The 138,052-nt window shown below is 40.1% G+C and overlaps 1 protein-coding gene across 1 annotated transcript; it reads right to left on the bottom strand.

The window, feature by feature from the left end:
• Positions 1–28,029: 28,029 nt before the first annotated feature.
• Positions 28,030–90,740, bottom strand: LOC117505900. The gene is made up of 5 exons (XM_034165434.1): positions 90,548–90,740; positions 59,692–59,813; positions 59,430–59,610; positions 38,315–38,411; positions 28,030–28,622 (listed from the first exon to the last, which is right to left on the bottom strand). Exons 2-5 carry the CDS (start codon positions 59,809–59,811, stop codon positions 28,292–28,294), a joined length of 729 nt encoding a protein of 242 aa, XP_034021325.1. The 5' UTR covers positions 59,812–59,813; positions 90,548–90,740; the 3' UTR covers positions 28,030–28,291.
• Between the last annotated feature and the right edge of the window lie 47,312 nt (positions 90,741–138,052).

Here is a 138,052-nt window from a genome sequence, read left to right as displayed (position 1 = left end):
GTAATAAATAAATAAATAGAATCTGCGTGTGTGTAACCAGATCCATAAATATGTAATAAATAATAAATAGAATCTGCGTGTGTGTAACCAGATCCATAAATATGTAATAAATAAATAAATAGAATCTGCGTGTGTGTAACGCAGACTCCATAAATATGTAATAAATAAATTAAAAAGAATCTGTGTTGTGTAACCAGATCCATAAATGTATGTAATAAAATAAATAAAAAGAATCTGCGTGTGTGTACCAGATCCATTAAATATGTTAATAAATAAATAAATAGAATCTGCGTGTGTGTACCCAGATCCATAATATGTAATAAATAAATAAAAAGAATCTGCGTGTGTGTAACCAGATCCATAAATATGTAATAAATAAATAAAAAGAATCTGTGTGTGTAACCAGACCCATAAATATGTAATAAATAATAAAAGAATCTGCGTGTGTGATAACCAGATCCATAAATATGTAATAAATAAATAAAAAGAATCTGCGTGTGTGTAACCAGATCCACAAATATGTAATAAATAAATAAAATAGAATCTGCGTGTGTGTAACCAGATCCATAAATATGTAATAAATAAATAAAAAGATCTGCGTGTGTGTAACCAGATCCATAAATATTAATAAATAAATAAAAAAATCTGCGTGTGTGTAACCAGATCCATAAATATGTAATAAATAAATAAAAAGAATCTGTTGTGTGTAAACAGATCCATAAATATGTAATAAATAAATAAAAATAATGCTGTGTGTGTAACCAGATCCATAATATGTAATAAATAAATAAAAATAATCTGTGTGTGTGTAACCAGATCCATAAATATGTAATAAATAAATAAAAATAATCTGTGTGTGTAAGCAGATCCATAAATATGTAATAAATAAATAAAAGAATCTGCTGTGTGTAACCAGATCCATAATATGTAATAAATAAATAATAAGAATCTGTGTGTGTGTAACCAGACATCATCTGCGGTATGTAATAATATGTAATAAATAAATAAAAAGAATCTGTGTGTGTGTAACCAGATCCATAAATATGTAATAAATAAATAAAAAGAATCTGTGTGTGTGTAACCAAATCCATAAATATGTAATAAATAAATAAACAGAATCTGTGTGTGTAACCAGATCCATAAATATGTAATAAATAAATAAAAAAGAATCTGCGTGTGTGTAACCAGATCCATAAATATGTAATAAATAAATAAAAAGAATCTGCGTGTGTGTAACCAGATCCATAAATATGTAATAAATAAATAAATAGAATCTGCGTGTGTGTAACCAGATCCATAAATATGTAATAAATAAATAAATAGAATCTGCGTGTGTGTAACCAGATCCATAAATATGTAATAAATAAATAAATAGAATCTGCGTGTGTGTAACCAGATCCATAAATATGTAATAAATAAATAAAAAGAATCTGCGTGTGTGTAACCAGATCCATAAATATGTAATAAATAAATAAAAAAATCTGCGTGTGTGTAACCAGATCCATAAATATGTAATAAATAAATAAAAAGAATCTGCGTGTGTGTAACCAGATCCATAAATATGTAATAAATAAATAAATAGAATCTGCGTGTGTGTAACCAGATCCATAAATATGTAATAAATAAATAAAAAGAATCTGCGTGTGTGTAACCAGATCCATAAATATGTAATAAATAAATAAATAGAATCTGCGTGTGTGTAACCAGATCCATAAATATGTAATAAATAAATAAACAGAATCTGCGTGTGTGTAACCAGATCCATAAATATGTAATAAATAAATAAATAGAATCTGCGTGTGTGTAACCAGATCCATAAATATGTAATAAATAAATAAATAAATAGAATCTGCGTGTGTGTAACCAGATCCATAAATATGTAATAAATAAATAAATAGAATCTGCGTGTGTGTAACCAGATCCATAAATATGTAATAAATAAATAAATAGAATCTGCGTGTGTGTAACCAGATCCATAAATATGTAATAAATAAATAAATAGAATCTGCGTGTGTGTAACCAGATCCATAAATATGTAATAAATAAATAAATAGAATCTGCGTGTGTGTAACCAGATCCATAAATATGTAATAAATAAATAAATAGAATCTGCGTGTGTGTAACCAGATCCATAAATATATAATAAATAAATAAAAAAATCTGCGTGTGTGTAACCAGATCCATAAATATGTAATAAATAAATAAATAGAATCTGCGTGTGTGTAACCAGATCCATAAATATGTAATAAATAAATAAATAGAATCTGCGTGTGTGTAACCAGATCCATAAATATGTAATAAATAAATAAATAGAATCTGCGTGTGTGTAACCAGATCCATAAATATGTAATAAATAAATAAATAGAATCTGCGTGTGTGTAACCAGATCCATAAATATGTAATAAATAAATAAATAGAATCTGCGTGTGTGTAACCAGATCCATAAATATGTAATAAATAAATAAATAGAATCTGCGTGTGTGTAACCAGATCCATAAATATGTAATAAATAAATAAATAGAATCTGCGTGTGTGTAACCAGATCCATAAATATGTAATAAATAAATAAATAGAATCTGCGTGTGTGTAACCAGATCCATAAATATGTAATAAATAAATAAATAGAATCTGCGTGTGTGTAACCAGATCCATAAATATGTAATAAATAAATAAATAGAATCTGCGTGTGTGTAACCAGATCCATAAATATGTAATAAATAAATAAATAGAATCTGCGTGTGTGTAACCAGATCCATAAATATGTAATAAATAAATAAATAGAATCTGCGTGTGTGTAACCAGATCCATAAATATGTAATAAATAAATAAATAGAATCTGCGTGTGTGTAACCAGATCCATAAATATGTAATAAATAAATAAAAGGAATCTGCGTGTGTGTAACCAGATCCATAAATATGTAATAAATAAATAAATAGAATCTGCGTGTGTGTAACCAGATCCATAAATATGTAATAAATAAATAAATAGAATCTGCGTGTGTGTAACCAGATCCATAAATATGTAATAAATAAATAAATAGAATCTGCGTGTGTGTAACCAGATCCATAAATATGTAATAAATAAATAAATAGAATCTGCGTGTGTGTAACCAGATCCATAAATATGTAATAAATAAATAAATAGAATCTGCGTGTGTGTAACCAGATCCATAAATATGTAATAAATAAATAAATAGAATCTGCGTGTGTGTAACCAGATCCATAAATATGTAATAAATAAATAAAAATAATCTGTGTGTGTAACCAGATCCATAAATATGTAATAAATAAATAAAAATAATCTGTGTGTGTAACCAGATCCATAAATATGTAATAAATAAATAAAAAGAATCTGCGTGTGTAACCAGATCCATAAATATGTAATAAATAAATAAAAAGAATCTGCGTGTGTAACCAGATCCATAAATATGTAATAAATAAATAAAAAGAATCTGTGTGTGTAACCAGATCCATAAATATGTAATAAATAAATAAAAAGAATCTGTGTGTGTAACCAGATCCATAAATATGTAATAAATAAATAAAAAGAATCTGCGTGTGTGTAACCAGATCCATAAATATGTAATAAATAAATAAAAAGAATCTGCGTGTGTGTAACCAGATCCATAAATATGTAATAAATAAATAAAAAGAATCTGCGTGTGTGTAACCAGACCCATAAATATGTAATAAATAAATAAAAAGAATCTGTGTGTGTAACCAGATCCATAAATATGTAATAAATAAATAGAATCTGCGTGTGTGTAACCAGATCCATAAATATGTAATAAATAAATAAAAGAATCTGCGTGTGTGTAACCAGATCCATAAATATGTAATAAATAAATAAAAAGAATCTGCGTGTGTGTAACCAGATCCATAAATATGTAATAAATAAATAAAAAGAATCTGCGTGTGTGTAACCAGATCCATAAATATGTAATAAATAAATAAAAAGAATCTGTGTGTGTAACCAGATCCATAAATATGTAATAAATAAATAAAAAGAATCTGCGTGTGTGTAACCAGATCCATAAATATGTAATAAATAAATAAAAGAATCTGCGTGTGTGTAACCAGATCCATAAATATGTAATAAATAAATAAAAGAATCTGCGTGTGTGTAACCAGATCCATAAATATGTAATAAATAAATAAAAAAATCTGCGTGTGTGTAACCAGATCCATAAATATGTAATAAATAAATAAAAAGAATCTGCGTGTGTGTAACCAGATCCATAAATATGTAATAAATAAATAAAAAGAATCTGCGTGTGTGTAACCAGATCCATAAATATGTAATAAATAAATAAAAAGAATCTGCGTGTGTGTAACCAGATCCATAAATATGTAATAAATAAATAAATAAATAGAATCTGCGTGTGTGTAACCAGATCCATAAATATGTAATAAATAAATAAAAAAAATCTGCGTGTGTGTAACCAGATCCATAAATATGTAATAAATAAATAAATAAAATCTGTGTGTGTGTAACCAGATCCATAAATATGTAATAAATAAATAAAAAGAATCTGCGTGTGTGTAACCAGATCCATAAATATGTAATAAATAAATAAAAAGAATCTGCGTGTGTGTAACCAGATCCATAAATATGTAATAAATAAATAAAAAGAATCTGCGTGTGTGTAACCAGATCCATAAATATGTAATAAATAAATAAATACAATCTGCGTGTGTGTAACCAGATCCATAAATATGTAATAAATAAATAATAAATAATCTGCGTGTGTGTAACCAGATCCATAAATATGTAATAAATAAATAAAAAAATCTGCGTGTGTGTAACCAGATCCATAAATATGTAATAAATAAATAAAAGAATCTGCGTGTGTGTAACCAGATCCATAAATATGTAATAAATAAATAAATAGAATCTGCGTGTGTGTAACCAGATCCATAAATATGTAATAAATAAATAATAAGAATCTGCGTGTGTGTAACCAGATCCATAAATATGTAATAAATAAATAAATAGAATCTGCGTGTGTGTAACCAGATCCATAAATATGTAATAAATAAATAAATAGAATCTGCGTGTGTGTAACCAGATCCATAAATATGTAATAAATAAATAAATAGAATCTGCGTGTGTGTAACCAGATCCATAAATATGTAATAAATAAATAAAAAAGAATCTGCGTGTGTGTAACCAGATCCATAAATATGTAATAAATAAATAAATAGAATCTGCGTGTGTGTAACCAGATCCATAAATATGTAATAAATAAATAAATAGAATCTGCGTGTGTGTAACCAGATCCATAAATATGTAATAAATAAATAAAAATAATCTGTGTGTGTAACCAGATCCATAAATATGTAATAAATAAATAAATAAATAGAATCTGCGTGTGTGTAACCAGATCCATAAATATGTAATAAATAAATAAATAGAATCTGCGTGTGTGTAACCAGATCCACAAATATGTAATAAATAAATAAATAGAATCTGCATGTGTGTAACCAGATCCATAAATATGTAATAAATAAATAAATAGAATCTGCGTGTGTGTAACCAGATCCATAAATATGTAATAAATAAATAAATAAATAGAATCTGCGTGTGTGTAACCAGATCCATAAATATGTAATAAATAAATAAATAGAATCTGCGTGTGTGTAACCAGATCCATAAATATGTAATAAATAAATAAATAGAATCTGCGTGTGTGTAACCAGATCCATAAATATGTAATAAATAAATAAATAGAATCTGCGTGTGTGTAACCAGATCCATAAATATGTAATAAATAAATAAATAGAATCTGCGTGTGTGTAACCAGATCCATAAATATGTAATAAATAAATAAATAGAATCTGCGTGTGTGTAACCAGATCCATAAATATATAATAAATAAATAAATAGAATCTGCGTGTGTGTAACCAGATCCATAAATATGTAATAAATAAATAAAAATAATCTGTGTGTGTAACCAGATCCATAAATATGTAATAAATAAATAGAATCTGCGTGTGTGTAACCAGATCCATAAATATGTAATAAATAAATAAATAGAATCTGCGTGTGTGTAACCAGATCCACAAATATGTAATAAATAAATAAATAGAATCTGCATGTGTGTAACCAGATCCATAAATATGTAATAAATAAATAAATAGAATCTGCGTGTGTGTAACCAGATCCATAAATATGTAATAAATAAATAAAAAGAATCTGCGTGTGTGTAACCAGATCCATAAATATGTATTAAATAAATAAATAGAATCTGCGTGTGTGTAACCAGATCCATAAATATATAATAAATAAATAAATAGAATCTGCGTGTGTGTAACCAGATCCATAAATATGTAATAAATAAATAAAAATAATCTGTGTGTGTAACCAGATCCATAAATATGTAATAAATAAATAAAAATAATCTGTGTGTGTAACCAGATCCATAAATATGTAATAAATAAATAAAAAGAATCTGCGTGTGTGTAACCAGATCCATAAATATGTAATAAATAAATAAAAAGAATCTGCGTGTGTAACCAGATCCATAAATATGTAATAAATAAATAAAAAGAATCTGTGTGTGTAACCAGATCCATAAATATGTAATAAATAAATAAAAAGAATCTGTGTGTGTAACCAGATCCATAAATATGTAATAAATAAATAAAAAGAATCTGCGTGTGTGTAACCAGATCCATAAATATGTAATAAATAAATAAAAAGAATCTGCGTGTGTGTAACCAGACCCATAAATATGTAATAAATAAATAAAAAGAATCTGCGTGTGTGTAACCAGACCCATAAATATGTAATAAATAAATAAAAAGAATCTGTGTGTGTAACCAGATCCATAAATATGTAATAAATAAATAAAAATAATCTGCGTGTGTGTAACCAGATCCATAAATATGTAATAAATAAATAAAAAGAATCTGCGTGTGTGTAACCAGATCCATAAATATGTAATAAATAAATAAAAAGAATCTGCGTGTGTGTAACCAGATCCATAAATATGTAATAAATAAATAAAAAGAATCTGCGTGTGTGTAACCAGATCCATAAATATGTAATAAATAAATAAAAAGAATCTGTGTGTGTAACCACATCCATAAATATGTAATAAATAAATAAAAAGAATCTGCGTGTGTGTAACCAGATCCATAAATATGTAATAAATAAATAAAAAGAATCTGCGTGTGTGTAACCAGATCCATAAATATGTAATAAATAAATAAAAAGAATCTGCGTGTGTGTAACCAGATCCATAAATATGTAATAAATAAATAAAAAGAATCTGCGTGTGTAACCAGACCCATAAATATGTAATAAATAAATAAAAAGAATCTGCGTGTGTGTAACCAGATCCATAAATATGTAATAAATAAATAAAAAAAATCTGCGTGTGTGTAACCAGATCCATAAATATGTAATAAATAAATAAAAAAAATCTGCGTGTGTGTAACCAGATCCATAAATATGTAATAAATAAATAAAAAGAATCTGCGTGTGTGTAACCAGATCCATAAATATGTAATAAATAAATAAAAAAAATCTGCGTGTGTGTAACCAGATCCATAAATATGTAATAAATAAATAAATACAATCTGCGTGTGTGTAACCAGATCCATAAATATGGAATAAATAAATAAAAAAAATCTGCGTGTGTGTAACCAGATCCATAAATATGTAATAAATAAATAAAAAAAATCTGCGTGTGTGTAACCAGATCCATAAATATGTAATAAATAAATTAAAAAAATCTGCGTGTGTGTAACCAGATCCATAAATATGTAATAAATAAATAAATACAATCTGCGTGTGTGTAACCAGATCCATAAATATGTAATAAATAAATAAATAAATACAATCTGCGTGTGTGTAACCAGATCCATAAATATGTAATAAATAAATAAAAAAAATCTGCGTGTGTGTAACCAGATCCATAAATATGTAATAAATAAAAAAAATCTGCGTGTGTGTAACCAGATCCATAAATATGTAATAAATAAATAAAAAAAATCTGCGTGTGTGTAACCAGATCCATAAATATGTAATAAATAAATAAATAGAATCTGCGTGTGTGTAACCAGATCCATAAATATGTAATAAATAAATAAAAAAAATCTGCGTGTGTGTAACCAGATCCATAAATATGTAATAAATAAATAAAAAAAATCTGCGTGTGTGTAACCAGATCCATAAATATGTAATAAATAAATAAAAAAATCTGCGTGTGTGTAACCAGATCCATAAATATGTAATAAATAAATAAATACAATCTGCGTGTGTGTAACCAGATCCATAAATATGTAATAAATAAATAAATAAATAGAATCTGCGTGTGTGTAACCAGATCCATAAATATGTAATAAATAAATAAAAAAAATCTGCGTGTGTGTAACCAGATCCATAAATATGTAATAAATAAATAAATATAATCTGCGTGTGTGTAACCAGATCCATAAATATGTAAAAATAACAAAGGTGTTTGTGTAACCAGGTACAGAAATATGTAAAAGAAAAATTTGTGTGTGTAACCAGAAATCTACGGAAGCATTCACTGGATAAACAAAAATTAGGTGTCTCTTGAGCTCGTAATTATGAGAAAAGATCTTGTAATTACGACATTGGGATCTCGAGAAAAGATCCCATAATTATAAGATCAAGATCTCATAATTACATCATAAAGACGTAGAGAAGCAGAGGGGGGGATCAGGTTAAGAAGTAGAGGAAGAGCTCACTAGAGAAAGAGGGGGGAGGAGGAGAGTAAGATGGAGAGGAGGAGGTGTAGGAGGAGGGGTGGAGAGGCTGAGGTTGGCCAGGACATCACTGCAGAATGCTAAGAGAAAGATGCTAAGAGAATTTCAGAGGTCCATATTGCAATTTGAATTAAATTTCAGTTAATTGTTCAGCCCTAGTATATCACCATATACTCAGGCAAATTAACTGGCAGTTCATTTAAAGTTAACTATTCGTTTTTAATGTTTCTTCACAGATTAACACGTCGTTTATCAGAGAGATAGAAGATGCCTACCCTGCACACTATATACCAGCTTATGGTGACAGGATTGCTCTGAGGCGATACTGTCTGGACAAAGAAAAACAAAAAGACAGTAGTTCAAGGATGTCCCTTCTTGAAAAACTTCAAAAGAAACTAAGGACAGCAACAGCAAGTCAAGATGAGGAATATGAACAGGAACCCTGGCCTGCAAGAAGTGCAAAAAACCCAATCCGGGATCGTTCTAAAAATGCTGTTAAGAGTACAAGAAAAATGAGGTGGGGTGGATCCATGATGGAAAACAAGTGAGGAAGCGTTCTGGTGGTGGCACCAGGGTACTTGAGGTATCCAAGTATTCAACCAAGACAGACATTTTGTCACTTTGCCAAAGAACTGTTTTTTCCAGATGGTGAGTCGAAAAAAGGAAAATGGGAGGACTTCGTACACGACATTTATGACTTTAAGGAATCACGCCTTGATGACAGCAGTACTGTTGGCGACTTGTACACAGTGTCAAAATTTGGGATTTTACGGTTCTACCTGAGCACAACACACTTTGTAGACTCATCTGACACAGAAGTGGACAGAAAAAAGGACAAATGTGGTGACACTATAGGAGAGCAGCAGATACAGACCAATTCTGATGAGCACCAAGAAAAGCCAAGCAGACTGAATGAACCACAAAGAGAACAATCGGGTGCAGCTGAAGACTCAAATGTTGTTGATCTTACCTCTGAGTCTGATCATTCAGAGGTGATCATTGGTGGCCTAGTAGGTGGATCCTCTCCAAGCCAGCTGGATGACACTGTTCCACTTTTCTTTCCCATGGAGGAGATTTTCAGTGTTGCCTTTACTACAAGCTGTCCTGTCTTAGCAGATGACCATGCAGTCCATTCAAGTGCACACTGTTACCCACTCTCAGAGGTCCAACTGAATTCTGCTGTTCCAATTTTCACACCAACAAATGAAGACTTCAGTGTTGCCCTGTCCACATCCACTCCTGTCTCAGAGGATCGTGTTGGCTGTGCTGTCCATTCAGGTGGTGATGCACATAATGACACACCCCCAGAGATTCAGCTGGATGATGCCACCCCAGTTTTCACTTCAGTTGAGAAAGACATCAACAGTGCCCCCTCCACATCCACTCCTGTGTCAACATACTGACCGCTCAAGTTTTGATGCAGACTATGACCAGCATTATGTGAGTCTCAACCTTCACAGAGTGAATCTTTTTTAGAGGAAATGATTTCGCAGGTCAAAGATGAGTTAATGTTGAAGTATCCTTTAAAGTTTTCTTTTATTAATGGAAGGGCTGCAGATGCAGATGGTGTGGTCAGAGATGCCTATGCTGCTTTTTTGGACAGAATTTTTGGATTCTGCAGCAGAGGGGGCAGAAATGAGGGTGCCATCTCTGTCACCAGAGTGGCGAGCTGTGTGAAGAATACTGGTCAAGGGATTTCTGGATCAAGGATACTTTCCATTTTGCCTTGCCCCAGCATTTACCACAGCACTCATACTTGTATTTGGAGAGCATGCTGTGCCTACTGATTCACGGTTTGAATCTTTGAAGTTGTACCTGAGTCAGTGTGAGAGAGAGAAGGAGACCTTGATAGTGATGGCCAGGATGAGTTATCAGATCTGCTGGATCGTCTGGGAGTGAAAACGGTTCCATCACAAGACAACCTTAAAGCTGTCCTCCTTCAAGCTGCACACAAAGAAATCATACAGCAGCCAAAGTGTGCTCTTGATAACATGTCAGCAGTTGCAGCACAACTCCTGAAGACCACCATAACCACACCAGCAAAATTACAGATCATGTATACAGACAAAAAACCAACTTGCAGGAAAGTCCTAAAGCTAATTGAAAATAAATAAATAAATAAATAAATAAATACTGCAAGTTAAAAGCAAACATGATTATATCATATACTGTGCTCTTCAAAAGTATTGGGACAATTGATATTTCACACATTTAAATTTGTTTAAGACATTTCAAATACAAAAAAAAGGTGTTCCTTAGACTCAAACTGAAAGTAAATCTCTACAACTTGATATAAATTAATTCAAAATCTAACAGCCAAGATGATGGATTGATAAGTAATGAGACACAAGTCAGGGGATGGATACATGAACATTTCCAATTAACTGAATGTGTCTTGGACTTTATTACATCAGTTATGAAGAAATACAAACAAGTTCTCAAAAACTGAGTGACTGTGCAAGAAGGAGAAGTGTGAGGAAAGCCACCAAGACACCCAGACAACCCAGAAGAAGTTACGGGCTTCTGTGGCTGTGATTGGAGAAATTGTACACAGTGTATGTTTCACATTTTGTATCCTCAGTTATACAGCTTCATGATGAAGTGCACAGAGGAGGATTTTCTTAAAAAGAAGACCTGAAAGTTCAGCTACAATTTGCCAGAAAGTACAACTTAGATAGATTTGATATTTTGGTGAAGGAAAACCATTCTCTATTCCACTTCATCACTTCTCCAAACTCTTTATATTTCTTCATAATTTATGTAAATCAAGTCCAAGATATATTCAGTGACTTGGAAATGTCCATGTATCCATCCCCTGACTTGTCTGAAGAAAAAACTGGAAATAAAATGGATTATTTATAGGTATTATACCAAAGCACTGTATTACATATGCAACTCACCATCTTGGCTTTTATATTTTTAATTAATTTATATCAAGTTGTAGAGATCTGCTTTGAGTTTAAGGAATATTAGAATTTTTATTTTTTTGTTTTTGAAATTACATAAATTAAAATGTGTGAAATACCAAGTGTCCCAATACTTTTGGAGGGCACTGTATCAGCATATTCATATCAGAGCTGTGTAAACATACTGTGTGGTTCAAAGGTTGCTGTTATATGTTAATTTCATATCTTGCAATGTTATATAGCAAATCCAGAGGCCAGTTGTCCATTATGGGTATGTGTTTGACAGTATCATTCAGTGTGAAACTTTTATACATTAGAAAGGTGCAGTAATGGCTGCGATGTTAATTCATAGTTGTCTGCTTGTGGTGTTATTAGTGTGTCTTTGATGCACTGCAACCCCTCAGACATTGATGTATTAATGTTCAGTTGAACTCATTCACTGTGATGGTTTTGAAGGCTGACCCCTCACATCACATAACTTGAAAGATTATTACGTACCAGCAGTGTGTTCTGTGGTTTTAATTCTAGTCAAAGTTATTATGAGTGCTATTCAAATTATAAGTAAGACAAATGTTTCATGCAAATGATTAAAATATTGTTCTGGGTGAGGCCAGTACTATTTTGGTAGGTTGCCCCAATAAACCTTTACTTTAATTTTGGCTGTGGCAATCTGTCACAGATTTGATCAATTCAGTTTTCAAGTACTATGTTCATAGTAAAGGCAAGCTCTGCTAATAGTTGTAAAATGTTATAATGTACCAACTTTATACTTCATTAATGTTAAGTGCCATTAATTAAATGTGTTCTTTTGTTTATCTTGTGTGTATTTCCTTTTGTGTTAGGTGCCACTTATCAGTATGTATTCACTTAATACAACACAAACTACAAAAACGTTTTTATTAACTTCATTGCATTCAACAAAATGCCACATTAATGATATTAGTGTTCACCATTTGCTGTCTAATGTAATTTTTCAGCATTTTTTTAAGAGACCGATAATCCTGAAGATGAATTCCAGAGTGTTTGAATTTCAACATTATATTACAAAGATTTGGGCACAGTTGGTACCAGTTGGTCCCTTTATAAATCAGGTAAAGTGTGAATCAAAGTAATAACAGAGCTTATAAATGATTTACTCTTTTGACAAAGCCCACAGTGTATATACATTACACATAATCAAGACTTTAAACACATACTGTACCTCACAGGTTTCAATTGTCTTCATAATAAAATGACATTCAAATGTAATACAGGTACATTTGCAATTGCCACTGCGATGGTGATTACAAAATATTAATTAGACAGATATTAACAACAAAAATAACAGTGGCAATCATATTTCAGGTCAGTTACAGGCAATTTTAAAGTTAAAATTCACCGGTTGACTACTGTTATCTTTCTGCAGGTCCCTGCTGTCTGTCTGGGAACACCCTGAAACACAGAAAAAAGACAACATTGTTACTCTTTAAAGAACCATAAAAATCTGAATGTATTGTTGGTTTTAACCAGGACTAGAATTGTGACTAACTTTATGGTAAGTTGATTAGTCACAAAAGAACACACAATAAAACCAACAACTCAATCATAAACTTCTTGTATTTCTGATGGTTGTTGACTGCTTTTTTGTGACTTTGTGGTGGATCTGTTTCCCTGTGTGGATTAATAAAGCTAAATTATAGATTTATTTTTTAAATCAGGGACAGTACATATTAATAAACAGTTTCATGTAAATATGCAGGATTATAGCCAGTGGCTAATTTCCATCCTTTGTCCCTAATCTAATAAACTGAAACATTCGGAGTCATTCAAGACATTTTAGAAATAGTGTATGAATTAAAGCTACACACTTTATTATTGTTGATCCATGTTAATTGTTGATGTACATTTTTTTGCTTTTTGTTGCTGATATTAGTATACTGTCATTCTAGGCCTACTAGGCCAGTAATTCTTGGTGTGGGGCTCAGGAGTCTGGACCCCCACAGGACATTACTGGATTAATCAAAAGGGTCATAAGATGACAAGATATGATACAGGAAAATATATTTTGAACATAATGTGATTTTTTTTTAACCCTTTTTTTTGTCATTTCTGCTTTATTTATTTTGGATTTTGGCATTTTACTTCCTCAAGCCTCTGCAGCCGGTCTGCTCTGCGTCAGCCTGATCCCGTCAGATCTCAAAAGCTAAGCAGTGCAGGACCTGGTTAGTACTTGGATGGGAGACCTCTTTGGAACACCAGCAGCTCTGTGTGTTTCTCCAGGTTACACTGGAGTTGCGTCAGGAAGGGCATCCGGTGTAAAACTTGTGCCAAATACCAGTGTGAATCTGGCTGTATCCACTGTGGTGAACCCAAACAAAAATAGGATCAGCTGAATGGATGACAACAACTGGCCTCTACTGGTGGTTGGCTCTCACTGCGGTATTGTATCACTTCCTGTTCCGGAGCACAGCGGTGTTTTTCTGTATCTGTTAGCTGTTTAATCTGCGCAGTTAGATTGATCTAGTTACCTAGATAACGATTTGTTTCCCAGTGTAATCTTCACGTGCCTTAACTAAAGCACTCCCTCTGCTGAATCACCTCTAAATTATTTTCACATTATTCACTTTGCGTGTTTTTAGGAATCCGCTAGCTTAGCGCAGCTACTAGCTCTTAGCCGGTTTAGCATGGCGGCTTCTCCTGTCTCTCCCGCACTTTTCTGCTCTGGGTGTGAAATGTTTAGTTATTCCTCGGCCTCCTTTAGTAGTAATGGTACTTGTAATAAGTGTAGCTTATTCGTAGCTTTGGAGGCCAGGCTGGGCGAATTGGAGACTCGGCTCCGCACCATGGAAAATTCTACAGCTAGCCAGGCCCCTGTAGTCGGTGCGGACCAAGGTAGCTTAGCCGCCGTTAGTTTCCCTCTGGCAGATCCCGAGCAGCCGGGAAAGCAGGCCGACTGGGTGACTGTGAGGAGGAAGCGTAGCCCTAAACAGAAGCCCCGTGTACACCGCCAACCCGTTCACATTTCTAACCGTTTTTCCCCACTCGGCGACACACCCACCGAGGATCAAACTCTGGTTATTGGCAACTCTGTTTTGAGAAATGTGAAGTTAGCGACACCAGCAACCATAGTCAGTTGTCTTCCGGGGGCCAGAGCAGGCGACATTGAAGGAAATTTGAAACTGCTGGCTAAGGCTAAGCGTAAATTTGGTAAGATTGTAATTCACGTCGGCAGTAATGACACCCGGTTACGCCAATCGGAGGTCACTAAAATTAACATTGAATCGGTGTGTAACTTTGCAAAAACAATGTCGGACTCTGTAGTTTTCTCTGGGCCCCTCCCCAATCGGACCGGGAGTGACATGTTTAGCCGCATGTTCTCCTTGAATTGCTGGCTGTCTGAGTGGTGTCCAAAAAATGAGGTGGGCTTCATAGATAATTGACAAAGCTTCTGGGGAAAACCTGGTCTTGTTAGGAGAGACGGCATCCATCCCACTTTGGATGGAGCAGCTCTCATTTCTAGAAATCTGGCCAATTTTCTTAAATCCTCCAAACCGTGACTATCCAGGGTTGGGACCAGGAAGCAGAGTTGTAGTCTTACACACCTCTCTGCAGCTTCTCTCCCCCTGCCATCCCCTCATTACCCCATCCCCGTAGAGACGGTGCCTGCTCCCAGACTACCAATAACCAGCAAAAATCTATTTAAGCATAAAAATTCAAAAAGAAAAAATAATATAGCACCTTCAACTGCACCACAGACTAAAACAGTTAAATGTGGTCTATTAAACATTAGGTCTCTCTCTTCTAAGTCCCTGTTGGTAAATGATATAATAATTGATCAACATATTGATTTATTCTGCCTTACAGAAACCTGGTTACAGCAGGATGAATATGTTAGTTTAAATGAGTCAACACCCCCGAGTCACACTAACTGCCAGAACGCTCATAGCACGGGCCGAGGCGGAGGATTAGCAGCAATCTTCCATTCCAGCTTATTAATTAATCCAAAACCCAGACAGAGCTTTAATTCATTTGAAAGCTTGACTCTTAGTCTTGTCCATCCAAATTGGAAGTCCCAAAAACCAGTTTTATTTGTTGTTATCTATCGTCCTCCTGGTCGTTACTGTGAGTTTCTCTGTGAATTTTCAGAACTTTTGTCTGACTTAGTGCTTAGCTCAGATAATTATAGTGGGCGATTTTAACATCCACACAAATGCTGAGAATGACAGCCTCAACACTGCATTTAATCTATTATCTATCTATTCTCAAAATGTAAATGAGTCCACCCACCACTTTAATCATATCTTAGATCTTGTTCTGACTTATGGTATGGAAATTGAAGACTTAACAGTATTCCCTGAAAACTCCCTTCTGTCTGATCATTTCTTAATAACATTTACATTTACTCTGATGGACTACCCAGCAGTGGGGAACAAGTTTCATTACACTAGAAGTCTTTCAGAAAGCGCTGTAACTAGGTTTAAGGATATGATTCCTTCTTTATGTTCTCTAATGCCATATACCAACACAGTGCAGAGTAGCTACCTAAACTCTGTAAGTGAGATAGAGTATCTCGTCAGTAGTTTTACATCCTCATTGAAGACAACTTTGGATGCTGTAGCTCCTCTGAAAAAGAGAGCTTTAAATCAGAAGTGCCTGACTCCGTGGTATAACTCACAAACCCGCAGCTTAAAGCAGATAACCCGTAAGTTGGAGAGGAAATGGCGTCTCACTAATTTAGAAGATCTTCACTTAGCCTGGAAAAAGTCTGTTGCTCTATAAAAAAGCCCTCCGTAAAGCTAGGACAACTTACTACTCATCACTAATTGAAGAAAATAAGAACAACCCCAGGTTTCTTTTCAGCACTGTAGCCAGGCTGACAAAGAGTCAGAGCTCTATTGAGCCGAGTATTCCTTTAACTTTAACTAGTAATGACTTCATGACTTTCTTTGCTAATAAAATTTTAACTATTAGAGAAAAAATTACTCATAACCATCCCAAAGACGTATCGTTATCTTTGGCTGCTTTCAGTGATGCCGGTATTTGGTTAGACTCTCTCTCAGATTGTTCTGTCTGAGTTATTTTCATTAGTTACTTCATCCAAACCATCAACATGTCTATTGTTCCCCATTCCTACCAGGCTGCTCAAGGAAGCCCTACCATTATTTAATGCTTCGATCTTAAATATGATCAATCTATCTTTATTAATTGGCTATGTACCACAGGCTTTTAAGGTGGCAGTAATTAAACCATTACTTAAAAAGCCATCACTAGACCCAGCTATCTTAGCTAATTATAGGCCAATCTCCAACCTTCTTTTTCTCTCAAAAATTCTTGAAAGGGTAGTTGTAAAACAGCTAACTGATCATCTGCAGAGGAATGGTCTATTTGAAGAGTTTCAGTCAGGTTTTAGAATTCATCATAGTACAGAAACAGCATTAGTGAAGGTTACAAATGATCTTCTTATGGCCTCAGACAGTGGACTCATCTCTGTGCTTGTTCTGTTAGACCTCAGTGCTGCTTTTGATACTGTTGACCATAAGATTTTATTACAGAGATTAGAGCATGCCATAGGTATTAAAGGCACTGCGCTGCGGTGGTTTGAATCATATTTATCTAATAGATTACAATTTGTTCATGTAAATGGGGAATCTTCTTCACAGACTAAGGTTAATTATGGAGTTCCACAAGGTTCTGTGCTAGGACCAATTTTATTCACTTTATACATGCTTCCCTTAGGCAGTATTATTAGACGGCATTGCTTAAATTTTCATTGTTACGCAGATGATACCCAGCTTTATCTATCCATGAAGCCAGAGGACACACACCAATTAGCTAAACTGCAGGATTGTCTTACAGACATAAGGACATGGATGACCTCTAATTTCCTGCTTTTAAACTCATAAAACTGAAGTTATTGTACTTGGCCCCACAAATCTTAGAAACATGGTGTCTAACCAGATCCTTACTCTGGATGGCATTACCCTGACCTCTAGTAATACTGTGAGAAATCTTGGAGTCATTTTTGATCAGGATATGTCATTCAAAGCGCATATTAAACAAATATGTAAGACTGCTTTTTTGCATTTACGCAATATCTCTAAAATTAGAAAGGTCTTGTCTCAGAGTGATGCTGAAAAACTAATTCATGCATTTATTTCCTCTAGGCTGGACTATTGTAATTCATTATCATCAGGTTGTCCTAAAAGTTCCCTGAAAAGCCTTCAGTTAATTCAAAATGCTGCAGCTGGAGTACTGACGGGGACTAGAAGGAGAGAGCATATCTCACCCATATTGGCCTCTCTTCATTGGCTTCCTGTTAATTCTAGAATAGAATTTAAAATTCTTCTTCTTCTTATAAGGTTTTGAATAATCAGGTCCCATCTTATCTTAGGGACCTCATAGTACCATATCACCCCAATAGAGCGCTTCACTCTCAGACTGCAGGCTTACTTGTAGTTCCTAGGGTTTGTAAGAGTAGAATGGGAGGCAGAGCCTTCAGCTTTCAGGCTCCTCTCCTGTGGAACCAGCTCCCAATTCAGATCAGGGAGACAGACACCCTCTCTACTTTTAAGATTAGGCTTAAAACTTTCCTTTTTGCTAAAGCTTATAGTTAGGGCTGGATCAGGTGACCCTGAACCATCCCTTAGTTATGCTGCTATAGACTTAGACTGCTGGGGGGTTCCCATGATGCACTGAGTGTTTCTTTCTCTTTTTGCTCTGTATGCACCACTCTGCATTTAATCATTAGTGATCGATCTCTGCTCCCCTCCACAGCATGTCTTTTTCCTGGTTCTCTCCCTCAGCCCCAACCAGTCCCAGCAGAAGACTGCCCCTCCCTGAGCCTGGTTCTGCTGGAGGTTTCTTCCTGTTAAAAGGGAGTTTTTCCTTCCCACTGTAGCCAGTTTGACCGTTGGGGTTTTACATAATTATTGTATGGCCTTGCCTTACAATATAAAGCGCCTTGGGGCAACTGTTTGTTGTGATTTGGCGCTATATAAAAAAATTGATTGATTGATTGATAGACTTTGATTTTTTTGATTATGGGTCAAACGATTGGAACCACTATACTAGGTCTTTAGCACTATACCTACTATTAAATCTGAGTGTGGATGTAGGCTCATAAGAAAAGGTAGAGTTCAATTGCCTCCTCAGAAGAAATAGGTGGGTGCAGATAGTTTTCTGACATTGCAAGGCAGCAAATGTCAAAACAGTCTCATCACATGGATGTGGACCTCTTGGCAGGCATTCCTCTCTACAAGCCTGGATCTCGGCAATTCTAAGTAATGGAATTACAACAACAGCGGAATCTGGACATATGGCATCTAACCATGACAGATTAGCTCAGATTATAATTCCGATGCCGTAGAATTGCCCATCTGTTGATGGGATACTGCCTTGATGTAGTTTGTGGTGCCAAACAGATGGGGAAGGTGGTACATCAATAGTGGTTGTCCACTTGGAGAAACTGCATTCCTACTGGGGGCAAATTCTGTGGCAATTCCACAGGTTAGCAAGGTCCTGCAGCTCTCTCTAGAAGAAGAAAAGCAAACAAGAAAAAAAAAAACAAAAACATTTAGCCAAAACTTACACTTTAGTGACACTGCAGCCATTCTTCCACCCAACGAGGCTGTGAAGGGAATCTAATAAATCTGATGAGGGATAATACAGTCTTTCTGTGTAAAATTCATTCTAAACTTAAGTGAAGCTCATGAGGTTTGAACAGAGAAATAATTAACCTGTTGTGAATGTGAGTCTTTTTGCAACAATTTTTTTAAGCAGCTCAGGAAGAAAATACTTTGGGATTCTTATTCACATTTGAATTGTGAATATGAACAGCTTGGAAGGGAGGGAGATGATCACAGCGCACAAAACGGCACTAAACGACTAGATCAGCTGGGTATATGAACAGTGCTACCATCTCATGGCAAGCTGTGATTTATTGACAGAATAAAAACAGTGGAGCCCAGTGAAGGTAACAAATAGACCTAATTCATTACTTAACTCAAAGTGCTATCTTCATCCACCCAAAAGGAGAGAAAGATTTACCTCATTTATTTCCAAGCATGTGAATTGTATGAGATTTTTGTCGATGAAGTCCCCTGAGAAGTGGTCGTGGTCCTTTAAATCTTGGAATACATTGATCCAGAATTGTGCATGGTGTTTCCTTAAAAATCCCCACCATTGTTCAATCCTTTGGTTATGATTGCTTGAAGAGGTAATGTAGCATCTCTCACTGAACTCATTGTCATGGGTACCTCTTAAAAACATCTGCTCCACTGAGCGGTTCTCTCAGGTCTGCCCTGATTCGTGTGGGCGCGCTGCTCCTGTCTTCGACTTCATCAATGAAGTAACCAGAAATAACTCTGGGGTTACTATTTATGGTTTAAGCATGCAGCCAAATGACCATACGTGAAAATCCATCAACAGCACCATTAATACATATTCCATATGGTTTCAGTTTGTCGTAGGAATCAATGTGCCATAAAAAGTTGGGGCCTGGGTTTGCATACAGGCGTTGTCTTAGACGGTTCCATTGCCTCAGCTCTACTCCCTGAGGATCGAGGATTTTTAGCAGGTGCTGCACAGTTTTCTGAGTCACTACCAAACCATCTTGGATGCATTTCAAATGCATGAATTTGTATCCATGAAGCATACCGTATTGGTTCAACTGCTCCTGCAGAAAGAGAGCGACGTCCAGCACGTGAGACTGGGCTTTCCGCCAGAACAATCCCAACAACTTGAGATGCCTGCGCAGTGTCGACATACTAATATTAATATCATCATTTTTAAGAAATATCAGTATTTCCCAGTGTCTCAGACCGAGAAGGTGGTAACAGCAGATTAACTGCGAGAGCTCCATCATGCCCGCTGATGATTGAGGAAGCACATATACGAAAGCTGGAGACACCTGATCTCGTAATTACGAGCTCTTTTCTCGGAATTATGAGATCACGATCTCGTAATTATGAGATCGTGGTCTAATTTTTTTTTTTATCCAGTGAATGCAATACGCTTCCGTAATTTTGGACCTGGTTACACAAACACATTTTTTAAACATATTTAAGGATCTGGTTGCACAAACAGGTTTTTTTTTTTTTTTTTTTTACATATTTCTCAATCTGGTTATATAAACAGAATTTAGACACCTATCTTTTCTCATAATTACAAGATCAGCAGGCTTTTTTTTTTTTTTTTTTTTTTTTTTTACATATTTGTGGACCTGGTTACACAAAAAGGTTTTTTTTTTTTGGTTTTTTTTACATATTTCTCGATTTGGTTATACAAACAGAATTTAGACACCAGGGGCCTGTACTACAAAGCAGGGTTACTGGCTTATCAGGGTAACTTCGGGAGTAAGTTGATGACGTGTCGAGTAACTTCCCGGTTAACCCATACTACGAAAGGTGGATAGGTTATGATCGAGGTATGCTGCCATGGCAATTTACGCTGTGTGCCAAACCTGCTCCGAGCAGGTTATGTTCTAGGTTAGCTTGAGGTTTTCACTTAACCACTCCCTTTATAAGTACTGCCCATCCACCTTCAATCAACTCCGAAGACAATGCCGGCCTACCTGGATGATCCGTTTGATATTGGGGCACAAATTGTGGGGGCTCTCTTCGCAGGGCGAGGGCTTTTAAAGACCGCCAGAATCCGCTGACATACCCGGACGATATTCTCCATGAAAGATATAGATTCTCAGCCGAGGTAATTCGTTATCTTTGTCAGCTGATCGGGCCAGACGTCTGTAACATCACCCATCGTAGCAATGCCCTGATGATCGAGCAGATAATGTGTCTTGCGCTTAGATATTTTGCCAGTGGACAATTTATGTATTCCATCGGTGATGCTGAACATCTGAGCAAGAATACTGTATGTCGTATGATTCACAAGGTAGTACTTGCTCTATCTAAACTGTTGGATGCATTTGTCGTTTTCCCTGGCCATTTATCCACAATGCAAATCAAAGAAGGGTTTTATGCAGTTGCGGGTAATTACTAATATCAAAATAGGTCTAATGGACGTCCATTAATTAGGCGATGTGGGGCTTATCAATAACGTCTCCTAGGTTTCCTAAAAGTAATAGGAGCCATTGATTGCACACAAATCCCAATCAGTGCACCTCTGGGAGAGCACGAGGGCGATTATGTCAATCGCAAATCTTTTCACAGTATCAATGTGCAGGTATAGCCGTTCTATTCAGCCTATTTCATATACCCATTATCGTGTAGTCCACTCTAAGCTCACCTTCTTTTCACTTATTTCAGCCACATAAGGGTTGCTTTGGTTTGGGTGATTTTTTCTAAATATTCTAATATACAATTACTATAATTACATATCTCACACTCTTTTTCTCCCCACATGGGGCTGTCCTGTTGGATAACCTTCATGCCAAAGTTGTTGTGTGGGCCGCCCGAAGAGGAGGTACTGCTGGCCAACGCCAGAGGGCGCCGTGCCTGTAGTCGGGTTTCAGGCACCAGAGGGCGCAGTCACTACCCAGGAGCCAGGACTGACAGCTGTCAGCAATCACCATCATCACCACTATAAAAGCCTGGAGGAGACACCACATCTCTGCCGAGATATCAGTTTACCACTCAGGTAAAACTCTCAGCCGTGTCTGTGCTGAACGCACTTATCATTGTCTTTTGAAACCTTTGCAGGAGTACCAGTTATCTTCAGTCAGCTGGGAGCTGGGTTTTGGACGTTGAAGAGTGACGGACTTCACTCCTCTTTCCAAACCAGAGAAGTAACAGTCGGTCTCTGCACGTTTCTGTGTTATGTCGGAGGTGGAGATTCTTCCACAAAAGGAACTGAAATGAGTTGCTGACGGCTTACTGGGTGTCCTGTTTTTATTCCTGCCAGCAGAACCCGATCTGACAGCTGAAGTAGAGGCCACCTGGGGACTCGGGACTTGGCGGCTTCAGTGTACTGCAGGTCTTCGTTGGTGGCGGAACCTTGTGGGCCCCGGCTCTTCTCTGGATAGGCGTCTCCTACCCTCGGGCCTGCCCACACGTCACCTGTTGTATTTTGTAATTGACTGTCTAAAAGCAGTATTCGACCTGTTGTGCACATTTGCCACAATAAATTGTATTTATTGGACTATCTATTGACCGTTCATTTGCGCCCCCTGTTGTGGGTCCGTGCATTACACTTTCCCCAACAAAAGTGATATATAACTATGTTAACAGAATGACCATTAATGGCTTTAAATCCTTAGATAGGTTAATTTAATGTTTCCTAAGTAGGCTACCTAACATCTATTAGTAGGCCTATGCCCACTTCTGAATCGTGTTGCATCTGGGCGTAATTAATGAAAGGAGGTAATTATTTTACACATATTAGACATTCCACAGGTTAATCATCTGTAACAGATTTGGAGAACTGAATTGTACGTACGCATTTACCCGATCAGCAATACGTTGCCAACAAGCCTGTCTTGCTTTATTGGCAGACGATGTGTTCGATTTCCCCCTTAATGTTAATTTAAATTCCTCGTAGCTCCGCATAATAATCGTGCATTCTTCTTTGGTAAAGTAAGGTGACCGCGCCATCACTGAAAAATGGTGACGTGTGCTGCAACCTGCCCCTTTTATGTGAACGTGCACAAACCCCAGTTAGGTTAACACAGGTTCAACAAATCAACATCTTAATCAGCGTCGTAGTACCGATTAACACCACTTGAGAACACCAGGTTTTGTCAACCACGGTTTAAGAGGTTGAACCTGGGTTACATCTGAGTAAGTTAACCCCGCTTCGTAGTACAGGCCCCAGGTCTTTTCTCATAATTACGATATCAGCAAACACTTTTTTTTTTTTTACATATTCATGGATCTGGTTACACATAGATTTATTTTCCACATATGTACATCTGGTTAGGGCCCAGTCACACAGCGACAGCTGAACGAAGAATAAAACACTCCAAAAAAAAAAAAAAATCACAAATCGTTGAGAAAAGGTGGACGAATGATGATCTTGCACCTTTCCCATCACAGAAAAGCCTGCAAATCAGGAGTGCAAAAAGGAACAAAACAAAACCTAAAGTAACGAAAGAAAAACAAACGTGACCTCGACACTTTAAATGACAACAAAACAAAATATTCACGATGACGTGACTGACAGTGGGTTTGAGACTGAGTGCAGCCAGCCCTGTCCTCACGTCCATAGCACCTGCAGGGGCAGGATTTGGTTGCCTTGACAACAGATGAGATGTTTGTCTTATAAAACAATGTGTGTGCACACGCAGGCCAGCCACAAACAGTTAAAACGTGTAGAGTTAAAGAAGTTGATAAAACATTCTTAGCACTAATTTTGCTGTATGAAAACATTGCTTTTCATCCCAAACACGGATGAGTCATCAGCGAAGAAAGATGTTATGTGCAGCTCGTCGGAGCTTCAGTTATTGATCCGTTCAGATATCATCAATGACTTGAGGTTGTCATCGGGATTCATTCACATTTTTCAACAGTTTGAAAATTTGAGGACGCGCCAGCTCCAGGAATGAAGCTGGATGAAGGTTAACTCCTTAACGCCTGAATTTATATAGCTGTATATAAAAAAATGTTTTGTGTGTGTTTTTGCCTTTAAGTAGATGGTAAATAATGTTGAGATTATTAATTTCACTTTTGCACAAAAAATAAATAGTAATTTTGGTATTTTGGTAATGAATTTATGTTATAATAATAATACTGGTATGTTGCAAATTTGCGACAACAGGCATACTGGTCAATTTGGTATGTTGCATATTTGAGTCAAATATTGTAGCATATATGTGACAATAGGCGTTAAGAGGTTAAATGATCCCTTCAAAAGTCAAGGCAAGTCCAGGCTTCGTTGTCCTTCCTTTATGCCAGGTGACCGTGTGTCACACACATTTTTTTGTTTGTTTGTTTTGTTTTACACATTTGTGGATCTGGTAACACACATGGATCATTTTCTTTTACACATTTGTTAGGGTCCAGTTGGGGTTGTGTTTTTCCGGTCCCCCTCATCCTCTTAGGGCTGTGGTTCACTTGTCCTGTTCTGCCTGCTGTGTGTGGTGAGCTTTCTCTCACTCCACCCTGCTCTGTGTCCCTTTCGTCTCTGTCATGTGTTACACTTTCTTCACAGTCAGTCCCAGTTTCCTTTGCTTGTGCCAGATTGCTCATTGGGATCAAATCTGTCTGTCTGTTCTTATCACAGCCTTTTTCTTCCCATTATTTTTCTATCTTCTCATCTTGTTTTTCCTTGTATGGTTTGGCTCTCTATCCCCCTCTGGTGTGCTTTTATATCCTTGCCTATTTTTGTCTAATTGTCTGCACCTGTTGATTGGGGTGGTTATTTATTGTGACTGGTTTGTCTCTACTTGCGGGTCCATGTATGTTGATGGTTTCCTGACCGCTATATTTCTTGTGATCACTACATTTGTGAGTACTCAGTTTAGTTCTGGCAGTCTAGTTTCTGAATTTTGGTTTTGCAGCTCTCCTTCTAAGAAAGGAGAGCTAGTTTAAACCTGTTTCTCTGTTGGAATTCACCTTCTATGAAGAAAGAAACTCCTCAGTTCATTAATTTTCTCTGTTAGAACTCACCTTTGGTGAAGAAAAGGAACTCCTCAGTTTCCTTCCGTCTTTGTGTTGCAATCACCTGTTATGAAGAAAAGACCTCCTCAGTTGGAACTCGCCTATTTGGAGAAGGCAACTTTCCTCTGTTGAACTTGTCTGTTGACCTTGCCTTTTGAAGCGAAGATAATCTCAGTTTTATCATGCCTCCCCATCTGAAGTGCTGTAAAGTGCTGTCATTGTTTACTCCACTTTTGTTGTCTGGGCTGACCTGCTATTGGGGTTCAACTGGTTCAGTGTACCACCTAACCATAACATCTGGTTAAACTCATGGGTATAGATTTTCTTTTTGCATATTTGCAAATACTTTACAATAATGGCCCCATTAAAGCTGACCAGAGTTGCATAGCTCCGATAAATTCTTGCATGAATTATTGCATAATAGAGAGAAACAACAGTGTATATAATTGAAGACTCACTGTACTCCTGAGTGGTGGAGTTACTTATGCAGGTCTAAATGGTTTCTCTTTTTTCTCTCTCTTGGATTTCTCTCTTGTATGAGTTCTCATGTGTCTCATCAGAGTACCCTTTCGCCCAAATCCTTTACCACACTCAGAACAGCCAAACTGTTTCTCTCTTTTTTTTATTTCTCTTCAATTTCTTTTTTTACAGAGTGTAATGGGCCCCAACCCTGGGGTCTACAGTTACATCCTAATCATTAATCATTATTGGCATTGTATCCGAGGGCTCTCTTCAAGATGGTAACTGTTCCTTTAACTGCGGATATCTGCACCTCATGGGCACTTGGGTGACCAGGGATTGCCTCAAGATATTTCTTCAGGTTCTTCTTCATAAGGCCTGTTGCTCCCACCACGACTGGCATGATATCAATTTATTTCAATGACCACGTTATTCGTAGATCATTTTTAAGGTCTTGGTATTTCGTGATTTTCAGCTCTCTCTCAGCTCTATTCAGGCCATAGTCATTGGGGACTGTCACATCAATAATTTTTGCTGTCTTCTCTTGCTTGTTCCAAATGACAATATCAGGTTTTACTGCACCTCCTTCGATATGTCTTCCTGCTGGGATCTCTTTGTCATAAAAGACAGTCACTTTTCCATTGGATGAGACTGGTGCTGGTTCATACTCCCAAACGTGTCCCTCTACTTCCACCTCCAGTTCCTTGCATACTTTCCAATGTAAATACTTACAAATCTTGTTATGCCGGCTTGTGTAATGTCCGTCTGCCATGAGGATCTGACATGCTGATACTAAGTGGTTTACACTCTCAACAGCTGCATGAAAGAAACGGCATTGATCATTCTGTGATATTCCTGCCATTTTTTTGAAGCCATTTGTTAATAGTCCTTGGTCTTGCGCTCCAACTATAATTCTTTCCCCATCAAAACCTAGTTCTCTGTTTGTAAGCCACCGCACAGATCCTTCTTTGTCTATGTATTCTTTTTCAAGTTCTTCTTGGAATCGGCCAGCCCTTTTGTGCTGTTTCCATCTGTTCATTCGATGTTTTTGTTCTCTTTTGCTGTATTTTTCCCTGACCAGTCTTGCTAGTGTCATTGCAGGTGTCAGCTCCTGTATGAGTTCTCATATGTTGGATCAGAGTGCTCTTCTCTCTAATTCTTTTCCAACACTTGGAACATGCATATGGTTTCTCTTTTTTTTTTAATTTCTCTTCAATTTCTTTTTTTACAGAGTGCAATGGGCCCCAACCCTGGGGTCTACAGTTACATCCTAATCATTAATCATTATTGGCATTGTATCCGAGGGCTCTCTTCAAGATGGTAACTGTTCCTTTAACTGCGGATATCTGCACCTCATGGGCACTTGGGTGACCAGGGATTGCCTCAAGATATTTCTTCAGGTTCTTCTTCATAAGCCCTGTTGCTCCCACCACGACTGGTATGATATCAATTTCTTTCAATGACCACGTTATTCGTAGATCATTTTTAAGGTCTTGGTATTTCGTGATTTTCTCCCTTTCAGCTCTATTCAGGCCATAGTCATTGGGGACTGTCACATCAATAATTTTTGCTGTCTTCTCTTGCTTGTTCCAAATGACAATATCAGGTTTTACTGCACCTCTTTCGATAAGTCTTCCTGCTAGGATCTCTTTGCAATAAAAGACAGTCACTTTTCCATTGGATGAGACTGGTGCTGGCTCATCCATTGGATGAGCTCAAATACTGCCTTTTTTCTGGTGGGTTGGAGTTCCTACTGGACATTTGCCTCAAATGTCCTCGGTCCCACTGTGAAGAGGGTTTGCGGGGAGAGATCTCTGTATGAGGACGTTCAGTGAAAACGAACCCTAGCTAAAAACTCCACAAAGCAAATATGGAAAAGTCGAAAAATGGCAAATTGTACTGGCCGGATGTCTCGCAGGATAAAAAGGTCCCCAAATCACGCCTAGGCACCAGGGTGTGTGAGGAAAGTAATGGTGCAACTTCTCTTAGTGCTGCAGGGAATGATCTCCCCTGCGAGAGCACTCAACTGGATAACCCATCAGATCAGCATAGCTCTGATCCTGGACTCCAGCAGCAACAGCCTCAAAGGCCAAAAAGAAATCTACAAAAATACACCACTGTTACTTGGACCATTGAAGAGAAGAAAACTCTAAACTCTAAAAGACAGTCACTTTTCCATTGGATGAGACTGGTGCTGGCTCATCCATTGGATGAGCCAGCACCAGTCTCTCCTGTATGAGTTCTCATGTGTGTGATCAAATGGCCCTGATGTCCAAATCCTCGACCACACTCAGAACAGCTGAATGGTTTCTGACCTGTATGAATTCTCATATGTCTGACCATACTGCCCTTTCGTCCAAATCTTTTACCACACTCAGAACAGCCAAATGGTGTCTGTCCTGTATGAATTGTCATGTGTGTGTTCAGATGGCCCTTGCGTCCAAATCTTGTACCACACTCAGGACAGCGAAATCGATGCTGTCCTGATGGTTTCTCTCTATGAATTCTCATGTGTCTGATCATACTGACCTTTTGTCCAAATCTTTTACCACACTCAGAACAGTCATATGATTTTTCACTTGCTTGCAGTCCTCTATGTTGTTTCGTGACATTGCTTTCTTGCTGACAGTTAAAACCTGAATTACATTCTCTGGTCTACTTCCAGTCACGGCTGTTGTCAGGCTCAGGCTCTGAACTGTCTGAGCTCCTGTCACAGGTCTCTGTTTGTAAAGGACTGTTCGGACCTGAGGTCCTGGCTGGTTGTGGTCCTCCATCGTCCTCTCCATCAGCTTGTGCTGTCAGTGTTCTGTGGACAGTCGAGCTGCTGGCTGCAGGCTCAGCCTCTGTGCTCTCATCACTGTGGTTTTGATGAAGCTGTGGTGACTCTGGTTTTTCAGTATTCACAGGGACAGCAGTGAAAGGGAACTTGGTGACATCAGCTTCCTCCAGCTGGTGGACCTGCTGTCCCTGCTGACTGATCCAGAGTCTCTCTTCTCTTTCTCAACACTCAGATTACACTCCTGTTGCATGTCTGCAAAGAATCAGTAAAATTGATATAATTGAGAAGAAAGTTTGTGAAAATAAAGATAAAGCAGCAGAGTTTTAGGTTTTGACAAAAATTTACAGTGAAGGGCCCGCCTCTTCCTACCCTCCTCACGTGTCTGGGCTTGGGCCTTACAACTGATTGTGTGTTAACATGAATAAAACTGGACACAAAGTTGCACCTATTATTCATCAATAGTCACTTTTGTGTCTCAACACTGATTTGGGTTTAAATTTTGTTATTCACTTAGATAAATGAATATTGAGTAACAAGGATTTTTCCACCCAGTGCTGACATCAGTGTTTCTGTGGGATACTGACAATTTCCGTTTAGTGCAAAATCACATGTAAAAGTTTTTTTTTTTTTTTTTTTCACAGCAATATTTGACTGCTATGGTCCCAAGATACGGTCTGGTTGTCGTCCTCCATAGATGGAGGAGTTCAATGATTATAATTTTTTCCATCTGAATATTTCACACCTATGTAACGGAAGAAGCCATAAAACATGAATTTAGCATCCAACCATCCATTTTCTATATCCGATGACTCCAATTAAGGGTCTCGGGAGGGGGGGGCTTTTACCTATGCCAGCAGTCATAGGGTGAGAGGCGGGGTTCACCCTGAACAGGACGCCAGTCTGTCACAGGAAGATTGAGCAGGCTCAGGTCATACTGAGCTTTTTTTCATAACGACAGTTTGAAGTAAATTCATCAGAAAGAGTTTGATCAATTTGTGTGAATAGACTTAGACTGCTGGGGGGTTCCCATGATGCACTGTTTCTTTCTCTTTTTGCTCTGTATGCACCACTCTGCATTTAATCATTAGTGATTGATCTCTGCTCCCCTCCACAGCATGTCTTTTTCCTGGTTCTCTCCCTCAGCCCCAACCAGTCCCAGCAGAAGACTGCCCCTCCCTGAGCCTGGTTCTGCTGGAGGTTTCTTCCTGTTAAAAGGGAGTTTTTCCTTCCCACTGTCGCCAAGTGCTTGCTCACAGGGGGTCGTTTTGACCGTTGGGGTTTTACATAATTATTGTATGGCCTTACAATATAAAGCGCCTTGGGGCAACTGTTTGTTGTGATTTGGCACTATATAAAAAAATTGATTGATTGATTGATTGATTGAAATAACTTGAATCATGTTGAATTCATGGAGAAACTGTGCATAGGGCATGTTTTACATTTTGTATCTCTGGTTATACAGCTTCATGATGAGGTGTTACAGAGGAGGGTTTTATTAAAAGAAGACCTGAAAGTTCAGCTACAATTTGCCAAAAGGTACATCTGAAATGCAAGCCTGGATTTAATTGTGAAAGGAAGATAATTTTAGAAGTTTTTATAATGAGAAGCCTGATTTACTTTTGGTACTTGAAATGCCATAAACAAGTTAAATTGGGTGAAATACCAAGGGGCTGAATACTTTTTGCAGGCCACTGTATCGCATTTTGGATGAAGACATGAAAACCTGAAACTTAATATCCACGATCACATCTCATCTGAGATGTTTCCAATCAGTTTTACAAACAATACACTGTTCTGACAAATATGGATCTGAAATCTGACCCGGACTGCTTTGAAAAATAAAAATAACCTGGAATATGTTGCCAAGAAAGTGAAGTTCCGGGAAATCCCAGAAGACTCACATCACTAAGAACAACGTGTAAGTAAGAGAAGGTTTCCTGAACAAACCTGCTGGGTGTAAGAGAACCCGAGGATTAAAAACAGCAGCCAGCACTTCCACTGCTTTGATCTGTTCTTTTAAACGATGAATTTCTTCTTTATTATCTGCGATCACTCCTTCAAACAGCTCCAATATTTCTTCATCAGCAGCTGTGAGCCGTAGTTTCAGCATGTCCCTCAGGTGGTGGACTTTAGACATGTCTGTAGAAAACCTTTAAACACACACAAAGAGAGAGAGAGAGTCAGTGACGTCGTGCAGAGATCGACCAAGCTGAAGAGTCACTTTAGGAGAGAGGAGGAACGAGGGCAAACAGGCTGATCGATCAGCCTGTGCAGGGCGATCAATCAGCCTGTGCAGTTACAGAACAACTGTCACCAAACCCTGATTTTCAAGTCCATGTCAAAATGTCCAACATGCTTTTGGTCTTTATAAATAGAATCTGTCTCCAAAACAACTGTACTGGGGGGTGAATTTTTTTCCAAACTTCTTAGTTTAAGACATTGTAAGCCATAAATTTCTGCATAATTCGGGGCACGGTCACAGTGAGCGAAGGCAGCTGAGCCAAGCGGCTACTCTCACCGCGCCGGTCACTCAGAAGCCGTGGGATGCGGCGGCGGGCCGTTATGGAGGCAGCGTCAATTCAAATCAATCTAATTTATTTTATACAGCAACAAATAACAAATCACCCCAGGGTGCTTGAAAAGGGTACAGTGTGAGCTCACCAAACACCTTAAACAAGCAAGTAGGCAACAGAACTCAAGCAGACCAGACTCGGGCGGGGGGACCAACAGCTTACACCAAAGTACAACAAAATACAACAAAGAATAGTCAATCCTGTAAATCAAGAACAGAAAACTAATCTGCTCATTCATGAGACGTCCACAGGTCATTCTAGTCCACATTTTGTGACACTGGTGGAGATGTTCCTCCTGCAAGTTCAGTTAGACGGGGGGCACGCAGGGAGCGAGTCGGCAAAGAGTCTGACAGCCACACCTCAAACGAAGAAAGAGCAGATTCAACCAGCAGGAATAAACTGCTCAAAGAACACTATTTACATACATCTTCAACCGCTTATCCGGGATCCGGTAATGGGGGCAACAGCTCCAACAAGCAGACCCCAGACTTCCTTTTCCCAGGCCACATAAACCACCTCTGACTGGGGGATCCCGAGGCGTTCCCAGGCCAGTGTGGAGATATAATCTCTCCACCTAGTCCTGGGTCTTCCCCAGGGTCCCCTCCCAGGTGGACGTGCCTGGAAAACCTCCCTAGGGAGGCGCCCAGGTGGCATCCTTACCAGATGCCTGAACCACCTCAGCCGGCTCCTTTCAACGCAAAGGAGCAGCAACTCTACTCCGAGCTCCCCACGGATGACTCAGCTTCTCACCCTTATCTCTAAGGGAGACACCAGCCAACCTCCTTAGGAAGCCCATTTCAGTAGTTTGTACCCACAATCCAGTTCTTTCGGCCATGACCCAACCCTCATGACATAAGTGAGGGTAGGATATGATGATCCACGGTATCAAATGCAGCACTAAGCTCTTAACGGCACCAGAACCATAGTGGTGTCTGAATCTATTGCAAGCAGAAGATCATTCACCACGTTAGTGAGAGCCGTCTCTGTGGAATGATAATTTCTAAAAGCAGACTGCAGTGGCTCAAAGAGATTATTCTCAGTAAGATAGTCCACGAGCTGCCGTGACACCACTTTTTACAGAACTTTCAGAACAAAATGACAGATTTGATATCAGCCGATAGTTTTTCAATACACTAGGGTCAAGATTAGATTTCTTATGTATATTCATATTGATTGATCTTCGTAACCGTTGGTCAACCAAAGATATTTAAATCTTTACTTTGGCTGACCACGTTGATGTTCATTTACTTATTCCAGCGTGTGGTCTTTTTGTTATCTTTGTCCTTTCAACATTCCATCATCCAGGCCAAACTTCATTTTCAAAGGTGTTATCGCCTTTTTCACAATCGTGTCCATCTATGTTGCACAGAGGCCATTATTAGAATGTAATATGTGCATGTAAATATCACATTTTTTGATCCATTTACAAATTCTAAAATATTAAAAAGCACTTTTTTGCTGTGGATTTTGGAAATTATTTCATGATATATATATATATATATATATATATATATATATATAAATCAAATCACATAAACCCTATCTATCACTATAAACACAAAGCAATGCTAAACTACTCAAACTCTCATGTGCACCACTAACTTATGGCAAGCCAACAGTGGACGCTCTCATTTTGGCCAAACAATGATATACAATTTCTGTATATTCTGTTAGTACGCGCCCGCGGCCGATGTGCTTCATGGGTAACAAAAACATCAGGAGTATATTTGGCACAAGGACTTTGTATCTCGTGCATTTTTACGCCTAAATGATCCTAAGTCAATACTCAAACTTATACAGCAGCATCGTTCAGCGCTGCATCAGGCAAAAGTAGTCTGGCGAGCTATCTCAGAATGCCAAAATAGCAGAGATGGTACTCCAACGAGAGCGCCACGCTGAGCAGTGTGCCAAATAACCCTCAGCTGTATGAGCATAGAAATAGGAAACAGAATGTGACCTTTTGACCTCTTAAAATGTCAAGGTTAGCTATCTTTGAACTTGTCCAAGGTCTGTGTCCCAAGAATGTTCCCTGTGGCAGTAACAGGACTGTACTTATGCTGAGGACAGACATATTTTGGTCTCGGGTAAAATTAGTGTATTTCTAAATTATTCACCGTTTTGTAGTTGTGAAGCTCGCGCTCTTACGCTAGAGGTCAATTTCAGCAGAGTTCCGGTTCAGGGCACAATGTAAACAAACCTTGTGAGTCTGGACAACAGGACATTGGGGCACAGCAGAAGTCCATCACAGGTGCTGCATCTCCTCTAGATAAACCCTCTCAACTTGGGAGAATGTGTCATCATAATCATCTGTGAACTCGCTGGATCAACGCCATCCACATCCTCGCTAGCCACTGTTTTCATGCACTCTTGAGACACCAGCGTCGCAAACCGAATGGTCCCCCCTGCCTTCACTGCGCATGCGTCATTTGGGACCACAGCAGCACGACTGAGTCCAACTCTCCGAGTCAGACTACACACCCAAAGCGATCAAAGGGAATGATGTTATTATTACCCATCAGATAAAGTCAATCAATCAATCAATCAACTTTTTTCTTGTATAGCGCCAAATCACAACAAACAGTTGCCCCAAGGCGCTCCACATTGCAAGGCAAGGCCATACAATAATTATAAAGTAAAACCTCTTAAATAATTCTGAAGTCAGTTTTAAGCAGAATCGAGGTAGTTTCTAGTAGAAGCGAGGCGATAATTGGCGAGTCGTTACTGGCGCTCTTCAATGACGTTAGCGCTGCTGCAGCAGCCGCGGTGCTCTTATCACTTCCTCAGTCTTTTCTGATGAAATAATGCTGAATTTATGTGGAAATGATTGTTGTACAAAGGCTTCAGGTATCTGTCACAGACAGATGATGACTGGAGGCAGTTTGAAGCAGAAACAGGGTGATGATCTGAGAAACACTGGTGACACTCAGAAATGACACATGCGCAGTGAAGGCAGGGCGGACCGATTTTTAGTGGGGACCATTTGGTCTGCAAAACTGGAAACTTGCTGGCGCCGCAGTGCATTGTGGGAAGTGCAGGGGGCTAGCAACATTAAAGTACTGACTCCTGTGTATTCTAACAGGATCATCCAGCCCGATCAGAAAAGCAAACATTTACTTTCAGACATACTTCTATAAAACACAGACGGCACAGTCTGCAGACACGGACGAATATTTTAGGCAGTTTGAGTGTGTCATTTCTAGATGTTGTAAATCTGAAAATCATAGCTTTCAAACTTTTTTTTCTTCCATCAATACATCACTTGTAGTGCGGAACGTTCCTGGTTCACACCCACTTTCCATGTCATGTGGAGTTGTGTCAGGAAGGGGATCTATCCTGCATACACTACCACTACTACTACCACTACTACCACCACTACTACAACCCCTGGCAAAAATTATGGAATCACCGGCCTCGGAGGATGTTCATTCAGTTGTTTAATTTTGTAGAAAAAAAGCAGATCACAGACATGACACAAAACTAAAGTAATTTCAAATGGCAACTTTCTGGATTTAAGAAACACTATAAGAAATCAAGAAAAAAAGATTGTGGCAGTCAGTAACGGTTACTTTTTTAGACCAAGCAGAGGGAAAAAATATGGAATCACTCAAATCTGAGGAAAAAATTATGGAATCACCCTGGAAATTTTCATCCCCAAAACTAACACCTGCATCAAATCAGATCTGCTCGTTAGTCTGCATCTAAAAAGGAGTGATCACACCTTGGAGAGCTGTTGCACCAAGTGGACTGACATGAGTCATGGCTCCAACACGAGAGATGTCAATTGAAACAAAGGAGAGGATTATCAAACTCTTAAAAGAGGGTAAATCATCACGCAATGTTGCAAAAGATGTTGGTTGTTCACAGTCAGCTGTGTCTAAACTCTGGACCAAATACAAACAACATGGGAAGGTTGTTAAAGGCAAACATACTGGTAGACCAAGGAAGACATCAAAGCGTCAAGACAGAAAACTTAAAGCAATATGTCTCAAAAATCGAAAAATGCACAACAAAACAAATGAGGAACGAATGGGAGGAAACTGGAGTCAACGTCTGTGACCGAACTGTAAGAAACCGCCTAAAGGAAATGGGATTTACATACAGAAAAGCTAAACGAAAGCCACCATTAACACCTAAACAGAAAAAAACAAGGTTACAATGGGCTAAGGAAAAGCAATTGTGGAATTTTAACTATTAGAGAAAAAATTACTCATAACCATCCCAAAGACGTATTGTTATCTTTGGCTGCTTTCAGTGATGCCGGTATTTGGTTAGACTCTTTCTCTCCGATTGTTCTGTCTGAGTTATTTTCATTAGTTACTTCATCCAAACCATCAACATGTCTATTAGGCCCCATTCCTACCAGGCTGCTCAAGGAAGCCCTACCATTATTTAATGCTTCGATCTTAAATATGATCAATCTATCTTTGTTAGTTGGCTATGTACCATAGGCTTTTAAGGTGGCAGTAATTAAACCATTACTTAAAAAGCCATCACTTGACCCAGCTATCTTAGCTAATTATAGGCCAATCTCCAACCTTCCTTTTCTCTCAAAAATTCTTGAAAGGGTAGTTGTAAAACAGCTAACTGATCATCTGCAGAGGAATGGTCTATTTGAAGAGTTTCAGTCAGGTTTTAGAATTCATCATAGTACAGAAACAGCATTAGTGAAGGTTACAAATGATCTTCTTATAGCCTCGGACAGTGGACTCATCTCTGTGCTTGTTCTGTTAGACCTCAGTGCTGCTTTTGATACTGTTGACCATAAAATTTTATTACAGAGATTAGAGCATGCCATAGGTATTAAAGACACTGCGCTGCGGTGGTTTGAATCATATTTGTCTAATAGATTACAATTTGTTCATGTAAATGGGGAATCTTCTTCACAGACTAAAGTTAATTATGGAGTTCCACAAGGTTCTGTGCTAGGACCAATTTTATTCACTTTATACATGCTTCCCTTAGGCAGTATTATTAGACGGTATTGCTTAAATTTTCATTGTTACGCAGATGATACCCAGCTTTATCTATCCATGAAGCCAGAGGACACACACCAATTAGCTAAACTGCAGGATTGTCTTACAGACATAAAGACATGGATGACCTCTAATTTCCTGCTTTTAAACTCAGATAAAACTGAAGTTACTGTACTTGGCCCCACAAATCTTAGAAACATGGTGTCTAACCAGATCCTTACTCTGGATGGCATTACCCTGACCTCTAGTAATACTGTGAGAAATCTTGGAGTCATTTTTGATCAGGATATGTCATTCAAAGTGCATATTAAACAAATATGTAGGACTGCTTTTTTGCATTTACGCAATATCTCTAAAATCAGAAAGGTCTTGTCTCAGAGTGATGCTGAAAAACTAATTCATGCATTTATTTCCTCTAGGCTGGACTATTGTAATTCATTATTATCAGGTTGTCCTAAAAGTTCCCTAAAAAGCCTTCAGTTAATTCAAAATGCTGCAGCTAGAGTACTGACGGGGACTAGAAGGAGAGAGCATATCTCACCCATATTGGCCTCTCTTCATTGGCTTCCTGTTAATTCTAGAATAGAATTTAAAATTCTTCTTCTTACTTATAAGGTTTTGAATAATCAGGTCCCATCTTATCTTAGGGACCTCGTAGTACCATATCACCCCAATAGAGCACTTCGCTCTCAGACTGCAGGCTTACTTGTAGTTCCTAGGGTTTGTAAGAGTAGAATGGGAGGCAGAGCCTTCAGCTTTCAGGCTCCTCTCCTGTGGAACCAGCTCCCAATTCAGATCAGGGAGACAGACACCCTCTCTACTTTTAAGATTAGGCTTAAAACTTTCCTTTTTGCTAAAGCTTATAGTTAGGGCTGGATCAGGTAACCCTGAACCATCCCTTAGTTATGCTGCTATAGACGTAGACTGCTGGGGGGTTCCCATGATGCACTGTTTCTTTCTCTTTTTGCTCTGTATGCACCACTCTGCATTTAATCATTAGTGATTGATCTCTGCTCCCCTCCACAGCATGTCTTTTTCCTGGTTCTCTCCCTCAGCCCCAACCAGTCCCAGCAGAAGACTGCCCCTCCCTGAGCCTGGTTCTGCTGGAGGTTTCTTCCTGTTAAAAGGGAGTTTTTCCTTCCCACTGTAGCCAAGTGCTTGCTCACAGGGGGTCGTTTTGACCGTTGGGGTTTTACATAATTATTGTATGGCCTTGCCTTACAATATAAAGCGCCTTGGGGCAACTGTTTGTTGTGATTTGGCGCTATATAAAAAAATTGATTGATTGATTGATTGACTGTGGATGACTGGATGAAAGTCATATTCAGTGATGAATCTCGAATCTGCATTGGGCAAGGTGATGATGCTGGAACTTTTGTTTGGTGCTGTTCCAATGAGATTTATAAAGATGACTGCCTGAAGAGAACATGTACATTTCCACAGTCATTGATGATATGGGGCTGCATGTCAGGTAAAGGCACTGGGGAGATGGCTGTCATTACATCATCAATAAATGCACAAGTTTACACTGATATTTTGGACAATTGAAAGGATGTTTGGGGATGATTAAATCATTTTTCAAGATGATAATGCATCTTGCCATAGAGCAAAAACTGCGAAAACATTCCTTGCAAAAAGACACATAGGGTCAATGTCAACGAGCAGATCTGATTTGATGCAGGTGTTAGTTTTGGGGATGAAAATTTACAGGGTGATTCCATATTTTGTTCCTCTGCTTGGTCTAAAAAAGTAACCGTTACTGACTGCCATAATATTTTTCCTGATTTCTTATAGTGTTTCTTAAAGCCAGAAAGTTGCCATTTGAAATGACTTTAGTTTTGTGTCATGTCTGTGATCTGCTTTTTTTCTACAAAATTAAACAACTGAATGAACATCCTCCGAGGCCAGTGATTCCATAATTTTTGCCAGGGGTTGTACTACTACTACTACTACTACTCGTAATAATAATACTAATAAAGTATTTAATATTACTCTGCCTTAGTGTTGTAGAATTGAAGCCTTGCACACACACCGGGGAAGAGGAATGCAGGGAAACACTCATGGACACAAACGGGAGCTCCTGTCACTGGTCTCTGTTTGTAAAGGACTGTTTGGACCTGAGGTGCTGGCTGGTTGTGGTCCTCCATTGTCCTCTCCATCAGCTTGTGCTGTCAGTGTTCTGTGGACCGTCGAGCTGCTGGCTGCAGGCTCAGCCTCTGTGCTCTCATCACTCTGGCTTTGATGAAGCTGTGGTGACTCTGGTTTTTCAGGCTTCACAGCTGTGAACGGGAACTTGGTGACATCAGCTTCCTCCAGCTGGTGGACCTGCTGTCCGTGCTGACTGATCCAGAGCCTCTCTTGTTCCTCTTTTATGTCCCCCTGGTCAGCATTCAGATTACACAACTGCTGTTCAGGAATAATTTCTTCTTTAATCACCGACTGCTGCATGTCTGCAAAGAATCAGTGAAATTGATAGAATTTAGAAGAACATTCATGAAAATAAAGATAAAGCAGCAGAGTAACCTGACTACAGGAAGTTACTGCACTGATGGAACTGACAGTTTGGAAATGTACATCAGGAGTGTTTGTTTTTACTTTTTACAGCCAAACAAACTGCAGCACAGTTTTTACTTTGACAGAATACGATGGACAGAAGTGAGACGACCAATCAGATACTCTGGCTGCTCCTCTTTTGTTAAATACACTTCATTTGCACATAGAAGTAGAGAGATGGAATGCCAACTCAAGGTCTCGTTCCATTGAGTTCTGTTTGTGACCCCGAGATTTGAGCCACTCGGCCGTGAGAGTTGGGGTCATTTCACTTCCAGTCATCTGCCAGCAGTAACACCAGATGTGCTTTTAAAGCACAGCTTCGGTGTGTTTTCTTGCATTTTCTGTCGTGGCTTCAACAAGTTATCCCCTCGAAGTATGTTCAAAGTGCAGCTTGAATGAAGTTCTTGTTGATTTGAAATCATATTTGGGAGAAAACTTAATATTATTGATAAGAGCAGCATGCAGACCGTCAGCAACTGTGGTGGAAAATCACGACCAATCATTATTCATAGAATGTGTATAAAAATACAGAAAACGTACACATCATTACACATCATTCATCATTTAAAAAAGCATCATAGTAAAACTCAAATATAACCATATAAAACTCAGAAATAGCACAGTAAAAGTTATCAAACACCATAATAAAGTCGTCAATCAAAAATCAAACTAAAAATAATCATAGTATTTCTTTAAAGTAAAAACACTTGGAGCGTTTAGCACATGATGAGTGAGGCTGTTCCACAAAGTTACAACTCTATTTGAAAAAAATATTTTCTGGAATCAATCAATCAATTTTTTTATATAGCGCCAAATCACAACAAACAGTTGCCCCAAGGCGCTTTATATTGTAAGGCAAGGCCATACAATAATTATGTAAAACCCCAACGGTCAAAACGACCCCCTGTGAGCAAGCACTTGGCTACAGTGGGAAGGAAAAACTCCCTTTTAACAGGAAGAAACCTCCAGCAGAACCAGGCTCAGGGAGGGGCAGTCTTCTGCTGGGACTGGTTGGGGCTGAGGGAGAGAACCAGGAAAAAGACATGCTGTTTAAATGCAGAGTGGTGCATACAGAGCAAAAAGAGAAAGAAACAGTGCATCATGGGAACCCCCCAGCAGTCTACGTCTATAGCAGCATAACTAAGGGATGGTTCAGGGTCACCTGATCCAGCCCTAACTATAAGCTTTAGCAAAAAGGAAAGTTTTAAGCCTAATCTTAAAAGTAGAGAGGGTGTCTGTCTCCCTGATCTGAATTGGGAGCTGGTTCCACAGGAGAGGAGCCTGAAAGCTGAAGGCTCTGCCTCCCGTTCTACTCTTACAAACCCTAGGAACTACAAGTAAGCCTGCAGTCTGAGAGCACTCTCTGCACCTCAAAAATGTGAGAGTGACCTCTCAAACATAAATAAACTCTAGTTTGGGAAGAAAAAAAAATTACAGCCTGAAAAAAAAAATGATATACATATATATATATATATACAGTGAGGAAAATAAGTATTTGAACACCTGTGAAAATCAATGTTAATGTTTGGTACAGTAGCCTTTGTTTGCAATTACAGAGGTCAGACGTTTCCATTAGTTCTTGACCAGGTTTTCACACACTGCAGCAGGGATTTTGGTCCACTCCTCCACAGATCTTCTCCAAATCTGTCAGGTTTGGAGTTTCAGCTCCCTCCAAAGATTTTTTATTTTTTCAGATTCTGGAGACTGGCCAGGCCACTCCAGGACCTTGAAATGCTTCTTACAGAGCCCCTCCTTAGTTGCCCTGGCTGTGTGTTTGGGGTCATTGTCATTCTGGAAGACCCAGCCATGACCCATCTTCAATGCTCTTACTGAGGGAAGGAGGTTGTTTGCCAAAATCTCTCAATACATGACCCCATCCATCCTCCCTTCAATACGGTGCAGTCATCCTGTCCCCTTTGGAGAAGAGCACCCCCAGAGTATGATGTTTCCACCCCCATGCTTCACGGTTGGGATGGTTTCCTTGGGGTTGTTCTCATCCTCTAAACATGGTAAGTGGAGCTGATTTCAAAAAGCTCTATTTTGGTCTCATCTGACCACATGACCTTCTCCCATGCCTCCTCTGGATCATCCAGATGGTCACTGGTGAACTTCAAACGGGCCTGGACATGTGCTGGCTTGAGCAGGGGGACCTTGCTGCCCTGCAGGATTTTAAACCATGACAGCATCATGTGTTACTAATGTAATCTTTGTGACTGTGGTCCCAGCTCTCTTCAGGTCATTGACCAGGTCCTCCTGTGTAGTTCTGAGCTTTCTCAGAATCATCTTTACACCACAAAGTGAGATCTTGCATGGAATCCCAGACCGAGGGAGACTGACAGTCATCTTGTGTTTCTTCCACTTTCTAATAATCATAACAGTTGTCTTTTACAAGTTGCTTGCCTGTTGTCCTGTAGTCCATCCCAGCCTTGTGCAGGTCTGCAGTTTTGTCCCTGGTGTCCTTAGACAGCTCTTTGGTCTTGGCTATGGTGGACAGGTTGGAGTGTGATTGATTGAGTGTGTGAACAGGTGTCTTTTATACAGGTAACAAGTTCAAACAGGTGCAATTAATACAGGTAAAGAGTGCAGAATAAGAGGGCTTCTTAAAGAAAAATTAACAGGTCTGTGAGAGACAGAATTCTTGTTGGTTGGTAGGGGGTCAAATACGTATTTGCAGCAGTAACATACAAATAAATTATTTAAAAAAAATCATACATTGTGATTTACGGATTTTTTTTTTTTTTTTTAGATTATGTCTCACAGTGGACATGCACCTAAGATGAACATTTCAGACCCCTCCATGATTTCTAAGTGGGAGAACTTGCAAAACCGCAGGGTGTTCAAATAATTATTTTCCTCACTGTGTGTGTATATATATATATATATATATATATATACACTCAACAAAAATATAAACGCAACACTTTTGGTTTTGCTCCCATTTTGTATGAGATGAACTCAAAGATCTAAAACTTTTTCCACATACACAATATCACCATTTCCCTCAAATATTGTTCACAAACCAGTCTAAATCTGTGATAGTGAGCACTTCTCCTTTGCTCAGATAATCCATCCCACCTCACAGGTGTGCCATATCAAGATGCTGATTAGACACCATGATTAGTGCACAGGTGTGCCTTAGACTGCCCACAATAAAAGGCCACTCTGAAAGGTGCAGTTTTATCACACAGCACAATGCCACAGATGTTGCAAGATTTGAGGGAGCGTGCAATTGGCATGCTGACAGCAGGAATGTCAACCAGAGCTGTTGCTCGTGTATTGAATGTTCATTTCTCTACCATAAGCCGTCTCCAAAGGCGTTTCAGAGAATTTGGCAGTACATCCAACCAGCCTCACAACCGCAGACCACGTGTAACCACACCAGCCCAGGACCTCCACATCCAGCATGTTCTCTCCAAGATCGTCTGAGACCAGCCACTCGGACAGCTGCTGGAACAATCGGTTTGCATAATCAAAGAATTTCTGCACAAACTGTCAGAAACCGTCTCAGGGAAGCTCATCTGCATGCTCGTCGTCCTCATCGGGGTCTCGACCTGACTCCAGTTCGTCGCCGTAACCGACTTGAGTGGGCAAATGCTCACATTCACTGGCGTTTGGCACGTTGGAGAGGTTTCTCTTCACAGATGAATCCAGGTTCACACTGTCCAGGGCAGATGGCAGACAGCGTGTGTGGCGTCGTGTGGGTGAGCGGTTTTCTGATGTCAATGTTGTGGATCGAGTGGCCCATGGTGGCGGTGGGGTTATGGTATGGGCAGGCGTCTGTTATGGATGAAGAACACAGGTGCATTTTATTGATGGCATTTTGAATGCACAGAGATACCGTGACGAGATCCTGAGGCCCATTGTTGTGCCATACATCCAAGAACATCAGCTCATGTTGCAGCAGGATAATGCACGGCCCCATGTTGCAAGGATCTGTACACAATTCTTGGAAGCTGAAAATGTCCCAGTTCTTGCATGGCCGGCATACTCACCGGACATGTCACCCATTGAGCATGTTTGGGATGCTCTGGACCGGCGTATACGACAGAGTGTACCAGTTCCTGCCAATATCCAGCAACTTCGCACAGCCATTGAAGAGGAGTGGACCAACATTCCACAGGCCACAATTGACAACCTGATCAACTCTATGCGAAGGAGATGTGTTGCACTGCATGAGGCAAATGGTGGTCACACCAGATACTGACTGGTATCCCCCCCAATAAAACAAAACTGCACCTTTCAGAGTGGCCTTTTATTGTGGGCAGTCTAAGGCACACCTGTGCACTAATCATGGTGTCTAATCAGCATCTTGATATGGCACACCTGTGAGGTGGGATGGATTATCTCAGCAAAGGAGAAGTGCTCACTATCACAGATTTAGACTGGTTTGTGAACAATATTTGAGGGAAATGGTGATATTGTGTATGTGGAAAAAGTTTTAGATCTTTGAGTTCATCCCATACAAAATGGGAGCAAAACCAAAAGTGTTGCGTTTATATTTTTGTTGAGTGTATATATATATATATATATATATATATGGAGGGGGGGATTTTAGTCCAGCAGCAACATGCAGAGATGTGTGTGATATCAGAAGGTTGCTGGCCTCACTGGAGCAATTTCTATTTTTTTTTTCCCAGGATTTCAAAGAAATATTATCTGACATCAGTCTTGAAGATCCTGATATTGTTCTAGAAGAACCACGGTCTTTACTGAACAACAAAACTCATTGTTAAGAACAATTCACATTTTATTTTCAGTCATAAATTATTTTGATATCACTGAGGTATCACACAGTCAATACGATGAAATATGCATCATTTATTTCAGTCCGCATAAATCAAAGAAAATATGAGAGGCCTCATGAAGGACCTCACACCTGCTTTCAGTTTCTATCAAGCTGCCAAAACTGTGTGAAAAATCACCAGCAAGGTTTTATGATTTAAAGTGACATAAAAGTTTGGTAGTTTCAGAACTGTGCACATTGTTAGTTCTTGCATCATGAAGATGTCCAGGATATCTGGGATCAACCGCGAGGCCTCACAGGCGGCATTCTGCCAGACGGCGGCTGACAGGATGGTACAGGTGACCGCTGTCACCGGAGACCAGCTGACTCTTGGCTGCTGTGTCGAACAGTTCTCAGTCTAATAATGTGGACAGCCTTGTTCCCTCAGATAAAATAGTATTTAGAGTAAAACAGAAATCATCAGTATTTATAGAATTGACTAAGTTCATTTTTGTAAAATCAGTAAGGTGACTATCAGTGATACACAGATGACACAATAAAACATAAAGGCTTACAACCCCTGGCAATAATTATGGAATCACCAGCCTCAGAAGATGTTCATTCAGTTGTTTAATTTTGCAGAAAATAATAATAATAATAATAATAATAATAATAATAATAATAATAATAATAAATAATAAATAAATTATGGAATCACCCTGTAAATTTTCATCCCCATCAAACTCTTAAAAGAGGGTAAATCATCACGCAATGTTGCAAAAGATGTTGGTTGTTCACAGTCAGCTGTGTCTAAACTCTGAACCAAATACAAACAACATGGGAAGGTTGTTAAAGGCAAACATACTAGTAGACCAAGGAAGACGTCAAAGCGTCAAGACAGAAAACTTAAAGCAATATGTCTCAAAAATCGAAAATGCACAACAAAACAAATGAGGAACGAATGGGAGGAAACTGGAGTCAACGTCTGTGACTAAACTGTAAGAAATAGCCTAAAGGAAATGGGATTTACATACAGAAAAGCTAAACGAAAGCCATCATTGACACCTAAACAGAAAAAAACAAGGTTACAATGGGCTAAGGAAAAGCAATCGTGGACTGTGGATGACTGGATGAAAGTCATATTCAGTGATGAATCTCGAATCTGCATTGGGCAAGGTGACGATGCTGGAACTTTTGTTTGGTGCCGTTCCAATGAGATTTATAAAGATGACTGCCTGAAGAGAACATGTAAATTTCCACAGTCATTGATGATATGGGGCTGCATGTCAGGTAAAGGCACTGGGGAGATGGCTGTCATTACATCATCAATAAATGCACAAGTTTACGTTGATATTTTGGACACTTCTCTTATCCCATCAATTGAAAGGATGTTTGGGGATGATGAAATCATTTTTCAAGATGATAATGCATCTTGCCATAGAGCAAAAACTGTGAAAACATTCCTTGCAAAAAGACACATAGGGTCAATGTCATGGGCTGCAAATAGTCCGGATGTTAATCCAACTGAAAATCTTTGGTGGAAGTTGAAGAAAATAGTCCATGACAAGGCTCCAACCTGCAAAGCTGATCTGGCAACAGCAATCAGAGAAAGTTGGAGCCAGATTGATGAAGAGTACTGTTTGTCACTCATTAAGTCCATGCCTCAGAGACTGCAAGCTGTTATAAAAGCCAGAGGTGGTGCAACAAAATACTAGTGATGTGTTGGAGCGTTCTTTTGTTTTTCATGATTCCATAATTTTTTCCTCAGAATTGATTCTATATTTTTTCCTTCTGCTTGGTCTAAAAAAGTAACCGTTACTGACTGCCACAATTTTTTTTTCCTGATTTCTTATAGTGTTTCTTAAAGCCAGAAAGTTGCCATTTGAAATGACTTTAGTTTTGTGTCATGTCTGTGATCTGCTTTTTTTCTACAAAATTAAACAACTGAATGAACATCCTCCGAGGCCGGTGATTCCATAATTTTTGCCAGGGGTTGTATTTCCACTGTGGTCCATGTGAGGATAAAACACTGAGGAGATCGATTAAACATGTACAGATTGTAAAGACATTATAATATCATCAATTAATGTAAGTAGCAATAAGTGTGTAGTTTATATATGTACAATTTACACTGGGATATCAATAAAATAAAATAAGTACAAACTGAACAGAGAACAGTAAGAGCTTAATAAATTAAAATGAATGAATGAATGATAATGATTTATTTGGACCAACAAGAAAAAGAAAAGAAAAGAAAAATAACATAATATGTACTCACCTTAAACATACAAGCTGCCATAAGCCAACAACATTCAAACAACATACAGCTGTGATGCATGTGATGGGTTACGTGATGGACTCGTGGAGGAGATGGCAGATCATGTGCCTTTACATGCTTTCTGTGGAGGACGTTGAAGATGTGTACATATTCGGCTTGGTGGTGACCGGCTTTCTGATGTGTGGAGCGGGCACTTTGCTGGTTTACCGGAAAATCAAGAAAGTGGAAGCAGCTTTGATTGGTCCTTCCAGGCTGCCCTACATGATTGATTCGATTGGGAAGGCAGTGGCTGCACAGTCGGCGGGGGTTCACCGCGCGTTGGAAAACATCTCGAGCAGGATTGCGGCCCTGGAAACCTGCTATGACCGTCTGTGAAGACCACATTCTACATTCAGATGCATTGAGAGCCACTCTGTTCTCAGAACTGTGGAATCTTTCAGGCATCTGCTAATCTGGCTATTCATTTGGCTTCCCCAAATACAGCTGCACTTCAAGGTCGCTGTGATAAAACCTCCTCAGAAGATCAACACTTAAGCCTCGCTCCCTGGTCTTCCCCCCTCCCCTCAGCTTCTCCAGCTCTGTTAGAACTGTTCAGGACTGCTCAGACTGTGCAGGGCTGCTCCCTCCCCCTCCAGGATTGTCGGACAAGGACGTTGACGGCGCCAAACAGGCTGCCTCCGGAGTGTTCTGATAAACTGGTCCTTTCAAATCTCGGTTGTCGTCCTGTATCCATGTTTTTGTCTCTGTGATTTTTGTTTTTCTGTGCTGATGGGGATTTTTTTCCTCATTGCTGCTGTGTAATGCAGCAGCTATGAGGGTTTTTTTCTTCTCCTTTTCCCTCGTGTTTTGCTTTCATATATGTTTTATGTACCGGGCCGGCCTATGTGTTGTGTGTGTGTTGTTTGTTATGGGTCGGTGTTGGTTTGCTCAGCCCTGCTGTTGACCAAGGCAGGGATGTACATCTGGAGCTGGTCCCCGGGCGCCTAATGGCGACTTCTGCTCCTACTGGCAATTAGGATTGGGTTAAATGCAGTAGCCACATTTCATTGTGCAGGAAACATGTTCATGTTCTATATTGTGCATATGATAATAAATTTCTTTGAATCTTTGAATCTAGTGTAGCAACACATAAAGCACAAACTCATCTTTCTTCATCAGTCATAGTGTAGTGTTCAGAGTAATAGTAGTGCTATGTGACTAAAAAGATTAATCCAGGTTTTGAGTATATTTCTTATTGTTACATGGGAAACAAGGTACCAGTAGATTCAGTAGATTCTCACAAATCCAACAAGACCAAGCATGATATGCACACTCTTAAGGCTATGAAATTGGGCTATTAGTAAAAAAAAAGTGGAAAAGGGGGTGTTCATAATAATAGTAGCATCTGCTGTTGACGCTAGAAATTCAAAACTATTATGTTCAAACTGCTTTTTTAACAATCCTGTGATTCACTAAACTAGTATTTAGTTAGTTTAGTATTTAGTTTTTCATGATTTCTTCACATCTGCGAGGCATAGAGTCAACCAACTTGTGGCAACTTTCAGCTGTTATTCCACTTCAAGATTCTTTAACAACATTCCACAATTCATTCACATTTCTTGGTTTTGCTTCAGAAACAGCTTTTTTGATGTCACCCCACAAGTTCTCAATTGGATTTAGGTCCAGGGATTGGGCAGGCCACTCCAAAACAAAACACTACTGTGTATATATATATATATATATATATATATATATATATATATATATATATATGTCTTTTTAAATTTCTAAATAATATTATTTTAGTTTTAGACAAATGTAGTGATATTTTATTAATATCAAACCATCTCTTTAACTTTATCATATCAGTTTTTAAATCAGATAATTGTTGCAAATTTTCTCCTGAACAAAACAGGTTTGTATCATCTGCAAAGAGAACTGCTTTAAACAGATCTGAAACTTTGCATAAATCATTGATGTACAAAAACAATTTTGGTCCCAACACAGAACCCTGGGGAAGCCCACAAACAATGTCCAGATATACGAACAGTAGTCCCAGAGTTTAACAAACTGTTTCCGGTTTTGTAAGTCACTTTAATCCAGTTCAGAGCCACCCCTCTGATTCCATACAGTTCCATCTTTTGAAATATGTTGTGATCTATTGTGTCAAAAGATTTTCTTAGGTCAATGAATAAACCTGCTACTATTTCCCTTTGATCGTGGATCTTTTCACTCTAAAATCGTATCGACTGTCATCAAGCAAGTTGTGTTACTCTATAAATTTATCCAATCTGTTATAAAGTTTTTCCAGTATCTTTGAAAATTGTGACAATAGAGACACAAGCGTGTAGTGAATAAAAAGATGCTGGCTATCAGATTTAAATAAAGGTATCACTTGCATAATAGTTTCCATAATAGTTGTTAATTTGTTTTTATATTTCTTATATTTAATCTCTGCCTCTCGATTTACTTTTAATGAATTCTCTATATAGTATATCTGTCTTCTTGCAAGCCTTTTGAAGACCTTCTGTTATTCATGGGTTGGCTTTATATTTATTATTTTTACTATACTGTATAATTGGCCAACTTTTGTTGTATATATTGATAAATATGTTTACAAATTCAGAATATGCTAGAATAAGATCTTGATTTTCATACATGGGATAAAAATAAAAAGCAACTGCAAGATCTAGATTTTATATAAGATATATCTGACTGGAATAGTTCCAGATGAGTGGGATATGTGGGTTATATATTTATTTCAATTTATTTTCATTTATATAGCACCAAATCACAGAAAAGTTGCCTCAAAGCGCTTCACACAAGTAAGGTCTAACCTTACTAACCCCCAGAGCAGCAGTGGTAAGGAAAAACTCCCTCTGAGGAAGAAACCTCAAGGAGACCAGACTCAAAGGGGTGACAATCTGTTTGGGCCATGATACAGACATAAATGACAGAAATGATAAATGATCAGAAAGACAACAAATACAGTATAATTTGTCAGCATTAAGCAACAAGAAAAACATAAGAAATATTAAAGTGATCGCTGGCCACTAGCCCTATGCTTCACTAAAAGACCCAGAATTTAGGTAAAGTTGAGATCGCGGCACGCTCCGTTTACTACTAAAATTAATTAAAAGAGTAGAAAGCATAGAAACATACTATGCCAGTATGCTAGCCATACAAAGGGGAAAATATGTGCGTCTTAATCTGGACTTGAAAGTCTCAACTGAATCTGTTTTATTGATGCAGGGAGATCATTCCACAGAACAGGGGCACGATAAGAGAAAGCTCTGTGACCCGCAGACTTCTTATTCACCTTAGGGACACAAAGTAGTCCTGCAGCCTGAGAACGCAAAGCCCAGGCTGGTACGTAGGGTTTAATTAGGTCAGCTAGGTAGGGAGGTGCCAGTCCGTGAACACTTTTATAGGCTAGTAGCAGAACCTTAAAATCTGATCTCACTGGGACAGGAAGCCAGTGAAGAGATGCCAAAATGGGTGTAATGTGGTCAAACTTTGTTTCGTGTCAAAGGTCTGGCTGCAGCAATTCTGAACCAATTGGAGACCCCTAATGCTGGACTGTGGTAAACCAGAAAATAGAACACTGTGGTTGTCCAATCTAGAAGAGACAAACGCATGTATCAGAGTCTCAACATCAGCCATAGACAGGATGGGACGAATCTTCGCTATATTTCAGTTGGATGAAAGCAGTCCTCTCTAATGTGGAGGTCAAAGGACAATGTAGGATCAAAAATTACCCCAAGGTTCCTCACTTTGTCAGTGTGCTGTATGACACACGAACCTAGGCTAAGCATTAACTGGTCAAATTGATGTACAGTTGATGTACAGCACAGTTTTCACTCATGGTAACGGCAATATGACACTTAACACTTGTGGTAACAGCAACATGATACTGACTAAACCAAATGAACTATAAATGTCATGGTCTGCCTTTGTCTGCCTCTCTCCTTCACTTTTTTTAACCTCTTGTGTGTAGTTTGTCTGTTTTCCTCCAGGTGGCGCACTGTAGAGCTAAGGAACACCTGCAGCTCATCTTCTCCTCGTGGCTGGCACTCATGAGCTCCTGATCAGGAGCTGGCTACTTAAACCCAGCTCTGAGCTCAGTCTTTGCCAGAGTCTTTGTTCTGTGACCCTGACAGGCCGAAGTCAGCTCTTCTGTGAGCCTTCCATGTTGAATCCATGTCCTTGACCATGCCAGATTGTACACAATCATTCCTGCCGCTTCCATGCGCTCCGACGTCTGAGCTTCCCATAGCTTATCTCTAGGTAACTTGGCCATCTCTAATTCCTGTATTTGAGCTCGTTGATCCTTTTGTGTTTCCAGACACTTTGCTCTCTGCTTCTGAAGTGCACAGCTCTGCCCACGTTCAGTTAACTTCCTGCATGTCTGTGACATCCCGTTCTCACACTGCTCCTCTTTGTGACTGTGCATGTATTAAGAACTGCTTCCAAGAACTAGTACCAAGAACTGTTTCCAAGAACTGTATGAGCTCTGATGCAGAACAGCTAAGAACTTTCCAAGTTGTTTCTAAAGTCAACTCCTGCTTAATTGGAACTGCGTCACAAGACGCGCAGCACCTGACCTCTGAAGATAATTCATGAACTGTGAACAATTCCTGAACAGAGAACATTATTTCCTAGACAGTGAACTTTAATTCCTGGACCTAAGAACATTCCTGCTTAAGCTTTCAGTGATCTGTTTGTTGGTTAAGGGTTCCAGTGTTACGAGTGCAGTCACTCACCTGTGTTTCCTCCGTCTTCCTAGTTCCTCATCCTCAGCTCCATATACTGTAGCACTCCAGCTGGTTCTCAGACTCCCAAGTCTGGCCCTGTGTGCTTTGTTGCTCCTGAACTTCCACTACTATATGTGGGCCCGGTCTCAGCTCAGCAGCCTTCCTCCAGCTCAGCACAGTACTTTCAGTTATTTAGTGTTGTAAATGAATCTCTTTTCATTCACTATCTGTTCTGGTTCTTGCTCCCAGTGTTTGAGTTCATCCCCTTGTAACAGTCCGGTTCCGTCCAGACCTCTGACACACAACAACAAAAACGCAATAAATCAATAACACTAGCAACAGTGTTAAACTAACATGAACCATAACAATATGTAAACCCCCAAAACCCTGAACTCCCATGGTACATTGCATTGGTACATGTCTATTGTTCACTGTTGTTGGCAAATATTGCTAATTTCTCTAAAAATAGTCCCATCCACTTTCCATTTTTGCAGGGTTCATCCTTGAACCAAAATCCATAAGCATACCAAATGGCAAACAGCAGCTCTCCCCGGTTTCTCTGTGATCAAAGCCATACATGCACATGTATAAACGTACACAGAGGCCACTTGGCTATTATAGTATCTATGGTCACCTTCACCTTATCTTAAAGTGAAGCTGCAAACCATTTACACCAGCTCCTTGTGATGTGAAAGGACTTTTCAAAGGCCATGACACATGAAGAAACATTACACAAGTGTGACAGGTTACCTTCAAAAGGCCCCATAAAATGAAATACATGTTTAAGTACAAGAAAAGACATTACAAGTCTTATATTTAAAAGAAAAAAGACAAACTGTTTACCTTTCTTTGTTGTCAGATATGTCACGTCCAGGGGACGGAATCAATCCTGTTGTTCTATTCTGAAGTACAGATATTTGGGGCATCTTTTTCTTCATTTAGCATTACAGGAAATGTTCAGTTACTTTTAACACACAATATCTGGTTCCATTGAGCAATTTCTATTATTATTTACTTGTTAAAAAAAATCTGCTAAGCCTCAAATGGAACCAACCAATTGTTGCATTGATTATAAGCAGTGGTGGGCACAGTTCCGATAACAGATACTTATCGAAGATAATGTTTTCATGATCGGATTATCTTTTTAGCTAACTTTAAAAACCATTATCGGACTAATTATCTTCCGATAAATTTTTGTCCGATAACTTTTAGACCGATAACGTAGTAAACAAAGCTGAACAGCGAGAAACATTTTTAAAATTTAAAATCAGTTGAGCACCTACCTGTTAAAAGTTTCATAACAGATGTATAGTTCTACTAGTCCAGCAGCTTAACTCCAATATGTATAAGAATCGTTCAGTTTGTGATAAAAGCATGAAATTTGGTACACATATAGCCAAAGGCATATCAAAGATTTGGAAATGGAGGCATCATGAATTTTCAACATGGCGCCCATGGTAGCTATTTTTCAAAATGGCCACCAGAAACAACAGTTTTCTTATGAGTGATGGATATAATGTGACATTGTACACAGAATTCGATTAATTAATTACCATATGTGCTTGCTAATGTGTTTTTTGGATTAGACATTTTCATTAAAAATTCAAAATGGTCGCCATTGTTTCCAGACTGGTTAGATACGGATAAACTCTGTCGAATTATACATTTTTCATGATGTATAATTTGAATTAGCAAATGTAGAATTTCTGAGAAGCTTTGTTCTATCTCTATAGGGTCTATCACAAGGAAGACTATTCACACTCGCCTTCACAGAAGCAGAGGGCAGTGCATTGTAACTGAGCTTTTTTACACTTGCAATGCTCAACACAGCCCTTCTTACATTTGCAAGAGACAAGTTCATAACTGGACTGGCATCTGCTAGGCATGTCCAGAAGGGTTCATAGTCTCCCTCAGATGTCTTTGACCAACCCCATTTGCACGGTGAAGGTAGTTCTGGTGTTGACACAAGCACTTGACCCCACGCGTGACCTCCTTGGTATACTGCTCTCTTGACATGCTCTTCCAGGGTAGCCTTGATCGGAGAGATTGATTCTGCATTGTGCATCTTGGCGAATAACTTCCTTCTTGCCGTATCTATTTCTGTGCATGTGCTGGTTCGGTCATAGAGTAGGATAACAAACCTCTCAGTTGGGGCTGAAGACAATTTCAACAGGGCATGCGTAAGCTCAGGAAACACAGTCCATACAGCCCATGCAGTCTTTTTCCCATGGCCAACAAAGCTTGACACAGTGTCGCAACCCATCACTGCATGGAACAGTGGTAGCGCACGTGCTTTCTCAGGTCCTAGCCCTGCTGCAATTTCATGGGCTGCTAAGTATCGGAAACTCTTTCCAGTTCCGAAAGCCAACCAAAGCTCGTCTTCTGGTTGTAGAGTCTGAGCCACTGCCACAGCTAGCACCACAACATCAGTATCTACTGTTTTAATCATGATCTTATGATGGCCATTTCTGGCTGCATGGGCTACATGTAATAACATGCGACTATCGGCTTCCTCATGCGAACAAGGAGCAATCGAAGACCTATCTGGGAGTGGCTTTTGAGAGAAAGGCAAACAATTCTGTCTTATTGCTGTCAACTCTGAGAAAGTTTGGCCAGCTCCTGGGAATGGCTGCATCACCTACCACACGTCTCTGAATCCCAGTTCCAGTGTGTGGGCATGCAGCATCAGTCCCACGTATAATGGAACTGGTGTCTCCTGTGCAGTACTGTGTTGGACAAAAGCAGTTCTGTCTGGTGCCCGCTTGTTCTTAACACTACTGAAATTTAGCAACTGAGCAATTCTAAGTGCTGCAGGAGATGTTGCTTCTTCCATCTGGTCTTTGATACTGGGTCCCTCTAGTACCATGTTAACAAGGGTAAGCAACAGCTGTGGCACAGAGTCCTCTTGGCAGTGTTCAGGAAAACCATTAAAAGGTTTTGCCTCACCAAACGTGACGGTGGACTATCTGTGCAGCACGTGCAATGTGCATAGCATCTTCGTTGTTATCCTGCTCACAGGCTTTGACAAGAGCAGTGCCGATGTCATCTTCAAAGGCCATCAGGACATCTCTTCCCTTCGTGTAAGCTTGCATATCTGGGAACTCAGCAAGAAGTTTCTCTTTCAGCCGTGTAGAGTTATTTCTGCTCTCAACCTCAACTCCTAACTGTTCCATTCGTGACTTGTAGAGCTGGGAAAGTTCCGCTAGTTTGAATACCGGTGCTGACCCATCATGTCTGGTCTCCTCGATGTAAAGCACCAACTCAGCAAAAACACCACCAGAGGTTGATGCTGCATGTCCCTTGCTATTATCTTCAAGACCTTCCAGGTTAACCTTTCTGGCACGATTATAGAGACATCTGGAGTGATACTTAGCTTCAAGTGCCACCATGTCCCCAGCACTAAGTCGTCCAAGTAATTCTGTGTCTTGAAGCAGGGTTGCAGCAGCACGCACCCGATTGTCTACTTGAAATGTTGCAGCCTCGTGAAGGCCTTCATTGCCAGCAGGCTGTCTTCAGAAGAAACAGATGTTCTGTCTCATTTCAGGAGTCTGACCTGGTTGGGATTTTCTGAGTTTGGATTCTGACTGTTGATCAGAACTTTCACTGCATGCTCGCTTTTTTGCCCTTTTCAACATGGCTTCATTGTACTTCAGCCTGCATGTATGATGATATTGAGCTTTGTTCACAACCATGGTTGCTTCAATACCATGACCCTCATCCAGTCTTCCAATAGGAAATGTTGAAGGGAGCTGGCCAAGTTCATTGAACTGGATTAAATGCTCTGCAAGTGAAGTATAGCCACTCCCCTTGTCTTCTCGCTTAGACTGCAAAGGACATCTCAATGCCTCTGTTGTGTGCTCTTGGCAAATAATACAGAGCTTCCAGTCAGTCTTGGCTGCGCAAGAAGTTGATGGTCCTTGACCTTCAAAATTCACAAGTTGTAATTTCTGTGACATTTTCTCAACAACAAAAATATATGTTTGCAGTAAAGGCTGAGGGTTTATCCTTTTACCACCATTTACTATCAAGGACAATAGTAACACATTTGTGTATGGGATACAACTAGGTTCGGACAAGAAAACTGCCCTACACCTAGCCCGATCGTTCATCCAATGCCATTTCATTCCTGTGCGATCTGTACACCATCCGGATAACAATATGAAAGTCATATAAAGCCCCATTACCCTTGGCTTGGCTCTCCCAGGATGGCACATCCTGTCCATTCAGGTGTGGCTATCTAACTACATCTAAATTAATAAACTATTAAGTAGATGTGGGGCTAACATTAGATAGCATTTAGGAAACTAAACTACAACTACAACTAAAATTCATAATGCCTCCATATCCAAATCTTTTCGGTATGCCTTTGGCTATATGTGTACCAAATTTCATGCTTTTGTCACAAACTGAACAATTGTTTTGGTTACCTGCTGCACTATACCCTCTGCAAACAGAAGAGAGCTGCTTCTATGAGAAACTGCTCTATCCTCTGCAGGCAAAGGAGAACTGGTCACAAAAAAAAAAAAAAAAAAAAAATTCATTTCCTTTAACCCCACACTGATACACTGGCAATTACACCCAAGTCATCAAGAGGCATACATTTTTAACTTATGGTTCAAATTTTAACCAAACTAATTTCAGACAAGTTATTTAAAATTACTGTCACGTCTGAAGTTTTATGAAGTGAAAATATCAGATATATGTTTTAATTTGAAAGTAATGCGCTAATTTTTAAGGTTTTAGAGAGCACATGCTGTGCCCAGCTGTGCATTATGGGTACGATAGGGTAATCTCAGTACATTCACGACAGGACAAATGCATTTCAGACACTCTGATCAGGCTCCACGGACAACAGCATTAAACTCTAGTGCCTAAAACTCTTGTGAAACTCTTGTTTGCACAGGCACAGTGCGAGTGGTTGGACGCTTGTTGCTCTTCAGCAGTAGGATACCCTCACGATGGCCGACCAGAATAAACAGGTTTGACTTTCATTCGACCATACAATCGGCGATCAGGAGGTGGTCGTGAGATGTTAAACACAGCTTGTTACTCCATGTACACTACATGAAGCAGGACGCGCGATTAACCTGAAACTCGGTCCAAACAAATTCTTGCACGAACGAAAAAAATCATCTGAAAAAGTTGCCAAAAGTCGCACAATGTGAAGCCAACATTTATGTGTCGACAATATTGAGTGCACGTTTTACAATATAATAAAACGTGCGCACAATATAATAAAACGTGCGCACAATATAATAAAACGTGCGCACAATATAATAAAACCTGCGCACAACATCATAAAACGTGCGCAAAATATAATAAAATGAGCGCATATTCTCTCCACATGCAAAACATTTTGCGATGACACTTCCAGAGCTCCGTAAAAATGCCTGTTTTTACAAATAAAATATGGAATATTTTACAAAAACACATTTATCTGTAAACACCAACACACGACACACGTCACATTAACGTTTGTTTACATAATGAATGACTGAACCAATCAGTGTTTAGCAGAGGCACATTTTACCCAGAATCCTTTGCGATCTGTCTGTGTTTGTTACAAAACTCAGAATTAGTGCATTATTCAACATTAAAAGATACATGTTATATTCTATCTTTATTAATGTTATTTATAAATCAAAACCATAAGTCAGCACTGCTTTATTTTCCAAGACCTCTGCCTGACCGGAGCGTTGTGATTGGGTAGAGAGCTGAGCTTTGTGGCTGCTCTCACCTTGCTTCTGTGCTAGAAGCCGTGTAGTAAACAAGCGCTTCCAGCAGGGAGCAGGATGCTCAAAGACAGAAGTGTGGGTGAGACAATATTGGAATTTATCGGTTATCTGTAACTTCCAATACATTTTTGGGTGGTGTGTCGTTTTATCTTTATCAAAGATAACAGATAATCGGATAACTAAAAAGTTATCGAAGTTAATTTTTTGGTTATCTGTGCCCACCACTGATTATAAGCAACTGATCAATAACAAACTGCCATAGCACAGTGGTTTGATGACATGGTGACAACATGGCTGCCTACAGTGGACAAGATATGTCTTCTTTGGATGAAGAAAAAGTGTATTTTATTTGTATCTTCCCAGCCAAAAGTGCAAAGTAGAACCATTTTCACAGAAGACATGAATGTTTTTTATAATACGTTCCAAAATAGAAGACTCTGGAAGGTGCGCAAGCAGAAATTCTAAAGAGTTACATCGCTTAACATCCAGCCATGTTGTCAGATATCAGTAATACAACAATAGTAATAATATTAATAACAGTACGTAGTGTGTTGTCCGTGGGGATCCACAGGTTCTAGATTGGGTCGTGTTTATAAAAACGTTAGCTGACATTTTTCAAGGGTGGTAATAAATTAAGCAAAGCTTGTATAATGAGTTGTAATGGTGTGTGAGTGCAGAATGTTTTTAGAACTTTAGACCTCAACAGTTTTTAGAATAACTCAACCCCTTTCTTTCCTGTCAGCTGTGTAATTTTTTAATGTTCATTTACTGTCTAAATCTATATTGTACCAGCCAAGTGACCTCTGTGTGTGTGTGTGTGTGTGTGTATGTATGGCTTTGATCACACAAACACCAGGGAGAGCTGATATTTGCCGTTTGGTATGCTTTTGTATTTTGGGTCAAGGATGAAACCTGCTGAAACAGAAAGTTGGTAGGACAAATATTTTTTGGAGAAATTAGCAATTTTAGCAAACCAGCAAACAAGGGAGACTGTGCTGCAATGCACCATGGGAGTTCAGGATTTTGAGGTTTTAAATGTTGTTATTGTGGTTCATGTTAATTTAACAGTGTAGTATTGATTTTTTGTGTTTTGCAGTTTAGTTGGTTTAATCAGTTTAGTTAAGTGTTATGTTGCTGTTACCACGAGTGAGTTAAGTGTCATGTTGGTACCACAAGTGAAATGCTTAGTGGTTTTAATGTCTTCAGCCACAAGGGATGTTGCCAACTACTTTCTGGACTCACATGCCATTCCAGGAGAGGGCAGTAAATCAAAGCTTGAGTGTGGTGGGTGATTTTATTTAGCAAGTTCAATGTAAATACATAATATCTGAAAATACATTACAACCCCAGTTCCAATGAAGTTGGGACGTTGTGTAAAATGTAAATAAAAACAGAATACAATGATATGCAAATCCTCTCCAACCTTTATTAAACAGAATACACCACAAAGACAAGATTTTTAATGTTCAAACTGATAGACTTTTTTGTTTTTGTGCAAATAGTTGGGACGGGGAAACAAAAGACTGGGACAGTTGATGAATGCTCAAAGAGTGTCATGACTGGGTATAAAAGGAGCATCCCCAAAAGGCTCAACCATTCACAAGCAAAGATGGGGTGAGGATCACCACTTTGTGAACAACTGAGTAAAAAAAAAAAAAAAAAAAAAAATAGTCCAACAGTTCAAGAACAATGTTTCTCAATGTTCAATTGCAAGGAATTTAGGGATTCCATCATCTACAGTCCATAATATAATCAGAAGATTCGGAGAATCTGGAGAAGTTTCTACACGTAAGCGGCAAGGCCGAAAACCAACATTGAATACCCGTGACCTTTGATCCCTCAGGCAGCACTGCGTTAAAAACCAACATCATTGTGTAAAGGATCTTACCGCGTGGGCTCAGGAACACTTCAGAAAACCATTGTCAGTTAACACAGTTCGTCGCTACATATACAAGTGCAAGTTAAACCTCTACCATGCAAAGTGAAAGCCATACATCAACAACATCCAGAAACACCGCCGCCATCTCTGGGCCTGAGCTCATATGAAATGGACAGATGCAAAGTGGAAAAGTGTGCTGTGGTCTGATGAGTCCACATTTCAATTTGTTTTTGGAAATCATGGATGTTGTGTCCTCCGGACAAAAGAGGAAAAAGACCATCCAGATTGTTACCAGCACAAAGTTCAAAAGTCAGCATCTGTGATGGTATGGGGGTGTGTTAGTGCCCATGGCATGGACAACTTACACATCTGTGATTTCACCATCAATGCTGAAAGGTACATCCAGGTTTTGGAGCAACACATGCTGTCATCCAAGCAACGTCTTTTTCAGGGACGTCCCTGCTTATTTCAGCAAGACAATGTCAAGCCACATTCTGCATGTGTTACCACAGCATGGCGTCGTAGTAAAAGAGTGCGGGTACTAGACTGGCCTGCCTGCAGTCCAGACCTGTCGCCCATTGAAAATGTGTGGCGCATTATGAAGCGCAAAATACGACAACGGAGACCCCGGACTGTTGAACAAATGAAGTCGTACATCAAGCAAGAATGGGAAAGAATTCCACCTACAAAGCTTCAACAATTAGTGTCCTCAGTTCCCAAATGCTTATTAAGTGTTAGAAGGAAAGGTGATGTAACACAGTGGTAAACATACCACTGTCCCAGGTTTTTTGAAACGTGTTGCAGGCATCTGGTGAAGGTGGGTCATTTTTGGGCCAAGGGGAGTATACAGAATGTTAAGACCTCATGTGCGGGGTTCATGCGCAGGGTTTGGCTTCACATGTCATGCCCTTTTAATGCACTTCACAAGCTTAAGTACTTGCATGTACATTATAGGGTTCATTTAGGCTCTGGTGTTGGTTTTGCAGCAGATTGTGACGCAGCAGTGCGCCGCAGCCTCCCATCTGCCATGCCTACCCTACCATTTTAATGCATACACTATCTTTCTACAAATTTATGGATCAACTTAGATGTGGGGACACACATACTGAGGGCGGGTCTGTCACTAAGGGTAAGTGTGGCATGTGAGGCCGTCCTCGGCTGGCTGGGAATGTCAGTGGCATTGGTGTGGGGTGGGGACCGCTTGTCCTGTCCCGTTGTGGGCTTGCTGCCCTACCCTAGAGCTTTTGGGGTCCAGGGCACTGTGGCCTGGAGGGGTGATGGGTGTTGCGATGGGGTGCTTGTGATGTCATTGGGGGGGAGTGGACTGCTGATAGGGAGACAGGTTTCAGATGGTGGATGCTTGGGTGATCTCCTGAGCCGGGTATCACCCTTGTCAGCATGGCAATCCCTGTCCGGACTCGGGATTGGGTGTGTCGCCCTCCCTGGCTGCTTGCTGGTATTAATTTAATTTACAAGCTTCAAGTTTCCACCTTTCAAGTTTTCAAACGTAGGAATTACATAAACTGTGTGTGTGTGTGTGTGTGTGTGTGTGTGTCAGAACTCGTACCATCAGGATGTGGTTGGAACCCGTCTCTAGCTGGTTGTGACCCTCCACAGTCATCTCCATTAGCTTCTGTTTTCACTGTTCTGGGATCAGTGGAGTTGCTGGAAAGAAGCTCCACTTCTGTGCTCTTGTCTCTTTGGCTTTGATGAAGCTGTGATGACTGTGGTTTTTCTTCATGTTCACTCTTCACACGGACAGCAGTGGAAGGGAACTTAGTGAGATCAGCCTCCTCCAGGCCATGAAGATGCTTTCCCTCCTGACCAACCCAGAGTTCCTCCTGTTCCTCTTTAATGTTTGGAGGCTTTGAGTCCAGTTGATCCAGATTTTGATTCCATTCCTGCAGCTCAGGGAGAATGCCTTCTTTACTCACCAGCAGCTGCTGCATGTCTGCAAGGAGGAATTTAAATGGACAGAATTATCAACAACATTCATTCATCACCCTAAAGACAGAGGTGGAAAAAGTACTGAAAAATTGTAATTGAGTAAAAGTATCTTTACTTTGCTTAAATCCTACTCAAAGTAAAATTACCCATCTCAAAATTTACTCAAGTAAAAGTACAAAAGTACTTCATTTAAAATGTAATTTGAGTAAAAGTTACTTAGTTACTTTCAGTTATTTAATGCAAAAAAAGGATGAGTCATGAATCAAATTCAGCACAAGTTATTTTAATCAACTTCGAGGCGTATTAAAGTGCACATCCACACTTGTAAAAGCTCAGCTGAGCTGAGTAACATGATCCTCTTACTTCCTCAGAACACAAGGACAGTCACAACCTGTACTGTAAAGTGCAAACTATTTTCAGTCCTATTGTCCAACTGACAACACTATGATAAGAATAAAGAAAATTAAACCAGAATCAAAGTATTCAAAACACAAAATGCACACAAAATAAAATGCCCACAGGATCCCGCAAGTCAAAATAAACCACAATAAAATGCCCACAGGATCCCGCAAGTCAAAATAAACCACAATAAAATGCTCACAGGATCCCGCAAGTCAACATAAACCACAATAAAATGCCCACAGGATCCCGCAAGTCAACATAAACCACAATAAAATGCCCACAGGATCCCGCAAGTCAACATAAACCACAATAAAATGCCCACAGGATCCCGCAAGTCAACATAAACCACAATAAAATGCCCACAGGATCCCACTAGTCAAAATAAACCACAATAAAATGCCCACAGGATCCCACTAGTCAAAATAAACCACAATAAAATGCCCACAGGATCCCACTAGTCAAAATAAACCACAATAAAATGCCCACAGGATCCCGCAAGTCAACATAAACCACAATAAAATGCCCACAGGATCCCACTAGTCAAAATAAACCACAATAAAATGCCCACAGGATCCCACTAGTCAAAATAAACCACAATAAAATGCCCACAGGATCCCACAAGTCAAAATAAACCACAATAAAACACCACAGGATCCCGCAAGTCAAAATAAACCACAATAAAATGCCCACAGGATCCCGCAAGTCAAAATAAACCGCAATAAAACACCACAGGATCCCGCAAGTCAAAATAAACCACAGTAAAATGCCCACAGGATCCCACTATTCACAATAAAATGCCCACAGGATCCAACTATTCACAATAAAATGCCCGCAGGATCCCACTATTCACAATAAAATGCACGCAGGATCCCACTATTCACAATAAACCAAAATAAAATGCCCACAGGATCCCACTATTCACAATAAACCAAAATAAAATGCCCACAGGATCCCACAATAAAATGCCCACAGGATCCCACTATTCACAATAAACCACAATAAAATGCCCACAGGATCCCACTATTCACAATAAACCACAATAAAATGCCCACAGGATCCCACAATAAAATGCCCACAGGATCCCACTGTTCACAATAAACCACAATAAAATGCCCACAGGATACCACTGTTCACAATAAACCACAATAAAATGCCCACAGGATACCACTATTCACAATAAACCACAATAAAATGCCCACAGGATCCCACTATTCACAATAAAATGCCAACAGGATCCCGCAAGTCAAAATAAACCACAATAAAATGCCCACAGGATCCCACTATTCACAATAAACCAAAATAAAATGCCCACAGGATCCCACAAATCTGCCCACAATGTACAACTTTAGACCGGAAAAGCTCTTGTTCAGTTTCAGCAGCAGCTGATTTTCAAAGTTTTTTGCTGTAAGTCTTGCTCTCTTTGGTGTGAAGAGCAACCCGACAGAACTAAAAAGCCTTTCACAGGCGGCTGAGGCTGGAAGGCCTGTGTTGAGTTTCAGAGATGTTTGGGAAGGAGTTCAGCAGGTCCATGCTCTCTGACACACAGGCAAGGTACCCCTCCAATTCCCCAGAACCCTCTGACCTGCGGGACTTCATCATGGAGAAGTAGTCCTCTTCGTCTGATGAATGCTGCCTGAGCACACCCTGCTCCACCTCAGCCTCGGCCATCTGGTCAAGGTGATGCCTCAGATACACTAGTTCTGTTTAATCACAGATAGCGTAGGGAAATTAAGTACTGCGCTATTTGTTCTTAAAAAGTACTATGGATAGCTAAATCAGACAACATATTGCAGTGTGCCCTTTGCACTATTACACTTTAATACCCCACCTCCCACTAAAAAACACACCTGCACAGTACAGATGGTTAACTGTAATTTCACCTCATGGTATGCTTTTTAGTATTTCTATGCATGTGGCAAGTAAAACTCCTTGTATTCTGTATTGAAATGTTAATATGTATTTGTTGATAGAAAACAAATGAACAAGACTAAAATAAATACTAATCGCTGTGATATTGAACAATGGAGTCATACCTGCTTCAATGACTTCAGCTTTGTCAGTCCAGCCCGTCTTAAATTTGGGTAGGAAGATTGCTGCTGAGATAAGCTCTCGGTCCTCCATCATGACTCTGAAGCGCCTCTGGACCCCTTGCTGTAGTGCTGAGATGAGCGGGAGGCACATCTTGACTGACGCTTCCTGCCTTCTCAGTTTGGACTGTAATTCAGAGATCACTGGGAGCAGCCACCCAAGGTGTGTGCTGCTCTCTTATTGAAGAATATTCAAGGCCCTTACCACTGATCTCATCACACAGCAGAACTCATCCAGAAAAGCAATTTCTGCCTGACTCAACCTGCACAAGATAAATAAATGAAAAAACAATAATTAAGTTTTGTTTATTAACACAGAAGGATTTGGACTTTGTAGCCATAAACAACAAAATAACATTTACATCATATAATATTGTATTATATTATATATTGTGTATTTTATACTCTTGAATCAGCACTGTTTATTCATCATGAATTGTGACAATGTTAAGTTATATATGCCAATTAAATATCTAAAAGTATTTACATCATATAATCTTGTATTTAATTGTATTGTATTATATATTTGTGTATTTTATACTCTTGAATCAGCACTGTTTATTCATCATGAATTATGACAAATGTTAAGTTATAAATGCTAATTAAATATTTTAAAATGTAAAAACAAAAACTCACATTTTCAGTTTCAGTTCTTCGCAGACACGCCTGATGGCATCCTCCCCTTGTTCTTTTATGATGCGTAGGATTCTCTCCACAGCCATGTATGTTGAATTCCACCGTGTCTTGTTGGGTCGAATGAGCTGAAGACCACATTTGTCTTCCACAGCTTCTGCTGCAGTGTGCGAGCGACCTGACTTATTCCACAGAGCTTGGCATTTGCCAAAGGCGGCACATGAAAGCCTCTTGTAGGTGTCGTTTTTCTTTTCAGCAAGGTCAGCATCTGTCGTGGCAACTAAGTTCAGTAGGTGGCATGCACATCTCTGGTGTTTGGGGAGCTGGTACTCCAGGCCGTTGTCTTGCTCTAGGATGCTGAATGTGTCTTGGAACTCAACGTCATCATCCGATTCTGAACCTTCTTGGTCTGTGTCTGACCTGCCATCCTCATCCTCTGACTGGCTCTGCTCACCAAAAATAGAGAAGGCCTTCATAAAATTTGAGCCACTATCTGTGGTGGTTCTAACCACTTTCCCTCTTATTCTGTATTGGCAGTGGATATCATCCAGGACACCTGCAAGCACATCAAAGGTGTGTGACCCTGTTAACCTCTTGCATGCCAACACAACAGATCTTCTCTCGAAAGTCTCCCCATCAATCCAATGGCACGTGACACCTATGTAGCTTTTTTTGGTGTGCAGACCAACAATCTGTGGTAGTAGCGACATGATTGATGTTACTAAGGTGTGATATCAACTTTGTCTTCATTTCAGCAGCAGCTTCACGATTCTGCTCTTAACTGTGGGTCTGGAGAGCATTTTGTATTGAGGATTGAGTGCAGCAGCAAACTCTTTAAATGCTGGCTGTTCCACCAAAGAGAAGGGGTGGTGACCTTCACAAATGAGCCTGATGAGAAACCAGTCAACTGTCCCTTGAGACACATGGATGGCACCACCCACCGCAAGTTTGGCCTGGTTGTCTGGGAGCTTGTTCTACTTTTGCCTCCTTGTTCCTGTGGTGACTTCCGTGAACATGCACTAAAAACAGCAAGCTTTGATGGATGCTTTCTCTGTGAATACACACAATAAAAGGGGGTACAGAATAGTTATGTATTCGTAGGCACACTCATATTTAGAAAATACTATTTAAGAGCTAGAACGTTTTTTAAGCTAGAACAATCTCATCCTTATGAAAAAAATGTGCTGTACTGTCACTGTTATATTAAAAAATGCAGATTGTAATAGGCCTACTGTAGGATTGCTGCAGTTAGCTAGGCATTAAATTCATTATTCAATCATTAAATTAAATACAGCAATTCTACTTAAAAAAAAAAAAACTACAGCAAAACCGCATTGTTTCAGAAGGGTATTGCTGCACATAAATGCAGTCTCAGGGTAAAAAGATAAACTGTAAACTGAATGTGACAGGGCTACCATTTAATTCCTCTAGAGGGCGCTAGCGTTTTGTAAGCTAATGGAAACGAGTAGAGAATAGTTAAGTAAAGTAATGTGTTACTCTGTGGTGATCGCTCAGCTGCCAGGGCACCGAAAAAAGAGTGCTTACATGGGAAGGTTGTTATCTGGGATTTTTAAACCAAACAATAAATAAACTGTTTGGGATGTAAGAGACAAAAACACATGCACTAACTTACCACCACATGCTTTCGTAAATTGGATGTTGATGTTTTATATGCTGAAAGCTCCGTTCTGCCGGGCAGGCACATTTTGCACTGCATTATAACGTTGTTGCCTTTTGTGCGTTTGAACGCAAATAAGTCTTCTAGGTTTGGCCAAGGGTTTTTGTGGCTTTCCTCTCCGTAATTTGTATCTTCTTCGGGCCCTTCCTCCTCCATGATCTCCATATCTCGGTCAGCAACAGCCATCTTCAAACATGTAGATCCAGATTATGAGACAATGGAAAGGGCGCGCGCGCGAGTCAAGGCCACGCAATTGACTTTCCGGTTCAGGGACACAGGGGTTTTCCGCCCGAATTACATTTTTTCACTATTAATATTGTACTCAGTAACGTGAGGGGGTTCAAATGTAGCAAAGTAAAATACTTGGGTCAAAATGTACTCGAGTAAAAGTAAAAAAGCTCATTACGCTGCTGCATGAAAATAATTATGCTGCAGTTGGGCTGTTACACTGTTTCCAAGGCTGTATAGCGGGAAGATGATCATGAAAATGATCATTTTTGTAATCAACCTCAGTCAAACCCATTTAAAGATGTCAATCGTGACTCACTCCTCTGCTGATTAAAAATGCTACCATACTTTAGTCTGTTATTGTAGGAAAGAAAAGAGAATCATCTGCTGTTTCACAACGCAGCTTTTTTCCATTGCTCATGACATGCCCAGGGATGATAATCTTCCATGGATTTCTGACTGTTTTTGGATTTCGGGGCCATTTCTGAGATCAGCGTAAATCTGTTGAGAAAAACTGAGGGGTTGGGGGAGTGAGTGGTGGTGCAGCGGGCCCAGCCGTGCTTGTTAAACCTCATATGCAGGGAACTGCATTGGTGAAACTGCAAGCTAAAATGTGCGGTGTCATTGGTTACTTTTTCTACATCGACAAACTTTCAGCCAATCAGAATCTCTGTAATATCTAAAGGCACTGAAAGTAGCCGGATGAGGACATTTTGATTTTATGCAAGTATTACCTCCACCAGCTATTCGGGAGTGGACCTGAATGAATGGATTGTGATGCATGTTGTCAAAAATAACCTGGAAATGTTCAAAATGTGTGTAATTTTTGGAAAACTTTCATCACCGCATTATCAAACGTCACATGATATTGATACTTAATAATTTGGCCCCAGGCCTCTTTAAAACCAGTTTAACAGTATATCTTCTCCCGGGGGGGGGGGGGGGGGGGGGTTACATACCCAATCATAAGTGGGGAGGTATACATGCCGATAACTGTTGGTAATCTTGTTTACATAAAATCCTTAGAAAATTGCCTTGCAGCAGTGAGAAGTTGAATGTCTATAAACTTCCTACTTTTAAACTCTGATAAGGCTGAAATGATGGTTCTTGGTCCAGTGAGACCCATGGCCCAAGCAGAGGGTCACCCCTTTGAGTCTGGTCTGCTTGAGGAAGAAACCTCAAGCAGAGGTTTCTTCCTCTACAGACATAAATTACAGAACAATTCACAGAACAATTCACGGACGAATATACAAGAAATGCTGTTGGTGCACAGGACAGGAGGGTCGCCAACACAAATACAACTCCCATCTCTGGATGGAGCTGCACCTTAAACAGAGAGAAAAAACAGAATCAGGCATCAGAAAGACAAAAAATACTGGATAATTTTCCAGAATTAAACAAGAAAAAAAGAGAAATGCTAATCACCGGTGATCGCCGGCCACTAGCCCTAAAATTCACTAAAAGACCCAGAATGTAGGTAAAGTTGAGGCTGCACCCTGCTCCAATTACTAATAAATGAATTAAAAGAGTGAAAAGCGTAAAACAAAACTGCACCAGTATGCTAGCCATATGAAAGGGAAAATAAGTGCGTCTTAAGTCTGGACTTGAAAGTCTCCACAGAATCTGACTGTTTTATTGACACAGGGAGATCATTCCACAGAACAGGGGCACAATAAGAGAAAGCTCTGCGACCCACAGACTTTTTATTCACCCTAGGGACAAAAGGTAGTCCTACACCCTGAGAAGGCAAAGCCCGGGCCGGTACGTAAGGTTTAATTAGGTCAGCTAGGTAGGGAGGTGCCAGTCCGTGAACAATTTTATAGACTAGTAGCAGAACCTTAAAATCTGATCTGTGACAGGAAGTCAGTGAAGAGATGCCAAAATGGGTGTAATGTGGTTAAACTTTCTGCGTCCTCTCAAAAGTCTGGCTGCAGCATTTTGAACCAATTGGAGAGCCCTAATGCTAGACTGCGGTAAACCAGAAAATAGAACATTGCAGTAGTCAATCTAGAAGAGATAAATGCATGGATCAGGTGGAAGAAAGCAGTCCTAGTAATATTTCTAATGTGGAGGTCAAAGGACAACGAAGGATCAAAAATTACCCCAAGGTTCCTCACTTTGTCAGTGTGATGTATGACACACGAGCCGAGGCTAAGTGTTAACTGGTCAAATTGATGCTGATGTCTCACTGGACCAAGAACCATCATTTCAGCCTTATCAGAGTTTAAAAGTAGGAAGTTTATAGACATTCAACTTCTCACTGCTGCAAGGCAATTTTCTAAGGATTTTATGTAAACAAGATTACCAACAGTTATCGGCATGTATACCTCCCCACTTATGATTGGGTATGTAACCCCCCCGGGAGAAGATATACTGTTAAACTGGTTTTAAAGAGGCCTGGGGCCAAATTATTAAGTATCAATATCATGTGACGTTTGATAATGCGGTGATGAAAGTTTTCCAAAAATTACACACATTTTGAACATTTCCAGGTTATTTTTGACAACATGCATCACAATCCATTCATTCAGGTCCACTCCCGAATAGCTGGTGGAGGTAATACTTGCATAAAATCAAAATGTCCTCATCCGGCTACTTTCAGTGCCTTTAGATATTACAGAGATTCTGATTGGCTGAAAGTTTGTCGATGTAGAAAAAGTAACCAATGACACCGCACATTTTAGCTTGCAGTTTCACCAATGCAGTTCCCTGCATATGAGGTTTAACAAGCACGGCTGGGCCCGCTGCACCACCACTCACTCCCCCAACCCCTCAGTTTTTCTCAACAGATTTACGCTGATCTCAGAAATGGCCCCGAAATCCAAAAACAGTCAGAAATCCATGGAAGATTATCATCCCTGGGCATGTCATGAGCAATGGAAAAAAGCTGCGTTGTGAAACAGCAGATGATTCTCTTTTCTTTCCTACAATAACAGACTAAAGTATGGTAGCATTTTTAATCAGCAGAGGAGTGAGTCACGATTGACATCTTTAAATGGGTTTGACTGAGGTTGATTACAAAAATGATCATTTTCATGATCATCTTCCCGCTATACAGCCTTGGAAACAGTGTAACAGCCCAACTGCAGCATAATTATTTTCATGCAGCAGCGTAATGAGCTTTTTTACTTTTACTCGAGTACATTTTGACCCAAGTATTTTACTTTGCTACATTTGAACCCCCTCACGTTACTGAGTACAATATTAATAGTGAAAAAATGTAATTCGGGCGGAAAACCCCTGTGTCCCTGAACCGGAAAGTCAATTGCGTGGCCTTGACTCGCGCGCGCGCCCTTTCCATTGTCTCATAATCTGGATCTACATGTTTGAAGATGGCTGTTGCTGACCGAGATATGGAGATCATGGAGGAGGAAGGGCCCGAAGAAGATACAAATTACGGAGAGGAAAGCCACAAAAACCCTTGGCCAAACCTAGAAGACTTATTTGCGTTCAAACGCACAAAAGGCAACAACGTTATAATGCAGTGCAAAATGTGCCTGCCCGGCAGAACGGAGCTTTCAGCATATAAAACATCAACATCCAATTTACGAAAGCATGTGGTGGTAAGTTAGTGCATGTGTTTTTGTCTCTTACATCCCAAACAGTTTATTTATTGTTTGGTTTAAAAATCCCAGATAACAACCTTCCCATGTAAGCACTCTTTTTTCGGTGCCCTGGCAGCTGAGCGATCACCACAGAGTAACACATTACTTTGCTTAACTATTCTCTACTCGTTTCCATTAGCTTACAAAACGCTAGCGCCCTCTAGAGGAATTAAATGGTAGCCCTGTCACATTCAGTTTACAGTTTATCTTTTTACCCTGAGACTGCATTTATGTGCAGCAATACCCTTCTGAAACAATGCGGTTTTGCTGTAGTTTTTTTTTTTTTTAAGTAGAATTGCTGTATTTAATTTAATGATTGAATAATGAATTTAATGCCTAGCTAACTGCAGCAATCCTACAGTAGGCCTATTACAATCTGCATTTTTTAATATAACAGTGACAGTACAGCACATTTTTTTCATAAGGATGAGATTGTTCTAGCTTAAAAAACGTTCTAGCTCTTAAATAGTATTTTCTAAATATGAGTGTGCCTACGAATACATAACTATTCTGTACCCCCTTTTATTGTGTGTATTCACAGAGAAAGCATCCATCAAAGCTTGCTGTTTTTAGTGCATGTTCACGGAAGTCACCACAGGAACAAGGAGGCAAAAGTAGAACAAGCTCCCAGACAACCAGGCCAAACTTGCGGTGGGTGGTGCCATCCATGTGTCTCAAGGGACAGTTGACTGGTTTCTCATCAGGCTCATTTGTGAAGGTCACCACCCCTTCTCTTTGGTGGAACAGCCAGCATTTAAAGAGTTTGCTGCTGCACTCAATCCTCAATACAAAATGCTCTCCAGACCCACAGTTAAGAGCAGAATCGTGAAGCTGCTGCTGAAATGAAGACAAAGTTGATATCACACCTTAGTAACATCAATCATGTCGCTACTACCACAGATTGTTGGTCTGCACACCAAAAAAAGCTACATAGGTGTCACGTGCCATTGGATTGATGGGGAGACTTTCGAGAGAAGATCTGTTGTGTTGGCATGCAAGAGGTTAACAGGGTCACACACCTTTGATGTGCTTGCAGGTGTCCTGGATGATATCCACTGCCAATACAGAATAAGAGGGAAAGTGGTTAGAACCACCACAGATAGTGGCTCAAATTTTATGAAGGCCTTCTCTATTTTTGGTGAGCAGAGCCAGTCAGAGGATGAGGATGGCAGGTCAGACACAGACCAAGAAGGTTCAGAATCGGATGATGACGTTGAGTTCCAAGAGACATTCAGCATCCTAGAGCAAGACAACGGCCTGGAGTACCAGCTCCCCAAACACCAGAGATGTGCATGCCACCTACTGAACTTAGTTGCCACGACAGATGCTGACCTTGCTGAAAAGAAAAACGACACCTACAAGAGGCTTTCATGTGCCGCCTTTGGCAAATGCCAAGCTCTGTGGAATAAGTCAGGTCGCTCGCACACTGCAGCAGAAGCTGTGGAAGACAAATGTGGTCTTCAGCTCATTCGACCCAACAAGACACGGTGGAATTCAACATACATGGCTGTGGAGAGAATCCTACGCATCATAAAAGAACAAGGGGAGGATGCCATCAGGCGTGTCTGCGAAGAACTGAAACTGAAAATGTGAGTTTTTGTTTTTACATTTTAAAATATTTAATTAGCATTTATAACTTAACATTTGTCATAATTCATGATGAATAAACAGTGCTGATTCAAGAGTATAAAATACACAAATATATAATACAATACAATTAAATACAAGATTATATGATGTAAATACTTTTAGATATTTAATTGGCATATATAACTTAACATTGTCACAATTCATGATGAATAAACAGTGCTGATTCAAGAGTATAAAATACACAATATATAATATAATACAATATTATATGATGTAAATGTTATTTTGTTGTTTATGGCTACAAAGTCCAAATCCTTCTGTGTTAATAAACAAAACTTAATTATTGTTTTTTCATTTATTTATCTTGTGCAGGTTGAGTCAGGCAGAAATTGCTTTTCTGGATGAGTTCTGCTGTGTGATGAGATCAGTGGTAAGGGCCTTGAATATTCTTCAATAAGAGAGCAGCACACACCTTGGGTGGCTGCTCCCAGTGATCTCTGAATTACAGTCCAAACTGAGAAGGCAGGAAGCGTCAGTCAAGATGTGCCTCCCGCTCATCTCAGCACTACAGCAAGGGGTCCAGAGGCGCTTCAGAGTCATGATGGAGGACCGAGAGCTTATCTCAGCAGCAATCTTCCTACCCAAATTTAAGACGGGCTGGACTGACAAAGCTGAAGTCATTGAAGCAGGTATGACTCCATTGTTCAATATCACAGCGATTAGTATTTATTTTAGTCTTGTTCATTTGTTTTCTATCAACAAATACATATTAACATTTCAATACAGAATACAAGGAGTTTTACTTGCCACATGCATAGAAATACTAAAAAGCATACCATGAGGTGAAATTACAGTTAACCATCTGTACTGTGCAGGCGTGTTTTTTAGTGGGAGGTGGGGTATTAAAGTGTAATAGTGCAAAGGGCACACTGCAATATGTTGTCTGATTTAGCTATCCATAGTACTTTTTAAGAACAAATAGCGCAGTACTTAATTTCCCTACGCTATCTGTGATTAAACAGAACTAGTGTATCTGAGGCATCACCTTGACCAGATGGCCGAGGCTGAGGTGGAGCAGGGTGTGCTCAGGCAGCATTCATCAGACGAAGAGGACTACTTCTCCATGATGAAGTCCCGCAGGTCAGAGGGTTCTGGGGAATTGGAGGGGTACCTTGCCTGTGTGTCAGAGAGCATGGACCTGCTGAACTCCTTCCCAAACATCTCTGAAACTCAACACAGGCCTTCCAGCCTCAGCCGCCTGTGAAAGGCTTTTTAGTTCTGTCGGGTTGCTCTTCACACCAAAGAGAGCAAGACTTACAGCAAAAAACTTTGAAAATCAGCTGCTGCTGAAACTGAACAAGAGCTTTTCCGGTCTAAAGTTGTACATTGTGGGCAGATTTGTGGGATCCTGTGGGCATTTTATTTTGGTTTATTGTGAATAGTGGGATCCTGTGGGCATTTTATTGTGGTTTATTTTGACTTGCGGGATCCTGTTGGCATTTTATTGTGAATAGTGGGATCCTGTGGGCATTTTATTGTGGTTTATTGTGAATAGTGGTATCCTGTGGGCATTTTATTGTGGTTTATTTTGACTTGCGGGATCCTGTTGGCATTTTATTGTGAATAGTGGGATCCTGTGGGCATTTTATTGTGGTTTATTGTGAATAGTGGTATCCTGTGGGCATTTTATTGTGGTTTATTGTGAATAGTGGTATCCTGTGGGCATTTTATTGTGAATAGTGGGATCCTGTGGGCATTTTATTGTGGTTTATTTTGACTTGCGGGATCCTGTGGGCATTTTATTGTGAATAGTGGGATCCTGTGGGCATTTTATTGTGGTTTATTTTGACTTGCGGGATCCTGTGGGCATTTTATTTTGGTTTATTGTGAATAGTGGGATCCTGTGGGCATTTTATTTTGGTTTATTGTGAATAGTGGGATCCTGCATGCATTTTATTTTGGTTTATTGTGAATAGAGGGATCCTGTGGGCATTTTATTTTGGTTTATTGTGAATAGAGGGATCCTGCATGCATTTTATTTTGGTTTATTGTGAATAGTGGGATCCTGCGTGCATTTTATTGTGAATAGTGGTATCCTGCGGGCATTTTATTGTGAATAGTTGGATCCTGTGGGCATTTTACTGTGGTTTATTTTGACTTGCGGGATCCTGTGGGCATTTTATTGTGGTTTATTTTGAGTTGTGGGATCCTGTGGTGTTTTATTGTGGTTTATTTTGACTTGTGGGATCCTGTGGTGTTTTATTGTGGTTTATTTTGACTTGTGGGATCCTGTGGGCATTTTATTGTGGTTTATTTTGACTTGTGGGATCCTGTGGGCATTTTATTGTGGTTTATTTTGACTTGTGGGATCCTGTGGGCATTTTATTGTGGTTTATTTTGACTAGTGGGATCCTGTGGGCATTTTATTGTGGTTTATTTTGACTAGTGGGATCCTGTGGGCATTTTATTGTGGTTTATTTTGACTAGTGGGATCCTGTGGGCATTTTATTGTGGTTTATTTTGACTAGTGGGATCCTGTGGGCATTTTATTGTGGTTTATTTTGACTAGTGGGATCCTGTGGGCATTTTATTGTGGTTTATTTTGACTAGTGGGATCCTGTGGGCATTTTATTGTGGTTTATTTTGACTTGCGGGATCCTGTGGGCATTTTATTGTGGTTTATGTTGACTTGCGGGATCCTGTGGGCATTTTATTGTGGTTTATGTTGACTTGCGGGATCCTGTGGGCATTTTATTGTGGTTTATGTTGACTTGCGGGATCCTGTGGGCATTTTATTGTGGTTTATGTTGACTTGCGGGATCCTGTGGGCATTTTATTGTGGTTTATGTTGACTTGCGGGATCCTGTGGGCATTTTATTGTGGTTTATGTTGACTTGCGGGATCCTGTGGGCATTTTATTGTGGTTTATTTTGACTTGCGGGATCCTGTGGGCATTTTATTGTGGTTTATTTTGACTTGCGGGATCCTGTGGGCATTTTATTGTGGTTTATTTTGACTTGCGGGATCCTGTGGGCATTTTTTTTGTAGCGACGAACTGTGTTAACTGACAATGGTTTTCTGAAGTGTTCCTGAGCCCACGCGGTAAGATCCTTTACACAATGATGTTGGTTTTTAACGCAGTGCTGCCTGAGGGATCAAAGGTCACGGGTATTCAATGTTGGTTTTCGGCCTTGCCGCTTACGTGTAGAAACTTCTCCAGATTCTCTGAATCTTCTGATTATATTATGGACTGTAGATGATGGAATCCCTAAATTCCTTGCAATTGAACATTGAGAAACATTGTTCTTGAACTGTTGGACTATTTTTTTTTTTTTTACTCAGTTGTTCACAAAGTGGTGATCCTCACCCCATCTTTGCTTGTGAATGGTTGAGCCTTTTGGGGATGCTCCTTTTATACCCAGTCATGACACTCTTTTGAGCATTCATCAACTGTCCCAGTCTTTTGTTTCCCCGTCCCAACTTTTTTTGAAACGTGTTGCAGGCATCCATTTCAAAATGAGCAAATATTTGCACAAAAACAAAATAGTCTATCAGTTTGAACATTAAAAATCTTGTCTTTGTGGTGTATTCTGTTTAATAAAGGTTGGAGAGGATTTGCATATCATTGTATTCTGTTTTTATTTACATTTTACACAACGTCCCAACTTCATTGGAACTGGGGTTGTAATGTATTTTCAGATATTATGTATTTACATTGAACTTGCTAAATAAAATCACCCACCACACTCAAGCTTTGATTTACTGCCCTCTCCTGGAATGGCATGTGAGTCCAGAAAGTAGTTGGCAACATCCCTTGTGGCTGAAGACATTAAAACCACTAAGCATTTCACTTGTGGTACCAACATGACACTTAACTCACTCGTGGTAACAGCAACATAACACTTAACTAAACTGATTAAACCAACTAAACTGCAAAACACAAAAAATCAATACTACACTATTAAATTAACATGAACCACAATAACAACATTTAAAACCTCAAAATCCTGAACTCCCATGGTGCATTGCAGCACAATCTCCCTTGTTTACTGGTTTGCTAAAATTGCTAATTTCTCCAAAAAATATTTGTCCTACCAACTTTCTGTTTCAGCAGGTTTCATCCTTGACCCAAAATACAAAAGCATACCAAACGGCAAATATCAGCTCTCCCTGGTGTTTGTGTGATCAAAGCCATACATACACACACACACACACACACACACACACACACAGAGGCCACTTGGCTGGTACAATATAGATTTAGACAGTAAATGAACATTAAAAAATTACACAGCTGACAGGAAAGAAAGGGGTTGAGTTATTCTAAAAACTGTTGAGGTCTAAAGTTCTAAAAACATTCTGCACTCACACACCATTACAACTCATTATACAAGCTTTGCTTAATTTATTACCACCCTTGAAAAATGTCAGCTAACGTTTTTATAAACACGACCCAATCTAGAACCTGTGGATCCCCACGGACAACACACTACGTACTGTTATTAATATTATTACTATTGTTGTATTACTGATATCTGACAACATGGCTGGATGTTAAGCGATGTAACTCTTTAGAATTTCTGCTTGCGCACCTTCCAGAGTCTTCTATTTTGGAACGTATTATAAAAAACATTCATGTCTTCTGTGAAAATGGTTCTACTTTGCACTTTTGGCTGGGAAGATACAAATAAAATACACTTTTTCTTCATCCAAAGAAGACATATCTTGTCCACTGTAGGCAGCCATGTTGTCACCATGTCATCAAACCACTGTGCTATGGCAGTTTGTTATTGATCAGTTGCTTATAATCAGTGGTGGGCACAGATAACCAAAAAATTAACTTCGATAACTTTTTAGTTATCCGATTATCTGTTATCTTTGATAAAGATAAAACGACACACCACCCAAAAATGTATTGGAAGTTACAGATAACCGATAAATTCCAATATTGTCTCACCCACACTTCTGTCTTTGAGCATCCTGCTCCCTGCTGGAAGCGCTTGTTTACTACACGGCTTCTAGCACAGAAGCAAGGTGAGAGCAGCCACAAAGCTCAGCTCTCTACCCAATCACAACGCTCCGGTCAGGCAGAGGTCTTGGAAAATAAAGCAGTGCTGACTTATGGTTTTGATTTATAAATAACATTAATAAAGATAGAATATAACATGTATCTTTTAATGTTGAATAATGCACTAATTCTGAGTTTTGTAACAAACACAGACAGATCGCAAAGGATTCTGGGTAAAATGTGCCTCTGCTAAACACTGATTGGTTCAGTCATTCATTATGTAAACAAACGTTAATGTGACGTGTGTCGTGTGTTGGTGTTTACAGATAAATGTGTTTTTGTAAAATATTCCATATTTTATTTGTAAAAACAGGCATTTTTACGGAGCTCTGGAAGTGTCATCGCAAAATGTTTTGCATGTGGAGAGAATATGCGCTCATTTTATTATATTTTGCGCACGTTTTATGATGTTGTGCGCAGGTTTTATTATATTGTGCACACGTTTTATTATATTGTGCACACGTTTTATTATATTGTGCGCACGTTTTATTATATTGTGCACACGTTTTATTATATTGTAAAACGTGCACTCAATATTGTCGACACATAAATGTTGGCTTCACATTGTGCGACTTTTGGCAACTTTTTCAGATGATTTTTTTCGTTCGTGCAAGAATTTGTTTGGACCGAGTTTCAGGTTAATCGCGCGTCCTGCTTCATGTAGTGTACATGGAGTAACAAGCTGTGTTTAACATCTCACGACCACCTCCTGATCGCCGATTGTATGGTCGAATGAAAGTCAAACCTGTTTATTCTGGTCGGCCATCGTGAGGGTATCCTACTGCTGAAGAGCAACAAGCGTCCAACCACTCGCACTGTGCCTGTGCAAACAAGAGTTTCACAAGAGTTTTAGGCACTAGAGTTTAATGCTGTTGTCCGTGGAGCCTGATCAGAGTGTCTGAAATGCATTTGTCCTGTCGTGAATGTACTGAGATTACCCTATCGTACCCATAATGCACAGCTGGGCACAGCATGTGCTCTCTAAAACCTTAAAAATTAGCGCATTACTTTCAAATTAAAACATATATCTGATATTTTCACTTTATAAAACTTCAGACGTGACAGTAATTTTAAATAACTTGTCTGAAATTAGTTTGGTTAAAATTTGAACCATAAGTTAAAAATGTATGCCTCTTGATGACTTGGGTGTAATTGCCAGTGTATCAGTGTGGGGTTAAAGGAAATGAATTTTTTTTTTTTTTTTTTTTTTTTTTTTTGTGACCAGTTCTCCTTTGCCTGCAGAGGATAGAGCAGTTTCTCATAGAAGCAGCTCTCTTCTGTTTGCAGAGGGTATAGTGCAGCAGGTAACCAAAACAATTGTTCAGTTTGTGACAAAAGCATGAAATTTGGTACACATATAGCCAAAGGCATACCGAAAAGATTTGGATATGGAGGCATTATGAATTTTAGTTGTAGTTGTAGTTTAGTTTCCTAAATGCTATCTAATGTTAGCCCCACATCTACTTAATAGTTTATTAATTTAGATGTAGTTAGATAGCCACACCTGAATGGACAGGATGTGCCATCCTGGGAGAGCCAAGCCAAGGGTAATGGGGCTTTATATGACTTTCATATTGTTATCGGGATGGTGTACAGATCGCACAGGAATGAAATGGCATTGGATGAACGATCGGGCTAGGTGTAGGGCAGTTTTCTTGTCCGAACCTAGTTGTATCCCATACACAAATGTGTTACTATTGTCCTTGATAGTAAATGGTGGTAAAAGGATAAACCCTCAGCCTTTACTGCAAACATATATTTTTTTTGTTGTTGAGAAAATGTCACAGAAATTACAACTTGTGAATTTTGAAGGTCAAGGACCATCAACTTCTTGCGCAGCCAAGACTGACTGGAAGCTCTGTATTATTTGCCAAGAGCACACAACAGAGGCATTGAGATGTCCTTTGCAGTCTAAGCGAGAAGACAAGGGGAGTGGCTATACTTCACTTGCAGAGCATTTAATCCAGTTCAATGAACTTGGCCAGCTCCCTTCAACATTTCCTATTGGAAGACTGGATGAGGGTCATGGTATTGAAGCAACCATGGTTGTGAACAAAGCTCAATATCATCATACATGCAGGCTGAAGTACAATGAAGCCATGTTGAAAAGGGCAAAAAAGCGAGCATGCAGTGAAAGTTCTGATCAACAGTCAGAATCCAAACTCAGAAAATCCCAACCAGGTCAGACTCCTGAAATGAGACAGAACATCTGTTTCTTCTGAAGACAGCCTGCTGGCAATGAAGGCCTTCACGAGGCTGCAACATTTCAAGTAGACAATCGGGTGCGTGCTGCTGCAACCCTGCTTCAAGACACAGAATTACTTGGACGACTTAGTGCTGGGGACATGGTGGCACTTGAAGCTAAGTATCACTCCAGATGTCTCTATAATCGTGCCAGAAAGGTTAACCTGGAAGGTCTTGAAGATAATAGCAAGGGACATGCAGCATCAACCTCTGGTGGTGTTTTTGCTGAGTTGGTGCTTTACATCGAGGAGACCAGACATGATGGGTCAGCACCGGTATTCAAACTAGCGGAACTTTCCCAGCTCTACAAGTCACGAATGGAACAGTTAGGAGTTGAGGTTGAGAGCAGAAATAACTCTACACGGCTGAAAGAGAAACTTCTTGCTGAGTTCCCAGATATGCAAGCTTACACAAAGGGAAGAGATGTCCTGATGGCCTTTGAAGATGACATCGGCACTGCTCTTGTCAAAGCCTGTGAGCAGGATAACAACGAAGATGCTATGCACATTGCACGTGCTGCACAGATAGTCCACCGTCACGTTTGGTGAGGCAAAACCTTTTAATGGTTTTCCTGAACACTGCCAAGAGGACTCTGTGCCACAGCTGTTGCTTACCCTTGTTAACATGGTACTAGAGGGACCCAGTATCAAAGACCAGATGGAAGAAGCAACATCTCCTGCAGCACTTAGAATTGCTCAGTTGCTAAATTTCAGTAGTGTTAAGAACAAGCGGGCACCAGACAGAACTGCTTTTGTCCAACACAGTACTGCACAGGAGACACCAGTTCCATTATACGTGGGACTGATGCTGCATGCCCACACACTGGAACTGGGATTCAGAGACGTGTGGTAGGTGATGCAGCCATTCCCAGGAGCTGGCCAAACTTTCTCAGAGTTGACAGCAATAAGACAGAATTGTTTGCCTTTCTCTCAAAAGCCACTCCCAGATAGGTCTTCGATTGCTCCTTGTTCGCATGAGGAAGCCGATAGTCGCATGTTATTACATGTAGCCCATGCAGCCAGAAATGGCCATCATAAGATCATGATTAAAACAGTAGATACTGATGTTGTGGTGCTAGCTGTGGCAGTGGCTCAGACTCTACAACCAGAAGACGAGCTTTGGTTGGCTTTCGGAACTGGAAAGAGTTTCCGATACTTAGCAGCCCATGAAATTGCAGCAGGGCTAGGACCTGAGAAAGCACGTGCGCTACCACTGTTCCATGCAGTGATGGGTTGCGACACTGTGTCAAGCTTTGTTGGCCATGGGAAAAAGACTGCATGGGCTGTATGGACTGTGTTTCCTGAGCTTACGCATGCCCTGTTGAAATTGTCTTCAGCCCCAACTGAGAGGTTTGTTATCCTACTCTATGACCAAACCAGCACATGCACAGAAATAGATACGGCAAGAAGGAAGTTATTCGCCAAGATGCACAATGCAGAATCAATCTCTCCGATCAAGGCTACCCTGGAAGAGCATGTCAAGAGAGCAGTATACCAAGGAGGTCACGCGTGGGGTCAAGTGCTTGTGTCAACACCAGAACTACCTTCACCGTGCAAATGGGGTTGGTCAAAGACATCTGAGGGAGACTATGAACCCTTCTGGACATGCCTAGCAGATGCCAGTCCAGTTATGAACTTGTCTCTTGCAAATGTAAGAAGGGCTGTGTTGGGCATTGCAAGTGCAAAAAAGCTAAGTTACAATGCACTGCCCTCTGCTTCTGTGAAGGCAAGTGTGAATAGTCTTCCTTGTGATAGACCCTATAGAGATAGAACAAAGCTTCTCAGAAATTCTACATTTGCTAATTCAAATTATACATCATGAAAAATGTATAATTCGACAGAGTTTATCCGTATCTAACCAGTCTGGAAACAATGGCGACCATTTTGAATTTTTAATGAAAATGTCTAATCCAAAAAACACATTAGCAAGCACATATGGTAATTAATTAATCGAATTCTGTGTACAATGTCACATTATATCCATCACTCATAAGAAAACTGTTGTTTCTGGTGGCCATTTTGAAAAATAGCTACCATGGGCGCCATGTTGAAAATTCATGATGCCTCCATTTCCAAATCTTTGATATGCCTTTGGCTATATGTGTACCAAATTTCATGCTTTTATCACAAACTGAACGATTCTTATACATATTGGAGTTAAGCTGCTGGACTAGTAGAACTATACATCTGTTATGAAACTTTTAACAGGTAGGTGCTCAACTGATTTTAAATTTTAAAAATGTTTCTCGCTGTTCAGCTTTGTTTACTACGTTATCGGTCTAAAAGTTATCGGACAAAAATTTATCGGAAGATAATTAGTCCGATAATGGTTTTTAAAGTTAGCTAAAAAGATAATCCGATCATGAAAACATTATCTTCGATAAGTATCTGTTATCGGAACTGTGCCCACCACTGCTTATAATCAATGCAACAATTGGTTGGTTCCATTTGAGGCTTAGCAGATTTTTTTTAACAAGTAAATAATAATAGAAATTGCTCAATGGAACCAGATATTGTGTGTGAAAAGTAACTGAACATTTCCTGTAATGCTAAATGAAGAAAAAGATGCCCCAAATATCTGTACTTCAGAATAGAACAACAGGATTGATTCCGTCCCCTGGACGTGACATATCTGACAACAAAGAAAGGTAAACAGTTTGTCTTTTTTCTTTTAAATATAAGACTTGTAATGTCTTTTCTTGTACTTAAACATGTATTTCATTTTATGGGGCCTTTTGAAGGTAACCTGTCACACTTGTGTAATGTTTCTTCATGTGTCATGGCCTTTGAAAAGTCCTTTCACATCACAAGGAGCTGGTGTAAATGGTTTGCAGCTTCACTTTAAGATAAGGTGAAGGTGACCATAGATACTATAATAGCCAAGTGGCCTCTGTGTACGTTTATACATGTGCATGTATGGCTTTGATCACAGAGAAACCGGGGAGAGCTGCTGTTTGCCATTTGGTATGCTTATGGATTTTGGTTCAAGGATGAACCCTGCAAAAATGGAAAGTGGATGGGACTATTTTTAGAGAAATTAGCAATATTTGCCAACAACAGTGAACAATAGACATGTACCAATGCAATGTACCATGGGAGTTCAGGGTTTTGGGGGTTTACATGTTGTTATGGTTCATGTTAGTTTAACACTGTTGCTAGTGTTATTGATTTATTGCGTTTTTGTTGTTGTGTGTCAGAGGTCTGGACGGAACCGGACTGTTACAAGGGGATGAACTCAAACACTGGGAGCAAGAACCAGAACAGATAGTGAATGAAAAGAGATTCATTTACAACACTAAATAACTGAAAGTACTGTGCTGAGCTGGAGGAAGGCTGCTGAGCTGAGACCGGGCCCACATATAGTAGTGGAAATTCAGGAGCAACAAAGCACACAGGGCCAGACTTGGGAGTCTGAGAACCAGCTGGAGTGCTACAGTATATGGAGCTGAGGATGAGGAACTAGGAAGACGGAGGAAACACAGGTGAGTGACTGCACTCGTAACACTGGAACCCTTAACCAACAAACAGATCACTGAAAGCTTAAGCAGGAATGTTCTTAGGTCCAGGAATTAAAGTTCACTGTCTAGGAAATAATGTTCTCTGTTCAGGAATTGTTCACAGTTCATGAATTATCTTCAGAGGTCAGGTGCTGCGCGTCTTGTGACGCAGTTCCAATTAAGCAGGAGTTGACTTTAGAAACAACTTGGAAAGTTCTTAGCTGTTCTGCATCAGAGCTCATACAGTTCTTGGAAACAGTTCTTGGTACTAGTTCTTGGAAGCAGTTCTTAATACATGCACAGTCACAAAGAGGAGCAGTGTGAGAACGGGATGTCACAGACATGCAGGAAGTTAACTGAACGTGGGCAGAGCTGTGCACTTCAGAAGCAGAGAGCAAAGTGTCTGGAAACACAAAAGGATCAACGAGCTCAAATACAGGAATTAGAGATGGCCAAGTTACCTAGAGATAAGCTATGGGAAGCTCAGACGTCGGAGCGCATGGAAGCGGCAGGAATGATTGTGTACAATCTGGCATGGTCAAGGACATGGATTCAACATGGAAGGCTCACAGAAGAGCTGACTTCGGCCTGTCAGGGTCACAGAACAAAGACTCTGGCAAAGACTGAGCTCAGAGCTGGGTTTAAGTAGCCAGCTCCTGATCAGGAGCTCATGAGTGCCAGCCACGAGGAGAAGATGAGCTGCAGGTGTTCCTTAGCTCTACAGTGCGCCACCTGGAGGAAAACAGACAAACTACACACAAGAGGTTAAAAAAAGTGAAGGAGAGAGGCAGACAAAGGCAGACCATGACATTTATAGTTCATTTGGTTTAGTCAGTATCATGTTGCTGTTACCACGAGTGTTAAGTGTCATATTGCCGTTACCATGAGTGAAAACTGTGCTGTACATCAACTGTACATCAATTTGACCAGTTAATGCTTAGCCTAGGTTCGTGTGTCATACAGCACACTGACAAAGTGAGGAACCTTGGGGTAATTTTTGATCCTACATTGTCCTTTGTCCTCCACATTAGAGAGGACTGCTTTCATCCAACTGAAATATAGCGAAGATTCGTCCCATCCTGTCTATGGCTGATGTTGAGACTCTGATACATGCGTTTGTCTCTTCTAGATTGGACAACCACAGTGTTCTATTTTCTGGTTTACCACAGTCCAGCATTAGGGGTCTCCAATTGGTTCAGAATTGCTGCAGCCAGACCTTTGACACGAAACAAAGTTTGACCACATTAAACCCATTTTGGCATCTCTTCACTGGCTTCCTGTCCCAGTGAGATCAGATTTTAAGGTTCTGCTACTAGCCTATAAAAGTGTTCACGGACTGGCACCTCCCTACCTAGCTGACCTAATTAAACCCTACGTACCAGCCTGGGCTTTGCGTTCTCAGGCTGCAGGACTACTTTGTGTCCCTAAGGTGAATAAGAAGTCTGCGGGTCACAGAGCTTTCTCTTATCGTGCCCCTGTTCTGTGGAATGATCTCCCTGCATCAATAAAACAGATTCAGTTGAGACTTTCAAGTCCAGATTAAGACGCACATATTTTCCCCTTTGTATGGCTAGCATACTGGCATAGTATGTTTCTATGCTTTCTACTCTTTTAATTAATTTTAGTAGTAAACGGAGCGTGCCGCGATCTCAACTTTACCTAAATTCTGGGTCTTTTAGTGAAGCTTAGGGCTAGTGGCCAGCGATCACTTTAATATTTCTTATGTTTTTCTTGTTGCTTAATGCTGACAAATTATACTGTATTTGTTGTCTTTCTGATCATTTATCATTTCTGTCATTTATGTCTGTATCATGGCCCAAACAGATTGTCACCCCTTTGAGTCTGGTCTCCTTGAGGTTTCTTCCTCAGAGGGAGTTTTTCCTTACCACTGCTGCTCTGGGGGTTAGTAAGGTTAGACCTTACTTGTGTGAAGCGCTTTGAGGCAGCTTTTCTGTGATTTGGTGCTATATAAATGAAAATAAATTGAAATAAATATATAACCCACATATCCCACTCGTCTGGAACTATTCCAGTCAGATATATCTTATATAAAATCTAGATCTTGCAGTTGCTTTTTATTTTTATCCCATGTATGAAAATCAAGATCTTATTCTAGCATATTCTGAATTTGTAAACATATTTATCAATATATACAACAAAAGTTGGCCAATTATACAGTATAGTAAAAATAATAAATATAAAGCCAACCCATGAATAACAGAAGGTCTTCAAAAGGCTTGCAAGAAGACAGATATACTATATAGAGAATTCATTAAAAGTAAATCGAGAGGCAGAGATTAAATATAAGAAATATAAAAACAAATTAACAACTATTATGGAAACTATTATGCAAGTGATACCTTTATTTAAATCTGATAGCCAGCATCTTTTTATTCACTACACGCTTGTGTCTCTATTGTCACAATTTTCAAAGATACTGGAAAAACTTTATAACAGATTGGATAAATTTATAGAGTAACACAACTTGCTTGATGACAGTCGATACGATTTTAGAGTGAAAAGATCCACGATCAAAGGGAAATAGTAGCAGGTTTATTCATTGACCTAAGAAAATCTTTTGACACAATAGATCACAACATATTTCAAAAGATGGAACTGTATGGAATCAGAGGGGTGGCTCTGAACTGGATTAAAGTGACTTACAAAACCGGAAACAGTTTGTTAAACTCTGGGACTACTGTTCTTCATATCTGGACATTGTTTGTGGGCTTCCCCAGGGTTCTGTGTTGGGACCAAAATTGTTTTTGTACATCAATGATTTATGCAAAGTTTCAGATCTGTTTAAAGCAGTTCTCTTTGCAGATGATACAAACCTGTTTTGTTCAGGAGAAAATTTGCAACAATTATCTGATTTAAAAACTGATATGATAAAGTTAAAGAGATGGTTTGATATTAATAAAATATCACTACATTTGTCTAAAACTAAAATAATATTATTTAGAAATTAAAAAAAGACATATATATATACACAGTAGTGTTTTGTTTTGGAGTGGCCTGCCCAATTCCCGGACCTAAATCCAATTGAGAACTTGTGGGGTGACATCAAAAAAGCTGTTTCTGAAGCAAAACCAAGAAATGTGAATGAATTGTGGAATGTTGTTAAAGAATCTTGAAGTGGAATAACAGCTGAAAGTTGCCACAAGTTGGTTGACTCTATGCCTCGCAGATGTGAAGAAATCATGAAAAACTAAATACTAAACTAACTAAATACTAGTTTAGTGAATCACAGGATTGTTAAAAAAGCAGTTTGAACATAATAGTTTTGAATTTGTAGCGTCAACAGCAGATGCTACTATTATTATGAACACCCCCTTTTCTACTTTTTTTTTACTAATAGCCCAATTTCATAGCCTTAAGAGTGTGCATATCATGAATGCTTGGACTTGTTGGATTTGTGAGAATCTACTGAATCTACTGGTACCTTGTTTCCCATGTAACAATAAGAAATATACTCAAAACCTGGATTAATCTTTTTAGTCACATAGCACTACTATTACTCTGAACACTACACTATGACTGATGAAGAAAGATGAGTTTGTGCTTTATGTGTTGCTACACTATAAGTGTAAATTGGTCGATCACATTAGGATTGTGTCCTTTAAGTTGCAGTGATCAAAGTGGTTGAAAAAGAGAGTGGGAATAAATAATTTTTTACTTCCCCTCCACTCCTTTTTGGACTGGATTCAACTGGATGTACCGTCAAGAGATGTAGATTGTTTGAATGTTGTTGGCTTATGGCAGCTTGTATGTTTAAGGTGAGTACATATTATGTTATTTTTCTTTTCTTTCTTTTTCTTGTTGGTCCAAATAAATCATTATCATTCATTCATTCATTTAAATTTATTAAGCTCTTACTGTTCTGTTCAGTTTGTACTTATTTTATTTTATTGATATCCCAGTGTAAATTGTACATATATAAACTACACACTTATTGCTACTTACATTAATTGATGATATTATAATGTCTTTACAATCTGTACATGTTTAATCGATCTCCTCAGTGTTTTATCCTCACATGGACCACAGTGGAAATACAACCCCTGGCAAAAATTATGGAATCACCGGCCTCGGAGGATGTTCATTCAGTTGTTTAATTTTGTAGAAAAAAAGCAGATCACAGACATGACACAAAACTAAAGTCATTTCAAATGGCAACTTTCTGGCTTTAAGAAACACTATAAGAAATCAGGAAAAAAAATTGTGGCAGTCAGTAACGGTTACTTTTTTTAGACCAAGCAGAGGGAAAAAAATATGGAATCACTCAATTCTGAGGAAAAAATTATGGAATCATGAAAAACAAAAGAACGCTCCAACACATCACTAGTATTTTGTTGCACCACCTCTGGCTTTTATAACAGCTTGCAGTCTCTGAGGCATGGACTTAATTGCTGATTGCTGTTGCCAGATCAGCTTTGCAGGTTGGAACCTTGTCATGGACCATTTTCTTCAACTTCCAAAGATTTTCAATTGGATTAAGATCCGAACTATTTGCAGGCCATGACATAGACCCTATGTGTCTTTTTGCAAGGAATGTTTTCACAGTTTTTGCTCTATGGCAAGATGCATTATCATCTTGAAAAATGATTTCATCATCCCCAAACATCCTTTCAAGTGATGGGATAAGAAAAGTGTCCAAAATATCAATGTAAACTTGTGCATTTATTGATGATGTAATGACAGCCATCTCCCCAGTGCCTTTACCTGACATGCAGCCCCATATCATCAATGACTGCGGAAATTTACATGTTCTCTTCAGGCAGTCATCTTTATAAATCTCATTGGAACGGCACCAAATAAAAGTTCCAGCATCATCACCTTGCCCAATGCAGATTCGAGATTCATCACTGAATATGACTTTCATCCAGTCATCCACAGTCCACAATTGCTTTTCCTTAGCCCATTGTAACCTTGTTTTTTTCTGTTTAGGTGTTAATGATGGCTTTCGTTTAGCTTTTCTGTATGTAAATCCCATTTCCTTTAGGCGGTTTCTTATGTATGTTTGCCTTTAACAACCTTGCCATGTTGTTTGTATTTGGTCCAGAGTTTAGACACAGCTGACTGTGAACAACCAACATCTTTTGCAACATTGCGTGATGATTTACTCTCTTTTAAGAGTTTGATAATCCTCTCCTTTGTTTCAATTGACGTCTCTCGTGTTGGAGCCATGATTCATGTCAGTCCACTTGGTGCAACAGCTCTTCAAGGTGTGATCACTCCTTTTTAGATGCAGACTAACGAGCAGATCTGCTTTGATGCAGGTGTTAGTTTTGGGGATGAAAATTTACAGGGCGATTCCATAATTTATTCCTCAGAATTGAGTGAGTTCATATTTTTTACCTCTGGTTGGTCTAAAAAAGTAACCGTTACTGACTGCCACAATTTTTTTTTCCTGATTTCTTATAGTGTTTCTTAAAGCCAGGAAGTTGCCATTTTTTCTACAAAATTAAACAACTGAATGAACATCCTCTGAGGCCGGTGATTCCATAATTATTGCCAGGGGTTGTATACTTGTGTTATATTGTGATTGTGCCATCATAAAATACTGCATGCCATAGAGAAATGTGAATTGTGAAATTGTGAAATTTTGTGAAATGTGAATTGTGAAATTTTGTGAAATGTGAATTGTGAAATGCTTGCGCACCTATGGACTGTTGTAAGGACGGGTATTGATAAGTTTTTATCGATATCGATGCCATTATTGATTCTGCTTATCGATCCGATTCCTTATCGATACCTCTTGTGAATCTTATACTAAAAGTAGGCTTTACAGGTTTTCTATGTATTTCATTGAGTCTTGAAGTAAATAAATATGAAATTGGTCACTGTATCCTTGATCTCTGGACATAAATAAAAATAAAACGGTGTTTCGCTTTGAAGTTATTAATTCCGACTGGATTCTATTGTTCGAACTTGACTCGTCAGAGAGCCGCGCAGCGTTTGGAGCTGTATGAACAGAAGGGATTCTCGTTTCTTTCTCCCAACAAGACAGGAGTCCCAGTTAGTAACTTTAATCCGCACAAAAGTGACTCACAATTTCACATATTCTGGTATGAAAGTGGTGAAAAACAAAACAAAAAAAAAGCTGAAACCCAAAATTACCCCCCAACACCACCTGCACGAAAATGTTTGAATTCTAGAAGCTCTGAAATACAATCTGGGACTATTCCAGACAATAAACTGCAGTGAGTGCAGCATCCATTTACTGAGAAAAAAAAAACAAAAAAAAAACAACTTTCCTTATTCAAATTCATTCCAGTAGTATTCTGCTCTTACTAGGATGCAGCAGTTTTCTAGTTTGGCAGATAGTTCTGGAGGAAATCACTGAAGAAATTAAACTGAAAATATTGTTTGACCGAAACAAACTGTCATTAAACTTAAATAAGACAGGGATGAAATGGAGGTGTGAGAGTCACTAGGTGTTCACAGGAAACACTTTTTTATTTCTGTATATATTTATTTATTTATGTGTGTTCATTGTTAGTTGGTTTTATATTTTCTGTTGTGTTTTTATTCAGGTTCTTTTTGTCTCTTTCTCTAAAATTGTATATAATCATTAGATTAGTTATTATTACTATTATTGCTGTGCTTGCTATTATTAATATATAAACAAAAATAAATTTAAAAAATATTACAATTTCTAATACATTTGACTCTTTTACGACAACAAACACTTGACAGCTGCAACTGCTTAATGCTAACTTTAACATTGAAAAGGCCATAGACATGCTAACGTGTTAGCATCGGTCCGGTTTTTAAGTTATAAAATACATCTATCAACTGTTTCATAAGACCATAACAGGTCAGTTTAACATAAAAAAGGTAAAGAATACTCACAGCCATATGCTCTTTAGGGTTTTAGCAGGGGGGGGGGGATGAATCAACGAAGCAATGATCGAAGCACTGCTGGTTGGTTCAAGGTTCAAAGCAAAGCCAAAGCAAAGCCAAAGCAAAGCCGCGCTGCAGAAAAGTTGACTACAGACCCACTGCAGGGTCTGCAATCAATGTAGAGAAATTATAATTTTCAAGACAAACACCACCAAAAACAACGACCACTCTGAAGGACCGATAAGGGAATCATTAAGTAAAAAGCTTATTGATGTCGGTGGATCGAATCATTTCTTAACGATACCCGAAAGGAACCAGTTCTTGATACCCATCCCTAGTTATAAGCATTTTACATATTTGAATTTACATATAAATACATTGATAAATTTTATGATATTCATTATATAGTTATATTTTACAGTTACTTTATACAGTTACTTCATTTGCAGCTGCGGACAACTTGTTGGCAGCTGCTGAATAAGTAACTCAATCTAATTTGCTTATTTTTAAGATTTAGTACTCAGAAAAGTAACTATTAGTTATTTGCTGATGAGTTACTTTGCTGATTGCTCAAGAGTAACCAAGTTAGATTACTAGTTACATTAGTTGCAAGTTTTCGGCAGATTCTAATAAAGTAACTGCATAAAGCTGCTAATGTATAAACTGTATAAAGCAACTAAAAAAGTAACTCAGTCAAAGTTACTTTCACAACACTGGCGGACAATGAGCTTCCCGTCTTTGAAAGACCAGCAGCCGCCAGTGCCGCAAATGCACAGAGGGTGATCTACAAATATTCCTTGATTTGCACAACATCCGCTCTTAAAACATAAGTATAGTTTTTGATTGACTGATTGATAGATAGAGGGGCTTTATTGAACATGTACAAATTGTACGTAAGACAATATGATCATAATAATTCATTAAACTGCAAATTATAAAGAACACAATGCTCATACAGCAAAGGGTTAGGGTTAGCGCTATTGCGCTATTTTATATTGTGCATCAGTCATAAATAACATTTAAAGGGTCACATTTAAAAACATAATATTTGATGGACATAGCATTTGCTCTCTTTGTCAAAAATAACACAGTATTTGAATCCAGTGAGGCAGAGAGCTGTGTCACACAATTTAACACACCCTGAGACAGAGTGCCAATGCAAATTTACACACAGTAGCTTTAATACAATTTTATGTCATTCTGACCAATATAACCCCTTTAATAATTGTCTTATTTGAACCTGGACTGATTTCATTGGATGAAAAACTTTCTGAATCACCATTTCTGACATTTTCCTGTTTCACTAAGTGAAGCTGTGAGCTAAAGATGATCGCTTAAGATCATCAAGTTGCTGCACTGATTTAAAGAGCATTTACCACTAAAGTCCACTGATCACACAAATGATCATGTGATCATCTGTAAACAGTAAACAGTTTGTAAACAGTTCCTATAAAAACTAACTTCTTTTCACGTGAAAAAGAGTGAAGCCCCCCCCCGCCCCTCTGTTCACACAACCTTTGCAGTTTACTTCTCCTTCAAGCAAACTTGGAGCTTTCTGGAAACACAACACCTTTACACTGTAAAATAAACTGTTAATTTCTGAATGTAACAGCAGCTGCTGGATACAGGAGGAGCTCTGGATTATTTAATTAAGTATTTTGATGGTGTTTTCATTTTCCTTTCACTCAAGTGGACAGAGATGCTCTTTTCAGCTGTAATCTGTTCCTCTCTGAGCTGCCGTTGCAGTGCTGTGGTTTCATGGAATGCTAAAATCACTGACTGCTGAGCCCTTTTAAAAAAAAAATGTAGGTATGAAGGCGGAACTTTGGAACTAGTGAGTCCCCACATGCAGCTCTACAAAAATGAACTGTCATATCGGCCAGTATAAAAGGTTGATATTGATATCCACAAAAATTCTGGATAGTGGTGCTGAAAATTGGCCCGGCTGACAATCAGTCGACCCTAATCGTCAGACCCAGTATATTGGTCATGTAACATGTTACTCTCACATATGTCACGCGGCTCTAGCAGACAGATAACATTTGACATGGGGATGGATGGAGCAGTTGTCTGCTTGAGTGCTTGCCATCCATGACCAAAGGTGGTTCCATAATGCGGTGGATGTGGTGACACGCAGCACCAGAGCACCGAGCCGGAGCCTATCCCAGCAGCCATAGGGCGTGAGGCGGGTTTCACCCTGGACAGGACACCAGTGAGTCGCAGGGACACATATAGACAAACACACATTCACACCTGCACTAGCGTACTGTCATCACAAAACCAAAGACCGGACTGTTTACCGAGGCTGGTTCTGGGACAACACTTCCTCTCCGTTATAAACACACATTTCTATTAGGGGCCACACAGGCCCGGCAGCAAAGCTCAGTATTAATGCTGCCAAGGAAATGTTTAGTACAAATCTGTTGTAGCTTGTGTTTTTTATGCTAGCTGTAGAAAATAATGCATTTCATTAATGAATTGAAATAAAAACCACAGTGATGAATGCATTCTGGGTAGCTATTATTAATGTGCTCATAACCAGCACTGCACTTACCGCTGTACAGCAGCTTCTGGACGGAAGTGTTAAATCAAACCAAACTAAACCTCTACGTGTCCGAACACACAAACCTTTTAGTTTACGTTGTTCATTTCTGAATTCAAAATCCTTAATCTGGAACAAAAGGAGCATCAAGGATAGTGGTTTCACTTTCTCCCAGCAAGAAATGATCCAGAGTTTAAACAAATTAACATGTTTACACGTTATCTATTTCATAAAATCATTCTCCTTCTGTAGTATTCACACAACTCCTGTAGAAACTCTGTGATCGTTAGAACATGTAAGTAAGGTTTCCTGAACAAACCTGCTGGGTGTAAGAGAACCCGAGGATTAAAAACAGCAGCCAGCACTTCCACTCTTTTGATCTGTTCTTTTAATTTCTTCTTTATTATCTGCGATCACTCCTTCAAACAGCGCCAATATTTCTTCATCAGCAGCTGTTAGCCGTAGTTTCAGCATGTCCCTCAGGTGGTGGACTTTAGACATGTCTGTAGAAAACCTTTAAAAACACACACAAGAGAGAGAGTCAGTGACCCTCGGAGGACAGACCTCATACAGAGCTCGACCAAGCTGAAGAGTCGCTTTAGGAGAGAGGAGGAAAGAGGGCAAACAGGCTGCTGCTGCTCAGCCTGTGCAGGCTGATCGATCACAATGACCACCTTCCTCTGTGCTGTGACACACGTTCTAAAGCAGGGGTGGGTCACTGACCCTGCTCCTGGAGGTCGTTTTCTTTGTGCACCCGCTATAACCATGATTTGTTCTGCACACCTGACAGTTCATCAGCAGTGGTTGGAGCAGGACGTGACAAGGCAGGTGACCTCCAGGAGCAGGGTCAGTGACTCCTGTCCAAGAGACAAATGTTTTTTTTCCAAGCAGGAAGCTTCTCAATAATAAATAAAAGTACATAATAATCTGTACATGGTCAATGGATCCTAGATCTGTGGACATAAATAAAAATACATACAGTCTGTCCATGGTCACTGGAGTCTAGATCTGTGGATATAAATAAAAATAAATATAATCTGTACATGATCACAGGATCCTTGCTCTCTGGGCATGCATAAAAAGAAATACAATCTGTACACAGTCACTGGACTCTAGATCTCTGTGCACCTGTGTACCTGCTATAACCATGATTTGCTCTGCACACCTGACAGTTCATCAGTAGTGGTTGGAGCAGGATGTGACAAGGCAGGTGACAATGTTGGTAGGGAGGCCGTGAAGGGTTAATGTCAGACTACCAGAGTGGCTTAGCTAATGAAAAATTTAATATGTAGTTGACTCAAATTATTATACTACTCACTACATGAGTATTTACTATTTACATCAATGGCTTTACACCACTGGCTTGGTTAAGCCAAATCCAGCATCTCTAAGGCCTGGTCAGGTTCTAGTTCTTTGTCTCAATTTGAGTTCCCTTTGAGATTTTCAGACCGACTTGTCATCAAGTTTTTTCATCTGGCTACCTGGGTGATGGCTCTGGAGAATCGATTTATCCCATCCTTAAGGCTACTGGCGTGTTTTCGTAACCACAGGGCTAAACTGAGGGTAACCGAGTAGCAAAGGATGACGGCTACGAGTAGTAAGGTATCGGCTGTGGACTAGGGCTGCAGCTATCGAATATTTTTGGAATCAAATATTCTATCGATTAATCGGATAAAAAGTACCTTTGTGTTTTTAAAACAATATCAGTAGTGGTCGGGCTCTCCCTAAGCAGTGGCACAATGTTGCTGTAGCATCATTCAGATTTTTAAGTTTAGGGTGTTCCCTCTCTCTGTTTTGCCGGGTTATTATTTATTTTTGAGTCATTCCAGCTGGAATCATCAAATGCTCCCCATCTGACCCTCTCATATTTGCATGGAAAAAAAGTATATGACAGGTAATGTACCTATTGGGCCATATCCAAAATTTCAGATCTCTACTCTGCATACTTTTCTCACAAAAAAATTCCTAATTGGAGTAAAGACAGCCCATTTTTTATGCATTTTTTTGGCATCATCGTCTAACTTACCATTTTCAACTTAAAATATGTCAAGATGTATTTGTGTCATGTCCATAAAATCTTGTCGGCCAACAGTTCTAGTCCTGGAGACACTGTATACCAACTTGCAGGGTTGTTGTTTAATTCATGACCTAATGCTGCCTCTCTGGATTTTTTAAAATTTGACCTTGCGAATTCTGGAACGACTTTTTGATGTTCACAGAATCCAGAATTTTTAATGCATGACCTTCAAACATTGCATGTGGTTTGTCATGAACTATGTCTCTAACATTCTGTAATGGGAGATGAATAAGTCCAATAAATGTTTTGATTTTTAGGTCTGAAAACTGAAAAAAAAAAAAAAACAACAACAACATTTTGGTCAATGTTTGAGGCCATATATCAAAAAAATGATACCAGATATTAATGTCAAACTTAAATTTTTTAAAAAGATCACATTCTTCAGAACAAAATATAAAAAAATTGGGATGGTGTTTTGCCTCATTTTTCTGCAATGAATTTTTAAATTACCCTTGTTTTGGAACATTCATGCTTAAGCAAATCTGAAGCAAATCAAGATGTGCAAGTGACATTTATGCACCCACATGGCCCTGCAAGGAGTTACTTCTGGCCCAGAAGCGAAGATCTTTGCTGGGTGCCTCTTCAGCATATCATCATGAAAACTGAAGCACCAATTACATCTACTGGTCGAAGATACAGTAGTGTTCAGAATAATGACACGGTCACTAGCCAAAATCCGAGAATTTACAACTCGCCGTCGTCGAACGTGCTCAGCAGGTGGACACTCCTGTTACTATCTGGGAACTTACAGTGGTCCCCCAGTCCAGTCAGCGATATGGAGCTAACAGGAACGTTAGCACCGCTAACAGCTAGCTCCGGAGAGGCGGCCCTCAACAGGGTCGCGCCGAAGGCTACGTGCCCAGCAGTCCTACGGCCCCCACCTCCAGCGGAGCTAACAGGAGGGTTAGCACCGCCAACAGCTAGCATCGGAGAGGCGGCCCACGACGGGGTCGCGCCGAAGGCTACTTGCCCAGTAGTCCAGCGGCCCTCACCACCAGCGGAGCTAACAGGAGAACTAGCACCGCTAACAGCTAGCATCAGAGTGGCGGCCCTCGACGGGGTCGCGCCGAAGGCTACGTGCCCAGTAGTCCAGCGGCCCCCACCACCAGCGGAGCTAACAGGAGAGTTAGCACCGCTAACAGCCAGCTCCAGAGAGGCAGCCCTCAACGGGGTCCAGCCGAAGGCTACGTGCCCAGCAGTCCAGCGGCCCCCAACACCAGCGGAGCTTACAGGAGAATTAGCACCACTAGCAACCAACACCGGAGAGGCGGCCCTCGACGAGGACGCGCCAAAGGCTACCAGTCTTTTCAATTACTACAATGGCCCAGAGCTTACAGCTAAGAACGACGGGTTGCACTCGGACTAACCTCTTCTCCCCCGGCAGTATCCCTTTCTGCACTCACTATTCTATTCCAGCAGTGGGTGACTGACTTTAAACATAGTAAGTCATATAAATCTAAACATATCTCAAAGTCGCTAGTAAGCAATACAACTGCTTCTAGACTACTGCTATTTATTGGAAATGTTGAAATTAACCCAGGTCCTGACTCAAATGCATTTATTCCATTTTTTATGTACTTTTTAAGCTATTATGTCAACTTTTTTACACTCACTAGTTCTGGAATGTACACATCTGTCACAAAATGTACACCCCAAAACCTATCATTCTCTACTCCCACTCTGTTGCACCACCGTGCCCCCCTCATAAAAATGGACTCTGCTCCTGTACTTCCCCTTTTTCATAGTGCAGAACCAGGTCCCAAACCAAAAAAGGGTAAACAAGCCTGTCATTCCAAGAAAAATCCAAAAACTTTATATCAGCTTAGTAGAAGCAAAGGTCTCAAAATCTCTCATCTAAATATACGCAGCCTTGCACCAAAAATAGATGATCATCTTTAAAACATCTTTAATCTTTAAACATCTTTAAAACAATATAGAAAAACCAAAACGCCAGAGAGTGAATATCAATTCAAGCAAATAAGAAATAAATGCACGGCCGAATTACACAAATCCAAATTGACATATTTTCAAAACCTAATTGTTCAAGCTGGCTCAAATCCAAAAACATTATGGCAAGTACTCAACAACATAACAAGAAACAATAAAAAGAACTTAAATAAAATTCAAATTAATATCAATGGCAATCTCGTAACGGAACACGAAAAGATTGCAAGTGCTTTTAATGATTACTTTATATCCTCTGTAAAGGAGTTATCCTCTGTCCTCACATCTGATATTACACCAGTGCAGACATGTCTTCAACCTTTGTTCTCCTTTACAGAAGTCTCCCAACAAGAGATATCTGCCACTTTTCAATCCTTAAACAACTCTCACGCACGGGATGTCACTGGCTTAACAATGAACTTCTTGAAGACACACTCTGAAAGTTTTGTACCTTTGTTTCACCACCTGATGAATTTATGTACACTCAACAAAAATATAAACGCAACACTTTTGGTTTTGCTCCCATTTTGTATGAGATGAACTCAAAGATCTAAAACTTTTTCCACATACACAATATCACCATTTCCCTCAAATATTGTTCACAAACCAGTCTAAATCTGTGATAGTGAGCACTTCTCCTTTGCTGAGATAATCCATCCCACCTCACAGGTGTGCCATATCAAGATGCTGATTAGACACCATGATTAGTGCACAGGTGTGCCTTAGACTGCCCACAATAAAAGGCCACTCTGAAAGGTGCAGTTTTGTTTTATTGGGGGGGGGGGGGGGATACCAGTCAGTATCTGGTGTGAACACCATTTGCCTCATGCAGTGCAACACATCTCCTTCTCAGAGTTGATCAGGTTGTCAATTGTGGCCTGTGGAATGTTGGTCCACTCCTCTTCAATGGCTGTGCGAAGTTGCTGGATATTGGCAGGAACTGGTACACTCTGTCGTATACGCCGGTCCAGAGCATCCCAAACATGCTCAATGGGTGACATGTCCGGTGAGTATGCCGGCCATGCAAGAACTGGGACATTTTCAGCTTCCAAGAATTGTGTACAGATCCTTGCAACATGGGGCCGTGCATTATCCTGCTGCAACATGAGGTGATGTTCTTGGATGTATGGCACAACAATGAGCCTCAGGATCTCATCATGGTATCTCTGTGCATTCAAAATGCCATCAATAAAATGCACCTGTGTTCTTCGTCCATAACAGACGCCTGCCCATACCATAACGCCACCGCCACCATGGGCCACTCGATCCACAACACTGACATCAGAAAACCGCTCACCCACACGACGCCACACACGCTGTCTGCCATCTGCCCTGAACAGTGTGAACTGGGATTCATCCGTGAAGAGAACACCTCTCCAACGTGCCAAACGCCAGCGAATGTGAGCATTTGCCCACTCAAGTCGGTTACGACGACGAACTGGAGTCAGGTCGAGACCCCGATGAGGATGACGAGCATGCAGATGAGCTTCCCTGAGACGGTTTCTGACAGTTTGTGCAGAAATTCTTTGGTTATGCAAACCGATTGTTTCAGCAGCTGTCCGAGTGGCTGGTCTCAGACGATCTTGGAGGTGAACATGCTGGATGTGGAGGTCCTGGGCTGGTGTGGTTACACGTGGTCTGCGGTTGTGAGGCTGGTTGGATGTACTGCCAAATTCTCTGAAACGCCTTTGGAGACGGCTTATGGTAGAGAAATGAACATTCAATACACGAGCAACAGCTCTGGTTGACATTCCTGCTGTCAGCATGCCAACTGCACGCTCCCTCAAATCTTGCAACATCTGTGGCATTGTGCTGTGTGATAAAACTGCACCTTTCAGAGTGGCCTTTTATTGTGGGCAATCTAAGGCACACCTGTGCACTAATCATGGTGTCTAATCAGCATGTTGGTATGGTACACCTGTGAGGTGGGATGGATTATCTCAGCAAAGGAGAAGTGCTCACTATCACAGATTTAGACTGGTTTGTGAACAATATTTGAGGGAAATGGTGATATTGTGTATGTGGAAAAAGTTTTAGATCTTTGAGTTCATCTCATACAAAATGGGAGCAAAACCAAAAGTGTTGCGTTTATATTTTTGTTGAGTGTATTAGACTGTCTGTGTTCCCATCTTCCTGGAAAACTGCCCTGATCATTCCCATATTTAAATCAGACAGCCCTACATGCATTTCAAATTACACACCAATAGCTATACTTTCCACAGTATCAAAATTACTAGAAAAAACTCTGTATAATCAACTTATCAGCTTCCTGGAGAAAAACCACCTGCTTAGTGACTTTCAGTTTGGCTTTCGGTCCAAACGTTCCACTATGTCTGCTCTTCTACTGTTCACTGAACACATACGTTCTGCTTTAAACAAAGGACAGGTTACAGGTGCAGTTTTTATAGATTTCTGTAAAGCATTTGATACAGTAAATCATCTCATTTTATTAAGTAAACTTCAGTCCTTTAAGCTGTCCCAAAGTGTGCTTGACATGATTACATCCTATCTGAATGGCAGGTCTCAAATAGTCAAAATCGGTCAAACTAAATCTTATCCTCTTAAATACAATATCGGAGTGCCACAAGGGAGTACTCTTGGTCCATTACTGTTTCTTCTCTATATTAATGACCTTCCACTTATATGCAACTATTCTAACGTTTTATTGTATGCAGATGACACTGTACTCTTTTACTCCGATTCAAACCCCAATCTTCTAAATACTAAATTGTCATCTGATCTCAAAACACTCCAAAATTGGCTAACAGATCACCATCTTAGTATTAACATGAAAAAGACAATGTATGTATTTTCATTCCCCCAGGAAGCAACTTCAAATGAGCAACACAATCATGTTCTCTGATTACAAACTGCACATAACAACAACCTATAAATATCTTGGTGTGCTCTTGGATTCACATCTTAATTGCAAAGAACATGTCAACTCTCTGACCAAGAAACTGTATGTCTACAACAAAATCAGACCTCTGTTTCTCACACGTACCTCCATGCCGTAGTCCTCTCCTCTCTCTTACTGTCTGCCCATATGGTCTCTCACCACAAATGATGTTCTTGATCCTGTGGCTCGACTGTACAACAGAGCTTTCAAAATACACCGTCAACTTCCAGGCTGGACCTACCATTGTATAGCCCTGTCCAGATCAAATGCTCTGACTTTTAACAACTATATAAGCAGTATTGCTATTAGATTTTAATTTCAGTTTAAAAACTTCAACTTCCCACCAGCTCTGTTGGCTCTAGTACCAACTATAAACTCTCGAAGGAGCACCAGATCAACATCGGCGGAACAGCTCCAAGTCCCTTCTTATAAAAACACCTATGGACAAAGATCATTCTTCTACATCTACACTAAGGTGTGGAATGATATCCCTCTGGGCACTAGATCAATCAGCTCAGAGATACTATTTAAAAAACTTACAGAGACGATTTAATGAATAGTTACTCGTGTAACCACTGACCTACCTTTCCTACTTGACTGATCACTTTATGAATGTGTGCTGTACATGTTAGGTCTATTGTCCAAATGATTGAATTAAATGTTTGTGTGTAGGTTTGTGTGTAAAACAGGAACCTGCTGTAAAACAGTGTTACTGAGTCAGGCCTGGGGTAATGTGCAATTGTGCTTTTTAATCTTTTCCTGTAAAAATAAATAAAATGAAATGAAATAGTAGTGCTATGTGACTAAAAAGGTTAATCCAGGTTTTGAGTATATTTCTTATTGTTACATGGGAAACAAGGTACCAGTAGATTCAGTAGATTCTCACAAATCCAACAAGACCAAGCATTCATGATATGCACACTCTTAAGGCTATGAAACTGGGCTATTAGTAAAAAAAAAAGTAGAAAAGGGGGTGTTCACAATAATAGCAGTGTGGCATTCAGTCAGTAAATTCATCAATTTTGTGGAACAAACAGGTGTCCCCTATTTAAGATGAAGCCAGCACCTGTTGAACATGCTTTTCTCTTTGAAAATCTGAGGAAAATGGGACGTTTAAGACATTGTTCAGAAGAACAGCATAGTTTGATTAAAAAGTTGATTGGAGAGGGTAAAACATCCGCAGGTGCAAAAAATTATAGGCTGTTCATCTACAATGATCTCCAATGCTTTAAAATGGACAAAAAAAAAAAAAAACAGAGACGTGTGGAAGAAAACGGAAAACAACCATCAAAATGGATAGAAGAATAACCAGAATGGCAAAGGCTCACCCATTGATCAGCTCCAGGATGATCAAAGACAGTCTGAAGTTACCTGTAAGTGCTGTGACAGTTAGAAGACGCCTGTGTGAAGCTAATTTATTTGCAAGAATCCCCCGCAAAGTCCCTCTGTTAAATAAAAGACGTGCAGAAGAGGTTACAATTTGCCAAAGAACACATAGACTGGCCTAAAGAGAAATGGAGGAATATTTTGTGGACTGATGAGAGTAAAATTGTTCTTTTTGGGTCCAAGAGCCACAGACAGTTTGTGAGACGACCCCCAAACTCTGAATTCAAGCCACAGTTCACAGTGAAGACAGTGAAGCATGGTGGTGCAAGCATCATGATATGGGCATGTTTCTCCTACTATGGTGTTGGGCCTATATATCACATACCAGGTATCATGGATCAGTTTGGATATGTCAGAATACTTGAAGAGGTCATGTTGCCTTATGCTGAAGAGGACATGCCCTTGAAATGGGTGTTTCAACAAGACAATGACCCCATGCACACTAGTAAAGGAGCAAAATCTTGGTTCCAAACCAACAAAATTAATGCCTCGCAGATTTGAAGAAATCATGAAAAACTGTGGTTATACAAGTAAATACTAGTTTAGTGATTCACAGGATTGCTAAAAAAGCAGTTTGAAGAGTGTGTTAAAATTTGCAACAATTATTATCTCATTTAGAAACTGAAATGATAAAGTTAAAGAGATGGTTTGATATTAATAAAATATCACTAAATTTGTCTAAAACTAAAATAATATTTGGAAATTATAATTCACAGGATTGCTAAAAAAGCAGTTTGAACATAATAGTTTGAGTTTGTAGCGTCAACAGTAGATGCTACTATTATTGTGAACACCCCCTTTTCTACTTTTTTTTTTTTTTACTAATAGCCCAATTTCATAGCCTTAAGAGTGTGCATATCATGAATGCTTGGTCTTGTTGGATTTGTGAGAATCTACTGAATCTACTGGTACCTTGTTTACCATGTAACAATAAGAAATGTACTCAAAACCTGGATTAATCTTTTAGTCACATAGCACTACTATTATTCTGAACACTAAGATGCTCCCTTGTTTGCACTTGGGGTCGCCACAGCAAATCCAAGGTGGATCTGCATGTTGAATTGGAACAAGTTTTACGCCGGATGCCCTTCCTGACGCAACTCCACATTACATGGAGAAATGTGGCAGGGGTGGGATTTGAACCCGGAACCTTCTGAACTGAAACCAAGCGCATTAACCACTTGGCCACCACCCCTGCATTATTCTGAACACTACTGTATGTTATTACAGAAAACGTCACAGGAAAATCAAACACTTTTATGGGCAACTTCCACTAGGATGTTGTATGTTATTGTAGAACTTTGTAAGGTAACCTTAACTTTGTAAAATAAAGTATCTCTTGGTTCATATTTGACTTTGCAAAGCTTTTAATTGTTATCTAAATGACTTGCAAGTTGAAATACACATATCCAGCTGAATATCAGTCAAAATCTGTATTTTCGGTACTAAAAATACACTGGAAAATCAGTGTATTTTCCAGTGGGCACAAATACATCTTGAAATATTTTAAGTTGAAAATGGTCAGTTAGACGATGACACCAAAAAATGCATAAAAATGGGCTGACTTTACTCCAATTAGGATTTTTTTGTGAGAAAAGTATGCAGAGATCTGAAATTTTGGATATTGTCTAATAGTTATATTATCCATCACATATTTTTTTTTCAGGCAAAACTGAGGGGGTCAGGTGGGGAACTTTCCCTAAATTTGTTGATTCCAGCTGGAATGACTCTTTTTCATATTGAGTTTTAGAGCTTTGCCAAATCTACAGTGTGCATTCTTTTTTCCTTCTTAATGCATATTTCATTTGCACTTTTTATTAGTCATTTATTCAGTGTTTAGTGTATATTTCTACATGCCGTACAGAGTGTCGCTCAAACCAAAGTCAAATTCTTTGTTTTCTGTGGATACTTGGCGAATAACAGAGCCTTTGAAAAACAGCTGTGGATTGCATCGTTTCCACAAAAGCTGCCTGTTGATTAAAAACTCTTACCAAATCTGAATTAAAGTGTTTTTTTAATAATTAAACATGACTCATGTAAAGTGCGCGTCCTTTGGCTTCATCTGTGGAGCTGGAGAATGGCTAGTGGAGCAAAACATGTTTTCAAAAAAATATATATACAAACACACTGCTTCACTTTAAATGCTCAATAAGTCTGTTTCAGATGATCCGCGCGGACCCTTTTTCTTAAAAGGCTTTATTTTACTCAGCGTGTGGCTTTGCAAACTTGTAGCATCGCCTGCTACATTGATTAGCGCTATGGTCTTCTTCTGTGTTTTTTGTGGGAGCGTTACAGCGCCACATACAGGCCTGGTGTATGTACTACAGCTTTAAACAAAGCCTCGGGGCAAAGAATTTGCCTCGAACATTTTTTGTAATCGAATTACTCGATGGATTGTTTCAGCCCTACTGTGGACCATGCATATGACAAAGCTTGGTATGGTTTGAAGTTCTGACCTTTTCTTTCTTTTAGTACACTGTCTACAGGGGCAACATCGATCACCTGAGAGCCCTCGTACTGGATTTTCTCCCACGTCTGATGGTATAGTTCAATAGCGGTCTGATTGAAAAACTCTGATATTTCAATAGCTCCTTTGTATTGATCGGGGTGCAAGTGGTATAATGCCAACTCGCCAATGTGGACTATTGCATTTTCAGGTACTGTGACCCATGAGGTCTTTCAAGGGAGCTCCAGACAAGTTGATGTGTCATGATGGTCGCACACTAGTAGGGCTGATTTTTCGGGGGTGCTGACCAGCCAACGCTGTCCCACTATCTCCACTTGGGTGTCCGCGACTTGATGCAATTGCGTGACATTAGTAGGACAGCGGGTTTGGCCAGTAAGGGCTTTAAGACCACATATACTGCCTAGCCTATGTCGTCCCGCATGAAAGGCTTGCTAGGGGACAGGTGATGAATGTCTTTGGTGACTGTGCACAATTTTAAATTTGGAACTAAGTACAGTTCCGGATTAGCATCGCTGAAAGCTACCACATGGGTGAGTGGATTTTAATGTGAGTATCCCCTTGCACACAGACCTACATTTACAACGCTCTTTAGCCTATAAATGTTCTCAGGGTTGACAATGGGTAGATTGACAAGAAAAGCCATTTCTAAGGCACTTGGGTCCACATACAGTGGGATTGAGCTGCCCAGAGTGTAAGCTAAGTGGGCTTGGAGGGGTGTACCCCGATTATGGGTTGCAGATTCCAGGAGTTCTTGGACCAAAGATAGAGGGACAACGTAGGGTGGAATTTACGAGCCTATATCCCTAATCATGTCCAACATTAACACAGATACCAACTCTGTGTGTGTAGTCTTCTTCTATCACTGCAATTAACTTGTTTACTACACCTACAGTCTTCTTCAGTATGTTGGTGTGGGTGTTGAGGACCACAATGGTATCTTGTATGGTTTTTCTGATAGTTTCACGTTGTTTGTTGAGCTGAGCTTGTATTTCAGGAAATGCATTTTGTAGTTCACTGACATGCCTTTTCACTGTGGCCAGTGTCACTGTATTGACAGCTGAAAGACCAAAAATGAAGAGGGATCCTACAGCTGAGAAAGACATGAGCAGACCTCCAATGAACCTCTTTTCTCGTCTATTAAGACCACTCAGTTCTGACTGTGTGATGGTGAACTTCTCCATTTTGTCATAGCATATGAGCGATATCGTCCTCTGCATGCTTCAAGACATTCTTGGTCTGCTGGCTACATGCCCATAAGATCAAACTTATGGAGGAACTGGGGAAGTTGGCTCCGTATACCTCCATGGGGTTGAGCCTGACGAACACCCTCTATGAGTGTAAGTAGCAGTTTGTGATTAGCAAACCAGGTTGGTCCTTTAAGACAATGCCCGATGCTGGTCTCTCTTCAATCACGTCAGAGGGGTACTGGTGACAGTCAAACCAAGGAACAGCAAGATTACGAGCCAGATCATCCTGGCAAAACAATGAACGTGATTAGACACTTATTGTACACTGTCCTCTTTTTTTTCCCCCTCACTCACAAAACAACTGAATTCTTAATGCTGCATTTAAATGTCATATTTGTTGTTGTGGCTGGGGTGCCTGGCGTGCCTGGCTGGCTTTTGTTTGTCCTCTGTTTTCTGTCTTTTGTTTTTCCTTCCAGGTGGCATGCGTTCAGGACTGAGTGGATGTGTGGCTGAGTTATTAGGACCTCACCCTGATCACCTGAAGCTTGTCATGTGCAGCTCGTCAGGACTCACAGCTGTGGTGCATCTTTATGGATTGGGGCATGGTTGCATTTAAGTCTGGAGTACACAGTGTGTATTTGCCAAAGACTCGACCTTGTGACCAGACGGGTGAGATCGTCATCTAGAGAGCCATCTCATCATCATGGATGCAGAGACCGTACCAGGTTTGATGCCATGGTCTGTGAAAGAGGAGGGGGTGAGGTCTCACGCTCGTCAGCACACTTCCTGAGGTACTTTAGGTTTTGTGACTAACATGAGTACAGTCAGTAAATGTGGTGTCCCTCACACCTTATTATATTGAGCTGTTATGTTAGTCGTTTAATCAGCTTCCACTGCAGTGGAGAATTGAACTGGGTGTTCCATGCCTGCAGGGTGGGAAGCTGATTGGTGATTAAGCCAGGAAGTGTTTGCTGTTTATGTACACCTTTGAGTGGTCTCTCTGTGTGTGGAGTGGTGGACTCGCATGATGGTTTCTTCTTTCACAGACTCGGTTGGTCGCGGCCACCTGGGGGGTGTCGGCGGGGTCCTTGGGTCTGAACTGTTCTGGCTCCGGACCGTTTGTGCTGCTGGGAGCGCACCGTCTTTCCACCTCGCCAGACCGCGCACTTATTTTGTTAAGCACTCACTGTTATGTCATTAAATTCTGTTATCCTTTGTACCATGCTCTGCTTATTTTATGCTGGGTCTTACTTCAAAACGCTGGTCGGTCCTCCGCCCGCGTCCGACACATAACAGTAGTCTCTGGCCATTACATCACGGAACCAGCGGTAGCAGAGGCGGTTCTGCGCCGGGAAGGCGGCAGCAGACGTCAGAAGTTATCCGGATCAGTTGCGGGTGCTCTCCACCCGGATGGTGCGTGTCGGAGAACCCATTATGGAATAGTGATTTGAGTTCTCTTGCAGCCGTGTTCCTGTGGTGTTGCTTTATCCGTGGGTTGTTGTGGAGTGTGAATAGCGACGGCTTCGCGTCACACTTCGACCGGATAAGATATAAAACGGGAGCTGCATGAGTGTGTCTGTAATGGGTGAACGCGCACGGCGGAGTTCTGTGGCACGGGTCGCTGTGCTTCCTGTTGTTACAGTTGTAGCCCCGTCTCCCGGGGTGAAGATAGCTACTGCGTCTGTTGTGTCAGCTCCGGCGTAATTTAGTTGAAGCACATTTTGGTTGTGTGTTACACGTAGCTGCGCACAGGGAAAGCAGCATGAGTTGTTTTCTCGGTTACCAAAGGGGTTTATTTTTAGCACTTTGGCTCCCCCTGTTGGTGACTAAGTCACATTACCGTTAATGCTCTTAAGGTGGAACAGGTGTGTTCCATTTGTTTGAGCTTAACGGTATAAGTCACTTATTAGTTTTGTGTTGGTTCATTTTTTGTGGGTGTTTTTTGAGTTGGTTTTGTGTGGGATTTTCTACACTATTAGTGTTCTGGGGTCGTGACCTTGCAGGCTATCTGGAGTATAGACAGGACCCAGGTAACCTTATGTTAGTCTGTTAGTCTTTCTTTTTATTTCTTTTGGTTTCACCTCCCAGGGTTTGATGGGACGGTCCTCTGGGGGGTGATGGGGGGGTAATTGGGTTGTTTTTTCTTTGTTTTGTTTTTTTGTTTTTGTTGTGCCCTCTCTTCTCCTCTGGCTCCAGCCGTGTGAGCCGTAGGTTGTCGGCGTTGCTGGAGTGGTGCAGTTTGGTTATGCTGGGCGTTTCCCAGGTAACCTCTGCACCTGGGAGGGGGGATTCGGGGTGTTTTTTTTTGTTGATTTCCTGTTCCACCTCCGGCTTCAGCGCGCCTTTGAGCCGTATGCCATCGGCGTAGCTGAGGTTTGGGGCAGTGGAATATACCCGCAGCTGGTGGCTGGTTTGGAAGTCAGAGGGGTGGCGCCGTTTTGTGCCGTCTGCCATTACCGCTGTTCCACTCCTCCCGGTTGACTTCTGGGGTATAGTCATGGTTGGTGACACTGGACGTACTTCCAGTTTCCACTGCGCCGAGGGGGTGGGGCTGGGGTTGTTTTGTTTGTATGTTTTTTTTTTCTTTTGTTTTTCCCCCCAGTTTCCGCCCTCAGGGTGTGACTGTGGTGTCCTCTGGGGGGGAAAGGGCTGTGGGTCCATCTAGCCATAGACGGCCGGGGCTGGGGTCCGTTAGTCATGAGGGGGGGCGTCTCCTGGGGTTTGATGGAGCGGTCCTCTGGGAGGCGCTGGGAGTCCCCGTGGGTGACTTTGGATCCCAGAGGGACCTCGGCTGTGGTTATTACTCCTGGAGCTGGCGGGATGTCCTCTGGGGGGTGTTGGTCCCTACATGTCGTCCGGGGGGGGGGGGGGGGGGGGTGTTAGCGATTTTCTTTTGTTTGCAAGCTTAAGTTTGGGTTGTGTTTTTCTTTTCTCCTCTTCCCGGGGTTTGATGGGACGGTCCTCTGGGGAGGGGGGGGGGGGGTGGTTGGTTTGGTTGTTTGTGTTTGTCTTTTTGTTTTATGACTAAACAGACTTTAAACATGGTTGGACAAAGGCTGACCGCACAGGTTTAAGAACTCCTGGCCACACCTGTGCAAATTGATTGACAGAAACAAAGGCAAAGATGCAGTCAGAGGTGAAGACGTCAACAGTTCTGTTAAATGAAGATTCAGTTGGAAGATGAATGCAGATACTGTTTCCAGCCATGGTCCCTGGAGGAGGGTGTTTTTCCTGGGCCAGGTTTGTGTGGTCGCCGGGAGGCTTCCCGTGAGGGTGGGGTGCTGTTGTGGCTGGGGTGCCTGGCGTGCCTGGCTGGCTTTTGTTTGTCCTCTGTTTTCTGTCTTTTGTTTTTCCTTCCAGGTGGCATGCGTTCAGGACTGAGTGGATGTGTGGCTGAGTTATTAGGACCTCACCCTGATCACCTGAAGCTTGTCATGTGCAGCTCGTCAGGACTCACAGCTGTGGTGCATCTTTATGGATTGGGGCATGGTTGCATTTAAGTCTGGAGTACACAGTGTGTATTTGCCAAAGACTCATCCTTGTGACCAGACGGGTGAGATCGTCGTCTAGAGAGCCATCTCATCATCATGGATGCAGAGACCATACCAGGTTTGATGCCATGGTCTGTGAAAGAGGAGGGGGTGAGGTCTCACGCTCGTCAGCACACTTCCTGAGGTACTTTAGGTTTTGTGACTAACATGAGTACAGTCAGTAAATGTGGTGTCCCTCACACCTTATTATATTGAGCTGTTATGTTAGTCGTTTAATCAGCTTCCACTGCAGTGGAGAATTGAACTGGGTGTTCCATGCCTGCAGGGTGGGAAGCTGATTGGTGATTAAGCCAGGAAGTGTTTGCTGTTTATGTACACCTTTGAGTGGTCTCTCTGTGTGTGGAGTGGTGGACTCACATGATGGTTTCTTCTTTCACAGACTCGGTTGGTCGCGGCCACCTGGGGGGTGTCAGCGGGGTCCTTGGGTCCGAACTGTTCTGGCTCCGGACCGTTTGTGCTGCTGGGAGCGCACCGTCTTTCCACCTCGCCAGACCGCGCACTTATTTTGTTAAGCACTCACTGTTATGTCATTAAATTCTGTTATCCTTTGTACCATGCTCTGCTTATTTTATGCTGGGTCTTACTTCAAACACTGGTCGGTCCTCCGCCCGCGTCAGACACATAACATTTGTGTCATTATGGGCACATTCCTGACATTCTTAACGTGACTTAACGCATCTGAATAGGTTTCTTAATAATGCATGTTGGTGCGTGATATTCGTGATTTTGTTTTTGGCTGTCAAAAAAATCTTCCATGAATGTCACGCACCACTCATTTTGCCACATGTCGCAGAGGTCACAACTAAGCGTGTTGATCCATCTTGATTAGTGTTGATCCTTAATAGAGCATGACAGCGTTCTTCTCTGACATGCGCACAATTAAACCCTGCTGCACTGCATTCAGTTTCATTGCTGCAATATGCCGAGGAAGGACAGTGACAACAAGTCGGCTAAAAGTTTCATTCCAATGCTCCTCAGTGCGCTCCTGCAGGTGCTCCACCTGCTGCATGTGCCTGATGTTTGGGAAAACGTGCAAGATGAGAGCCGCATGAAGCCACACATCTGGCTCACAAAGTTCTTCTGCCGTGAATTTTGAGGAGAAAACTGGAGCGATCTGAATTGTTCAGCAACTGACGGTTGGATGAATATGGGTGTGAGTGTAGAGACAATTCGCCTCATTCACAAGGCGACAGAACTTAACGATGCGCTGTTACGTGCAATAGCGTGCAACAACGAGGAACATTCTTGACCATGCATAATGGTTCCTGATAATTCTCCAGCAACACATGCCATTAATCGTAACGTGTGGTAACAGGTTGCAGCAGTTCCTGAGGACACCTGATGGCTCTCCCCCGAATCATCACATTCGTGATCAGCAGCCAAGAACGTATACTTCGCGGCATTCATGACTTGCAGTCATTATGTGTAAACGCAGCTTAAAGTACTCCATGTTTGAGTGATCGGACTGTTGTTTACTCAAAGATGGGAATTATATGGTCTTAGCCTTTGTGGATGGCTTACAAGATGGGCACACCCCACTACGGCAGCGCTGGGGTGGGTCAACCTATTTGTGATCTGGATCTTGCGGTAATAGTCTGACATATTTATAATTCATTACGGTCTTCATTGTGATCTATGTAGATCAATTATTTGGAATGCAGCAGGTACTGATACTTCCACTTAACATCCCGTCTCCTTAATACATAGGTTTTAGATCCCATCGACGACTGTGACGGAAACGGTGCAACCCATGGGGGAGATGGGTTCCCTCTAGCCCTTGCTGATCTTGATTTAGTACACGACAGCGGAAAGTTTGTCAGTCACTAAATATGGTCCCGGCCAACAGGGTAGCAACTTGCGAGCCAACCCGGTTGTGTTCTGGCTGGGTTGTCCGAATGAGTAGTACCACACGTTGTCCCCCACTTGTATTTCATGGTGGGACGCTTCTGATCACACTAGGCTTTTCGACCTTCTGTGGTTTTGTTCAGGTGTTTTTGGGTGAAGGAAAAGGTGGCTTTCAGATGTTCTGTCAGGTCAGTCATAAATTGTTGAGCCGTGTATGCTGTCGCAATGTTTGCCTCCCCTGGCTGGTACAGCAGATGGAAGGGCAGCGTCATATGACAGCCTGTCATCATTTGAAAGGGGGAGAACCCTGTCAATTTGTGAAGGGTCGCCCAAATGGCCATGAGGACAGAGGAAAGTTTCACATCCCAGTTTCTGTGGTTGGCTGCCACATATTTGCACAGGATGGTGTGAATATGTGGCAACAATGATGCCACATATTTGTGGCATCACCCTGACATCACTGGTGGCATCATCCTGACATCATTGGTGCCGACACACACGTCGGCACCAATGATGTCATGATGAAACACTCAGAGGTCACAAAAATAGACATAGAGAGACCTTGTGACCTTGACAGAAAGATGTGTCTGCATCAATTAATAGTCTCTGGTCCCCTCCCCTCCCGGGGTAACGATGAGGCGTTTAGCAGGCTGACATTGTTAAATAGGTGGCTGGCGCAATTTTGTAGACAGCAAGGCTTTAGCTTTATTGATAATTGGCCTTCGTTTTAGGGCAGACGTGGCTTGCTGATGCCAGGCAGCCTCCACCCTACTGGGGAAGGCGCCGCTATCTTGTCTGTTAACATAGATAGAGGGTAACATTAGGAATTTACAGCAGGCCGTGGAGCAGGTGATTAGAGACCCTGTAAGGCTTATAACAAATGTGGATGTGGAATCCATTAGCTTAGTGGGGAAATTAGTGCAGAAAATCCACTATGGTGATAGTGCAGTTTATCTGCCAGGGAGGGAAATTCAACTGTGGCCTTCTTCCGTAGACGTGTCCATAAAAATCATAGAGGAATATGCTTTGCAAACTTAATACCCACTGGATGATGCTGAAATTGAGGGTGACCCAATGGTTGTTCCAGCAATATCAAAGATTTTGTGTCTGCTACCTACAACTCGCGTGGAATGTCTCAAATCTAAACCTACTTCTAGGCATCTTATATATGCTACTCTGGAACCACCCCTAAACCCAAACAGTCCAACTGTCAACCCCAGTGAGGTCCTTACTCTGGGTCTCATTAACATAAGATCAATGTCCTCAAAATCATTGTTGATTATTGAGCTAATTATTGATCATCACAGGTATGATTGGGTTATGTGAAATCTGGCTTAAACCTACAGCTGTCCTCCCCTTAAATGAAGCCTGCCCACCAGTATATACATTTAGTCACGTCACGCATGATGCGAAGCAAGGCGGGGGTGTTGCGCATATTTATAAATCTCGGTTTAGCTTATTAGCTGTTGGGGGTCACACATATAACTCATTTGACCATCTGATTCTCCGCTCTGCTCAGGATATTACGCATTGCCAAGGTCAGAAGAATAAAAATCAGCCATATTACTTTGTCACTGTATATAGGCCTCCTGGCCAATATTCTGAATTCTTAGATGAATTTGGTGCGTTCATCTCTAACTTGTCAACTAGTGCAGATAACATTCTGATCATTGGTGACTTTAACGTTCATATAAATAAGCCTTCTGATCCCCTCTGCAAATCATTTATGGAAATTGTGGATGCATTAGGATGTCAGCAATGCATTCAGGACTCGACACACATTAGTGGAAATACCCTGGATTTGGTTCTCGCACGTGGTATTGTTGTCACGAGTATTGACATCATGCCTCTGACATCAGTGGTCTCTGATCATTCACTTATTAGGTTTGTAGATTCACTGCTGTGTTTAGTGGAACAACAACCTTATATATTACTACGGCAATGCATCAACTCCTCAACTAAGACTGAACTTGAAGCCAGACTGCCTGATGTCTTAGCTTCACATTTGGCAAATACCCAATCAGTAGGCAGACTTGTGGATAGTTTAAACTCAGTGCTCAAAACTACACTCGACATGACTGCGCCACCTTTGTTAAAATCGCACACCCCCAACAGTCACCTTGGTTCAGTGATTACCTGTGTGACTTCAAGCATAAGGCTAGAGGTCCAGAACGGAAATGGCGTCGTTCAAAATAGAAGTATTCCACCTCACATGGCATAATGCTATCTTCGATGATAAGCATGCATTATTGGCTACAAAGTGGACCCATTACTCTGATTTGATCAACAAAAAAGAATTGGGACTCTGGCGAGGGCGGTCACATCTCCCCCCCCAAGCTGATGGCGGCGCGACTCCTGTTGCAGCAGCTACCACACACTCACAGCCTCAATTCGAAAAATGGACTGTTTCAAGTTTAGTGCACATAAACAATGTCAAATGTATATGTGTTGTCTTAATTCTGATGTGTGCCATTATTACGGTAAACAAGTAAGAATTGTGGATTAATTGAGTGGCAATTTGAGTCAATCAATCAATCAATCAACTTTTTTATATAGCGCCAAATCACAACAAACAGTTGCCCCAAGGCGCTTTATATTGTAAGGCAAGGCCATACAATAATTATGTAAAACCCCAACGGTCAAAACGACCCCCTGTGAGCAAGCACTTGGCTACAGTGGGAAGGAAAAACTCCCTTTTAACAGGAAGAAACCTCCAGCAGAACCAGGCTCAGGGAGGGGCAGTCTTCTGCTGGGACTGGTTGGGGCTGAGGGAGAGAACCAGGAAAAAGACATGCTGTGGAGGGGAGCAGAGATCGATCACTAATGATTAAATGCAGAGTGGTGCATACAGAGCAAAAAGAGAAAGAAACAGTGCATCATGGGAACCCGCCAACAGTCTACGTCTATAGCAGCATAACTAAGGGATGGTTCAGGGTCACCTGATCCAGCCCCAACTATAAGCTTTAGCAAAAAGGAAAGTTTTAAGCCTAATCTTAAAAGTAGAGAGGGTGTCTGTCTCCCTGATCTGAATTGGGAGCTGGTTCCACAGGAGAGGAGCCTGAAAGCTGAAGGCTCTGCCTCCCATTCTACTCTTACAAACCCTAGGAACTACAAGTAAGCCTGCAGTCTGAGAGGGAAGCGCTCTATTGGGGTTAGGGTTGGGTATCGAAACGCAGTGCCAATAGAGCACCGGTTCCGACGTAAATGGTAGTAACAAGACCAAATAAGAATGAAAATTTCGGTGCCTCATTTCGGTGCCTGACGGTTTTTTTTTCATGAGCCGAAAGGGGGCGACCGACCACGGTGTTCCGGCGTCAACCTGCGTGACGTCAGCGCCGCATTAGCTGATGAGAACTGATAGCGAGAGGATCAATAAAAATGCAGAAGGCGAAATGCTCCAAAGTTTGGCTTCATTTCACACCCAAGGGCAACGACTCTGCGACGGGCCACAGATGTCATAAAACAATTGCATGTAAGGGAGGTAACACATCAAATTTGATGAAGCATCTGGCTAGTCACGGAGTTTATTTGAAAGCTGAACAATGCACGGTGTTTGATAAACTGCGCGACGTTTCACGGCCCAGCACTTCGGCAGCAGGAGCTGCAGGGCAAATTGAAGAAAGTCCCACTCCCAGCCCTACTGGTGTGGCGTTGCACATCACCGATGATGACGATGACAGCAGCCGTTCCTCTTCAGGTAAGTTTAGTTTAATGCCAACCACAAATCTTGATTATTAAGTGTCTTAGGTTAGCATTAGCAAGTACTGTTGCATTTTAACAGCGTGTGTCTAACGCCTGGCTATGTATTTTTTAAAAGTACCGGTTCGAGAACCGTTTAAGCACCGGTATCGGATAAAACCAAACCGATACCCAACCCTAATTGGGGTGATATGGTACTACGAGGTCCCTAAGATAAGATGGGACCTGATTATTCAAAACCTTATAAGTAAGAAGAAGAATTTTAAATTCTATTCTAGAATTAACAGGAAGCCAATGAAGAGAGGCCAATATGGGTGAGATATGCTCTCTGTTGTGTGTTGGGGGGGCGTGGCTGGATGTTTTGGTGTTCTTTTCTTTTCTTTGCTCTCCAGGTGGCATGAGGGCTGATTTGTCTGTGAAGAAGGTGCTGGCTGAAGAGTCTTCACCCTCATCAACATCATGGAAAGCACCTGTGATTGGTGCTCACGTGCAACCTGGACGACTTGCAGCTGAAGCAGATAATTGGATGGCGTTCTGCATTTAAGTCATGTGTGATTTGAGCAGAACTGCCGGGAACTCGACCTTGTGATGTTCGTTGTGAGACGCTGAGGACCGCGCCTGGGTTTTGACACATCGAGCCCGTGAAGCAGGGAGGGGTGAGGACACATGCTGTCAGCACACACTAAAGGTAATTAAGTGTTTAAGTAATTGTTGATAGTAACTTGGTGTTTTGTTACACAGTATACTGGAATTGTGAAGAGAATTGTGCAGTTTGCTTCTCACTGCTGTGGCGTGAAGGATAAGTGATCCTCCACTTGTTGTGAGAAGCTGCTCATTTGCATAAAGTAAAAAAAGGACACTGACCTGAGTGTGTTGCTGATAGCGTGTGTTTATTGGAAGATATAGTTGTATCTGTTGACTTACCTCACCTTCTCTTTGCTTCACAGAGAATCAGTTTGTCGTGTCCACCTGGAGGTGTTTGGCGGTGGTAGGAAGTCCAGGAGCGCCGGCTTTAATCCTTGCGGGCGCTGGAGAGCAAGCCACGAATCACTCCACCAGAGGGACGTTGTTTTTATGTTTTTACACTTTTAAGCACAGGTGAATAATAAATAGTTTCTGTTTGGAACCGCTTTCTGGTTATTTTTAGCGCTGGGTCCTGTCTGACGCAGGTCCGCTCCTCAACCCGCGTCGACACATAACACTCTCTCCTTCTAGTCCCCGTCAGTACTCTAGCTGCAGCATTTTGAATTAACTGAAGGCTTTTTAGGGAACGTTTAGGACAACCTGATAATAATGAATTACAATAGTCCAGCCTAGAGGAAATAAATGCATGAATTAGTTTTTCAGCATCACTCAGACAAGACCTTTCTGATTTTAGAGATATTGCGTAAATGCAAAAAAGCAGTCCTACATATTTGTTTAATATGCGCTTTGAATGACATATCCTGATCAAAAATGACTCCAAGATTTCTCACAGTATTACTAGAGGTCAGGGTAATGCCATCCAGAGTAAGGATCTGGTTAGACACCATGTTTCTAAGATTTGTGGGGCCAAGTACAATAACTTCAGTTTTATCTGAGTTTAAAAGCAGGAAATTAGAGGTCATCCATGTCTTTATGTCTGTAAGACAATCCTGCAGTTTAGCTAATTGGTGTGTGTCCTCTGGCTTCATGGATAGATAAAGCTGGGTATCATCTGCGTAACAATGAAAATTTAAGCAATACCGTCTAATAATACTGCCTAAGGGAAGCATGTATAAAGTGAATAAAATTGGTCCTAGCACAGAACCTTGTGGAACTCCATAATTAACTTTAGTCTGTGAAGAAGATTCCACATTTACATGAACAAATTGTAATCTATTAGACAAATATGATTCAAACCACCGCAGCGCAGTGGCTTTAATACCTATGGCATGCTCTAATCTCTGTAATAAAATTTTATGGTCAACAGTATCAAAAGCAGCACTGAGGTCTAACAGAACAAGCACAGAGATGAGTCCACTGTCCGAGGCCATAAGAAGATCATTTGTAACCTTCACTAATGCTGTTTCTGTACTATGATGAATTCTAAAACCTGACTGAAACTCTTCAAATAGACCATTCCTCTGCAGATGATCAGTTAGCTGTTTTACAACTACCCTTTCAAGAATTTTTGAGAGAAAAGGAAGGTTGGAGATTGGCCTATAATTAGCTAAGATAGCTGGGTCAAGTGATGGCTTTTTAAGTAATGGTTAATTACTGCCACCTTAAAAGCCTGTGGTACATAGCCAACTAACAAAGATAGATTGATCATATTTAAGATCGAAGCATTAAATAATGGTAGGGCTTCCTTGAGCAGCCTGGTAGGAATGGGGTCTAATAAACATGTTGATGGTTTGGATGAAGTAACTAATGAAAATAACTCAGACAGAACAATCGGAGAGAAAGGGTCTAACCAAATACCGGCATCACTGAAAGCAGCCAAAGATAACGATACGTCTTTGGGATGGTTATGAGTAATTTTTTCTCTAATAGTTAAAATTTTGTTAGCAAAGAAAGTCATGAAGTCATTACTAGTTAAAGTTAATGGAATACTCAGCTCAATAGAGCTCTGACTCTTTGTCAGCCTGGCTACAGTGCTGAAAAGAAACCTGGGGTTGTTTTTATTTTCTTCAATTAGTGATGAGTAGAAAGATGTCCTAGCTTTACAGAGGGCTTTTTTATAGAGCAACAGACTCTTTTTACAGGCTAAGTGAAGATCTTCTAAATTAGTGAGACGCCATTTCCTCTCCAACTTACGGGTTATCTGCTTTAAGCTACGAGTTTGTGAGTTATACCACGGAGTCAGGCACTTCTGATTTAAAGCTCTCTTTTTTAGAGGAGCTACAGCATCAAAGTTGTCTTCAATGAGGATGTAAAACTATTGACGAGATACTCTATCTCACTTACAGAGTTTAGGTAGCTACTCTGCACTGTGTTGGTATATGGCATTAGAGAACATAAAGAAGGAACCATATCCTTAAACCTAGTTACAGCGCTTTCTGAAAGACTTCTAGTGTAATGAAACTTATTCCCCACTGCTGGGTAGTCCATCAGAGTAAATGTAAATGTTATTAAGAAATGATCAGACAGAAGGGAGTTTTCAGGGAATACTGTTAAGTCTTCTATTTCCATACCATAAGTCAGAACAAGATCTAAGATATGATTAAAGTGGTGGGTGGACTCATTTACTTTTTGAGCAAAGCCAATAGAGTCTAATAATAGATTAAATGCAGTGTTGAGGCTGTCATTCTCAGCATCTGTGTGGATGTTAAAATCGCCCACTATAATTATCTTATCTGAGCTAAGCACTAAGTCAGACAAAAGGTCTGAAAATTCACAGAGAAACTCACAGTAACGACCAGGTGGATGATAGATAATAACAAATAAAACTGGTTTTTGGGACTTCCAATTTGGATGGACAAGACTAAGAGTCAAGCTTTCAAATGAATTAAAGCTCTGTCTGGGTTTTTGATTAATTAATAAGCTGGAATGGAAGATTGCTGCTAATCCTCCGCCCCGGCCCGTGCTACGAGCATTCTGACAGTTAGTGTGACTCGGGGGTGTTGACTCATTTAAACTAACATATTCATCCTGCTGTAACCAGGTTTCTGTAAGGCAGAATAAATCAATATGTTGATCAATTATTATATCATTTACCAACAGGGACTTAGAAGAGAGAGACCTAATGTTTAATAGACCACATTTAACTGTTTTAGTCTGTGGTGCAGTTGAAGGTGCTATATTATTTTTTCTTTTTGAATTTTTATGCTTAAATAGATTTTTGCTGGTTATTGGTAGTCTGGGAGTGTGGATGTAATCTCATTGTTGCACTTGTAATGACAATGACAACAAAGCTCATCCATCCATCCATCCATAACTCAAAGTTCTTGTTCGACACGGTGGCAACACTTATTCATGGACAACCACCTGTAGTTCACTCTCCTTTTACAGCACAATATTTCCTGGATTACTTTGAGAAGAAAATAGAAGACATTAGGTTAAACATATCCCAGCATGCCTTAACCCAGCCACTACACCCTGCATTGAGGTGGGCGCCATCACTGAGGTATTACCTAGATTTACAGAATTTGATAGTATCTCACTAGACATGCTGATGAAACTTGTAATGTCAACAAAAAGCACAACCTGTTTATTTGATCCTATGCCAACAAAACTGTTTAAGGACCTGTGGTCCACTCTTGGGCCAACTGTGCTGGAAATTATTAATCGTTCTTTAACTTCTGGATCTGTTCCTAAATGTTTAAAATCTTCAGTGATTAAACCATTACTTAAGAAACCTAATGTTGACCCGTGTGTACTGAAAAACTATCGGCCGATATCAAATCTATCATTTTGCTCTAAAATTCTGGAAAAAGTGGTGTTACGGCAACTCGTGGACTATCTTACTGAGAATAATCTCTTTGAGCCACTGCAGTCTGGTTTTAGAAAATATCATTCCACAGAGACGGCTCTCACTAAAGTGGTGAATGATCTTGCAATGGATTCAGACACCACTATGGTTCTGGTGCTGTTAGATCTCAGTGCTGCATTTGATACTGTGGATCATCATATTCTACTTGATAGGCTGGAAAATCATTTTGGGATTACTGGGAGTGCCCTTGCATGGCTGATGTCATACTTGACCAGTCGTTCTCACTGTGTTTTGTACAGTAATGGGCCTTTCACACTGAAAGCTTCATAACGTCTTCCAACGCGTTAACGCATCCGACGCGTGACGTCACACACTTCGCTTTTGAAGCGACAGGGGGGGTGGAGATTGCTACATCACACTCTGGCTGTTTCCACAACCTGAAAAAAGTTCAGCGATCTCCATCTTGAATCTGCGTCACCTGAACCAGAAAAAAAGCTTTAAAAAACAGCAGAACTATTCTCCCGTCACCCTGCTGGGAGAAGCTTTTTTCAGCTACTTTTCGGAGTGATGCTAACCGAGGGAGGACTGACGACTTGGTGGGATATCGATCGAACTGCGACAGCAGGCCGACTCGCACGGAGAAGCCGCCCTTCAGGCATTATTCCTGGGCAGACCGAGGCAGGCAGCCGGGGTGATGGAGCAAACCCACTCAGTCCGAAATCTTTAACTTTTTGGATATATGCAAAGTCCCAGTTTGCCCAACGGAGTTTAGTTCTGCAGCTTTATCGAGGTGAGAATAATGTATAAATAAAATGTGATGTTTACTGAACTGTTGTGAAGGTTTAATGATCGGCTAACGTTAGCTTAGCCTTTTAGCACAGTTGATCTGAGTGAACACTTTAATTTGTAAATGGTTCAGTCTTTTATTTTTACCAAATAAAGCTACAGCTTTTTTCAGAGACCACAAAAGCTCAACTTTAAATAACTTTTTTCAGGCGTTTTTACTTTTTTTTTTTCTTTTTTTACTTCAGGCAACATTATTGATCCCAAAAAAGGGCAATTACGTTTACACTCCAATTACCTCAGACAAGATACAGCAATTAATCCACAATTATTACTTGTTTACCGTAATAATGGCACACATCAAAATTAAAGACAACACATATACATTTGACATTCTTTATGTGTACTAAACTTTAAGTCCGTCATCCAAATTGAGGTAAAGTGGGTGAAGGCCGCTGCAACTGGAGTCGCGCCACCGCTAGCTTGGGGGGAACGGGGACCTGTCTCACCTAAAAACCGCGCAGCCCCAGGGGAAAAGGGTGGCGTGAGTGGTGGCCGGGATGGGGTGAGTGATGGGGGAGCAGGAAGGGAGGTAAGGGGGAAAATTGGGGCATTTTTTCTTATATATATATATATATATATATATATATATATATATATATATATATATATATATATATATACACAACCCAACTTCCATTGATGAGCTGAACACCACAAAGTCCAGTCGAAAGAAAACATCTCAAAACAGGACAAAAGTGTCTTCAGCAACACCATCAGAGGTCAAAGCTGCAGAAGAGACCTTCATCTGGTCCCGATAATCCAGCAGAACATCACCTGCTTCTAAATAAAAGGCTCTTTCAACAGCAACAATTTTATTATTTTTTAAAAAGCTGTTTCATTTTATATTTTAACAATAAATGAATGGATCATTAAAAATGTCCACGAATCAAAAGTCCAAAGACATTTGCACAGGTAGAAGCTCTCCACTTATTGTACTCAAATTCATATTTTAGAAATGACTCTGTCCTGATAACATTTAAAGGCAATTACATATTTTGACGAAATTACAAAATTATTAAGTTGAAATGATCATTAAAAAAACATCATGAGATTTATGTCACAGAAATCCTACTTTGCAATCACACTGCAGTCATTGTTAAATTATTTCCTGTTGCATTTATAATAATTTATTGATTAATTAATTAATTTATAATAAACAACATAATAAACAACAAAAAACATTTCCAAGGATTTTTCTTCAGAAAACTGCTCTATATTAGTCCTGTGAGATGTTTCTGTTTTGTACAGATCAGTGGTTTCTGCTATTAGTCTTAGGTGTTTTGGCCCGACGCGTTATTCCTATTGGACGGCGCAAAGCTATGTCACGGCTCAGCGTGTCGAAAGTTGGATTGGATTCAACTTTGACGGCGTCAGCCTGCCGACAAGCAGCAATGCGCGCTCCCGTCAGAAGCGTTGTGTTAGCTTGGCTTTTGACGCGACGCTTCTAACGCGTCTAAAAAGCAACGCGTCTCATTGAAAATAATGCTTTTTAGACCGATTTTTGATGCTTCTGATGCTTTCAGTGTGAAAGGCCCTTAACACTACCTCTAACCTTAGTGACATGAAATTTGGGGTTCCACAGGGGTCCGTCTTAGGCCCCCTGCTTTTCTCCCTTTATATAGCACCCCTTGGGCACATATTGCAGTGCTTTGGGATTACCTATCACTGCTATGCCGATGATACTGTTATACATGCCAATAACTGCTGGTAATCTCATCCACATAAAATCCTTAGAAGATTGCCTTGCATCAGTGAGAAGCTGGATGTCTAGAAACTTCCTACTTTTAAACTCTGATAAGACTGAAATGATGGTTCTTGGTCCAGTGAGACATCGGCACAGCAGACCATGTGTTTATTTTAAATAATAGACAAACACACTGCTTCACTTTAAATGTGCAGTAAGTCTCTTTCAGATGATCAGTGTGGAGCCTCTTTCTCTTTAAAGGCTTTATTTTACTCTGTGTCGCATTGGAAAGCAGTACCTATAAGGGCTAAATTATTAGCTGTTACACGGCCTGAGTGCATGCTCTAGTCTTCTTCTGTTGTTTTTCTGGGGACATTACAGTGCCACACACAGGCCTGGCATATGTACTACAACGTTTAAATGAAGCGTCAAGGCACAGAATTTGCCTCGATCATTTTTTGTAATCGAATTATTCAAGTTATTCTAGTAACCGTTTCAGCTTTAACCACATAACACCCATTTTGGCATCTCTTCACTGGCTTCCTGTCCCAGTGAGATCACATTTTAAGGCTCTGCTAATAACCTATAAAATTGTTCACGGACTGGCACCTCCCTATCGAGCTGACCAAATTAAACCCTACGTACCGGCCTGAGCTTTGCCTTCTCAGGGTGCAGGACTACTTTGTGTCCCGAGGGTGAATAAGAAGTCTGTGGGTCACAGAGCTTTCTCTTATTGTGCCCCGTTCTGTGGCATGATCTCCCTGCATCAATAAAACAGTCAGATTCTGTGGAGACTTTCAAGTCCAGACTTAAGATGCACTTATTTTCCCTTTCGTATGGCTAGCATACTGGTACAGTTTTGTTTTACGCTTTTTACTCTTTTAATTCATTTTATTAGTACACGGAGCGTGCCGCGGCCTCAACTTTATCTAATTTCTGGGTCTTTTAGTGAAGCTTAGGGATAGTGGCTGGTGATCACCTTAGTATTTCCTGTTTTTCTTGTTGTTTAATGCTGACAAATTATACAGTATTTCTTGTCTTTCTGATTCTTGATTCATTTTTTCCCTCTCCATTTAAGGTGCAGCTCCATCCAGAGATGAGAGTTGTATTTGTGCTGGAGAACCTCCTGTCCTGTGCACCAAGAGCATTTCCTGTATATTCGTTTTGTGAATTGTTCTGTAATTTATGTCTGTATCATGGCCCAAGCAGAGGGTCACCCTTTTGAGTCTGGTATGCTTGATATTTCTTCCTCAGAGGGAGTTTTTCCTTACCACTGTTGCTCTGGGGGTTAGTAATGTTAGGCCTTACTTGTGTGAAATGCCTTAAGGCAACGATGTTGTGATTTGGCGCTATATAAATGAAAATAAATTGAAATAGCTATAGGAGAATAAAATTTTCCTTGCAGTGACAACACATAAAGCTCCAAATCTAAGCACAAGTAGACCTAAACCTAGACATGTTGCATTAATAAGCCACTTATTATCATTATCTGAAAATAAATAAATAAAAAAAATTGATGGTCACCACAGTTCAGTTGGGCCTCTCCACCTGTCCTGACGACTGAGGGTGGTGGCTGATGTGGAAGCTTGCCTTCACCCCCAGCACTTGCCAGAGTTGTTGCATGACTTCACTGGTGAAGTGGGCGCCTCTATCCAAGTTTCTGGGGATAGGCAGTCCAAATTGTGAGAACATGTGATTCATCAACAAATAGGCTGTCGTCAAGGCTGTATCAATCGGCGCCGGTCGACACGCCAGCGATTTGGTGAAGTCACATGTGACAGTGAGGAAATATTTGTTTCCTCTTGCAGACTTTGTGAGGGCTCCCACCCAGTCAATTTGTAGATCTGACCATGGGAAGGAGATACCCCTTTTGTGTTTGGGAACTCTGTGGATTGGGTTCACAGGTTGAAATTGGCAACATACCAAGCAGCCAAAAACTGAAGTTGCATCAGGAAGGGTATCAGACGTAAAAACGTGCCAAAAACCAATTCAGATCTGGCTGTATCTGCTGCGGCAGCCCCGAACAAAATGGGAGCAGCCGAAACACACCAGGGGTCAAAATACATTTTTTTAACCTACAACCCCTGGCAAAAATTATGTAATCACCGGCCTCGGAGGATGTTCATTCAGTTGTTTAATTTTGTAGAAAAAAAGCAGATCACAGACATGACACAAAACTAAAGTCATTTCAAATGGCAACTTTCTGGCTTTACGAAACACTGTAAGAAATCAAGAAAAAAAATTGTGGCAGTCAGTAACGGTTACTTTTTTAGACCAAGCAGAGGGAAAAAAAAAATAAGGAATCACTCAATTCTGAGGAAAAAATTATGGAATCATGAAAAACAAAAGAACGCTCCAACACATCACTAGTATTTTGTTGTACCACCTCTGGTTTTTATAACAGCTTGCAGTCTCTGAGGCATGGACTTAATGAGTGAAAAACAGTACTCTTCATCAATCTGGCTCCAACTTTCTTTCTCAGATCAGCTTTGCAGGTTGGAGCCTTGTCATGGACCATTTTGTTCAACTTCCAAAGATTTTCAATTGGATTAAGATCCGGACTATTTGCAGGCCATGACATTGACCCTATGTGTCTTTTTGCAAGGAATGTTTTCAGTCTTTGCTCTATGGCAAGATACATTATCATCTTGAGAAATGATTTCATCATCCCCAAACATCCTTTCAATTGATGGGATAAGAAAAGTGTCCAAAATATCAACATACACTTGTGCATTTATTGATGATGTAATGACAGCCATCTCCCCAGTGCCTTTACCTGACATGCAGCCCCATATCATCAATGACTGTGGAAATTTACATGTTCTCTTCAGGCAGTCATCTTTATAAATCTCATTGGAACGACAAACAAAAGTTCCAGCATCATCACCTTGCCCAATGCAGATTCGAGATTCATCACTGAATATGACTTTCATCCAGTCATCCACAGTCCACGATTGCTTTTCCTTAGCCCATTGTAACCTTGTTTTTTTTCTGTTTACCCTCTTTTAAGAGTTTGATAATCCTCTCCTTTGTTTCAATTGACATCTCTCATGTTGGCGCCATGATTCATGTCAGTCCACTTGGTGCAACAGCTCTCCAAGGTGTGATCACTCCTTTTTAGATGCAGACTAACGAGCAGATCTGATTTGATGCAGGTGTTAGTTTTGGGGATGAAAATTTACAGGGTGATTCCATAATTTATTCCTCAGAATTGAGTGAGTCCATATTTTTTTTCCCTCTGCTTGGTCTACAAAAGTAACCGTTACTGACTGCCACAATTTTTTTTTCCCTGATTTCTTATAGTGTTTCTTAAAGCCAGAAAGTTGCCATTTGAAATGACTTTAGTTTTGTGTCATGTCTGTGATCTGCTTTTTTCTACAAAATTAAACAACTGAATGAACATCCTCTGAGGCCGGTGATTCCATAATTATTGCCAGGGGTTGTACTTGCACTGGTGCGAGTAACAAAAAAATTATCTGCACCCAAAAAGAGTTACTTGCATAACCAAAAGTCAGTCTTATATCAACCTTAAAACTCCTCCTCTGATGTGTCAGACTCTTCCTCTCTGGGGAGAGTTCGAGTTTAAGAGCAGTGGCTTTTTTTTTTTTTTCACGTGCGCGTGCAAATGAATTGTCTGTGAAGATTATTTTATTTATTATCTACACATATGTACAATAAAACAAATGGTGACTGGTTTATAACACAATTATGACAGAGTTCGAGGGGAGAGAGTGCAAGGAACTACAGTGCCCTGGAAGTGTCATCGCAAAATGTTTTGCATGTGGAGAGAATGTGCGCACATTTTATTATATTGTGCGCTCGTTTTGTTATATTGTGCGCTCGTTTTATGATATTGTGCACACGTTTTATTATATTGTGCACACGTTTTATTATATTGTGCGCATGTTTTGTTATATTGTGCGCTCGTTTTATGATATTGTGCGCACGTTTTAAGCATTGTTTGAGTAAAACAAGGGCACAATCTACTTAAACGTGGCCACAATTTGTAAAACGTGCACTTAATATTGTCTTCACACATAAATGCTGACTATTAGCCAACAAACCAGGAGACAGTGTGATACATTTCTCCATTAGAAATAGATCTGGTCAGAGTGTATCATCATGGTTTTGGTGCACAAGGACATACAGAGAATTCCAGCTGCCCAGCATGGCAGCATCTGGAGTTTAAGCACAATAAAAAGGATGCTGAGGGCGAATTATCTTCCCGTCATGAGGATGACAATTTAGGTCATATTATGGAGTTCTTTTTGAACGAAACGTTTTATTCATTCGAGAGCTCAATGAAAGGAAAATGTGCGCATGGCCAGGAAAACATAATTAATTTGAGAGCATGGTTTATTAATTTGTGGGCTCAATTAAAGGAAAACATGCACAAATTATCATGGCCAGAAAAAAATATCACTTTAAGTGACCTCCCGGGTTCCGTAAGGAACCGCAGCGGCAGCCAGTTTTTGTTTTGTTTTTTCCACGTTCGCGTGAACTAATCATACGTGAAGATAATTTTATTAACTACACAGATGTATAATAAAACAAATGGTGACTGGTTTATAACACAATGATGACAGAGTTTGAGGGCAGAGAGAGAGAGGAACCGCAGCGGCAGCCAGTTTTTTTTTTCTTTTCTTTGTTTACATGTGCGTGTGCAAACACAACAAATAGAGCACAGCAACTCGCTTCATGTGTGAGAGTCATAAAACGCAGGGAAGACAAAGGCAACACACTGGAAATTGTTTTTTTTTCCCCCCCTTATTTATTCCTTTATTGGTTCATTCTACTGGTGCTTATAGTTGATAAAACCTAGTTGATAAAAGTAACTTGCACCAGTGCTAGTGAAGTATAAAATTACGTGCACCGCTCGAATAATACGTGCATAAACTAGCACATGCACGTACTATTTTGACCCCTGCACACACACACTCTACCAGCCCTCCAATGACGATTGTACAAACATATGAGATACTGGCCAGGTGTAAAACGTTGTGTGTCCATGGATAAATCATGACTCTCGAAGTTGACTGAAAACCAAGATACACCTGGCACCCTGCTCACATTTAACTTCGATGCTGCAGGTTGAAAACAATGGTTGTCATGATTGCCTGGGACTTTAGTGGCCTGCTGGTACCATCTGTCCTGTTGGTTTGACAAGGTCTCAACACACTCTTTTGAAACCCAAACAGTATGTACTCCGTGAATGTTAGCCTTTGCCCATGAGAACTTGGGAATCTTAAGTTTGCAAAATTGTTCATGATGAACTTCAAATGAATCATGTAATGTACTGACCATGTCACATTTGACTGAACATGGCACAAAACAATGAGGTTCTGGCTATAATGTATCTAGCAAAATACTAAATTTATTAAACATTTGATTTGATATTCCCAGATGCATAATTGGTATTCATATAAGCAATGTAAACAAAATACTGCAGATCTTCTAGTAACATTCTGTCATGTCAAAAATTAAAGACCTCAAACTCACGCAACATGCAAGAACTTATGTCATCACATTGAAACAACTGTCAAAAACTAGTGTTTTTCAGGTAATAATAATAAAAAAAAAAATCATATCTCTTCAATGAAAGGTTGCACCACAACCATCTCTAAACCAAAGATGGCCAATAATATATACTTTTAGACTGTGAAGGTTTCAAAAAATTTCAGGTTGTCACACATTTTGAGGTCAAATTTCATTAAATTTTGTTTTTTTTAGGATTTTGCCGTGGATTTTCTGGACAACCATGAGACTGACATGTTTGCTGTTCATTGCACCAACAGCACTCTGTCAGTAGAGCTTGCACAGAAAAAAGGAGCTCTCTGTCTGCATAACTTTGATGATTAATTGCCTTTAAAGTTGGTGTCAGACACATATTCAAACTAATTTGCAATTTCGAACTGTGACAGCTCCCTAGAAAAATCTGACTTGTCACTGACAATGTGTTTGGCAAGTGTGTTGGTGTAGATTAGGGATGGGTATCGAGAACCGGTTCCTTTCGGGTATCGTTAAGAAATGGTTTGATCCACTGACATCAATAACCTTTTTGCTTAACGATTCCCTTATCGGTCCTTCTGAGTGGTTGTTGTTTTTGGGGGTGTTTGTCAGGAAAATTATCATTTCTCTACATTGATTACAGACCCTGCAGCGAGTTTGTAATCAACTTTTCTGCAGGGCGGGTTTGCTTTGAACCTTGAACCAGTCAAAGCAGTGATTTGTAGATCGAAGCAGTGCTTCGATCATTGCTTCGTTGATTAATTTTTTTCTTTAGCTTTCGACTGCTAAAACCCTAAAGAGCATATGGCTGTGAGTATTATTTACCTTTTTTATGTTAAACCGACTTGTTATGGTCTTCTGAAACAGTTGATAGATAACTGCATAACTTTGATGATTAATTGCCTTTAAAGTTGGTGTCAGACACATATTCATCAAACTAATTTGCAATTTCTAACTGTGACAGCTCCCTAGAAAAATCTGACTTGTCATTGACAATGTGTTTGGCAAGTGTGTTGGGTGTAAATACTACATTGTGGAAAGTCCCACAACCCAAGGTGTTTTAATATCTAGAGAATGCCTCCTAAAAACTCCCTTTTATTCGACGCAGCAAAAACAAGTGTGAAAGTTTTTGTCTAAACCAAAGCAGATATCAAGCACACATCATATTAAGCACATAACCTTTATGTGACAATTTTTAAAAGTAAATCTGAGATGGTCAGGTGGAGAAGATTTTCTGAAATTTGGTGAAATAACATGGAATGACCTTTGTGCCACCCTAGACAAGATGGTTCTCCAACCACCCATCCAAGATGGTCAAAACCAGATGGTGTCTTGGGTGGCACAGTGGCAATTTAACATGCAACATTAAGTCGAAAATCCCCTCTCACTACAGAAAATCCCAGAATGTCAATCTATGTCGATGGCCAACAAACCATCCACTGTTCCACCCTAGACAAGATTCGAGTCCCTTGACTGAGGACAGTAACGTCAACTCCGAACATGGCGCCATTTTGGTTCCAACTGCACTGAACCACTGAATGAACCTTTTATGTTTTCAACATTTTTTAAATAATTTAACCACATACAGCAACACATCCAGGTACAGGTGCTATCAAATAAATATAAAAATAGTTTACCTATCAAATTTCAAAGTTATGATGATTTAATTAATTTAAAGCCGGATTTATACAGCTGCTGCTCTTTAAATCCTTGTCATGCCATGACGTACGTGACAGTTTTAAAGTTCTCCATCTCTGGATTTTGCTTTATTCTGGATTAATATGACCTTCAACATGCTTTTCTTTCTACAATCATCACCTCCGATTCAAAGGTAAGATGAACAATTTCTTCTTTTCAGACTCCATGTTGTAAAGTTGCAGACTTTTCTGATCCATTTGTAATCAGCGTGCACACTGTAAAAACTATTAAAATATGATGGAGACGAAGCAGTGAAAGCAGAAAAGTGTCAAATCACAGCCTTTTGGGTCTGACTTAACAGGTGCACATCAGACTGCAGGTCCGAGCCTGAACACAGTTTAAAAAACGGTCAGACTTTTAATCACAGAAATGACTCCGGTCCCACTTTCCTCAAATCGTCGAGTGTCAGAGCTGAACTTTAATTTGTACCTCTTTTACTTTGCACATCCAGACTGCTCGGGGTTTTTAATGGAAATACATTGCCATCAGACAGGACATTTTATCCGATGTGAGCGAAAAGCCATTACACAAAATCCATTATACAGTGGTCCCTCGTTTATAGCGGGAGTTACGTTCTAAAAATAGCCCGCGATAGGCGAAATCCGCAAAGTGGCCAGCATTATTTTTTACAATTATTATAGACGTTTTAAGGCTGTAAAACCCCTCACTACACACTTTATACACTTTTCTCAATCAGGCATGAACATTTTCTCACTTTTCTTTCGTGTGTAAACACTCAAAGTTCAAACCTGAGTAGAAAAATAAGACCAAACTGTTTTCAGGCCCAAACATTTGTTTGAGAAATAAAAATAGAATGTTTTCCTATAAATAATTATGATGGCTTTTAGAACTAACGAATTTAATTTTAACGATCAATGTACGAGGTTGGACACATAAGAAATTATTAGTAGTGACTGACCTGTATTTCACAGTTCCTCTGATCGCGCCTCTTCGTCCTGGCGCCGCTGCGCTGTCACATCTTTTTCCACTGACTCACACCTCGCTGCAGGTGTCTTTTTCCGAGTGTAGAACACAGTTATGGGTAGTTGTTGGCGCTCTTTTTTCTTCTGGGTGAAAAGAAACAGACACGCAGAAAACAATGCGCGTACTCTCCCTTCGCAGTGTCGCGACCAGCTGCTTGATGAGGCTGCGGAACACAATGCACTGTAAAAAAAAAAAAGCATGCAAAATTGGACTAAAACAATCCGCGAAACAGTGAGGCCGCGAAAGGTGAACCGCGTTATAGCGAGGGACCACTGTATACGGTGTTTATTACATGGAAAACAATACAAAAAATTTTGAGACTTTTTTTGTCCAGTGACTGCAAATGTCCGGTTTATACGATGACGGTTTAGGGACCCTTAGACAAGATAACTCTCCAACCACCCATGCAAGACAGTCAAAACCAGATGGTGTCTTGGGTGGCACAGATGCAATTTAGCATGAAACAGTAAGGCTAAGACCGCAAACCCTCCAATTACAGAAAATCCCAGTAACAGGAAAAAATACATCAATACTTAGTGTAAAGTGTAATTTACAGATGTTTAAAATAAATTTTAAAGTTTTTTGATTCACTGTGTCCCGGGACACAGCGAATCAACTTTGAATATTTAGTAGATCCTCCTGTTGCAGAAATAACAGCCTCTAAACACTTCCTATAGCTTCCAATGACCGTCTGGATTCTGGTTGAAGGTATTTTGGACCATTCTTTACAAAACATCTCCAATTCAGTCAGGTTTGTTGGTTTCCAAGCATGGACAGCCCATTTAAAATCACGCCACAGATTTTCAATAATAGTCATGTCTGGAGGCTGAGATGGCCATTCCAGAACGTTGTACTTGTTCCTCTGCATGAATGCCTTAATAGATTTTGAGCAGTGTTTAGGGTCATTGTCTTGTTGAAAGATCCAGCCCTGGTGCAACTTCAATTTTGTCACTGATTCATGAACACTGTTCTCAAGAATCTGCTGATATTGACTGGAATCCATGTGACCCTCAACTTTAACAAGATTCCCAGTACCTGCACTGGCCACACCGCATGATGGAACCACCTCCAAATTTTACAGTAGGTAGCAAGTGTTTTTCTTGGAATGCTGTGTTCTTTTTCAGCCATGCATACCGCCCCTTATTTATGTCCAAATAACTCAATTTTAGTTTCATCAGTCTACAGCACCTTATTCCAAAACAAATCTGGCTTGTCCAAATGTGCTGTAGCATACCTCAATTGACTCTGCTTGTAGTGTATACGCAGAAAAGGCTTCCTCTGCATTACAGCATCATATAGCATCTCTTTGTGCAAAGTGAGCTGTATAGTTAAATGATGCACAGAGACACTATCTGCAGTAAGATCATGTTGTAGGTCTTTGGAGCAGGTCTGTGGATTGACTATGACTGTTCTCACCATCCTTCGCTTCAGCTTATCTGAGATTTTTCTTGGCCTGCCACTTCGGGCCTTAACTAGTACTGTGCCTGCGGTCTTCCATTTCCTCACTATGTTCGTCACAGTGGAAACTGACAGCTGAAATCTGTCAGATAGCTTTTTGTATCCTTCCCCTAAACCATGATGTTGAACAATCTTTGTTTTCAGGTCATTTGAGTTGTTTAGAGACTCCCATGTTCCAACTCATTAGAAGAGATGCAAAGAGGGGAAACATTTGTAAATGGCCACCTTAAATACCCTTTCTCATGATTGGATTCACCTGTGTAAGGCGATCAAGGGTCAATGAGCAAACCAAACCAATTTTGTGTTCCAATAATAAGTGCTAAATTTATTCAAATCAGTGGGTTGCCACAGACTTTAAACTGAGCGCCCTCTGGTGGCCATTTCTAGCCGATGAAAACATTGCCGAGCTCAATACAAATACATGTAATTTTTGTCACTTTTCAAAGGGGTCAGACTCGTCAATAAAGCCACTTTAATGTACAATGGTTCATTTCAGGTCAGCTTGGTGTATAAATCTCATCGTTTTTGGCAGTGAGAGCTGTCAGCTGGCTGTTAGAAGCAAGTTAGAGACAAAACAAAACCAGCTGATTTCAATAGACAATACAGCTCGAGGTGGTTTTCATCGGGTGGCCAGTCATGGAAGTATGAATTTTCGCCCGCGGCAACTCATAAAAGGGCACTTTCACACCAAAGGTTGCCTTAAAAGTCCCAAAAGCACTGAAAAATGAACTTTAATATAATGCAAAAGTCTTGTCGTTATTTCACAGAGTGTATATTGGGAAATATTTGTGCCAAGTATCAAGGCTGGAAGTCACTTGGAAGTACAAAATTAATTAGTTCTAACATTGCAGGAAGGTAAAATTGACATTTTGTGAAAAATTCACATTAGTAGTCATAGTTCACCCTATAAATGGCTTGGGTCCCATACAATGCACCAATATATCAGGGACCTGTTTATGGAACACAAAGAGACCAAATTATCAGACACTGGATAATATATTTTTGAAAATTTTGTATCTGGAGGAATATTTCTGTATATTTTAAGGGTCACCTCACACTTCAACTGAGTGCAAATAAGAAATAGGCCCAAGTTCACTGCTAAAATGCCTTTTTCAGGAAGATGCACCAAAATGCTAGGTCACCAGAAAGTTTCAGCTTCCAGTTGCCTCTACTTTTTTGTCACGGCTTAGATCAAATTGTATCACATAATTTGGTAGTCTGTTCAGGAGAGGACAGCATGTTTAACATTGCTTTGCATCCAACAAATGACTGCAGTCATGTAATTAACATGATTACATCTGAGCAACAAATCTGAATGATGTCTTCTGTTTGAAAAATAAAACACTTTTTCACGGTTGCATGAACTGTAATAATAAAAAAAGGCTGAACAATTCTTTATATCACATTACATGACAAATTTAATTGAGAAAGAATTATAATTCACACCCCAATGACCTGGAGCCACAGCTTTACTTATTGATTTAAAAGGAGAGCAAGTAAAAATAGTCCAATCACTCAGAGAAATTACAGTGGAGTGAGTTTTTGGGTATAAGAACATTAGTTCAGGAGAGGACATTTTGTTTAACACAGCATCTTCTCAACAATCCATTGGTAAGAATGACCAAGGTATATTAGATTCAAATGATTTGACATAACTCACCCACAAATCAAGTTGTTTTATTGTCCTAAATACCTTTTAACTGATCAATAGGTAAAAAGTGGCTTGCTAAGTTACCTACAAATGGTTGCGTATTCACACACTACTCAAAACCTTTGTTCACCAAACAAGAAAATCTGATTTTCTTTAACCAAACAAACTTGCTCTTAATCTTACATAACACTCATTTTAACATGCCAACGTCCTAACTCTAGAGAAACCTATTTGTTTCAAATGAGAACAAGAAACAGTGAAAAACAACAACAGAATAATTACACTGGCTTCCTTTCCAACAGACAATAGTACAAGACGTATCCAGAAATGCATTTGTCTGATCTAGAATGCAAGCCCAGGAAATACACCAAAGTACTCTGTTTTATACCTAGTACTGGTATGCCTATTTATGAAAAGCCTACAAATATAACTTCAACTTTTGGCTAAGCAAGAAAGAAATGTTTAAAACAGTTAACAGTAAAACAGCAGCAATACCAATGATGGTTTCTATGTACCAGTACTCCTGAGAGTGCACTTGTAAACACCTTGAGAGCTGTTCTTTAAAGAAGAACTACTCCAAGTTTATATCATCTGGTAACTCGAAGTAGTACTGGTCTCTTTTATTAACATGAGGCTGTCCAAGTTTAGATACAATACATTCTACGCCAACTGTATCAGTGTCCATTCTTCGTCCGTCTCACATTGAGTGGCTTCAACTGAACAAATTTCACGTAGCCAATCTTGACATTTGGATGTGCAGCCTTGAATTTCTGAAAAGCTTTTGTGAAGTTTACTTCTAGGCAGAAGGCAACTTGGTTACGTTTCACCTTTTTCTTCAATGGCATTTGTCTGGACACTTCAGCCGACCACCACAATTCTTGCACCAGCTGCTTGGTTTTTTCGGAGAGCACCTTCCCTCTTACATACTTTTTTTTTTCTTGCTTACCTCCCTTATTTGCTTTCCACGTCCTCCATGATAGGCCTAGATATTTTCTTCCGAACTTCCACCCAACATATTTTCCCAACTGGTAGACAAAGGCACGGTTTTTGTTTGTTGGCGTCTTTCTTTTTTTCGCAACGTTCTGCTTCATCTCATCACAGAAGGACAAGACTCTTCTCACATCTTTGTCAACTGGGACTCTTTGTGAGAGTGTACGGCATAGTCGGGCATAGGAATTTGGAGTCTTTGGCATCCGTTTAATTACACTCTGTTGTATGCGGCAGAATTGGGATCTGCTTGTGCTTGCCTTTGGACTCTGTCCTTCTACAGGTGGTGTGGTTGGAGCATCATGATGTTGCCTTTCATTGCGCTTCTTTTTCTTTGCAGATTTTTTCTGGCTTGATTCTTTGCCGCGTGATTCCGACATCTTTTTCTTGAAATATGTCTTCTTTTCTTCCATACTTAAGTCTCTGAATCATTTTTTGGGGGGTGCCTCTTCTTCAGTGTCAGGTTGTCTTTTTTTCTTAGCTCTTTGTTGTCTCTTATTTTCGGCCCATTCATCTCGCTGATCATGTTTCTCAACCTCTGTCAAATCCTTGATTGGAACGTATTGTTTCGATTTTCTCTCTTGATCTTTGTCCAGCAGTTGCTGATATTTCACAGGATTGTTCACTTTAAGTCTGTGCATGTAATCAGTTGTCCTGGCACCTGTCGTTTTCTCAGGGATTTGCTCATCTGCTGGTCTTCTGCGCAGACACCAGGGGAATTTCACTGTTATTTTACTGTTTTCATTCATATTGTGCTGGTATTATTTTACTGTTTTCATTCATATTGTGCTGGTAATAATGTCAGTGTTCATGAGATTTGAATGAGGTTCATTTGGAATGTGCTGTCCCGAGGAGTCCGTGACGAAAAGGCCTAAAAATCAAATGTTCAGAATCTAAAAAAAACATTCTCTATCAATAGGACAAAATAAATGCAGATTTTACAAATTGCACCACTCCTCCAGACTAAAATAGACTCAAACATGTCAAAGCCATGACCTGCAATGCAGAAATCTAGGCCTAGGGGACGTTGTGCAGTATGGGTGGAATACACAGGATTATTCACCTTGTTTCATTTGAAGGGTAACAATATAACCCCCACCCCCCCGCCCCCACAACACACACAAGGTGTGTGACCTTAAATCACCTGCCTAAACAATACATTTGGTGAAAATGTGTAAATAATGAATAGAACTTACCTTAAAATGACATATTCTTGGACTGTTAAAAATTGATGTCCTCTCCTGAACACTGGCTACCCAACCTTGCAGCAGCACCAGCTCTAGGCTAATGATAGCCTGGGTGCAAAGGTTTGCTGAAATTGTGAACTGGACATGTTCCCCTTTTTCTAATCCAATCAAATCAGCTGCCACTGAAAAATGATACAATGTATCAAATTTGACCTGTCTGCCTGTTGTGTTGTTTATCTCTTCAATTGCACTCAGTTAACCCTTGACCTTGAAGTCAGGCTATTTATAATTTTTAAACAGGGCACTTGTCATAATTGACTTTTCCAGTCAATTAGTTGTGTCCTATTCTTATGTGAGATGTCTAAATCAATGGTATTAGACACTCTGTTCAGGAGAGGACATTTACTTTAACAACATTAAAGTGAATATCTCTCAACTATGCCTTTGAATGAGACAATATCTAGTAGGACTGATTTAGTTAGGTCCCAAACATTCCAGAAAAATTGCTGTTGTCACAAACTGAGCTATATTCTCAATGTTATCCATTGTTCAGGAGAGGACAGGTTTTTAACACGGATTCTATGTCAAGATTTGTGATACAGCGAAAAATGTCATGCCAGTGTGTAAAAGGTTTTAAATGGTTACTAAAGCCATTCTTAACTATGTTTTCTAAATAATAATGTGCTATATACCATAAGTTACTGAAGCATGTTCAGGAGAGGACATTCAATAATTTTGTTTAACACGAAACGACACAATTCAGTTAAATTGGCATAAAAACTGAACGAATTGACCGATTTCCATGAAATTTGAAACAGGTATTGCCAGGATGACTACACATATCAAGGAAACATCTGCACTACCATTTCTAAAACAGAAACCATTTGACACTGAATGCAACATTTTGAAATTTATTTTGGGACTCCAAATTCTGTGAAAAAGACGTTAAAATTTAGCAATTTTTCTGAAATACTGATGCTATGAAAACGATTTTTGGTGTGCAGGTTCATCCTACCTTCATGCATATTCAGTGCGAAAAAGAGCACGATCTGTTGACTCCTGTGCCTTCTATGGCCCTTGGAACCTTCAACTACAAAAAGGCAACCTTTGGTGTGAAAGTGCCCAAAATGACAAGGGTGCCCAAATTTATGCATCTGCATAATTTTGTTTAATTATTGCACACTTTCTGTAAGTACTAGAAACTTCATTTCACTTCTCAAATATCAGTGTGTTTGTCTGCTATATGATATATTTAACTGAAATTTCTGATCCAGACAACCAATGATTTATAAAGGAAAATCATGGAAATCATCAGAGGTGCCCAAACTTTTACGTGCCGCTGTATAGCTCAGTGTTGCGCATGAATGCGTTCAAAAGATCACGTTCATTCATCATGTTCTTTTTTCTGTGAACTTTGAACTGAACGCAACACATTTGTAAATAAAGAACTTGAACGTGAATTAGTTCAGATTGTGTGAAATGAACGACGTACGTCAGCGTTCAGACAACAGACAAATAAACCAACAACAAAAATCTGTTTTTTCATCCTTTGTCCATACTGGAATTTAAGATCTACAGTGAACAGTAAACAAAATAAATAAATAACTGAACTTTGAACTAGTTCGTGAAAAGTGTGAACTTGCACAACACACACACATATATATATATATATATATATATATATATATATATATATATATATATATATATATATATATATATATATATATATATATTCAGTACAGCTGAGTGACGGTCGATGTATTCATCATAAACACAGTTTGCCAGTTTATTCGGACATAATGTTGAGCTGACAGTAACTCCAACATAATAAAGTTTAGTGAACAAACCTGCTCTGAATCAGGGATCTTCAGGCTTGAAAAAGCAGCTTCCAGCACTTCCGGTGGTTTCTTCTCTTAAAGCACTAATTCCGTTTCTGCTGCTGGAATTCTGAGCGCTCACTTGGTATTTTGTTTTATCGTCGGGTTTTTGTGGCTCTTGAAGAAACTTGGAGCTTCTTTATTCCACGTGTCTGCTATTCCAGCTTCCGGACGAGACTCGGTCGGGAAAAAAAAACCCGAATCGCCGGCGTCCTAGTCCAACGTGCAAACCATTCTGTTACGACCGGAGCGAAGTTTAATCTATTTTCTGGCGTTTTCAGTGTGTTCCGTTCGCTGGCTGTAGCTTTGGAAGCTAACGGGAAACGACTCACTCTGTTTAGTTCAAGCAAGCAAAGAAACATAGACATTATACACGCAAACGCGTCATAGACTGCCGCGGCCGCCATCTTGGATGGGTCCCTGTTGCGCCCCCAGTGCATTTATTTGTACTGTGGAAAGTGTTTCCCAACGACAATAATCCCTAACTCCCCGAATTTATAACCGATTTTCTCAAGGTTTGGTTAGAAACAGCAGAGATTCAGTTACAATACAGGATGCTGGAACACACATTAAAAATACGTATTTCATGCTAAAAGGCTCTGTTTTACGCTCTTTAACAAATGTATAAATTCATTAATTTTATAATTTAGTAAAGAAACAAGTTTGGATTGTTCATTTGAATTTGTTTCTCTCTCACACACACTCAGGGGACATCACTTTTTCTTCTGCTTTGCTCACCAGGTTTTATTACAAAGATGGCCATTTTTTTCAAGGCCATGAAAAGAAAGTATATAACTGGTCATTCCAGGGTCATGTTGGGCTCAAACCCTGCAGAGCTGAAGCCCTTGAAAAAGAGAGTTTTGCACGGCTCGCAACAAAACCTCCTGTCTGACAGCAACGGGGGCGACGCCCCCTCACGTCATCAACCCCGCCCCCTCAGATGTGAGCGTTATCAAAAAATTAAATAGAAAGAAAAAGAAATACTGGAAAATATAGCAAAATATTAGTTATTCAATAATATCACGTATTTAACAAATAAACCAAATTAATTAACTAAAGTAATTAATTTTAAAACAAACATGGCATGTGTCTGTGTTCAAGCGATTTGATAGGTTGAGGGTTGCACTTGTCAGTGCGGCAGAGGGCAAGGATCCTGAGTCCAGCGATTATGGCAAGGTGGACGAACTAAAGCATGCTCGATTTATTCAAGCGTTGTCAGAGCTGGAGTTCCTGGGATTCATCAAGTCCACCAAGCAAAAGGCAGATCATGCAGCACGACTCACTTGGGGAGGGTGTTAATGCTACATAACGACGACAAGTCACGAATGCCACGAAGAACACATTCTTGGCCGCTGATCACGAATGTGATGATTCGGGGCAGAGGCGTCAGGTGTCCTCAGGAACTGCTGCAACCTGTTACCACATGTTACGATTAATGGCACGTGTTGCTGGAGAATTATCAGGAACCATTACGCACGGTCAAGAATAGTGTTCCGTGTTGTTGCGCGCTATTGCGCGTAAAAGCGCATCGTTAAGTTCTGTCATGTTGTGAATAAAGTGATTTGTCACCACACACATACATATTCATCCAACCGAATTCAGATCGCTCCAGTTTTTCAGAAGAACTTTGTGACTGCATGCGTAGTTGGGCTCTGTGCCATGGAGTGGCGCACATGCCCAATTGTGCTGTGTTTGCGCTTGTGATGGAGGGCTGTATGTGGGGTTAATCTACTGTCTCGTGTCGTTTCTCAAATCAGTTGTTGGTTTTGGTTTTGTGGTATGCAGGAGATCACTTGACCGAGGGTCTATACGTTCAGGGGTGATTCTTAGACTACGGGCACTTATTATGTCCTTTGATCATATTGTATGAAAAACAGAAAAAAGGGGAAATTTCACACTTTTATAGTTATCTTTATAATGAAAGTGTGTTAAGAAATTTGTTCTAGTAGTCTATGATGACTTTTTCACCTTTTTTCAGCATCATTATATGCAAATATTGCCGTTTTGTGCTTGTCCCACACCCAGACTTTTGATCTTCAATGATAAAAATGAATGGTAAAGAAACATTTTTTTAAACAGTTTGTATGAAAGATTGTTTGGGTAGTTTCTATGGAGATAAACAGTGACATCAGAGCACATGTATATAGCGCCAAATCACAACAAACAGTTGCCCCAAGGCGCTTTATATTGTAAGGCAATGGTGTGGTGGAAGTTACATTTACAGTGCCCATAGTTAAAGAATCACCCTCAAATAGTCATGTCATCACTCTTTACTCTTAGTCAGTCTCTTACAACGGTGTAGCCTAACTACATGAGCTTTCCAGGAGTGCACCCAATTCATTACACACGCTCAGAGGCACGTCCCCTCTCGTGTGCACTTTTTTTTTGGGGGGGGGGGGGGGGGGGGGCGTGATTTTTTTTTTCTGGCGGTGGGCCTGGTTCAAGCTGATTTAAAGCTCTAATGAAGCCATACATGCCTGGATAAACAATCCTTATGTATTAAAATATTAATCTGAAGTATGCCTTGCCATTGTGCTCATTTACTTTGCTGCTTTTTCCACTGTAATATTACTGCTAGTCTTTTAATGACAACAACATATATATGATTTTTACTAACATTTTATTCCAAGTAGATATAAAGCCATTCAGAATTTATGACTTTTGACCCTCAGTCAGGGTAAAAAGTACCTCCTCCATCCCCTCCAACCACACTGTTCAAATTTAAATGCCGCCTGTGACCACATATTAAACAACTACAAATATATATACGAGGGCTGTCAATAAATTAACGGTCCCTTTTATTTTTTTCAAAAACTATATGGATTTCATTCATATGTTTTTACGTCAGACATGCTTGAACCCTCGTGCGCATGCGTGAGTTTTTCCACGCCTGTCGGTCACGTCATTCGCCTGTGAGCACTCCTTGTGGGAGGAGTCGTCCAGCCCCTCGTCGGAATTCCTTTGTCTGAGAAGTTGCTGAGAGACTGGCGCGTTGTTTGATCAAACTTTTTTCTAAACCTGTGAGACACATCGAAGTGGACACGGTTCGAAAAATTAAGCTGGTTTTCAGTGAAAATTTTAACGGCTGATGAGAGATTTTGAGGTGATTCTGTCGCTTTAAGGACTTCCCACAGTGCGAGACGTCGCTCAGCGCTCTCAGCCGCCGTCGTCAGCCTGTTCAAGCTGAAAACCTCCACATTTCAGGCTCTATTGATCCAGGACGTCGTGAGAGAACAGAGAAGTTTCAGAAGAAGTCGGTTTCAGCATTTTATCCGGATATTCCACTGTTAAAGGAGATTTTTTTAATGAAAGACGTGCGGACGGATCCGCGCGTCAGGACGCAGCCGACGCGGTGCGGCGGCACAGGAAAAACACCTCTGTGTTGATAACCATTTGTAAAATCCAGGCGGCTTTTGATGGCTTTCAGTGGAGTGAGTATATGAGAAATTGTTTAACAGGCAGGACATGTTCCAACTTGTCCTTAAGGCTTTCAACAGAGGTGTTTTTCCTGTGGCGGAGCGTCGCGGCGGCTGCGTCCCGACGCGCGGACCCGTCCGCACGTCTTTCATTAAAAAAATCTCCTTTAACAGTGGAATATCCGGATAAAATGCTGAAACCGACTTCTTCTGAAACTTCTCTGTTCTCTCACGACGTCCTGGATCAATAGAACCTGAAATGTGGAGGTTTTCAGCTTGAACAGGCTGACGACGGCAGCTGAGAGCGCTGCGCGACGTCTCGCACTGTGGGAAGTCCTTAAAGCGACAGAATCACCTCAAAATCTCTCATCAGCCGTTAAAATTTTCACTGAAAACCAGCTTAATTTTTCGAACCGTGTCCACTTCGATGTGTCTCACAGGTTTAGAAAAAATTTTGATCAAACAAAGCGCCAGTCTCTCAGCAACTTCTCAGACAAAGGAATTCCGACGAGGGGCTGGACGACTCCTCCCACAAGGAGTGCTCACAGGCGAATGACGTCACCGACAGGCGTGGAAAAACTCACGCATGCGCACGAGGGTTCAAGCATGTCTGACGTAAAAACATATGAATGCAATCCATATAGTTTTTGAAAAAAATAAAAAGGACCGTTACTTTATTGACAGCCCTCGTATATATATAAACATTTTTGTTTCTGCATGTGAACGCAGCTTAATGAAAAGAACTTATGACGTTGAGTTATAGTCTCGTATATTGATGTTAAATTGCGACATAATGACTTTAAAATAGACATTTGTTTTACATAATTACATTAAGGCTCTTGTACAGGTCATTTTCAATCATTGTTGTAGTTGTTATTTTCGGGTGTGATCTAGTAATTAAGTGATAAAACCTTGCTGAATCTAATCATCGTACTCATTTGTCAAGCCAGTGGGTGTCTGAGTCTGAGAGTATAATGGGTGGGGCTCATTATTTATTTATTTTTTTAAGTAGCGACTCCACAGTTTATTCATCAACCTCTGTCAAAGGCAATTAAAGATGTCAATCATAACTCACCT

This window comes from Thalassophryne amazonica, unplaced genomic scaffold (assembly GCF_902500255.1).
Source record: "Thalassophryne amazonica unplaced genomic scaffold, fThaAma1.1, whole genome shotgun sequence".
Classification (NCBI taxonomy): Eukaryota; Metazoa; Chordata; class Actinopteri; order Batrachoidiformes; family Batrachoididae; genus Thalassophryne; species Thalassophryne amazonica.
The sequence above is the reverse complement of the archived record's forward strand: the minus strand, read 5'-3'. Positions and strand labels throughout refer to the sequence as shown.

Excerpts from the sequence above, each read along its gene's own strand:
- LOC117505900 (XM_034165434.1), bottom strand. The coding sequence starts at position 59,811 with ATGCAGCAGCTGCTGGTGAGTAAAGAAGGCATTCTCCCTGAGCTGCAG. Across the intron at positions 59,611-59,691 it reads AGGAACAGGAGGAACTCTGG|AGTGAACATGAAGAAAAACC; the intron begins GTTGGTCAGGAG and ends GTCCGTGTGAAG. Across the intron at positions 28,623-38,314 it reads ATAAAAGAGGAACAAGAGAG|ACTCTGGATCAGTCAGCAGG; the intron begins GCTCTGGATCAG and ends AAGAGAAGAGAG.